Source organism: Suncus etruscus, chromosome 14, assembly GCF_024139225.1.
Source record: "Suncus etruscus isolate mSunEtr1 chromosome 14, mSunEtr1.pri.cur, whole genome shotgun sequence".
NCBI classification, from domain to species: Eukaryota; Metazoa; Chordata; class Mammalia; order Eulipotyphla; family Soricidae; genus Suncus; species Suncus etruscus.
The window spans coordinates 6,927,281-7,044,084 of NC_064861.1; the positions used below are offsets into that span (position 1 = coordinate 6,927,281).

General features: G+C 47.3%; 6 protein-coding genes across 7 annotated transcripts; 3 read left to right on the forward strand and 3 right to left on the reverse strand.

The window, feature by feature from the left end:
* Nucleotides 1-10,058: 10,058 nt before the first annotated feature.
* On the reverse strand, nucleotides 10,059-19,555 carry CASP6 (caspase 6). The gene is made up of 7 exons (XM_049786952.1): nucleotides 19,516-19,555; nucleotides 17,676-17,718; nucleotides 17,034-17,180; nucleotides 15,933-16,009; nucleotides 14,228-14,403; nucleotides 13,442-13,601; nucleotides 10,059-10,416 (listed from the first exon to the last, which is right to left on the reverse strand). The coding sequence occupies exons 2-7, from the start codon at nucleotides 17,702-17,704 to the stop codon at nucleotides 10,178-10,180; spliced, it is 828 nt and encodes a 275-aa protein (XP_049642909.1). The 5' UTR covers nucleotides 17,705-17,718; nucleotides 19,516-19,555; the 3' UTR covers nucleotides 10,059-10,177.
* A 7,397-nt stretch (nucleotides 19,556-26,952) lies between these two features.
* PLA2G12A (phospholipase A2 group XIIA) lies at nucleotides 26,953-36,238 on the reverse strand. The gene is made up of 6 exons (XM_049786547.1): nucleotides 36,061-36,238; nucleotides 35,444-35,756; nucleotides 35,074-35,375; nucleotides 29,481-29,557; nucleotides 28,237-28,402; nucleotides 26,953-27,316 (listed from the first exon to the last, which is right to left on the reverse strand). The coding sequence occupies exons 1-6, from the start codon at nucleotides 36,236-36,238 to the stop codon at nucleotides 27,198-27,200; spliced, it is 1,155 nt and encodes a 384-aa protein (XP_049642504.1). The 3' UTR covers nucleotides 26,953-27,197.
* A 1,635-nt stretch (nucleotides 36,239-37,873) lies between these two features.
* On the reverse strand, nucleotides 37,874-60,323 carry CFI (complement factor I). The gene is made up of 12 exons (XM_049786548.1): nucleotides 60,267-60,323; nucleotides 56,840-57,119; nucleotides 54,894-55,044; nucleotides 49,528-49,694; nucleotides 48,437-48,550; nucleotides 47,341-47,470; nucleotides 44,144-44,181; nucleotides 42,711-42,814; nucleotides 42,279-42,382; nucleotides 40,524-40,801; nucleotides 38,614-38,718; nucleotides 37,874-38,200 (listed from the first exon to the last, which is right to left on the reverse strand). The coding sequence occupies exons 1-12, from the start codon at nucleotides 60,321-60,323 to the stop codon at nucleotides 37,983-37,985; spliced, it is 1,746 nt and encodes a 581-aa protein (XP_049642505.1). The 3' UTR covers nucleotides 37,874-37,982.
* Nucleotides 60,324-62,843: 2,520 nt separating this feature from the next.
* On the forward strand, nucleotides 62,844-69,115 carry GAR1 (GAR1 ribonucleoprotein). Its single transcript, XM_049786549.1, has 6 exons — nucleotides 62,844-63,009; nucleotides 64,961-65,115; nucleotides 65,920-65,979; nucleotides 67,076-67,241; nucleotides 68,025-68,110; nucleotides 69,089-69,115. The coding sequence occupies exons 1-6, from the start codon at nucleotides 62,850-62,852 to the stop codon at nucleotides 69,113-69,115; spliced, it is 654 nt and encodes a 217-aa protein (XP_049642506.1). The 5' UTR covers nucleotides 62,844-62,849.
* Nucleotides 69,116-72,922: 3,807 nt separating this feature from the next.
* RRH (retinal pigment epithelium-derived rhodopsin homolog) lies at nucleotides 72,923-82,486 on the forward strand. The gene is made up of 7 exons (XM_049786550.1): nucleotides 72,923-73,028; nucleotides 76,108-76,298; nucleotides 77,061-77,160; nucleotides 77,958-78,111; nucleotides 78,892-79,057; nucleotides 79,761-79,939; nucleotides 82,372-82,486. Exons 1-7 carry the CDS (start codon nucleotides 72,923-72,925, stop codon nucleotides 82,484-82,486), a joined length of 1,011 nt encoding a protein of 336 aa, XP_049642507.1.
* Nucleotides 82,487-86,093: 3,607 nt separating this feature from the next.
* LRIT3 (leucine rich repeat, Ig-like and transmembrane domains 3) lies at nucleotides 86,094-97,137 on the forward strand. 2 transcript variants are annotated; one of them, XM_049786903.1, is made up of 4 exons: nucleotides 86,094-86,212; nucleotides 89,234-89,712; nucleotides 94,621-94,926; nucleotides 95,900-97,137. In XM_049786903.1, the coding sequence occupies exons 1-4, from the start codon at nucleotides 86,094-86,096 to the stop codon at nucleotides 96,949-96,951; spliced, it is 1,956 nt and encodes a 651-aa protein (XP_049642860.1). In that variant the 3' UTR covers nucleotides 96,952-97,137. The 2 variants fall into 2 exon arrangements, 1 of the variants encoding a protein (XP_049642860.1); XR_007502340.1 differs by lacking the exons at nucleotides 86,094-86,212; nucleotides 94,621-94,926 and having other exon boundaries at nucleotides 89,608-89,712; nucleotides 95,900-95,943.
* Nucleotides 97,138-116,804: the final 19,667 nt, after the last annotated feature.

A 116,804-nucleotide genomic window follows, 5' to 3' on the forward strand; every position in this document is an offset into this window, starting at 1 on the left:
AGGAGTAACTCCTGAGTGCTGCCAGGTATGACCCAAAAACCAAAAAAAAAAAAAAAAAAAAAAAAAAGCTAAGCCCATGCCCAGCCTGTCTGAGGCACTGAGAGTGATCCCAGCACTGCCCAGTCCTGAGGATATAGTCCTGAGGATGTAGGACTTGGTCCTCCCAGTAACAAAATGGGAAGATATGGACCTATGGACAGACTAAGGATAATGCTGGTGGTGGTTCCAGTGCCTTGGAATTCCCAGTGCTGGGCCTCGTCCTAGGCCCTTTTCTCCACTCCAGCGCCTTTGTTCCCAAAGACAGCAGAGACATGGGCACACCCCACCTGGGGCTCACACTAGGCTGTGGTTTCCTTGACAAGTTGATACCTTTCAGCTATAGCGTCAGCGGGTTTGGCCTCCTCTCAGCGCTGCCTAAGTCCCAATGCAGACCCCATAGCCTGGTCTCATGAGGCGGCCCAGCCCAGCTGCCCTGTCCAGCTGGACTCTCAGTGGCCTGGGGAAAGTGACTTCTACAGAAATCTGAGATGCATCCTGAAGCAGCGCAGGGGTGAGAAGTGGAACCTCAGTTGTAAGTTTCAGTGACTGTGTGTGGCCAGCGGACACCGCAGACCTGGCGCCTGTCTGGCTCCATGTGTATGTACCTCATGAATGTACCTAAGAAGAAAACCCAACCCATGGGAAGAAAGCCTTCCCAGAACTTGGGGTGTTTGGGGGTTGTGGCACCTCTTGCACAGCCAGCAAGGTTTAATCCGGCCCCTGAAGCTGCCCTTTCCTTGGGCTTTGCCACAACTGAGAGGAATTTTCTGGCAGACACTCAGTTCTGGGTGTTTTTTAAAAAAAAATTAATTTTTTTTGCAGGTTACTTGTGCAAAGCTGTGTGGAAGATGGAGGGCCCAGCCCATCCACCTGTATGGAACTGTGGTACCCCCTGATGGTGAGTGTTAGCATGGCAGGACCCAAGCAAAGAGAAAATGGAATGGGGCCAGGGCAATAGCACAGCAGGGAGGGTGTTAGCCTTGCCCGAAGCCAACTTGGGTTCAATCCTTAGCATACCATAGAGTCCCCTGAGCCTACCAAGAATGATTCCTGAGCACAGAGTCAAGAGTAACCCCTAGACCTTTGACCTGGGCCGAGTGAGCAGAGAATCTTGGTATGAGTAGTGCCTGCGAGCGTGGCCTCTTACCGTGGGGTGGAGCAAAACAGACCCATCTAGCACCCTGGAGCCCAGCCAGGATCCCCCGAGCCAGCTCATCTGAAAGCATTCTTCCAGAAAAGCTTCATGGGCTTCCCAGCTAAATACTCCGTGTCTTCCCTGCCAGAAATCACAGTGCATTACAGACATGGTCTTCCCTTGATCACCCTCACTTTGCCATCGAGAAGGGAGCGCTGCCAGTTTGTGATCAAGCCACTGCTGTCTACGGTGGGATCCTTCCTGCAGGACATACACAGTGAAGACAAGGGGGTCAAAGATGTGGCCATCTTCACCACAGGTTCTCACCCCGCATCACATTTCCTGCTCCCTCTCTTTCTCGTTGTCTTCACTCTGTTTTCTGGAATGTTTCATCTATGGGATGGAAAGTTAACAGGACATGTTAACTATTTGGTTTTGATTCTTGGACCGAACCTGGGCTGGGGTTGGGGTTTAGGGGTACCAAGCAGTGCCCAGGATCGAACCTTGGCTTCCTGCATGCAGAGTGTGCGTAGCCCATTGAGTATCTCTCCACCTTCTGGAACTAATTTGTTGACGGGGGTGGTGGTGTCACATCTGGCAATAACTTCTGGTTCTTTGTTCAAGGATCACTCCTTGGGGTTGGAGAGATAGCATGGAGTAGGGTGTTTGCCTTGCATGCAGAAGGACAGTGGTTCAAATCCCCGCATCCCATATGGTCCCCTGAGCCTGCCAGGAGCGATTTCTGAGCATAGAGCCAGGAAGTAACCCCTGAGCACTGCTGGGTGTCCCCCTCCCCTAAAAATAGGATCACTCCTTTGGGTGCTTGGGTGATTAGGGGACCCTATGGGATGCCAGGAATCGAACCTGGGTCAGCTGAGTGCAAGCAAGTACCCTCCCCGCTGGACTAGAATAAATTTTAATGGAAGTGGGCTAGAACGATAGCACAGTGGGGAGGGAATTTGCCTTTCACAAGCCAACCCAGGTTCAATCTACGGCATCCCATAGGGTCCTCCAAGCCTGCCAGGAGTAACTTCTGAATGCAGAACCAGAAGTAATACCTGAGCGCTGCCAGTTGTGTCCCCCAAAAAATGAACAGAAAAAAATATATAATTACTTTATTTAAGCACAGTGGTTACAGGACTGTTCATGGTTGAGTTTCTGTCATACAGTCTACACCACCCTTAACCAGTGCATATTTTCTACCACTAATGTCCCCAGTTTCTCTCCTGCCCACTCTCCCCTGCTTGTCTGTCTTTTTCTCTCTCTTTCTCTCTACTTGGTTTGCACTATTGCAAATGAAAGAGTACCATGCATATCTGGGCTCATACCCAGAATGTAAACCCAGGCAGGCCACTTCAAGGCAAGCGCCTTACCCACTGTGCTGTCCAACTCCTGTAAAGGTGCTTTCTTGAAGCAGAACTTTGCCACGAACACAGGGCGACAAATTCTGCACCACATCCTAGCCTGTAATACGCTCTCTCCCATCTGCCCTTCACTAGCACAACAGACAAGATTGGTTTACAACGAGAAATCGGCTGGGCTTGTCACTCTTTCCCATGTTGACAGTATCACTGCTCTGAGCCTGTGCTCTCTCATGCAGATGGCCACCAGATCCCCGCATCCACCTCCATGGCGACCGTGCTCCTGAATGACTTCAGGCTCGTCATCGACCAGGTGTCCTACGACGTGTGCTGCCCCCAGAGAGGTAGGCCGTAGCAGCAGCCCCAGGTCTACAGTTCTGTGTGGCACTGAACATGGGAGAGTGAAGGGAGTGTTAGCTGTGGGTGCCCAGCACACCGAGCTGTTTCCCTGAACGTGAGCAGCATTTTGTAAGGTGATATCTGCCTCTTCTTTACACAGATGGATCTAGAAAGGGCCCAAAGGGAGGAAGGGACCAGGAAAAAGGATGTTGGTCAGAAACGAACAGACCAGTTGGCTTTGAGTCAATGCATCCGCTTCTGTGGTAGGGCCAGGAAGGGTCCTGCCCTGAGAGGCCCAAAGAAGTGGCTTAATTCCATTTCTGCAGTGAGTCACTTGGAATTCCAGGACTGCTGGTGCAGTGCTCAAGGTCACCCCGGTGGTGCTCAGAGTCACTCCAGGTGTGTTCAAGAGGCCATGCACTACCAGGGTCTGAACTTGGGCCTTCTACATGCAAAACCTGTGTTCCAGCTTTTACTTTATTTTTACTTTTTGGTTTTTGGGTCACACCCGGCAGCACTCAGGGGTTACTCCTGGCTCTGCACTCAGAAATCACTCCTGGCAGGCTCGTAGGACCATATGGGATGCCAGGAATGGAACCCAGGTCCATCCTAGGTCAGCCACAAGCAAGGCAAATGCCCTACCTCTGTGCTATGTCTCTGGCCCTGTGTTCCAACTTTCAGTTCTAGCTTATCTTAATTTTTCTTTATGGTCAAAGAAACAGCTTTTAGTTCTATTTTCTTATTGATTTGCTGTCTTCAGTGTCTTCAGGACTTAATCTGATATCTTTCTTGCTTACTCAGATATCTTTCTGATATCATGCTTGTTCTGGATTTAATTGGTCTATCTTCCTCCATATCCTATGATGGAAATGGAATAATTTTCCATTTATTTCCAGTTATTCAGTCCGCTAAACATCCCCAGCACAATGCTTGTTTTACTTTTGTTTTGGGGTCACACCCGATGGCTCTCAGGGGTTACTCCTGGCTCTGCACTCAGAAATCACTCCTGGCAGGCTCTGGGGACCCTATGGGATGCCGAGATTGAACCTAGGTTGGCCATGTACAAGGCAAACACTCCCCACTGTACTATCACTCGGAGCCCCAGTGCACTGCTTTATAAAATAGTTATGTCTTAGAAATGTGGGCATGTTGCATGTTGACACCAATTCTGTTCAGCATACTGTCCCATCTGTGGAGACACATCTTTTTTTTTTATGGTTTTTTTTATTGTGACCAAAGTGCATTACAAATCTTTCACTGCATCATTTATGGTACATAGTGACAATGAATGAGGGGCATTCCCACCACCAGTGCTGTCCTCCCTCCGCCCCTGTTCCCAGCATGTATCCCATATCTCCCTCCTTTACCCCCCAGAATGCTAGTGCAACTGGTCTCCACTTTACAGCTTGTTGTAGATTGAGCATCCATTCCACTGTCATTGGAGATAAAAAGGATAAGAAAAAGGGGAGAAAACATTTGGTAACAACTACCAAAAAAAGAAAGAAAGAGAGAGAGAGAGAGAGAGAGAGAGAGAAGAGAGAAGAGAGAAGAGAGAAGAGAGAAGAGAGAAGAGAGGAGAGAGAGAGAGGAAAAAAGAAAGAAAAATGGAAGAAAAAAGATAAAATGCACCCAGCAAATAAAAATAAATCATCAGGGGCCGGGCGGTGGCGCTAAAGGTAAGGTGCCTGCCTTGCCTGCGCTAGCCTCGGACGGAACAAGAGTGAAAAAGAAAGAGAAAAGTGGAAGAAAAAAGAGAAGGAAAATAAAGTAAAAAACTAACAAATCAAACCAAAACAAGAAAAAGTAGGGGTGCTGGAGTGGCACAGTAAGCATTGGGGAAGAAAGGAAATTCCCGTGGCCTAAGAGATTCAGGGTTTCTCCATCCTTTAAGCATACCATCATGGGATTGGCTCCATATATACTCATTACCCCATCCCAAAGGCTTTTTTGTAGTGCCAGGAAACACATCTTTGAGGAGAAATATGTACTGTTTCAGAAGTGGCTCTGTCATATAGGGGGAGGAGGGAACTGAATGAACAGAGAAAGAGATTTGATGGGAAGGAAAAGGATAGCAGAACCTTACTGTAACCATAGAAAATGTTTTTTATAAAATTGTAAGTCAAGTGCCAAGACCGTTTTGCATTGGAACTAAAATGGAGGAACTAAAATGGAGGAAAAGGAAAAGTCCATGGAAGATGCATATTAAAAAGATAAACAGGGGCCGGAGAGATAGCATGAAGGGTTTAGGGGTACCAAGCAGTGTCCAGGATCGAACCTTGGCTTCCTGCATGCAGAGTGTGCTTAGCCCATTGAGTATCTCTCCACCTTCTGGAACTAATTTTTTGACGGGGGTGGTGGTGTCACATCTGGCAATAACTTCTGGTTCTTTGTTCAAGGATCACTCCTTGGGGTTGGAGAGATAGTATGGAGTAGGGTGTTTGCCTTGCATGCAGAAGGACAGTGGTTCGAATCCCAGCATCCCATATGGTCCCCTGAGCCTGCCAGGGGCGATTTCTGAGCATGGAGCCAGGAGTAACCCCTGAGCACTGCCGGGTGTGACCCAAAAACAAAACAAAACAAAAAATAAACAGCTTCTGAACCCCCCTGAAGACAGAATTTTCTCTCCCTTTGACCTTGTTAGACCTCACCATGGATAGATGGTGAGCCTGGCACCCCACGAGTGCCAGGTCCTCCTATTCCTAGGCAGCTCCAGCCCCCTAACCTGATCTGAACTAGGACACTCCAGCTGGGCTACTGGACCCTGCAGATCTGGGCCAGCCATGTCATGTCATTTCTCAGCCAGCGTAAGTGGGGATACTGCAGAAATGGAGACCCTGAAAAGCCTGGTCCACCAGCTCTACACAGCCCTGCACCTGGACGAGCTGCGGCAGCGGAGAGAGCGACATCTGGTGGAGAGGCTCGGCCACCTGGCTCGGCAGCTGCTGCCCCTGGAGCAGGTGTGGCCAGAGGGGTGGAGATGGGGAATTCCTGGGAGTCCCTCTCACTCAAAGATGGGATGTAGGTAGGGTGATGGGGTTTCTTCCTGTGTCCAGGACCATGCCCAGAGAGGGACTTGGTTTGAGCTGGATCGTGAATCCACATTTCAATCCTACCCTTGCCCGTTTTTTTTTAAATTACTGCAAGTTGGGTCCAGAGCAGTAGCACAGTGGGAAGGGTGTTTGCCTTGCACAGAGCCCACCCAGTTCCATCTCCAGCATCACAAATGGTCGCCTGAGCCCACCATGGTAGCAATGCTGGGTGAGTTCCAATAACCAAAATAAAATGAGTACCCCCGACCCTCCCCCATGTAGGCTGTGAACTATACAAACCCCCACAATGTGTGCAGAGGGTGATGTTTTTCAGACCCTTTCCCAGCAATGGGGGAGGCAGTGTGGCCTTTCTGGGGTGACCGAGTCTGGGGGAACAGACTGGGAGCATTTGAGAGAGCACTACGCCCTCTACTCTTAACCCTGTCCCCCACAAGCGCTATTTCCTTTGTAATGAAAACGATTCAAAAACTGACTTGCTTTGGTTTCACGCATGACTCCTTCCCACCTAAGTCACTGCAGACACACAGGGCCCTTTTCATGGTGGGGTGGGGTACCCCTGCACATGCCCCCAGCTCTCAGCCCGTTCCCCCACCTGCCCCGAGTTTTGGCGTGGTTGGTGAGCATGATCCTCCTCATCCCTTAGATGAAAGCGAAGATCGAGGAGCGCTCGGAGGCTTCAGTCAACCGGTTCCTGTGGGGAGGGCTGGCGCTGCTGTCTGTGCAGGGCGGGGCACTGGCCTGGTTCACCTGGTGGGTGTATTCCTGGGATGTCATGGAGCCAGTCACCTACTTCCTCGCCATTGCCAACTCCATGGTCTTCTTCGCCTATTTTATCACCACGCGGCAGGTGAGTACTTGGCTCAGACAGTTAAAGCACTTGCTACAAGAACAAGTGAGTAAGGTGCCCTCTGCCCCTCTGTGGAAGCTAGTAGTTTTGCTCTTCATGAGCCTCAAAATGAAAACTGGGCCAGAGCAGTAGCACAGTGTGGAGGGGGCTTGCCATGCACCCAAAAGGTCCCCCAAGCTCGGCCAGGAGTGACTCCTAAGAGCAGAATACTGCTGGGTATAGCCCCCAAAAAACAAAACAATTTGGAGCCAGAGCAATAGCACAGTGGGTAGGAAGTTTGCCATGCACACTGACCCAAGTTTAATCCCCAGCATACTATATGTCATCGTAGCCTGCCAGAAGTAATTTCTGAGCGCAGAACCAGGCATAACCCTTGAGTGCTGCCAGGTGTGACCCAAAACAAACACACAAAACAATAATTTCAGAGAAATTAAAATTGACACTGAGAAATAACCTTTATGACAGGGGTCTCAAACTCAATTTACCTGGGGGCCGCAGGAGGCAAAGTCGGGGTGATCCTTGAGTGCAAAGTCAGTAGTAAGCCTTGAACATTGGGGGTGTGACCCAAACAACTAAAACAAAACAAAACAAAAAAAGATTCCTCTAGGGCAGGGCCACTAAATGTACAGAGGGCAGTTTGCCGAGAGTTTGAGACCCCTGTTTTATGATGACAGAGATCAGCACTGCTCACACTTCTCTCTACAAGAGAACTTGGTCAAATGTGGGTTCTCAGTGCCTCATTTGCAAATAACATTGAATTTGTATTGTAAAATACCATCATGTCTGCTTTCTCTTATTTGTTGGCAAAGAGAAGCAGAGGCCGTGTGCCTTGTCACCCAATTTCTGTGCCTTATCTTCCCAGTTTGAGTTTTCCAAGGAACAGCTGTTGAATGGAAATGGAATCTTGTACTTATCCGTCAGACTCTTCCTATTCTTTAAAATGTATTTCCTTTATCACTTTTTGTTTTTTTCAGACTTACACTTATACAGCTTTTAAAAACAGGCAGTTTCTTCACTTCTTCCACAAGAAATCGAAGACACAGCACTTTGATGTGGCACAATACAATCAACTGAAAGAAGATTTCGCTAAGGTACTTTGCACACAGCCAGTACTGGGTCAGAACTTGGGCTAGAGGGGAAATCCAGGTGTTCATCCTCAAGACCATGTGGGCACCACAGTGCCACCTGCAAAGCTGTGTGTGTGTCTGTGTGTCTGTCTCTGGACCAACTTAGGAATAGTCACAGCCCCCAATAGGAAGACTGGAGGGATAGCACAGCTGGGAGAGCATTTGCCTTGCATATAGCTGACCTGTGTTTGATCCCCGGTATCCTGGCATATGGCCCCTGAGCCTGCCAGGAGTAATTTCTGAATGCAGAGCCAGGACTAACCCCTGAATGCTGTTAGTTGTGTCCCCCAAAAGCCAACAACAACAACAAACAAAAAGAACACACTTTGGGAGTTTTTGACTGAATAGATTCTCGAGCTGATCAAACCAACAAGATGCTGAGCACCAAGGTGCCCCTAGAGTCTAAATTTGAGCTAATAAAGTTGAAAAGGAAACTGCCAGATCAAGAGTAGCTTTTTGGGGGCCGGAGAGATAGCATGGAGGTAAGGCATTTGCCTTTCATGCAGAAGATCATTGGTTCAAATCCTGGCATCCCATATGATCCTCCATGCCTGCCAGGAGCAATTTCTTTCTTTCTTTCTTTTTTTTGGGGGGGCCACACCTGGCGGTGCCCAGGGGTTACTCCTGGCTGTCTGCTCAGAAATAGTTCCTGTCAGGCACGGGGGGACCATATGGGACACCGGGATTCGAACCAACCACCTTTGGTCCTGGATCGGCTGCTTGCAAGGCAAACACGCTGTGCTATCTCTCCAGGCCCCAGGAGCAATTTCTGAGCGTGGAGCCAGGAGTAACCCCTGAGCACTGCCGGGTGTGACCCAAAAACCAAAAAAAAAAAAAGTAGCTTTTGGAAAAAAATGAACTGGTAAACAATTCCTCCAAACGTAAAATCTCTTAAGCATTGGCCAGAATTCCCATGGATTCAGTGAGCCGGAGGGCACACCACCCCTCTCCTGCATCACCATTTATCTTTCCCTCCACAGACCAAGGACGCCCTCAGTCACCTGCGTCACTCTCAGCATATACAGAAATACCAGCCATAAATCTTTACACGTCACTGACTGCCCCCAGTATGTGCCCTTTTGACTCTTGTTAATCTTTTTAATAAAACAAATGCTTCTTTAATACAGATTTTCTTGGGCTGATGGATTTCAGGACTAGATTTTGTTTAGTTTTGGGGCCACACCCGTTGACGCTCATGGGTTTACTCCTGGCTATGAGCTCAGAAATTGCTCCTGGCTTGGGGGTCCATATGGGACGCCGGGGGATGGAACCACGGTCTGTCCTAGGCTAGCGCTTGCAAGGCAGGTACCTTACCTCTAGTGCCACCGCTCTGGCCCCTCAGGACTAGATTTAATGCTGGAAGGAACTTTGGCCTAAGGGTCTCAAAGTCGAGGCCCCCGGGTCGCAAACAGCCCTCCATATAACATTTTGTGGCCCTGCCCTAGAGGAATCTTTTTTTTGTTTTGTTTTGTTTTAGTTGTTTGGGTCACACCCCCCAATGTTCAAGGCTTACTACTGACTTTGCACTCAAGGATCACCCCGACTTTGCCTCCTGCGGCTCCCAGGTAAATCGAGTTTGAGACCCCTTACTAAGGAAAATCCCTCCAAAACAGATCATTGTGCTGCTCCGATATGATCACATAGTCCTAATTTCAAGGATGTAGAAACTGGAAGATTGTTTTTACTTGCTGCCACTGCAAAAATCTTGCCTCTAAGCCAGGTCATAGGATAGTCAATATGAAATCCCAAAAATGAGGGGTCAAAGTTTATTTTGTCCAAACACAGCTGATCCTATTCAAGGATCAGGAGTTTCTATTTCTTTGGGTTTCTGAATAGCCCATTTCTCTTCATGAACCCAAATGGGCCCTCTCTTGCTAAAGGGAAAGAGAAAGATGATTGGCTGACACTGACTGCTGGACTCCCCCCCCCCCAAGTAGAAATAGGCCAGCTACATTTCTGAACTGACAACACACACGTGAGTAAGAGAAAACAAGCTCCAGATTGTTTTCAAATACATAAACTTTTATAAAAAAAAGTTTACAAAAATTGTGGAAACAATCTTGCAATGACTATAAAATTCAAGAATTCAAGCATTGTGGATTTTTTTCACTATAAAAAAAAAATCCCTGATGATTCTGTTTGTAAATCTTAGCACCCACACCCCCAGAAAAAAACTCACCATGATTTATGTTGCTGTACCATACTTTTTCACCTAGTGATACTTACATAAGAAGGGGCATTATTTTGAAAACAGGCACATAAGAATGAAATCACTCCCCTTATTGGGGCTTCGGAAGGAAGTGCAGCTTTTTGGTCAGCATTGAGGCAAAACAGGGCACCTGCTTCTTCCCAATGGCATTGTAGTCATTGCTGAAGTCCACACGGCGCTGTGACACCCTCCGGTTGACCAGCGTGAGCAGCTCCGTGAACTCCAGAGAGCTGCCAAACTTCGCCAGCATCTCACACAGATCCTGGATATACCATGAGCCATTTACGGTTTCCCGGTGCGAGTAATACCCTGGAACACAAGAGACATTTCCGGATGACCTATGATCCATGTGTGGCTCGTGAGAAAAGATCCAAAACTTCCGGGCTGGCGTGGTGGCGCTACAGGTAAGGTGTCTGCCTTGCCAGCGCTAGCCTAGGACGGACCACGGTTCGATCCCCCAATGTCCCATATGGTTCCCCAAGCCAGGAGCGACTTCTGAGCGTTACCGGGTGTGGCCCAAAAACCAAAAAAAAAAAAAAAAAAAAAGGTCCAAAACTTCCACTGACTGTTCATGATCTGAGGACCTGAGGAGCCACCCCAAAATTAGGTAGGTAGGAGAAACCTCAGTCAGTGAGAATGGAAGTGTTGAGGGGGTCAAGCAGGGTCCATCGAGTGACAGGCACCTCAGTGAAGGGGACTCATTCATGTTAAGGATCTGGAGGTGGGAGCCTATTTTAGCAGAACCCCCATTCTGATAGACCCATAGATTATAAGCCAATAACCCCCACACTGGTGACCCCTAAAGAGCCTTTCTATAGAAAACCACAGATTATCAAGAAGACCAGAAGCCCAGATAATCAAAACAGGACAAGGTTTTGCTTAATCCACTGAAGCCTGGTTCTGTTTTTTTATCATTTCTTTGTTCAAGGCCACACCAGGTGATGCACAGGGGTTACTCCTGGCTATGTGCTCAGAAATCACTCCTAGGGGCCGGTGAGGTGGTGCTAGAGGTAAGGTGTCTGCCTTGCAAGCGCTAGCCAAGGAAGGATTGCAGTTTGATTCCCCCGGCATCCCATATGGTCTCCCCAAGCCAGGGGCAATTTCTGAGCGCTTAGCCAGGAGTAACCCCTGAGCATCAAATGGGTGTGGCCCAAAAAAACAAAAAACAAAAAGAAATCACTCCTAGCTTGGGGGACTGTATGGGACACCGGGGATTAAACTAGGTCCATCCTGGGTCAGCCACGTGCAAGGCAAAGGCTCTACCGCTAAGCTATCACTCCAGTCCCTAGTTCTTTATCATTTCTTTTTTTTTTTTTTTTTTTTTTGTGGTTTTTGGGTCACACCGGCAGTGCTCAGGGGTTATTTCTGGCTCCACGCTCAGAAATTGCTCCTGGCAGGCACAGAGGACCATATGGGGCGCCGGGATTCGAACTGATGACCTCCTGCATGAAAGGCAAACGCCTTACCTCCATGCTATCTCTCCGGCCCCGTTCTTTATCATTTCTAAAGTAACAGATGCAAGAGACTTTCCAAGAGTAGAACCAATGGAACACAGGCACAGAAAAACATTTGCCTCTGAAAGGGTCCCAAAAGGAGTGAAAGCAGTAGAAATCCTTCCTGAAGAAATAATAGCTCAAGTTCCACTCCAGGGAGCACAGGGTTTTCCAAGACCTACGTTATAATCAGGCTTGAAGAATCCCAAGAGTGGCGCATCCCATACATGTCTCCTACTATGCCACTCTGGCCTGCTCAAAATGAAAACTTCCAGATCAGTAAGTCTCAAATTTCCATCCTGATAACCCTCCTAGATAAGTATCTGCCAGGCTTTACAGGAAATAACGTGCCTGGTAATGATGAACTTGTACTACATATGTGCACTTTGTAAAGCTAGTATAAAGATTAAAAATGCAGGGGAGGGGCTAGAGAGATAGCATGGAGGTAAAGTGTTTGCCATACGTGCAGAAGATCGGTGGTTCGAATCTTGGCATCCCATATGTATGTATATGGTCCCCTGAGCCTCCTGGCTTGATTTCTGAGCATAGAGCCAGGAGTAACCCAAAAACCAAAAATAATAATAATAATAACAAAATGCGGGGGGAGTTATAGCAATAGCGATAGGACGTTTGCCTTCCATACAGCTGACTCAAGATCCAAGTTCAGTTCCCAGCATCCCATATGGTCCCCGGAGCCTGCCAAGAGTGATTTCTAAGTGCAGAGCCAAGAGTAACCCTTGAGCACCACCTGGGTGTACCCCCACCCAAAAAAAAAGAGAAAAGCAAATAGTACAAAGATAAAAACAGTTAATGTTTACTACTACTGCATTTAATATTAGTATACGTTTTGGGGAGGCCATAATCAGCAGTGCTTAGGAGTTACTCCTGGCTCTGTGCTCAGAAATTGCTCCTGGCAGTCTCAGGGGACCATAAAGGATGCCAGGAATTGAATCTGGGTCCATCCCAGGTCAGTCACATGCAAAGCAAACACCGTACTGCTGTGCTATCACTCCAGCCACAATATTATTAAGGTTAAATAACGAGGGAAAAATTGTACTTGTAAAATAAATTCAAAATTATTTGTTGTCGAACCTTACAGAAATTGCTAAGCAAGGGGCTGGAGATATAGCATGGAGGTAGGATGTTTGCTTTGCATGCAGAAGGACAGTGGTTCGAATCCTGGCATCCCATATGGTCCCCCCCAGCCTGCCAGGAGTGATTTCTGAGTGTAGAGCCAGGAGTAACCCCTGAGCAAAGCTGGGTGTGACCCAAAAACAAAAGTGCAAAGCAAAAATGGCAGTGAACACATAACGATCAATTGATCACTTTACAGACTAGCTCAAAACACACACAATCTAAAAAGAATTAGAAAAGAACAAATTAAGTTGAAAAGATAGTAGAAGAAAGGAAATAAAGATTATTAGAACAAAAACCAATGCAAGAGACTACAATGAAACTAGGAGCTGATTCTTTGGGAATATGAAAGAGAAAATAAGAAAACAACTTTCCCATTGATGGGCAGGAGTGACAGCACAGAGGGGAGGTGCTTGCCTTATATGCAGCTGACCTGGGTTCAATCACTGGCATCCCATAGGGTTCCCCAAACAACACTAGTTGTGGTCCCACCCCCCAAAAAAAATCAAGTCCCCAAGGCAGTGATTCTGAGCAACAGAACCTGGCACTGCAGGAATGAACACAGAAAGTGTCCCGTGTAGTCCCGCATTCGTCACTGAGCAGACCGGCTTTGCTGAACAGAAGTGGGCTCCTGCCATGAGAAGCCTCATCCCCCACTGCTGTGGGAAGCACCTTGTTCCCAGGACACTGCCCTGGGTCCTACGTACCTTCAGCCACTGAGTAGCACATGAGGAAGTCGGCCCCAGCAGGCAGTGTGTACACAGAGGCTGCATCTACCTCTGTGACGTTTCCAGTGGGTGTGCCACTCTGATGGTCCACTACATCCAGGGGTCGGACGGGCACATCATGCTGGTCGCCACGACATGCCTAGGACACAGATAACACCTTGACCCAATGTATAAGAGGTCCATGTCTAAAGAAAGCTGGAGCACAGAGCCCCCAACATACAGAGAAGAAAAAATGCCACATACTCAGCAAGTGACAGATGTCATGGGGAGGAGAGATCAGTGGCTTCCAAATTTCTAATTGTTTAGGGTCACACCCCAGCCCGCTGTGATCAAATGGATGATTACGGCATTCCCAGACCCAACATCTAACATCCTTGGTCAGCCAAAAAGGATAATTCACAATTATCCATCTAGCAAGAGGGGACTTGGAATGGAGGTGGCAATGAGGCCCTGGCTCCAACTGCCCTCCTACTGCATAAAGGCTGAGAAGTTTGGCTTGTTTATATAATAAGAGATAGCACAGCAAGTAGGGTGTTTGCCTTGCATGCAAGGTGAACCAGGTTTCATCTCCAGCATCCCATAAGTTCCTCCGAGCCTGCCAGGAGTGATTCCTGAGTGTCACTGGGTGTAGACAAAATAAAAGGAATTTCAACCCAGCACTCAAAACGCCACTCTCAGTGACAAGGATGTAAAAGACATTTTCTAGCTCCCAGAGAAGCCAATGGGGAGACTGGCCTCAGTTCCTGGGGTTCCTGGTGGTCTCACCTGAATGATGAAAATCTTGGGTTTCCCAACCAGGCTCTGGCACTTGTCCCCTTTGAAGAAGCCTGTCAGCGCAGGGATTTCAATTTTGGCATCGTAGGCGTAAACATGGTTGCCTTCGCCATGGCTCAGGAAGACACACACAAAGCAGTCGGCATCCATGTGGCTGGAAGTCGCCACTGATGAGAAAGAAAATGCCTGTTATTGAGATCCCCAAATCCGGTCCCCACCCTGTGTGGTCCCCTGACACCCAGGAGTAAGCCAGGTATAGCAAAAACAAACAAATACAAACCCAAAAACCAAAATTCTGAACAATAATAAAACTCTGAGATCCAAAAACTAACCAATCAGTGTAATATTCAGACAGATATATACATTTATATGACTTTTATGTTGTTCCAAGTGACTGTAATTGTGGCTAATCTTTAAAAATTAAACTTTGGGGTGGGGGGGGGGGTCAGAGCTATAGCATAGACGGCAAGGTGCTTGCCTTGCATGTGGCCAATCTGTCTATCCCATATGGTCCCCCAAGCTCCACCAGGAGTGATTCCTGACTGAGCCTGGGGTGGGTGTCCCATGAGCATCATCAGGTGTGGCCCCCACAAAATAAAAACTATCACAGTTGTATCTGCTTATGGGGAAAATGGGTAAACAAAAGCTACATTCACAGGGTTTTTTATGGGCCCAGTCATTTTGAGAATAAGAGTTTTGATGGGGCCAGAGAGATAGCACAGTGGTAGGGTGTTTGCCGTGCATGCAGCCATTTTAGGACGAACGGTGGTTCAAATCCTGGCATCCCATATGGTCCCCCGTGCCTTCCAGGAGCGATTTCTGAGTGCAGAGCCAGGAGTAACCAAAGTGCCACCAGGTGTTACCCAAAAACAAAACAAAAAGTTTTGGTAATCTGCTTAGAACATTTTGGAAAGACCCTTTCTATTTTTTACTTTGTAAACTATCAGCTAACTTTCCTCTGGCAAGGTTCAGCGTCCAGAAAAGCCTCAAACCACAGAGACAGGATCTGGAGAGAGCTTGCGAGCAACCCACAAAGCTGTCCGCGTATTTAAAAGAGCTACTCCTGGGGCCAGAGCAATAACAGCACAGCAGGGTTGGACATTTGCCTTGCACGCAGCCAGCCCACGTTCAATCCCCAGTATCCCATATGGTCCCTTGAGCACCGCCAGGAGTGATTCCTGAGCACAAAGCCAGGAGTAACCCTGGAGCATTTCCAGGGATGGTCCAAAAACAAAAGAACTGCTATTTCAGGGGCCAGAGAGATAGCTCGGTGGTAGGGAGTTTGCCTTGCATGCAGCTGAGCCAGAATGGACCTGGGTTCGATTACTGGCATCCCATACGGTCCCCCAAAACCTGCCAGGAGCAATTTCTGTGCGCAGAGCCAGGAGTAACCCCTTGAGTATCGCTGGGTATGCCCCCCCCCCCCAAAAGAACAGCTACTCTACTAGGGTATGAAAGTGTAGCAAGAGTGTGTCTGTCCCGCTCTGCTGAAGGAAGGGGCTGTCTCAGCACTCCTGTCAAGAGCAAGCTGGCCTGAGCTCTGAAGGCCAACACTTGGCCAGGGTCCCCAAGGGTGGAGGAGAATCCCAGGTGAGCCTGGGCCCATACTAGCAAAGCTGCTGACAGCAGCTGATTGGTCACCCAGGCTCACCTTCAGGACCTGGGCCCCTGCAGAGGTAGAAGGGAAATGACCTACCCTCATGCACTTTGAGTAGCACTTCCTCTGCTTTGAGATTGTCGAAACATTTCACATCAAAACCTAGGTCAGAAAACCTGGAGAGAGACAGGAGTTGAGTTCCGCAGCCGAGGCTTCATGCAGAATTGCCCGATCTGGGGAACTGGCCCACACACCTTTAACTGACACATGAATTGACTTGTTCAGAGCAAAAGGGATAGGAGGGCATATAAGCATACATGCACCTAACCTGGATTCAATCTCTGGTAGCCCACAGGGTGCCCCTCAAGCTCCGCCCAGGTTTGATCTCTGAACAGAGCGAGGAGTACGTCCTGAGTACCACCAGATTGCCCTCCCCCCAAAAAAAAAATAGTAATTTAAAAACAAAAACTTGACCTTTCCTTGGAAGGAAACACATCAAGTAAGACAATAAGGATTTTTCTTCTTCTTTTTGGTTTTGAGCTACATCTGGCAGTGCTCAGGTGTGGTTATTGGTTCTGTGCACAGAAATTACTCCTGGCGGGCTCAGGGGACTGTATGAGATGCCAGGGATCAAACCCAGGCTGTCCACTTGCAAAGCAAATGCCTTTCCCACTCACTGTGCTCTAACACCAATAAGGAATTTCACAGTCACCCCAAACGCTATGGGGGTATCACCCTAATTCAAGTTCTCCTCTGCCAGTAAACACATTTGTAACAACACACTTAGCAATCAAGTCATCGTGCTGGCACAGGTTAGAAAACCATGCAGGTGTGCTTGCTTTATTGTGCTTGTTTTTTTAAGGGCCACACTCCGCCAGTGCTGGAGGGGGTTATTTTGGCTGGTACTGGGGCAACCAGCTGGGGCTGGAGAGCAGGCCTGAGCCTCCTGCATTCCAACATGCTCACCCTATTGTGGCATTTCCCCTGCTGCTCAGGAGACTAGAGGGGGACTCAGGGCTGTCTAGACGCAGAGTTCAGTGCCAAGAGCACCAGATGATGTGGTGGTGGTGGGGGGGACATATGCTGCCAGGATGCAAACACAGATGAAGATCATATGCTGTAAGTGGGGTCCAAGTTCCAGCCTGCTTTGAGGGAGGTGGTGCCTGAGAAAGGACTTGGTTTGGGGTGACCAGAACCGACCTGCGCTGGAGATTGTCTCTGTCCGCGCAGGTGCCCCGGCGGTCGGGTAGCGCCAGGTGCCAGAAGAATCTTTCGTGGTTAAAGATCAAAGCGACCCCCCGCCTCTTGTGGTCCATTTTGTACTTTTCTGCTGGGTCGATCATGACACTGTGGGGACAGTTAAAGAGATGGTTATTTGGTCCTGTCAGAGCCTGGCCCAAAGTGGGTACCGCTACCTAGCCTGGGCCTCCACCAGTCTCTACAGGTAGGCAAAGTTTCAGGAGGGCTCAGTGACTTCTCTCTTTTACTCCCTGAAATGCAGCCTGTTTGGGAGCCTCAGAGAGCCACAAGTCAGGTTGGCACACGTCAGAAACCTCTCACTGGTGGAGAATATACTGGAAGCTTCATAGCAGTTGTCCTGACACAGCCGTTTCATCCCTCCCCAAGCCTGTCTCACCCCCAGATTTCCACAACTCCGCATTCAGATCAACTAGGGTCTTTCCCAACGTGGGGGGGGGGGGCAACAAGGAAGCTGCAGCTCCAGCGCTGCTGATCAGTGCTGGCCGCCCCCAACATTCGCAACCCAGATCTCCTTTCTGTACTGCATTGTACAGGCCACCACGGGCCTTCCTGGGTTGAGAATTAGAGAAAAGCATGTTTTACCTCCTGTAGAAAGCATCTGTCTCTGTCATGTTTTGTTCTTCACCTATTAAAAAAAATGGTGATTTTTGGTAGTTAGTTCTCTCTGGTTTATAGCCATAAAACAACAGACTTCCACTCCTAACACCCTTTTTTGGGTGGTAGCTGTGAATCTAAGTGATGAAAAGGGGGGAGGTTGGGCCCGGAGAGATAGCACAGCGGCGTTTGCCTTGCAAGCAGCCGATCCAGGACCAAAGGTGGTTGGTTCCAATCCCGGTGTCCCATAAGGACCCCCGTGCCTGCCAGGAGCTATTTCTGAGCAGACAGCCAGGAGTAACCCCTGAGCACCGCCAGGTGTGGCCCAAAAACCAAAAAAAAGAAAAGGGGGGAGGTTGTGGGAAGAGAGTGAGGGGCTGCCTACCCAAGATAAAGAGAGCAGAGTGAATGGGGCAGTCCTTTCCCCTCTGCCACCTGTTCTCCCTACAAAACAGTCCAGAACCAGAACCGGGAATCTAAAGGTATTAGTTGTAAAACACACTTGGTGTGTTATTGAGAGTGGTGCCAAAGCCACACAGACTCGTTCTCCCACATAAGAGCCAGAGTGATAGATAGCACAGCCCGGAGGGAGGGCGTTTGCCTTGTCCATGGTTGACCCAGGTTCGATCTGCATCCCATATGGTTCCCCAAGCCTACCAGGTGTGATTTCAGGGCAGAGCTCAGAAAACACCTGAGCGCTGCAGGGTGTAGCCCCCAAACAAAAACAAGCAAAACAAAGAAAGAAAAACAAAAGATGCGTTAATCCTATCCTATCCGGGTGTCTGGGAAGCATGCAAATACTTGCTTGGCACACAGCCCACCCCGGCTCAGTCCTGGGCATCCATCGTGGATGAGCACCTGAGCACCACCAAGGGTACACTCTGAGCGTTGCTGGGATTGCTCCCCCCAAAGACTAAACTAATCAAGTGGCAAGGTGGTCACCCGCCTTTCAAGGCACCGTCCCCGGGGCTGGCACGAACCCGAACCTGCCCTTCTTTTGGCGTCTTGACCAAACGCCCGAGCGCAGCAGTCAGGAGGAGCGCTTTAAGAGAGGCGCCTGGGGCAGCAGAGCTGGGGGAGGAAGGCTGTGGCCCCGGTGGCCCGGGGGAGCTCAGGCACAGTCGCTGCGACCTCGGAGACGGCGGCAGCTTCAGAGAGGCTCTATCTCCCTCGGCGGCGCCAGGAGGGCCAGGAGGGAGCCGGCGCGCCCGGTCCAAGGTGCCCGCACGCACGGTGCCAGGTGCGCAGCGGGCTCCAAAGTCTGCGCTCGGCTCGGCTCGCCGGCACCCCCGAGTCCCACGGGGGCCTGGCCTGGCTGCGCCTCCCGCTGAGTCCCCCGCTCTCCCCAGGGGCCACGAGGCGCTCGCCGCAGCCCCTTCCTGCGCCCGGCAGCCGATTTTTAAAAGACCCGCCGCCGGCCATCTACGGGCGACGGGCAAGGGACGGACGGGCCGAGGAAGGCGAGGCGGGGAAGGCTCTCGAGGGTGGACGGTGCCCGACGGCCGGGCCTCGCCCTCGGCTCCCGCCGGGCCGCGACCCCCGTGCCCGCTGCGCCCCTCTCCCGCGGCCACTCGGCCCCGCGTCCGCCCCGTCCACGGCAGGACTTGGGCCTCGGGCCGCCTCGGTCGCTGCCGAGGATCTACTAGCTTCGGCCGAACCCCACGGCCCGCTGGGGGCTGGCTGGGTCTCGGGGCTCCAGCAGGCGACCCCCGACTCTTGGGGCGAGGGAGCAAGAAGCGCCCACGGGCCGAACAGACTCCAGCCCTGGGGACCTGCGCCCGCGCCCTCCCCTTGCTTCTCGGCCCCGACCGGCCCTCGGCGCCCTTACCCGCCGCGGGAGCCCCTCGCAGCCCCGCCGCCGAGCTCGTCGCCGCTTCCTGCAGCCCGGCCGCTGCCCCCGCCCCTTCCTCCGCCGCCGGGGAGCCCCGCCCCGGGCCTTCCCGGGGCCACGGTCTCCCGTTGGGTTGGGGCGAAGCTGACCCGGCACCGGCCTCCCAGAGAACCTCGGGGCTGGCTCGCCCGCCGGTACTGACCGGAGCCCAGCGCCCAGCTTGGGGTACCTGCAGCTCTTGAGGCAGCCGCGGGGCCACAGGGGTGCTGCGGGGTGCCGGTGGACTCCTGCTCAGGGCCCGTCGAATCAACTGGTGACCAAGTGACTTCATCCGAGTCGGTTCCTCTGGGCCCCGACTCCAGACTGGGGACAATCAACGCAGCCGCCTCTTGCAGGAATAAAGCATGGTGGGGCGGGTATGCTCTTCGGATCTAGCCACCCTGCAGCCCCGCACGGCCCCCAGAAGTAGGGTGGGTGTTGGACACTGGCTCTACAAGTAGCACCCCAGGGGTCTGGGTTCGATCCTTGACATCCCTGACGGGGGTCCTGCGTACCCCCAGGAGGGATTCCTGAGCGCAGAGGCAGGGTTAAGCCCTAAGCATCTCCAGGGAGGGTGAGAGACTTAAGGCCTATTATTCGGATGACAGAAGCCTGGACTCGCACTGCGCCTTTTCCTGACAATGTCACTGGCCTTGGCAAGTCGCAGAGGCCTGCTTCACTCGCGGTAAAGGACGAGGTGTGGGGTGTGGAACTCAACACTCAAGTGGCTTCCTGCTTCCTCCTTGAGGGCCAGACATTGGGCATGGGTCAACAGTCTGCTGGCAAGGTTTATGCATCGAACGAATGAGGGGTGAGCCAGATTAGGGAGCTTTCTGGTCATTTGCCCTCACCCTGTTCTTGTTCTAATTTAGACCAACACCGGGCTCTGCGCTCAGGATCACTCTTGGCAGGCTCAGGGGGAATCTATGGGATGCCGGAGATCGAACCCGGGTCAAAATCGTGCAAGACAAACGGCCTCCCCGCTCCAGCTCCAGAAACATTTTCTATAGAGCACCCCCACGGCCACCTCCATAGCTGCAAGGAACAGATGAATTTCTTTTCCTCCCAAGCACCTTATCTCAGACTGTGTGTGACTTATCTCAGTGTCTGTGACTTCTACAGCAAACGTGATGTATTTTTTTAATGATTCACCATGAGAATTAAGAAGTTGTTGGGGCCGGCGAGGTGGCGCTAGAGGTATCTGCCTTGCAAGCGCTAGCCAAGGAAGGACCGCGGTTCGATCTCCCGGCGTCCCATATGGTCCCCCCAAGCCAGGGGCAATTTCTGAGTGCTTAGCCAGGAGTAACCCCTGAGCATCAAATGGGTGTGGCCCAAAAAAACAAAACAAAACAAAGAAGTTGATAGTTGAGCTGCAATCATGTTCCAGCAAACATCCCTTCACCAGTGTGCATTTCTGCCACTAGTGTCCCCAGTCCCCACCCATGGTGATTACTCTTTTTGTTTGGGGGCCCTGGTGGGCTCAGGGGACCCTATGGGATGCTGGAGGACTGAACCCGGGCTGACCATATCACAACCTAACCACTGCTGTGTGTGTGTGTATACCACATATATACATACATATATACATAATATTATATATATATATATATAGCTCTGTGGTGATTTTTTTTTTTTTTTTTTGGTTTTTGGGGCCACACCCGGCGGTGCTCAGGGGTTACTCCTGGCTGTCTGCTCAGAAATAGCTCCTGGCAGGCACGGGGGACCATATGGGACACCGGGATTCGAAACAACCACCTTAGGTCCTGGGTCGGCTGCTTGCAAGGCAAACGCCGCTGTGCTATCTCTCCAGCCCCTTGGTGATGTATTTTAAAAAGTGTCTATGGGCGGCCGGAGCAGTGGCACAGGGCATAAAGCTTTTCTACCTTGCACGCACTACCCTAGGGTGGCCCATGGTTTGATCCCCCAGCGTCCCATATGGTCCCCCAAGCCAGGAGCGATTTCTGAGCACATAGCCAGGAGTACCCCTGAGTGTCACCAGGTGTGACCAAAAAAGGAAAAAACAACAACAACAAAAAGTGTATCTATTGGGGCCAGAATAATATAACACAGTGAGTAGGGCATTCGCCTTGCCCGAGGCCAAATCCGGGTTTGAGCCTCGGCCTCCCATAGGGTTCCCCAAGTCTGCCAGGAGTGATTTTTGAGCGCAGAACCAGGGGAAAAACCCTTAGTGAGCCGAGTGTAGCCTGAGAACAACAAAAAAAGTGTGTCTACATGAAAATATAGACACGTTTGGGACAATCATCCCAGAACTCTGAATGCATTGGTTTGGCAGGTCTAAATACAAACAAAGAAGACAGGGCTGAGGAATCAACTACTTGGGTTCAAACCCAGATTCAACCATCTCAGCAGCTGTGATAAGGTGGTTTCACTTCGCCTAAATTCCATCTCTAGTTAAGTGGGGGAATGAGGGTGGTGGGAACTGGCACCACCTCCGTCAGGACCCAGCCCTTGGGTCTCCAAACAGGCGGCTTTAACCGCACCTGAGGGTGTAGGAGCTTGCAAATAGCAGACCAGCTAAAGGTGCCTGGCTGGAGCTTTCAGAATAATTGAGTAATTCAAGTTTTTTTTTCTTTTTTGGCTTTTAGGTCACACCCGGCAGTGCTCAGGGGCTACTCCTGGCTCTACGCTCAGAAATCGCTCCTGGCAGGCACAGGGGACCATATGGGATGCCAGGATTCGAACCACCATCCTTCTGCATGCAAGGCAAATGCATTACCGCTGTGCTATCTCTCCGGCCCCCATAATTCAGCTTTTTAATATCTAACACTCCAGCCTTAACAGAAAGAAAAAAAAAAAAGGATCCTCGAACACATTTAAGTATAAACCTATAAATTGGTTTCCTCAGTAAAAAGAAAATAATTAAAATCGCGCAAAGCAGGGCCAGAGTGATAGTACAGCAGTAATCCCCAGCAATGATCCCCAGAGCCTGCCAGGAATGATTCCTGAGCGCACAGCCAGGAGTAAAACTCTGAGTGACACCAGAAGTGACCTAAAAACACAAAAAAAGAAACTATTACCCAAAGCTACTAGCTCAGAGGACTGTTGTGACAGGAGTGGGAGAGTGGGCATGCAGTAGACCCATGTTTGACCTCCAGCATGCCATATGGTCCCACAAGTGTTCCCTGAGCACAGCTGGGTGTGGTTCCCCCAAAAAACAACATAAAACTTCCAAGTATATCAGACTGAACCAATCAGATCACCTGGTTTTTCCTAGGAGTGGTCACTTTTACCGATCTTTCTGAAACTGACAATCTTGGAACTATCCCCAAGGAAAAATTAATTATTAGAGAATAAAATTAAATTCAAAAATAATTTTTAGGGGCCAGAGTGATAACACAGCAGTTAGGGTGTTTGCTTTGCAAGTGGCCGACCAGGATTCGATCCCGAGCATCCCATATGATCCCTGAACCTGCCAGGAGCGACTTCTGAGCACAGAGCCAGGTGTAACTCCTGAAAGCCACCAGGTCTGGCCCCAAAATACATAATTTTTACATTTAAAACTCTGGACATATTTCTATCACCTACCCCCATTAAAACTTCTTTCATCATGGCTCCTTGGTTACTTCGATCAGCGTGGAAATTTATTATGATTTTGATTCCTACACTAGAGGCAATGCCATCAAGATTTTGGGTTTTGGGGGGGGGGGAATTTTGTTTTGGTTTTGTTTGTTTAACGCCCACACCAAGTGAAGCTCAGGGGTTATTCTTGGCTCTGCACTCAGGAATTGTACTTAGCAGTGCTCGAGGAAACCATATGGGATGCCGGAGATCAAATCTGGGTTGGCCACATGAAAGGCAAAACACCCTCCCAGTTAGACCATCACTCCCAGCAAGAAGAGTTTGAAGGGTGTACAGGAAATGACCAAGCCTGAAGCAAATGGAACACAAGACCCTAAGTTTAGTCACTGCTTCAGCTGTAGCTGTTTTTGTTGTCATCATTAACTGCTTCTCGGATAGAAACACAGTTTGGATCTAGAGTACCTCCCCCGCTCAACAGAACAAAAATAGAAGAGACGAAAGAAACCACTAGGGAGAGATAGCAAGGAGGTAGGGCGATTGCCTTGCATGCTGAAGGATGGTGGTTTGAATCCTGGTATCCCATATGATCCCCCGAGCCTGACAGGAGTGATTTCTGAGCATAGGAGGAGTAACCAACCCGAATGCTGCCAGGTGTGACCCAAAAACAAAAAAAAAACAAAAAAAAAAGAAAGAAGCCAACCTGATCTCCTCCATCCCACTATCACTGATAATGAGTTCTCTAACTCATTAACTCAGAAGGTATTTAATTTCCCCATTATTATTCAACTGTCTGTTACAAACTTAGTATCTAGGAAATGCATCATATCTGACCATACCCAGAAAGATGTTGTTGTCTCAGGTGGTTTCTGTGGAAGGAGATGAGGGTGGTGGCCTTAAGGAAAAAGTATTTCCACCTTCTCTGGCCAACCCACCCAAGCCACCCAGAAAAATTCCTGTCATTGGGACAAGGCAGCTCTGAGCATTTCAGCATGCAGGTTTGCGCCCAACCAGCCCCGCACCACTGCTATCAAGCTTAACCTGAAATCCACTTGTACGGCACAGTTCTGAAACAGGAACTTTGCAAGAAAAGGAACTTCAGTCTTCACTCCCGCAAAGGCAAAAAGTTTAGGAAGCAGCAAAGCAGTGGAGCCAAAATCGTTTTAAGAAATTTACTTGCGGGGCCGGGCGGTGGCGCTGGAGGTAAGGTGCCTGCCTTGCCTGCGCTAGCCTAGGACGGACCGCGGTTCGATCCCCCCGGTGTCCCATATGGTCCCCCCAAGAAGCCAGGAGCAACTTCTGAGGGCATAGCCAGGAGTAACCCCTGAGCGTCACAGGGTGTGGCCCAAAAACCAAAAAAAAAAAAAAAAGGAATTTACTTGCAGAAATAAGTGTGGAAAGAGGGAAGGATTTTGTTCAAGAGAAAGCACAGCTTCCCCAGGGATCTGGAAAAAGTCTTGAATGGCTTTTGGAAATTTATTAAGGATTTTTCTCTAAGTTGTCTTAGCCTGGAGATTCTCTACATTCGTGAAAATACACCTGTATTTCAGGGGTCTCAAACTCGTGGGCTGCAAACGGCCCTCCATACAACATTTTGTGGCCCTGCCCTAGAGGAATCTTTTTGTTTTGTTTTGTTTATTTTAGTTGTTCGGGTTACACCCCACAATGTTCAAAGCTTACTACTGACTTTGCACTCAAGGATCACCCCGACTTTGCCTCCTGCGGCACCCAGGTAAATTGAGTTTGAGACCCCTGTATGGTCCTTTCATATTCTTTTTGTTTGGTTGGTTTTTTGTGCCGCACCCGTTTTGATGTTCAGGGGTTACTCCTGGCTAAGCACTCAGAAATTGCCCCTGGCTTGGGGGGACCATATGGGACGCCAGGGGATCGAACCAAGGTCTTTGCAAGGCAGACACCTTACCTCTAGTGCCACCTCACCGGACCCTCATGTTCTTATCATACCTTTAATTTGGGGCGGGGGTTTGAACCATGCCCAACTGAACAAATCTGTAGTTCCAGTTCAGTTATAAGGCAGGCATCAAATGGAGGGATTTAGTGGAACACCTCACCTCACCTCACCTCAGTGCCACAGGCCAGATGCAGGTGAGTCAGACTGGATGGAGCCCGAGTATAGAAACAGATTGGCCCATGAAAAACTGTGGCATCAGGTGATAGCAGAAAGGTCCACACAAGCAGGAGTCCCAGGCTAGTTGAAGCAACTGTTTCACTGAGGATCTACATACAGGGTATCAGGACCTTACAGCTTTTCTTTTGTGCATCTCAACTTATGCAAGAAAAGTTCTTTTCAAGGAAAAAGAAAATTCAAGGACTGTAGAGATAGCACAGTGGGTGTTTGCTTTACATGCATCTGACCCCAGTTTGATCCCCAACGTCCCATATAATCCCTTCAACCCCTGTCCCAAACACCACCAGGTATGGTCCCCAAACAAACCAGCAAAAAAAAAAAAATCAAAACATATAAAAGCATCTATTGGTTTTTAATCAATAATTTATGATTATTAGGGCTGGAGTGATAGCATAGCGGTAGGGCATTTGACTTGCACACATCGGACCCGGGACAGACCCAGGTTCAATTTCCGACATCCTATATGGATGTCTTGCCAGGAGCCTGCCAGGAGCAATTTCTGAGCGCAGAGCCAGGAGTAACTCCTGAGTGGTTCCGGTTGTAGCTCAAAAACAAAACAAAACAAAAATATGATCATTATTTTATAAAGACACTGAGTTTTTTTCCTGAGGAAACTAATGTTGTCAAGAAAACCTAAAATCTATTGTAGGGATCTGGGAGAGATAGCACAGTGGTGGGGCATTTGCCTTGCACATGGCCGACCCAGGACTGATGGTGGTTCGATTCGAGGCCTTTCATATGATCCCCTGAGCCTGACAGGAGCTACTCTAAGCACAGAGGCAGGAGTAAACCCTGAGCACTGCTGGGTGTGACCCATAAAATCAAAAAAAAAAAAAAAATTACTTTAAAGTTAAAGTTTAAAGTGATTAAATCAAGTATCTCAATAGTAAACAATGAGAAAGATTGACATGTCATGTTAAGGAACGAGAGGCAACACAGTTACTATTCACCATGTAGGTCAAATCACTTTTCTGTCCCATTAAATTCCCCTTTTGTATAAATTAAATCAAGTTCAGACAGTCTGATGGGACATCATGTGAGTACTTCATAGAACGGCAGGGGCCGTGTGTCTGAATTCTGTCCATTTGCCCTCTTCAAGGTACATCACGTAATACCTGAACTTGCTGGGTTTGCAACTTGCTGGAGGTTACCAGCTGATGGCTCCAAATTTGCAAACTCACGAAACCTTGTCCCGTACCCATTCTTGTCACTAACTCATATTCTCAGCAGAATACAGAAAAGAATTGTGTGTTAATTAAAATACAGAAACAAAATCCAAAGAGTCTTGTAAGCAGAGAGGTTTATTTAAAATATTTTTTAGTAAACAATGTACTTGTTAGTGAGAAATTCCCCATATGTCCAAAGTAAAAAAAGACCACATTAAGAAGCCCATTATAGGGACTGGAGAGATAGCACAGCGGTAGGGCAATTTGCCTTGCATGCCGCTGACCTGGGAAGAACCTGATTCAATTCCCCCGGCATCCCATATGGAACCCCAGCCTGTCAGGGGTGATTTCTGAGTGCATAGGCAGGAGTAACTCCTCAGCACCGCTGAGTGTGGCCCAAAAAACAATCAATCAATAAATTAAAAAAAAAAAAAAAAAAAAGAAGCCCTTAACAATGAACTTTAGATTTGACCTTCATATTCTTGGTTTTATGCTTTGAGGCCACATCCAGCAATGCTCAGGGCTTGCCCCTTACTCTAATGCTCAAGAATAATCATTCCTGGCGGTGCTCAGGGGACCATATGGGATATCAGGGATTAAACTTGGGTCAGCCAAGTGCATAGCAAACGCCCTACCTGCTGTGCTATCGCTTGGGCCCCATGGATGCCAAGTTTCTAAAGTCACTAATCCTTCCACACAAGCAGTGGTCGGGGGCCAGGAGATGCCAATTTCAGGGGCCCCGACATGGCCCAACACAGTGCTCAGGGCGGTAGTGAGCACCTCGGGCTACCTCAGAGGTCGGTCCTCTGTTCATGGCGGCACCAGCAGGCAGCGCGCTGGCTGTCCAGATAGGGCTTACAGCCCAGCTGCAGGACACTGGCAAATAGCAGTTCCACGGTGCTCTCGCAGGCTGCGAAGGAACAAGGGGCCACTCGTTAGAGGGGGGCCTGATGGTGGCATCCAGACCCAGGGCATCCTGGGTGCATGGTCCAGCCCTTCCGGTTCCTGGCTCCCTCCCCAACCCCCTTTCTGGTCTTCGCTGTCCCTTTCATCTGGTGACACAATTTCCCTGGGACATCACAGACACTGTCTTGAGTATGGGGCCAGAGATAGCATGGAGGTAAAAGTGTTTGCCTTTCATGCAGAAGGTCATTGGTTCAAATCCTATATGGTCCCCTGAGCCTGCCAGGAGTGGTTTCTGAGCATAGAGCCAAGAGTAACCCCTGAGTGCTTCCAGGTGTGACCCAAAAACCAAAAACCAAAAAAAAAAAAAAAAGGAAGTCTTGATTGTGATCATTTCCTGGGTCCTCACTGGTCTTGCCTCTATCATCTCATCCATCACCTCCCCTGAGCACATCATTCTACATCACGTTATCACAGGGAATAACTGGGCCACCCTGACACAGAAGTGTGCAAACAGAACCAAGACTCTAAATCTTCTAGAACTTTCTACATCTAAATCCAACATGCTCTAGTATTGGCAATGTGTGGAAAGAAGCTGGGAGGTCATATTAGCAGTGCTCAGGGGGACCATGTACAGGGCAGGGAATAGAATCCAGGTAAGCATGCCCCTTGAGGTACTCCACTCTCAAGCCTTCTAGATGGGAGGCTTCCTCACTTTAGGCTCCACATGAACAGGGCACGAAGCCCTGGACAGGGTCTTCTCGGCCTCACCTGCCCCACACCACCCTGGGGTAGATTCTGTAACTATACATTAAGGCGGGGGTGTGTTTGACAGAACAGTCAACTCTGCTCAAATGGAAGGGACAGAGGCGCCCACTTTCTCAGGCCACCCTGAAGAGTCCCAGGCAGGGTTGCTGCAGGTCTCACCCTGCACATGCTGGGCCAGGCCAAGGGTTTTCTGCACGCCGCGGCAGATCCTGGCCAGGCAGTCCTGCAGCTCCTCGTCACAGTCGCTCTTGGCCTGGCCGCAGGTCTCGTAGCACCTGTCATGCTGGTTGCAGCACTTGGTCAGTGACGGGATCCCAATGTTGAGCTGCAAGAGGCAGGGACGAGGCTCACAAGTTCCCCAGGGAGGCAGCAGCCACTAGTATAGACACCCCCAAGCTCTGCCCCCCATACCCCACCTGTCTGTCCTGTCCTGGTCTGGCCTGCTACTCAGAGCCCAATACCCATTTCCCTGCTGGCAACAAACACCTCTCAGTGGCCCAAAACAGGAAAGTGAATTAAAAAAACAACTAAAACAAGGCCAAGAGTATTTGAGGGCCCCCCCCCCCACTGTTCCAGAAGCCAGACCTGAATGATTTTTGGATTCTCCAAAGTGTTTTGTGGACCCTCTCCAGGAAAATGGCCTTGATTTGAGACAAAGTATCCCAGAAAACCTTCCAGTCCCTCCAAGTCATTTTGGATACTTGGAGTCAAGTATTTTGTGATATTTGCAGCTGATCTGGGAGATTTCACCATTCCTGAGCACTTTAACTTTATAATAAAACTCTGATACATCAAGACTCCCTCCTGTAAATCTGTTTCTCCACAACAACCACAGCTAAACCCATTTATTTGGCCTCATCTCAGCTGAAAACATAAATCCTGAAAGACTAGTCCCAAGTACTTTGGCACACCTATAAAATGTTTGTTGACACTTTTTTTGATAGCAGAATCATTTTAATGGTACTAACATCGACATGCTTAAAAAATAATGAAAGATGAACTTGACCCTACCTGGCTCTATAAGGACTTGCCATAGCTTCACTATAAAGAATAACTGATCGAGGGGCCAGTGAGGTGGCGCTAGAGGTAAGGTGTCTGTCTGCCTTGCAAGCGCTCTTCAAGGAAAGATCGCGACCGTGGTTCAATCCCCTGGCATCCCATATGGTCCCCCCAAGCCAGGAGCAATTTCTGAGTGCTTAGCCAGGAGTAACCCCCCTAAGCATCAAACAGCTGTGGCCCGAAAAACCAAAAAAAAAACCAAAAAACAAACTGATCGCTATTAACAGCAACAAGATTATGGATTGGTGAGCCTGAGACACAGCATTACCCCTGCATTGTCAAAAGTGTCACATCATTTCCCCACTCCTGAAACCCATGAAACAGCAAACAGAAATTAGACTTACATGGACGCCGAACAGCGGAGAGCCACAGCCATTGGGTGGGGATGGCTTATAGCCATAACGGGGTACGGGCTTAGAGCCTGCAAAGTACAAACAGTGTGGCCATTAATTTTACAATGTGATCAAAAATACACACCAAAAAGGTCAATGAGGTGCTAGACCGGCCAGAAAATCAGGGGCTAATTGGGTGCTCCACAGCAAATGTCTTTACTCTTATATTCAGGATACAGCAGGGAAGGTACCTGCTTTGCACAGAGCCAAACAGGTACAATTCCCCAGCTCCCTATATGGTTCCTGAGCCCTGCTAAGAGTGATCCTTGAGCACAGAGGTAGTGAGTAAGACCTGACACTGAGTCTAACCCAGTCCCAGTATCCCCCAGCCCCCCGAAACAACTCCACTTCTAATTTTTTTTTTTTTGGCTTTTGGGCTATACCTGGTGACATTCGGAGGATCGAACCAGGGTCTGTCCTGGGTCAGCCACATGCAAGGCACATGCCCTACTGCTGTGCTACCGCTCCGGCCTTCCACTTCAATTTTATATCCCTTTTAAAAGAAATGTATTTGGGGGCCGGAGAGATAGCATGGAGGTAGGGCATTTGCCTCGCACACAGAAGGACAGTGGTTCAAATTCCGGCATCCCATATGGTCCCCTGAGCCTGCCAGGAGCGATTTCTGAGCACCGAGCCAGGAATAGCCCCTGAGCACTGCCAAGTGTGACCCAAAAACCAAAATAAATAAATAAATGTATTTTACCAAATGACTGTGAGGTACAGTTAAAAAGATGTTGATAGCTGAGCTTTAGTCATGTAATATTCCAACACCCTTTCCTTCCAGTGTGCATTTTCCACCACCAATTTCCAGTTTCCCTCCTGTTCCTCCCTCACCCCAGCCTCCCTCCCACCATCTCCCCCACGTTTAGACACTGTGGTTTGCAATAATGTTTCTGAAGGGGTATCATACTTAGCACTTTGTCTCCTTTCAGCAACAGTACTTGTCCAGAGCATCATTTCCAACTCCCACTGTCAAAGTAATCCCTTCTCTCATACTATTTTTTTAAGATCCCACAGATGAGTGTCGTCATTCCATGTCTGTCCCTCTGACTCATTTCACTCAGTATAATATACTCTACATCCATCCATGTCTAAGCAAATTTCATGATTTCATTTTTCCTAACAGCTGCATAGTATTCCATTGTGTAGATGTACCACAGTTTCTTTATCCACTTATGTGTATCTCAGGCACTTGGGGAAAAAAAAAAACACTTCTACATACCACTCAGTTCTTTCTGGTGGCTTCAACAATGCCCCATCTACAGTGCCAGAGAGAGCCCAGCGCCATGAGGAATAGCACAGATATGCAGTTCTCTCTTCTGCTCTCTTGTAAAACACACACATACATCACACACACACACACACACACACACACACACACACACACACACACACACACACCCCACACCACACCACTACTCGGATTCACGTAAGTGACCCATTCGAAGTGATATTCTTGAAAGGGTCGAACCCTAAGGTAGGCTTATAGATGAGGCCCAAATTCTCACCCCAGTATCACCTGTTGATGTAGTCCCATAAAGCAATCACAGATCTGCATAACAAAAATAACTAAGTTGTTGGAATAATAACGCAGAGCACACAGGATGTTTTTCTTGCAAGCAGAGGAACCTGGGTTGAATCCCTGGCAGCCCATATGGCTCCCCATGCCTGCCAGGAGTGATTTCTGAGTGGAGAACCAGGAGTAACTCCTGAGTACAGCTGAGTATGGCCCAAAATCTTAAAAAAAAAAAAAAAAAAAAAAAAAGATGAGTTGCTAATTCACAAGCTCATCTGAGGTGGAGTCCAGCCCCAAGAGAGCGTGACCTTGTTTATGACTAGAGATAGTACAGAGCAGTTAAGGCACTATCTATGCATCCCCAATTTGGTCCCCAGGCCACTGCCAAATGCCCCTGAACACGATCTACTCGGAGCTGCATAAATCTCCACAGGGTTCCAGCCCCAAGTCAGCTGCCTCTCTGAGCTACGATCCAACAAACTCAGGAGGAAAACACCAGATCTGAGCGGATGGGGGGTTCAGCTCATGTGGTCCTGCACAAGCCTCCCGTGTGAGGCCCCAAGTCTGATCTCTGGCACCACAGAGGTCCGAGTGAGCAGCACTGGAAGAGTCCCTCACACCCAAACAAACATCAGTTCTTCCTCCTCACTCTGTCTGAGTTTTCGTGGATCACTCAGGTATATCCAGCAGCTATTCAGTGCAGAGCTGCTGACCCCCATTACTGTTGCCCCAAACATCCCCAAACTGAGGCACAGATGACCTAGGACAGAACCTGGAATTTCCTGCTCTCAGGAGCACCCCACCTCATTTGGGTCATGTCTATCCAGGATTCCCAGCTTCTGTCTCTCCTGGGGATCTGCCAGGACGCATGCACTTGACTGGTGGTTTTCTGTATCTGTCTACACCAGAAATCTCTCCTCTGGACATGTGTGAGTCCCCTGGGTTCCAGCTCTGTCCCAGCCAGGACAAAAGAAAAAAAACTGAGAATTGCATTTGGCAATGGACATGAAGCCATGAAATCTGTTTTGGATTTTTTTTTTCCACTTGGAAAAAGGTACAGCAAATCCCTCCAGATTTGAGACTGGCATCTCTCCCATTTCATGAGGAACAAAGACTTCCTTTGCATAGACTTCCAAAGATTCTGTGTGAGCAAAGGATTCAGGATTAGGACTTTAAAGACTTTTTGCCTCTGTCTGGAGTCCCAGTTCTTTGTTTTCCAGCAGGAAGAGAATCCTTTCTGTGGAACTCAGCCCTGGTGCAGTCTTCTCTTGAAATCTAGAAACTTTTTGACTTGGGGGCCACACCAGCAATGTTCAGGGCTTACTCCTGTCTCTACACTCAGAAGTCACTCTTGAGGAGACCATATAGGATGATGGGGATGAAACCCGGGTCAGCATGTGCAAAGCAAGTGCCCTCCCCACTGTGCTATGTCTCTGGCCCCCTAAGTAAATACTTCTAGCAGGGAAAGTTTCAAGTCACCTTCAGAGATGTTGTAAAGGTTAATCTATCCTGGTACCTCTGACGCAGGGTTGTGACCCGAGAATGTTTTTTCCTGGTCAGACTTTCCAATCCCTGTCAGCGGAAAGCCTTCGCTGGCAGCTTGCAGGATTGGCCCAGACTTGCCTCTCCAGTGCCTGGCCCTGTCATGAATGAATCACTCACTGCTTTCCGACACTGTCCTCAAATAACTATCGCAGTAAGGAGGCCTGCCTGACAGAGGAGAAAAGTTCTTCCCCAAGCCCACTGTTTCTTATTCCACTGTCCCCCAGGGTGTACAGGAGACCCACATTCCCCATATGGGGCTCATTTCCCTTGTCCACTTTACTAATGGGGAGGAGAGAAAACACAGCGGTTAGGGTGCTTACCTTAGACTTGGTAAACCAGGGTTCAGTGCCCTGAGCCCCCACCAGAAGTAATCCCTGAGTGTAGAGCCAGAAGTAAACCCTGAACACAGCTGGATATGGCCCAAAGAAACAAATAAAATCACACTCATGTCCTGTCCCCTCGAAGCCCCCAATATGAGTCACATGAAATTATTTTTTGTTTGCTGCTCAATCTCCACTGAGAACATCACTCAAACGTCCTCGTCATGAATGGAGGTGACATGTTCACCTACTCCAGAAAGGAAACTCTGGAACTTTCTAATCTTCACTCTGTCCTGACTAGTCTGAGGGTAAAAACTCCTTCCTCACTGCAAGCAGTGGGAACATTTGCACATAAATGTAAAAAGGAACTTTATAGCATATAAGACATTGCTCAAGGGCCAGAGCATAGCACAGTGGGGAGGATGTTTGCCTTACATGTGGCCGACCCAGGTTCAATCTCCAGCATCCCACATGGTCCTTAGAGCCTGCCAGGAGTAATTTCTAAGTGCAGAGCCAGAAGTGACCCTGAGCACCACCGGGTGTGGCCAAACAAACAAAAAAGATATCACTCATTCTTTACCTCCACTAAGAGAAAGATAGAAATTATTTCAGAACTGAATGAAGTGCAATTGGCATCGGTGTTTAACATGAAGTGGGCACCTTTAAAAGTTCTTCACATACAGTCTGGCTCAACCTTTGGAGTCAGACAATGTCTGCTGGGCATAAAATTGGTCCTAATTTAATAGATTTTTTTCTTCTGGTTTCTCAAGTGTTCACGGGTTATTCCTGGTTCTCTGTCAGGGACCACTTCCTGGCAGGAGGGAACATATGGGGTGCCAGAGGTGGAACCTGGGTTGGTAGAGTGCAAAGCACGTGAAGTGCTCTCCCCTCTATGCCATTGCTTCCTGTTGTCCAAGTTAAAAGCAAAATAAAACAACAACGACCTTGGGGAAGCCAGACCTGGCAGTGTTCAAGGCTGTAGCAATCAGGAATCACTCCTGAGGACCAACTGGAGTGCAAGAGACCAACACTCTGGCCTCCCTGTTTTCGAGAACAGCACCTCTCTCTCTCTCTTAGGATTGTGAATTCCCAAAGAGAAATAACTGAGATTAAAATATTTGAGCATCTGAGGGGCTAGGGCGACGGCACAGCGGTGGGGCATTTGCCTTGCATGCTACGAACCAGGATTGGACCGGGGTTCGATCACAGGCATCCCATAAGATCCCCCAAGCCTGCCAGGAACGATTTTTGATTGAGCGCAGAGGCAGGAGTAGCCCCTGAGGGCCGGGTGTGGCCCAAAAATCATAAAACAAATAAAAGAAAACAATATTTAAGCATTTGAAAGGGCAAGCGCGGGGCCGGGCGGTGGCGCTAAAGGTAAGGTGCCTGCCTTGCCTGTGCTAGCGCCGGACGGACCTCGGTTCGATCCCCCGGCGTCCCATATGGTCCCCCAAGAAGCCAGGAGCGACTTCTGAGCGCATAGCCAGGAGTAACCCCTGAGCGTCACAGGGTGTGGCCCAAAAACCAAAAAAAAAAAAAAAAAAAAAAAAAGAAAGGCCAAGCGCTTCCAAAAAGATCGCTTTGTGAAACACTTGAGTTCATTATTGCCCATGCTCTCCAGTTCAAATAGAAGCCAAGGTGGAAAAGGTGAAAGGGGAAACCAGAACAGTATTCACGGACGGTTCCCAACAACAAGGTCCTTCCTCATCGGAACCGTCACCTGGAGAACACAGAAAGTCTGTGCAAAGGTCGCGGTCTGTGTGGCCTCCCTTGGCAAGGACCCAGATAGACGGACAGGTGATGGAGAGATACATACATAGATAGATAATAGATAGATAGATAGATGATAGATAGATGATAGATAGATGATAGATAGATAGATAGATAGATGATAGATAGATAGATGATAGATAGATAGATAGATAGATAGATAGATAGATAGATAGATAGATAGATAGATAGATAGATAGATACAGAGAGAGGAGAGACAGAGAGAGACAGAGAGACAGCTTGCAGTGCACGGCTTGGGAAGCCGGGGCCGGCTTCGGTTCCGCGCAGCAGGTGCTGAGAGTCGCGCCAGGCCGCCGGCGCCGAGAGCCGCCGAGCCCGGGGCCGAGCCCGAGGTAGGGGGGCCTCCCTCCCGGCAGGCGTCGGCCGCGCTCACCGTCGGCGCACTGGAAGCGGCAGAGGCCGTCGTCGCCGCCCAGCAGGTCGAGCGCGGCGTTGAGGTAGGCGTCGATCTTGTGCACGCCGTTGCGGATGGTGCGCAGCGTGGCCCTCCAGTCGGGGCTCGGCGCCTCCTCCTGGGCCCGCGCGGCGGGCGGCGGCAGGAGCAGCAGCAGCAGCAGCAGCGGCGGCAGCAGGGCGCGCAGGAGGCCGAGCGGCGGCCGGCGCGGACGGGCCATGCGCTCCTCTCGGCGGCCCGGGACGCGGGAGCCGGGCGGGAGGGCCGCGGCCGCGCGGGGGCTTCCAGCCGGCGGGAGGCGGGAGGCGGGAGGCGGGAGGCGGGAGGCGGGGCCGGCCGGGCCGCGGACCAATCCACGGGCGAGTGAGGAGCCGCTGGGGGCGGAGCTTCCTCCGGGCCTCGCGGCGGCGGGGCCGAGACTCCGGGCGGAGCCCACTTGGGGAGCGGAGCTGCCTCGGGCCTAACGTCGGCGGGGCCGATGCGTGGGCGGGGCCGGGCTGCTGGGCGGAGCCTCGTGGGGGCGGAGCTTCCTCGGGGGTCTAGCTTCGGTGGGACCGACGTGTGGGCGGAGCCTATGTAGGGGGCGGAGCTCCTCGAGGCCCAGCTCCGGTGGGGCCGATCTAGGGGCGGAGCTCCTCGGGGCCTAGCTCCGGTGGGCCGGTCTGTGGGCGGGGCCTATGTAGGGGGCGGAGCTCCTCGGGGCCCAGCTCCGGTGGGGCCGGTCTGTGGGCGGGGCCTATGTAGGGGGCGGAGCTCCTCGGGGCCCAGCTCCGGTGGGGCCGGTCTGTGGGCGGGGCCTCTCTGGGGCGGCGCTTCCTCGGCCCAGCGTCCGTCCCGCCGAGCTGGTCCTCGTCCTCGGCGTCTTCCAAGTTCGAAAGGGCCTCCTTCCCTCCCTCCCTCCCTCCCTCCCAAGCATCGCCGGGAGTGAGCTCCCAGTACACACAGCCTGGAACATTCTCTGAGCACCGCCGGGCGCGGCCTTGTCGAGGACGTCCGTTTGAGGAGGCCTGTCGCCACTTGAGGGGGCCTTTAGGTGCCTGCCAAGGGATCTGGCGCCGGTCCCACCTTTTGCGTTTCCACCCTGGGAGGAGCCTGAGCCCCAGGCCAGTTCCTGCGTCTGTGCCCTGAACTGGGAGCCACGCATTCAGTCGTTGCACTCCCCAAGGCAGGTGCCGGCACGACACAAACTCGGGGTTCCTTTGACGTCTCTGGTTTGCCCTTGCTGGAATTTCTGCCCCAGCCCAATCGTCCCCCATCCCCAGAGAAGCCCCACAAAATCTATGCTCCGTCTGCTCGCCCGCATGGATATAAATGCCTTGGAAGGAGAGGGATCTCTGGGGGCCCAGAAAAGACCCTATTTTCGATACAGGGCTTCCCAAGCCTCTGAGAAATATAATTGATCTGTTATCCCTTCTAGAAGACCCCACAGGGTCCTCTGACTGCATTTGGGCATCAGTGCTAAGGTTAAAAAAAATAGCACAGCTTATTGGACTTGATGTAACATATTAACTCAGAATCCCAGAAGAGGAGGTGATTGTGCAACTTTTCGTGCTATTCGAAATAGTGGAAGATCAACAAAACGACAGATGACCAAAGAGCTAATCCTTTCCAGCAGCTTGGCTGTGTTGAAAAATTCCAGCCCGCGAGGATCCCTCTTTTTTTTCCAGAGCTAAGGCTGAAGGTTAAGTTTGTAAGAGGGAGATCCGGGTGTGTCTGTAGGTCAAGGGGTTGAGCACATGCCTGACTCTTGCCAGGACCCGAGTTTAGTCTACAGTGTGCTGTGACTCTCCTACGACCATCAGCGGTAGCCCTGGTGGTCCCTAATCACCAATGTTGCTGAGCACTGAGCTTTCAGAGTAGCAGAGAGTGCTCCCCAGTACTCCCTGTAAGAAATAAATGATAGAGGGGCTGGAGCCATAGTATAGCAGGGAGGGTAATTGCCTTGTACATGGCCAAACTCAGCTCAATCCCTGTCATCCCATATGGTCCCTCAAGCACTACTAGGCGTGATTCCTGAGAGCAGAGCCAGGAGTAACTCCTAAGCACTGCCAGGTGCGGCTCCAAACAGAACCAGAAGCAAAAATATAAAATAGGACCAGGGGGCCAGCGAGGTGGCGCTGAGTAATCCCTGAGCATCAAACGGGTGTGGCCTAAAAAAACCAAAAAAACACAAAAAAATAAAATAAAATAACTAATAACAATATAATTTTGGGGCCGGTGAGGTGGCACTAGAGGTAAGGTGTCTGCCTTGCAAGCGCTAGCCAAGGAAGGACCATGGTTCGATCCCCCCGGCGTCCCATATGGTGTCCTCAAGCCAGGGGCGATTTCTGAGCGCTTAGCCAGGAGTAACCCCTGAGCATCAAACGGGTGTACCCAAAAAAACAAACAAACAAAAAACATAAAATAGGACCAGGGAAAGGGCTCAACAGACAGAAGCAGGGGCTCTGGGTTCAGCCCCCCACATCTCAGGGAGCACTCCACCTTTGGCTCTAGTCTGCACAGTGTGTCTCTGTGAGGTAAAAGGGAGTAAGACCACAAAGTATGAGCACATGCATGCGCGCGCACACACACACACACACACACACACACACACACACACACACATAGGTTTAAGTCCAGGCATGCATGAATCCAGTCATCCAAACAATTAAACACTTGGGACAATCAATACATCATTTCTCTATGAGGAGGTTAATCACATTTTCTAAAAATATGCTGACCTAAAATATTTCAGAATTTGGCTACTAGATTGTGACAGGGTATATGTAGGCTGTTCATAGCCAAGAAAATGCGCTTTATTTGACCGCTAGCAAAGTACTGATATTTCAAGATCATTCCAACTTCAACACTCCCAAGGTAACCTGGGCAGAAGCACAAGGTCACAATTTTCACACATTATGCTGAGAAATGAGAGACCTGCCCACATGCTGGCTAATCCAGTCAAAATAGTTGGCCACTTTGGTGTAGACACCGGGAAACTCTGGCTTTCCACAGTTTTCACCCCAACTCACAATACCCCAAAGGTAAGTCACATTGTTGACATCCTGACAGACTAAAGGGCCACCAGAGTCCCCTTTACAGGCATCAATGGATCCGTCCTGGGTACCTGAGAAAGAGAGGAAAGTCCCATTCACTGTCTTGTGGAAGGCTGCCTCTGTACTTCCTCCTTCCTGACTGGAAGTCAGTTCTGCTCCTGCCTCATCAGTAGGTGCTCTCTGCTGGCCCAATTCTAAGGTGAGGACACCTTAGAGTGTCCAGGCCAGACAACTAGTCATTGGGGGAAAATGGATCCTCCCCCAGACAGTGGTTCAAGCTGTTATGTTGTGTGGCCTCCTGGCAGAACTGCCCTGGGCTGCCAAGGCAGCTGGAGATAGATTTTCCCCCTCAGAGTTGCTATGAGGGAGGAGAGAGAGATCTGAAAGTTTTCTGTGGCAGCAGCCAGGTGAGAAGGCAGGTTTGGGGTTGCACCAAGGTACTGAGTGAGTGTGAGGAGAGCGTGTGAGGGAATCTATGTCTTACCCGCACACACCATTTCCTTCTCATGGTAGCGGCGCTGGTAGAAGTTGGAGCAGTTGTGGATGAGGTTCACTTGGCCCCACTTAAGTGAAAAGACTCTCTCATTATCTAAACGAAGGGACAGAAGAGAAAGTTGTGCAGTTACCACACAAAGGTCAGATATAAAGAAAAGAAATTCATAGGTTAGCAAACACAGGTAAAGGGCAGAAGAAACATTCTTTCATGGATGTGGCCTCTGAGGAAAGGCCTCCTGCCTTTTTTTCATTGCACCTTGTTCTGTTCCTTTCCTCCTACTTCTGTCTTTTATTTTTATTTTTTATTTATTTATTTATTTATTTATTTTTGGTTTTTGGGTCATACCTGGCAGTACTCAGGGGTTACTCCTGGCTCTATGCTCAGAAATCGCTCCTGGCAGGCACGGGGGACCTATGGACGCTGGGATTCGAACCACGAGCCTTCTGCATGAAAGGCAAATGCCTTACCTCCATGCTATCTCTCCGGCCCCCTACTTCTGTCTTTTAAAGTCACTTCTGGAGTATTCAGACTTGGGAACTGAATTAAAAGAATTCAGGAGACATGGAGTGTGAGTGAAAGGGAGAGAAGGTTGGGGAGTGACTGAACTAGCCCTGTTGACCTTTAGGTCTGTTCTCCACCTCCATGCCCTATCCCAGCTCTCAAGCTATTCCTGAAAGGGGCCTGTTGGTAACCTGAGTCCCCAGATTCTTCCTTCTAGGGCCAGGGGGATGGAAGAAGGAACATGGGAGAAGACTGGTCAGATTTAATATTAGATCTGGCTAGTCACATGTCCCAAACTCAAGGTAATTTGCATAGGGATTTTATAACTTCCCATGAACTCTTTATGAGGACCGTGGCAGAATTTGAGTCTGTAGGGCCACAGCATCCACGTGACTCGCAGAGGGGTGGAAGAGGTTAAAGAGAAGCTCAGTTTCAAGGTGAAAGGAAAATGCAGAGTCAACAGACACCCTGATTTTCGGTCTCTGCTAATCTGAGCGTGTGCCTCACCTATTCATTCTATCCCTCATTCTGGTCTTGGAAGGGCAGAGAGACTTGGGTAAGTTCTTTTTCTCTGTGGGAACATGGGTCAGAGAGATGGGCAAGAAGAGCTAACAGAGAAGTTTGGGGGTCTCTAAGCCACCACCCTGGAAAAACGGTCTTCCATCTCTTTCTTCCCAGAAAACCCTAAATGTCTACGCTGTGTGTTCCTGCTAGGTGAGTGAAAACCACAGCATTTCCTTCTAGGTGAGTGAAAACCACACCACACCACACCCACTCAAAGGTAGCCACTGAAACTGGACCAGGGTGGGCCACTCTGTGAGTCTGTGAGGGGTGGAAGGCCACACTCAGTGCTCAAGGCCTCAGAGTACCCTATGTGGTGTCAGCGATTGAACCACTGTGACAGCCTCAGCCACATGCAAAGCAAGTGCCTACTCCATATGCTATCTCTCCAACCCAGGTCACCAAGTTTGTGAAACCCAGTGAAACACTGAGTTTGTGAGCTGGAACATCCCCCTTCCCTCCCCCTCCCACAAAAATCTGTGAACAGCAAACCATTTCCAGGACACTGCACAGACGTTATGCCAAAGAGGCCACTGAGGGTCCAAAGATTTAACACAGCAGAGAGGACATTTACCCTGCATGCTGCCAACTAGGGTTCGATCTCCAGCATCCCATATAGTACCACAAGCCTGCCAAAAATAATTCCTGAGTGTAGATCCAGGAGTAAACCTGAACATTGTCAGGTGTGGCCCAAAACAAAAGAAAAAGAAAAAGAGGCCACTGGTACTGAGCATTCGTTCTCCTGTATTTGATGTTGTGTCTCTAAACTCCTAAGCTCCCACATATTGCCATCCATTCCCTACCCTGGAGGCAGAACAACAAAGGGCCTGACCTACCTTTCTCACGGCCCCAGCCAGAAATGATGCACTTATGGTTGGGCTGAAAAAGATAAGGAGACCAAGGGATACAGGCCGGGACAGTTTCTGGCATTTGGCAATCCTTGTGCTTGCTTGGTTTCTTCAACTCGATCAAGGCAATGTCATTCTGGTAGGTGGTCCCATTGTAGTTCTCGTGGATGATCACTTTATTCACGTACCGAACAGACAGCTCAGAGTTGGGCTTTAACCAGTCTATCAGTGATGCAAGGACGATGTACTGGTGCGCTTTATTGACTCTGTAAGAAAAGGATGATGAAACGATAGCACAGCAGGGAGGGCATTTGCCTTGCATGTGGCCATGTATGATCCCCAGCATTTCATATGCTTCCCTGAGCCTGCCAGAAATGATTTTGAGCACAGATCCAGGAGTAACCGCTGAACACTACCAGGTGTGCCCCCCAAATAAATAAATAAAAAGGAAAAGAAAAAGAAGATAAAAAAAATAAAAAGCTATGATTGTGGGACTGGAGCAATAGGACTGTGTGGAGGGCACTTGCCTTGTATGCAGCTGACCCAGGTTCTATCCCTGGCACCATATAGGGTCCCCCAAGCCCTGCCAGGAGTAATTCTGAGCACAGAGCCAGGAGTGAGCCCTGAGCAGCTCTGGTTGTGGTCCCAAAACAAAACAAAACAAAAGGGCATTTGCCTTGCACACGACCAACCCTGGAGATGGTGGTTCGATTCCTGGTATCCCATAAGGTCCTCCAAGCCTGCCAGGGGTAACCCGAGTGCCACTGGGTGTGACACCCCCTCAAAAAAAAAGAAACAAACAAACAAAAAAAAACTATGATTGTATTGGTACTTCATTCTTAGGTCTCCCTTTTACTGATTTGTATTTATTTTACTTATTTTACTTCCTCCCATTGTTGGCCAGTGGTTCGATATCCAGGCCCAGGATGTGATTTTCTCAGAATCTGTGGGAGTACTCTGGGGATTTGAAGGTGCAAGAGTAAGACCAAGACTGGCCTCATGTGTCTCCAGCCCCCTTAGTGGGGTTACTAAGGGGGTTCCTTGCTAAGGTGCAATCAGAGAAAATGCTTGGTTTCTACTTTCCTCCTTACAGTCTCCTTAAGCAATGACTCATCCCAACAGTTGGGTCAGCCCTAATGTTGCAAGATCATGTAACTGCTTGTCTTTCAGCAGGCCTCTAAGCCCATGGATGGGGGATACCAACAGGTTTGACGGAAGCAGCTAAAGATGGTGTGTGAGGGAACAGGACAGTTTTGGGGGACTTGGCCTTGGGGGTCCTCATTACACATAGTAGAGGACATTTATTATTTTATTACTATATTTATATTTAATTTGGAAATTGGAAGCCCCGTGACTTGCAGTACTCTAGGTTAATAACAGGACTCCATATGTGCTGTGTTCCAACATTTTACCTCTACCATTGGGAGAAAGGAATACAGGGGCTGGAGTCCCAGAACAACGGGCTGGGCGCTTGCCTTGCATTTGTCCCACCTCAGTTCAACCCCCAATGCTACAGAGGGTCCCCTGAGCACTGGTAGGAAGTGATCCCTCAGCACAGCAAAGATAGATCCCTGAGCACAAAGCCAGGAGTAATCTCTCAGCACTTCCTGGTGTCTGTTTCTCCTCCCACCAACTGCCCCAAGGATGAACACAGTGGAGCTTATTCACAGAGCTTCTCAGTTCACACCAACATGCCATCTCCTTCCATGCCTCATTTCTGCTCTGTGCAGCTGCTGCTCTTACTTGACACAGTGTGCGGCCGTCAAGATCCAGCAGCCACCTATGTAAGTGCCGCCGCAAGTGATGCTGTCGCCATATCTGATGGCCACCTGCCATGGAAAGTCTCCCTGGAAGAGAAAAGCATGCGTGTGTGTGTGTGTGCATTCACACCTGTGCATGCTTTTGCATATTTGCACATGCATGCGTGTCTGGGTACGTGTGTGTACATGCATTAAATCTGCTTGTCACACATGTGTCTTATCTGTGTGCAGTCTACATGTGTTTACATGTTCATGTCTACATGCGTGCTTGCATGCCTGCCATTTGTGTACACACCTCGTGTTGTGTGTGTGTCTGCACACATGTGCCTGTGGCCTGCCTGAGGCTTCCCCTCCTTTGTGCCTATGCCCAGCCCTCTTCAAACTCGGGCATCTTGGGGTCTCTGCTGCCGCTTACCTTATGCGCCGGGCTGCCCCCCACCACACGCTTCCTTCGGCTGGGCGAGCTCTGCTTCACGCCACAGGAGAGGGTAGGCAGAAATGACTTAATCCGTTGTCTTTCTTAAGGAAAGGGAGAGGGTGCATTAGTTCGGAGGTTTCCAGCCCAGCAGCACGTGTGAGACCAGCTAGGCCTTGGTCGCCAGCAGAATCACATCCAGTACAAGCCAGGCCAGCCACACTGGTGGATTCTTTTAGATGCCAGCGCTCATGTGCCACCTTGTCGAAGACTCCCAGAGATCTGAGGTGTCACCTGAGGGTGGGCTGGGGGATCACCAGAGCTTGGCCGAGAGAGGGGTTTGCACTGACTGACTTCTGCCCCGGCACAGTCCCCAGAGCCCAGGATGGGGACACACTTTGAAATCACAGAAGAAGAGGGCCACAGTGTACTGGGGAGGGGGTGGTCTCTCTCTTCAGCACTTTTTCCCCTTTCTATGGCAGTTTTTGTTTGCTTGTTTTTGTTAGTTTGGGGGCCACATCCACATCTAGCAGTGTTCAGAAGTTACTCCTGGCTTGTGCTTAGGAATCTCTCTTTTCAGGAGACCCATGGGGTGCTAGTCAAGTGCCTTCCCAGTATACAATCTCTCTGGCCCTGTAATTTAGTAATTTTGGCAAAGCTGAACAGGAAATGCTCATAATAAATCACTTAATAGGATTTTTCTTGCTTCATTTTGATGTAAATACAAAAAAAAGCAGGGAAAAAGGTGAATTTAACGAGTAACACTGAAGCTTCACATACTGACAACTAATCTCAAAAGAGATGCAGCCAAGCTGCTAAAATCCATAGTACATCCGACTTCCAGTTGAAAACTCTGGGGTTCCCTCACCCTGATTGAAAGATAAACTTCCAATACTCTGGTTTCTCTTCAGATCATATAAATCTTTCGCCTTTTATTTAAAAAAAAGAAAGAAAGATAAACTTCTGGGGCCAGAGCGATAGCATAGCAGTAGATTGTTTGCCTTGCATGCAGATGACACAGGACAGACCCAGGTTCAATACGTGGCACCCCATATGGTCCCCTGAGCCTGCCAGGAGCAATTTCTGAGCACAGAGCCAGGAGTAACCCCTGAGAACTGAAGGGTGTGGCCCCAAACCAAAAAAAAAAAAAAAAAAAAAAAAGGAAAGACAAATTTCCCAGAACTTAGGCCTCCTCAGAATACTATTAACTTGGGGCCAGTGAAGTGGTGCTAGAGGTAAGGTGTCTGCCTTGCAAGCGCTAGCCAAGGAAGGACCGCAGTTCGATCCCCCAGCGTCCCATATGGTCCCCCCAAGCCAGGGGCAATTTCTGAGTGCTTAGCCAGGAGTAACCACTGAGCATCAAATGGGCGTGGCCCGAAAAACAAAACAAAACAAAACAAACAACAACAACAAAAAGAATACTATTAACTTACCAGCATCCATATCCGGTGTCAAGAAATCTGGTTTTTCTATTAAAAAGAAAAGTGGGGTTTTTTTTTTTTGATTTTTAAAAATCCTATATGATTTTAATTGTATATATCTGTAAAACAAAATTGTTAAAATAATGGAAATTGTCCTTAAGATATGTCTTTTTTGGTAGTGAGATATAAGGGGAAAAAATAGAAAAGAAGCAGCCTGGACAAGCAACAAAACCCAGGGGCTAGGCTGCAAGGCCGGCGAGGGTGGCTCTAGCAGAGACACAGGAAGAAACTAGGAGAATCCTGGGGGTGTAGCTGAGCACTGGGATAACTTCAGAATTATGTCAGGGCAAAGGCTGACCCTAAGAAGCTGGAGAATTTGGGTGCTCTGACTGAGACTCACTGTGACCTCCTGCTGGAGGCCCCCCCACCCCCCCAGCAAGTGGAAGGGAGGACAGAAAGGGTCTGGGAAGGGTCCACCATGGGGAACTTTTGCTAGCAGATTGTGGGGGATGTGGGGGGTTATTAGACTGAAGAAACACCCAGAACTGAGTCAGATGAACAGCCCAAGCAGGCGACCCTGTCTGTGCCTAGCTCCAAGTCTACTAGGGCCCAAAGATGTAAGAAAATCTTTACCGTGAGTCACAAATAAATGGTCTAAAATATAAAAATAAAGATTTATTATAGCAGAGTCATTTTCATTTGAGATAAATGCATATTACATTCAAATACTGCCCCTTATCATAATATTTTAGATATACTTATCATATCATTTTGTTTTTTGTTTTGTTTTCAGACCATACCTAGTGGTGCTCAAAAGGTTCCTCCTGGGTCTTACTCAGAAATTACTCCTGGCAGGCTTGGGGACCATATGGGATGCTGGGGATAGAACCCAGTTTGGTTGCATGCAAAGCAAACGCCCTCCCCACTGTACTATCACTCTGATCCCTGTGTCCATTTCTTGTTCTCAATTCTATAATATAATCTTTTATTTTATCAAAAACAAACACTCCTCCCCCCAAAAGGAAAAAGGGGACCGGACAGATAGCACAGCTATAGGGCGGGCATTTGCCTTGCACACAGCCGACCCAGGACAGACAGTGGTTCGAATCCTGGCACCCCATATGGTCCTCTGAGCCTACCAGGAGTGATTTCTGCGCGTAGAGTCAGGAGTAATGCTGTAGGACAGAAATCCCACTGATGCTGTAGAACTGAAGCCACTTGCAGCAGAGTAACCCCTGAGCGCCACCAGGTTTGACCCCACACCAAACCAATCAATCAAAAATACAGACTTACCACTTTCAGAATGTTGAAGTCCTAGAACCAAATTAAAAAAAAAAAAAAAAAAAACTTATGTTAGTCAAGAGGTCTTTGGTTTTGTTTTAAGTTCACACGTGCGGGTGCTCAGGGCTTATTCCTGGCTCTGGAATCAGAGGCCACTGCTCACTCTTGGCAGGTCTTGCAGGACCGTATTGGGTACCAGGGATTGAACTCTGGTCAGTCAAATGAAAGTCAAGCTCCCTGACTTGACTTCCTCACTGTACTAACTATACAACCCCAAGAGGTCATTTTTTTATTGGGTAAAAATACAGAAGGGCCCGGAGAGATAGCACAGCGGCGTTTGCCTTGCAAGCAGCTGATCCAGGACTAAAGGTGGTTGGTTCAAATCCCGGTGTCCCATATGGTCCCCCGTGCCTGCCAGGAGCTATTTCTGAGCAGATGGCCAGGAGTAACCCCTGAGCAACGCCTGGTGTGGCCCAAAAACCAAAAAAAAAAAAAAATACATAGAAGTCATTAATATTTCAGAGTATAACTATGAAGGGCAATAATTACAGAAAGATTTTGGGTATTAATTGTCCCAACTGCAGCCCCCTACCAGTGTAAGTTCCCTCCTGCAATGACCCAAGGTTCCCTTCCAATTCCACCTCGCCTCCTTCACTTCCTGGAATGGTTTGTTTGTTTAAGAACCAATAGCAAGAGAACGTTTATGGTCTGGAACAATAGTACAGCAAGTAGGGTGCTTGCCTTGCATGTGGCAGAACTGGATTCAATTCCTAGCACCTTATATGCCCCTTGAGCCAACCTGGAATGATCAATGAGCTCAGAGCCCTCAGCATCACCTGGTATGGTCCAAAACCCATTTTTAAAAAGCAAATTATTTAATTGAATCACCATGAGATGCATAGCTACAAAGTTGTTCATTATGGAATTTCAGTCATACAATGCCAACACCCTTCAGTGCACATTTCCCGCCATCAATGTCCCAAGTTTACCTCCTGCCCACCTCTGCAGCGATATTTTTCTTCTCCCCCCCACCCCCGTCTTCCTCTTCCTCTCTCTTTCCCTCCTCCTCTCATTTTTTCCCTTATATACACTGTGGTTTGCAATATTTTTAGTGAAAGGGTTTCCTACATATCACTTTCCCTCCTTTCAGCACTCAGCTCTTATCCAGAGTCATCACTCCCAACTCTCATTGTCATGTAGTCTCTGCCCTAACTGCACTCCCTACTCTGTGGCAAGCTTCCTACCATGGACCTCATCTCTATTGTCTTTGGATATTAATACCATATATCTTTGTTTTTTTTTGTTTGTTTGTTTGTTTTGGTTTGGTTTTGGGTCACACCCAGCAGCGCTCAAGGTTTACTCCTGGCAGGTATTGGGGGAAGGGAGGGAAAGACCATATGGGATGCCAGAATCCAAACCACCATCCTTCTGCTTGCAAGGCAAACGGCCTACCTCCATGGCCCCATATCTTAGTTTTTATATCTCACAAATGAATATAATCATTCTGTGTCTCTTCCTCTCCTCACTCATTTCAATCAGCCTAATATTCTCCATAACCAGAACTCACTTTTACAGAGAGAACATTCACACCATTGAAACTGGCAAAATGCTAACTATTTCCACTTCCTGCTCCTCCCAAGCCAACTGTGAACTGCTCACCAGCACGCCAATGGAGAAGGCCCACAGCTGAGGTGCTTGACCCAGGCCCTGGGCTTTTTCCTCATGAAAAAGTTCTGTAGTAGTAGCAGCTGGTAGCTACTCATAGTTTAACAACTAAGAATCTGATCATGAAAAGGAAAGATGAACATTCCCGAGGCCTCCCCATCTGCCTGTAGAGTTATTTCTTTTGTGATGAACTCAACTGGTCCTGTCAGATACTTATTCCCCTGAAACTTAGTTTCAGCACCCGGATGGAAGAAGGATAGTCGTGGCAGGGTCTTGCCTCACCATCACAATCAGCTTCATCGTCCCCTGTGATGCAGTCCAGCTCACCGTTGCATCTGTACTGCCTGGGAATACAGATGCCTGACTTACAGTGGAAACTGTTGTCCTGGCATCCTGTGAAGCAGAAAGCAGAGAAGCAGGGTCGAGATGTTGCATTCTTGTAGTGATGGTCCTCAGGGGTTATTTCTGACTCTGCACTAAAGAATTATTCCTGGCATTGCTTGGAAGATCATACAAGATGTGGGGATCAAACCCAGGTCAGGCCATGCCGGGCAAATGCCCTATCTACTGTGCTATTGCTTGGTCCCCAAGGGATGTTGGTTTTGGTTTCAGGGGGGAGAAAAAGGTCAGATTGCACTCCTGGTGGATTCGAAGAACCATATGCCTTGAGGGGGTCCAACTGGCCTTAAACCTAACTTCTCTATTCTCTCCTACCCCAAGAGGCATAATTTAAATATTTTTAAAAACAATATTAACACTGAATAAGATAAAATCTGAAATATAGGGCTGGAGAGATAGTACAGTGAAGAGGGTGCTTGCCTTGCGTGTGGTTGACCTGGATTTAATCCCAGGCATGCCTTAATCTGAGATTCAGTAGTAAAGTTTCCCCTTTCCTAGTCTGTTTGTTTTCCTCACATATGTGTGTAACATACACTCATACTGATGAGCAGTCTCATTCCCACCCTCCATTTTATTATTTATATTGCAATGTTTTGGGGCCCCACTCAGCAGTGTTAAGGGCATACATCTAGCACTAGTGGTGCTCAAGAAACCAAATAAAGGGCAGGAATGGAACCCAGGCTGGTCGGGTACAAGGCAAGCACCTTAATCCCTGTGCTATTCCTCTGGGCTCCATCTAACTTGGTTTTCTCTTTTTTGGGGGTGGTGTCCTCCTCACAGTACTCAGGAGCCCAAGGTCCATTCCCAACAATGTCTGACCCTGGTGCGGCCCTGATGCTGGGTTCCTGGTGCTGTGGGGTGCCTGTGCTGGAATTCAGGGCCTGTGCTGATGGCCTTCCATCACCTCCTGCCATCTGCTGTTTCCCCTTCTTTAGCTTTGGGGACTCTGAGGGTGCTAACCTGTGCAGCACAGCTCATCACTCTGGTCCCCACAGTCATTGACACCGTCACAGGCCTTCCTGCGAGAGATGTGCTTGCCATTCACACACTGGAAGGAGCCCTTTGCAGGAGCAGCTGGAAAACACAAAACACAAAACAACCAGGTGAGTGTCATTCCCGGGCTGGGTAGAACAATGTCACCGCCTTTTCTGGCCCACAGAGGACAAGCAAGGTCAAACTAGGCACCACATGAACCCAATGGACCGAAGTGCTAAAGGGCTGGAGAGACAAGCCTGCTGGCACGTAGCCGGCCAGCCTGGGTTCAATCCAAGCACGCCACATGGTACCCTGAGCCCTGCAAGGAGTCAAGCCTGAGCAGCAGCATTAACTCTGTAGCTGTTTGTTTTTCTTTCTAGATTTTGTGGCCACATCTGACAGTGCTGGGGGCTCTCCTGGCTCAGGGCTTGGGGTCACCACTGCTTGTGATTAGGGACCATGTGGTGCTAGGACTCCATCCCAGGATTGCTTGGGAAGACCTGGGGCCACTCCAGGCCATGTCCAACCCAGGGGCCTTGATATGAAGCCTCAGAATCAGAGACCCTGAGTGATGAGGGAACTTGGCCCAGCCCAGAAGTATGAGGAGCACCCTGAGATATAGGAGGTTGATCTCAGTGTCCTGAATGTGTGAGGTACATGCCCTAGAGCTCCCACCCTTTCCCTGGTCCTCTACTACGACCCAGATTCTTTTTTTTTTCTTTTTTTTTTTTTTTTTTTTTTTTTTTTTTGGTTTTTGGGCCACACCCGGTAATGCTCAGGGGTTACTCCTGGCTATGTGCTCAGAAGTTGCTCCTGGCTTGGGGGACCATATGGGAAACCGGGGGATCAAACCGCAGTCCGTCCAAGGCTAGCGCAGGCAAGGCAGGCACCTTACCTTTAGCACCACCACCCGGCCCCAAGACCCAGATTCTTAAGGAACCAAAGAGTGTGACACCCCTGTGCTTCCCATGCAGGATCCTGGCTAGAAGGGAGTGATTTACGATACAGAGCAGCCCACCCTGTTGCAAGAAGCCATCTGAGAGGAAGAGAATAGATCAGCTAAATACTCCACCAACATGTGTCATCTGTGTAACACGCCACCCCAGCAAAACCCTGGGCATTGGGTTTTCTCTGAGTGAAAGTGCATTCGGCCAAGCTGGTCTCTATTCCTCGGCAGGACACATGCAGGCACTCGGTGGAGTTGGCAGGAAAGCTTGAGGTGTCCAGAGTCTGGGCAGCACCGCTGCAAACAGAACCAAGGCAGAGCAGAGTAAATTAGTCAGGTATGAATCTGTGATTCTTCTGCTTTTCTGAGCCTTGAAATGTCCCTCTGTGAAAGGAAACAGAATGCCTTCACTGAGTGTTGTAAAGATGAACTGTGTACACTCTCAACAGATTTAGCTAACTTCATGATGTGGCAAGTACTTAGAAAGTACTGGATTTTACTCCCATTTCTCCTAGAGGACTGCATCCTTCTCAATATCTTTTCCTTCCACCCTGAGATGTGCAATTCTTGCTTTTCATCATCTCCCTATTGCTTTCCCCATCCCTCAAGATCTGGATCAAGTTACTCTGGGGCCTTTGTGGCCTGTTCTGAACAACAAGCTAGGCTGGTTGGTGCCAATGTTGCCAAGGATTTGAAAGGTTTCTTTATGGCAGGTTCGCTCGGCTTTAATGCTACGCTCCACCTTCAGATCAGTCTTTATTTATTTATTTTGAGTTTTGTTTTGTTTTGTTTTTGGGCCACACCCAGTGACACTCAGGGGTTACTCCTGGCTATGCACTCAGAAATTGCACCTGGCTTGGGGGACCATATGGGATGCCCGGGGATCAAACTGCAGTCCATCCTAGGTTAGTGCATGCAAGGCAAAAGCCCTACCACTTGCACCACTGCTCCGGCCCCTTATTTTGGTTTTGATTCATATCCAGCAGTGTTCAGGTGTTACTCCTGGCTCTGTGTTCATAAATTATTCCTGGCAAGTTTGGGGGACTATACAAGATGCTGGGAGTGGAATCCAGGTCATCTACATGCAAAGGCAATGCCTTCCCCGCTGTGCTATTGCTCCAGCCCCTCAGTTCAATCTTAAAAGAATGGAAGTGCTATTTGGTCTCTCTAGCTACTAGTTTTGAATTACTAAGATCAGAGGTGACTTCAATGCCCTAGAGAAAATGAGCTCCTGTTAACTCTTCTCTCCTGGCTTCTTGCTTTTCTTTAGAAATAAATGGAGTGGGTAGAAATGGGTAAAAATTAGAAAATCTGGTAAGAAAGGCCAGAGAGATAGCACCGCAGTAGGGCATTTGCCTTGCATGTAGCCAACCCAGGACAAACCTGGGTTTAGTTCTCGGCATTCCATAAAGTCCCCCAAGCCTGCCAGGAGCAATTTCTTAGCACAGAGCCAGGAGTAAGCCCTGAGCACCGCACACACACAAAAGGAAATTTTCTTGGGGCTGGAGAAATTTTACAGCGGTAGAGCATTTGCCTTGTACACAGCTGATTCAAGATGGATAGTGGTTTAAATCCTGGCATCCCATGTGGTCCCCCGTGCCTGCCGGGAGCAATTTTTGAGCACAGAGCCAGGAGTAACCCATGAGCACCACTGGGTGTGACTCAAAAACAAAAACAAAAACAAAAAAAACAAATAAACAAACAAAAAAAAGAAATTCTGGTAAGATGTAACAAGTAACTGCAACTCTAAACAACTCCAAAGGGGCTGGAGAGATAGCACAGCGGTAAGATGTTTGCCTTAGGTCAGGGTTCTCAAACTCAATTTACCTGGGGGCCACAGGAGGCAAAGTCAGGGTGAGGCAGGGCCGCATAAGGGATTTCACAAAAAAAAGTCTTCAAACGTCATTATTACAGTTTTAATTATTTCTTCTGAACATGAATAGAACATTGAGTGAAGATCGTGAACAGTTCTTCTGAACATGGCATCTTTTGCCTATTCCTTGCTGCCAGAGACTTGACAGCGCTTCTTCTCACAAATCTGAACCACATTTGGCTTTAGGGAGGAAGCAGTTGAGACCCTCAGTATGGCTTGAAGATGATTGAAGCCTAATCCCTCCATTCTTTCTAGGTAACTTGACCTTACCTGCAAGACCCTGCCCATTCCTGGGAAGGGTCTTGGAAAAGGTAGATAAGGCCTTTGACTCAGGGGATTAGGGTCTTTTGGTCTTTTGCCAGAAGGGAAGATGGCTGAAAGGAGTTATGATGCAGGGCTAGCTAAGAATGGCTGAATGCTTAAAAGGTTATGATATAGGCCACACATGTGGTGGATAGGGCATGAATAAAGTTGATGCTTCCTAATGCCTGTCTCTGGATGAGTCTGATTCCACTGTTCACCTAAACCTGGCACCCGCCAGCTAAATGGGGATTGCGGAGCCACGTGGCCTGGGATGGCAGAGAAAAATTCCTCCATCCATCCACCTCTATCCAGCAACCATCATTAATTATTTAATGCTACATGGTCATCATTAAGTCTAGACCTGTATTTTGACTTATTGAAGTTCAATGTGGAGAATAACTTTTCACACAAATATGTGCTCCCAAAAAGGCACATGGTGCGCTTGAACATGCGGGAAAGCTCAGGGGGGCAATTCTCTCAAAAATTGCCCATGCATGTCTGCTTTTCCACTAATCTCCCTGAACTTGGCTTTGAGATCAGAGTTGCATTGCAGGTCAAAGAGCTCCATTTGAAGCAGAGGAGGGGCATCTTGCACATCAAAGGAAAAGGGGTCCACAAAAATTTGGAAAGTGGCTCTGTGCTTTTTGAAGTCTGAAAATCTGTGATCAAATTCTTTCTCTAGCTTAAAAATAGCATCAACATATTTCTCACCACTGAATGGTATGACTGCATCCACAAGTTCCTTGCATGCTGGGAAATGGCAAAAGTTTGTCTGAGAGAGCCAGGATTTCCATAACACAAGTTTTGTGGAGAATGCCCTCACATTGTCATAGGTGGCACTGATAAGCTGCCCCAGGCCTTGTAACATCTTGTTTAGTACATTCAGCTTATGTGTGATGTCAACAAGAAAAGCTAAGTCCATGAGCCATTTGTGATCACTCAACTCAGAAACAGCATTCCCGTCCTTCTCCATGAAGGCTTTCACTTCTTCTCTCAACTCAAAAAATCTTTTCAGGACATTTCTCCTGCTGAGCCAACACACCTCAGTGAAATAGAGCACATCTCCATATTCTGACTCCATTTCCTCTAAAAAAGCATGGAACCTCCTGTGCTTTAAGCCCCTGGATCTGATTTGGTTGATGCATTTCACAACAACAGACATCACATTGTCACACGGCAGGCATTTACTGCAAAGGGCCTGCTGATGGATAATGCAGTGAAGAGCAATGGCCTTCTCTACACCCTCCTCTTCAAGTTTTCTTTGAACAAGTGCCACCAATCCATTTTTCCTCCCTGTCATCGATGGCGCTCCACTGGTTATTATTCCAACAAACCTCTTCCATGGCAAACCTGCATTCTCAATGGCAAACAGATGCCGAAATATCTCATTAGCGGTGGTCTGGCCATGCATTGAAATTATTGTGAGCACCTCCTTTGTCAATTCAAAATTGCAGTCAACACCACGGACATAAATTCTGAGCTGCACAGTGTCTGTTATATCTGAGCAATTGAGTATGCATCAAAACATTTGGCTTTCTCACACAGTTGATGATAAATGTCACTTGACATGTCAGAAATGCACTCTGCCACAGTGTTGGCAGAAAGACTGATTTTGCTCAACTGACCTTTCTTTTCCGGACAGATAATACTTGTAGCCTGTAACATGCATTTTTTAACAAACTCTCCTTCTGTGAATGGTTTCCCTGCCTTAGCAATCATCTCACTAATCATGTGACTAGCTTTGACTGATGCAACGTTCTTTTTGGTTGCTTTCTTGAAGAAATCTTGTTGCCTCATTAGACATGCTTTAAGACTGGCAACCCGCTTGGCTCTCTCATTTCCTTGATATTTTGCACAATCCTCAGCATGTTTAGTTGAATAATGGCATTTCAAGTTGTATTCCTTGTGCACTGCAACTTTCTCTGAGCAAATAAGACATGTGGGGATGCCCCTGTGCTCAACAAAGAAATACTACGTCTCCCACTTTTCCTGAAATTGTCTGTGCTCATCATCAATCTTTCTCTTCACTGCAGGCTTTGATGAAGTCATGATGAAGGTATGACAAAATCTAATTCTGTAACAAACTTCTCTCCCTTCTCTCCCTTAGGCCTCCGATAATGCAAGGGACAGCTGGCAGGAGCAGCAGAAATGACGTCTGTGCTAGGTGCAAAGTATTCGCGATTATTTGCTTACTGAATATTCGCAATAAAATATCGCATTAGTAAGAAAAAAATCGCAAAAAATCACATTAAGCATTTGCATACCCTGAACGGAACTGCTCAGGGTATGCGAATGTTTAATGTGATTTTTTTCTTACTAATGTGATTTTTATTGTGATTATTCAGTAAGCAAATAATCACAAATACTGCGATATTTTGTGGCCGCGGGCCACAAAATGTTGTACGGAGGGCCGCAAATGGCCCATGGGCCTCGAGTTTGAGACCCCTGCCTTAGGTGTTTGTCTTGCAAGCAGCCAACACAGGACAGACCATGGTTTGAATCTTGGCATACCATAAGGTCCCCTGAGCCTGCCAGGAGCGATTTCTGAGCGCAGAGCCAGGAGTAATTCCTAAGTGCTTCCGGGTGTAACCCAAAATGAAAACAAAACAAAACAAAACAAAATAAACAACTCAATAGGGGCCTGGAGAAAGTTTAGGGGCTTGAGTGAATGCAGGGCACCCTTGCTGGGTCATTGGCAACACAAATGGTCCCCTGGGTACTTTGAGAAGCATCTCTTAAGCACAGAACTGCAGCAGTCCTTCAGCAAGCAGCCCTTAGCAGTGCTGGGTATGGAACAAAACAAAACAGAACAAAATCCTGAAGGTTGAGGAAAGAGGTCCTGGGTGGCCCATAGCAGGTGGGGAACATGGACAGAAGTGGCCATGGATATGTAGTAAGTGTGGATGCAGGAGCCAGAGAGATAGCATGGAGGTAAAGTGTTTGCCTTTCATGAGAAGGTCGTTGGTTTGAATCCCAGCATCCATATGGTCCCCCGAGCCTGCCAGGAGCGATTTCTGAGCATAGAACCAGGAGTAACCCCTGAGCGCTGCTGGATGTGACCCCCCCCCAAAAAAAAAAAAAAGAAAAGAAAAGAAAAAGAAAGTGTGGATACAGCTCTGACATGCCACGGGACTAGCATCCAGAAACCTGCACCAGTGGAAGCTGCCTGTGCTCAGACACTGAGGCTAGTAGCCAGGCTGTGGGCTGGGCAGGGACAAGCAAATTTGTAGAGGAGGAAACTACTGCCCAGAAAGATTAAGCTAGCAAGGAGCCACCCTTAGGGAAGACACAGTCATGATACACAGGGCTCCATTACTCACAGTGGGTACCCGAGGTCCCGGCAGGCCACGTTGGCCTGTGTCAGGCTCCATCCATCCTGACAAATGTACATACTCTCTTCCAGCTCTACCAGCTTGACTTGGACATGTCCCTCCGAATCTCTCCCTTTGTGCTGCAGAGAAACTCTGAATTCTGAAACAAAAAACCCGAAGAAGGATCTATGGGGAAACTGTCATGTGTCATTCTGGCTGATGAAAAGAGCTTTCGAACTGCCTTTGAAACCAGGGAGATCTGAGGTAAGAAAAGAGAACCTATTCTTACTTTATACTGGGGAGCCTTTTATCCGGTGAATGCTAATTTCCTGCCAATGCCTGGGGAGACCATGTGGAGGCTCAGGGAGTCAGCCTGATCCACTTGCATGTGAAGCTCAGTCATTGAGTTCTCTCTCTAGCCCTGGATAAATTGTTTTATGGGGTGAGGAGTGGTCTTTGGGCCAGACCTGGCAGTGCTCAGAAGTCATATTTGTTTTCGGGCGAGACAAGGGACGGCTTTGTGCAAAGTGGCTATCTCTAGCCACTGTTATTCATATTTTACAGGAGTGGGAAACAGGGCCCAGAGAGTTCATGGTCAAAAACTGAGGTGGGGGGCTGGTGAGGTGGCGCTAGAGGTAAGGTGTCTGCCTTGCAAGTGCTAGCCAAGGAAGGACTGAGGTTCGATACCCTGGCGATTTCTGAGTACTTAGCCAGGAGTAACCCCTGAGCATCAGAATGGGTGTGGCCCGGAAAAACAAAAAACAAACAAAAAAAAAAAACCCTGAGGTAGGGCTTGCAGCTAATTCTTTTAGTGACATGTATCCCTGGTCTTCCTTGGTTTCTAGAACAGACTTCCCCTGTGAGGCTGGGGATGGCTCACTGTGAAATTAGGTCTAGTATTGGGCTGATTTGGCTCTCTCACACACTCCACCCCTTTGCCCTCTCTGCCACCAACTCCCAATCTCTGTTTTATTCAGCTTTGGGTTTGGGGACCATAGCTAGTGGAGCTTCAGGCTTACTCCTAGCACTTAGGGATCACTTCTGGTGGGGTTCGTGGGACCATAGGTGTCAGAGATTGAGCTTGAATAGGCTACATGCAAGACAGGTGAGTTCCCTGTTGCACTATTTCTCGGAACCACTTTAATTCTCTCTGGTTTCTTCTGCTTCCCTAACCTTAACCACTGCTTTAACAAATCATTAGGGCTTGGCTCCTCACTGTGTTAGGCATCACGATGGTGCCCAGACCAATTCTTTGACATCAGTGTGTACTCTGACTCCAGCATGACCTCTGGTAGGTAGGTTTATATTCTTTTTTTTTTTTTCCAGGTAGGTTTATATTCTAAGTCAGCTGTGGTCTGCAGGACTTTGGGCCAAGGCCCAAGTGTAGAGGAAGTAGGACAGAGACTAATGGAATGGAGGCTAGAAAAAGAGCAAAACAATTTGGAGCCAGAAATTGTAGGAAGGCTCACTCACACCAATTTTATGAATAAAAAAAGATAGGACAGAGGGAGGCCTTGGACACTGCTGACCCGGGTTCAATCCCCGGCCTCCCAGATGGCCCCCAAGCCTGCCAGGAGTAATTTCTGAGTGCAGAGCCAGGAGGAACTCCTGTGTTCCACAGAGTGTAGCCCCAAAACAAAACAAAACAACAAAGATAAAACTCTTCTTTGAGTCCTGGAATGACTTGGATCTGGTGGTGATGGCCGAGTGGTAAAAGGGGCTGGGGGTAGGTGTGAAGTGCTGAGATGGGCAGGGCGAGGTCCCAGAGGGCCTGTGAACGCCTAGTCTCTGTCCACTGCTCCCTGAGACCAGTAGGGTAGTATCACCCCCTCCAGAAATACCCTGGTCTAGAGAGAAATGAATGACCACATTTCTGGGACGAAGTAGGTTCCATAGAAAGTGTGGGGGAGATCTCTGCTTCCTCTCTGGCTGGGAAGAAACCAAGCTTAGCCTACCCTTGCCCGTGCATGGCCCACTGCTGAGAAACCTGGCCTCTGGATGAAGGCACTCAAAACTCTTCAGCTGGCAGTAAGTCGAGAAGGTTCTTCCATTGGTTGAACACATGGCGGTGCCATTCTTCGGGCACTGGTAAGGCAGCTTGCAGATGCAGGTCCCACCAATGCACTTTTGCCAAGGCTGGCAGAAAACTTTGTTGCAGGATAGATGTGTGTGTTTCTCAGCTAAGCATTTCTCATCCACCAGGTCCCTTGGTACTGAGCCTGACGTCACAGGCAGCTGGAAAAGACATAGCATGAATCACCGGGCAATAGAGCAGGAGTGCCATCTCTCTGGAAGTCGGTAAGTGAAGGACAGGGCAGAACAGACTCAGCTCCTGCTGTATCCCAATGAAAATGGGGCTCTGCTCGTCTTAAGTGCAAGCCTGCATTCATGTGGTCCTATGTATTCTGAAGAAGCAAAACCTTCCCTCTATTAAGCTTTTAGTGTGTTGAGATGCTAAAATTTGTAATTGGTTCTTTTTGTTTGTTTTGGGGCCACACCTGGTTGTGCTTAAAGTTTACTCTTGGTTCTGTTCTCAGGAATTAACTCCTGGCAGGCTCAGTGGATCATGTGGATGCTGGGGTTGAACCCAGGTTGACCTTGTGCAAGGCAAATGCCTTCCCTACTGTATTATTGCTCCATCCCCTGGGACTTGTTCTTCCTGCTGCATAATCTGGCCAATACTGACTGCATAGGCTATAGATATGCCAAGAAATGAAAACCTGAAGAATCAAGCGTTGAGGGCAATGGTTTTCTTTGTGTTCATTTTGGAACCACACCAAGTAGCCTTGCTCAGGAATCTCGGCTCTGCTCCAGGGAATCAAACCTGTGGCTCCTGCATATAAAATCTGCATTTGGGGGGGGGGGTTGGAGGGGGAAATATGCAATCTACTGAGTGCTCTCTCTCTGTCTCTCTCTCATTCTCTGTCTTTGTCTCTCTGTCTCTCTCTTTCTCTCTCTGTCTCTCTGTCTGTCTGTCTGTCTGTCTGTCTATCTCTCTCTCTCTCTCTCTCTCTCACACACACACACACACACACAGGCTCATGGAGAAACACACACACACACACACACACACACATACACACCAGACCTCTGCAGCCCAATCTCTGGGGAGACTCTGAGCTTTGGACTCTGTCAGCTCTATAGGTTTTTGTGTTCTCACAAGACTAAGAACTACTCCTGTTGGAATTTTCCCCAGCTCTGGAAGTGTGAAGCTAGTCCTGGGGAGAAGAACACACATCATGTTAAATTGTAGGCTTTACTGCAGAGGCAGGGAGCTGGAAATGCATCTTGACTCTTCATGAATATGGACTGGCACCCGCACTTGCACTTGCACTCACAGCATGTGTGCCAGTATTTTTTTTTTTTTTTTTGGTTTTTGGGCCACACCCGATGACGCTCAGAGGTTACTCCTTGCTATGCGCTCAGAAGTCACTCCTGGCTTGGGGGACCACATGGGACGCCGGGGGATCGAACCTCGGTCCGTCCAAGGCTAGCGCAGGTAAGGCAGGCACCTTACCTCTAGAGCCACCGCCCAACCCCGTGTGCCAGTATTTAAGGGGGAACATGGGGGGGGGTAGGCACTAAAGTAGGCCCCAGAAAAATAAGTGTTAAGTGGCGCTGAATCACAGAACTTAACATTTCTAGGAGGAGAAGACAAACACAAAGATAAGTGGAAATGTAGTGCTGAATTGCAGGAACAGATTGTGGTGATATGAAAATAAAAATAAACCATAAAACAGAATTTCTGGGGCCGGGCGGTGGCGCTAAAGGTAAGGTGCCTGCCTTGCCTGCGCTAGCCTTGGACGGACCGCGGTTCGATCCCCCGGTGTCCCATATGGTCCCCCAAGCCAGGAGCAACTTCTGAGCACATAGCCAGGAGTAACCCCTGAGCGTTACCGGGTGTGGCCCAAAAACCAAAAAAAAAAAAAAACAAAAACAAAAACCAGAATTTCTGAATTCTAAAAATCCATGGTATAAAAAGGAAAATAAATGTCATTAGTCATCTCATTGCCCTGACACCAAGAGCTCACTAGAAACATCCTCCAAGAAATTCTAAATTGTGCGTAGAGCAGGTAGGGCATTTGCCTTGCACGCAGCCAACCCGGGACCTGGATTTGATCCCAACATCACTTAAAGTCCCTGGAGCCTGCCAGGAGCAAGCCCTCAGCACTGCAGGGTGTGGCCCAAAAACCAAAAACCACCCAATGAAGGGGCCAGAGAGATAACACAGTGGTAGAGCATTTGCCTTGTACTTGGCCAACTCAGATTGACTGTGGTTTGAATCCTGATCCTGACATTCCATATGGTTCCCCCCCCCCCCAGCTTGGCAGGGGCAATTTCTGAGTCCAGAGCCAGGAGGAATCCCTGAGCACCGCTGCCGGATGTGACCAAAAAAAAAAAAAAAGAAATACACACACAATAAAAAAAATGAGCATTTCCTTAAGTTCATTTGCCTACTATTAATAAATAATAAACATTGCCTCTTTTGTGAATTTCAGGCAGCTAATGTAAGTCGGACTTCCTTCTTTTACTTGACATACTTCTTCCTATGCTGTCATGAAGACACAGCAGCTTTTTCAAGATCCTTCTGAGTGCTTCGACCACAAAACTCATCACTCACCAGTGAGATTCTGGAAACCATGAAGCATTTTGCACCTGAGGTGACCTTCTAATCTGCAGCTAGACATAGAAAGCCTCCCCTCTCACTCTCCATGCTAATTAAATGGGGTTCTTCATCAGCAGGTACCTGGGACTCTGCTCCTTCCTACTGGAACTTGTCCTGCTTTCGCAGGCTGGCTTGGTAGATAATCAGTTCTCCTCTGAGAATCAATTCAGACAGAACTCAAAAGTTATTCACACAGCCCACTCAGCTGGCTCATAGCTCCTCCTGGCCTTCTGGTTTAAAGGACTATTTCCTCTCATTAAAGACCCTTGACACATGATCTTGGTGTCATTCTATCTTTGTGCAATTAAATACACAGTTTTGTAAGACTCCTTGTCCTGTGTTCTCAATGTCAGCTGAATCTTTATTTCCCCATTGGCATTTCTTTCTATACATTTTCCCACAACTATATCAAAATATTTTTGAAGGAAGAGATGCTTCTTACCATTTGCCCAAGACTAGAGCTTAGATATCAAGGGATCTTGATTTAATATATTGAATTAATATATTTGTTGTAAATTGATTCATAAAGTGAAATCATTCCATTTCTCAGAAGATAAGGAAAGCTGTCTGTGGAAGTGGGTTCATCAAGACAGTCAAAACTGACTATCTACTACCATTGTAACAGAATGGCATCTTTAAAATATTTTCTTTTCTATATTTAAAAAATATTGAAGCCATCTTTTTCAAATAGTTTGCATAAGGACCAGATTACTTACCCTGCTGACACCGAAACTGACACAGACCAGTACCAGGGTAAAGTGGACCAGCTTCATGCTGGAGACATTCAGGATCTCAATCTACCAAGGACTCTAGCTTCCTCGACACATAGTCTTTTTGGAATTTAATTTTTAACCTCTAAAAAAATATTTAAAAAGAGCAACAGCTACAATTGAGCCTTGTACTTTTGAACTGGCAGATAATGTGGCTCAACTCCAGGGTTTACCGTAATTGAAACGGAGTCAGGCCTGCCCAGTGGGGCTGAGGGAGGCCACCAATGGGGACTGTGTCTCCTCCAGGAAACAGATGCCCCGCCTGGTTACGAAACAAGGCCTTGGTGCTATTTTCAAGGAAGAAGAAAGCCGAACTGGAAATATTTTCTTTTGTTTTGAGGCCACTCCTGGTGGTGCTCAGGGCTTACTCCTGGCTCTGTACCCACTCCTAGTGGGCTTGGGGAGCAATATGAGATGCCAGGAATTGAACCTAGGTTGACATATACATGCAAGGCAAGTGCTTATTTATTGTACTCTCTGGCCCTGTATTTTTGGGATTGTTTTTGGTCCTCTCCAGGGGTTACTCTTTGCTCTGCACTCAGGTATTACTCTTGGCAATGCTCAAGGAATCATATGGGATGCTGGGGCTCAAATCCCAGCTGCATGCGAGCTTTACCTGTTGTTTTGTCTCTCAGGCTCCAATTTTTTCTTAAATGTTGAAGACTAGGGGATGGTAAGAAATTGGATAGAATATACCATATTGAATACTAAGCTGAATACACAGAAAAAGAACTATTGCAGATGCCAGTGTGCTTCCTGTAGAAAACAAATGCTAGCACACGTTAGAGGTTGTTGCTGTTTTTTGGGTGGGGGGGTCACACCAGGCGGCGCCCAGGGGTTACTCCTGGCTCTGTGCTCAGAAATCGCTCCTGGCAGGCTCGGGGGACCATATGGGATGCCGGGATTCGAACCACCATCAGTCCTGGAACGGCTGCGTGCAAGGCAAATGCCCTTCCATTGTGCTATCTCTCCGGCCCCAGGGGGGTCCTTGCTTTCTGTTCCCACAACATTTAACCTCCTTGTTTGCTCCTCAAAGGAAGTTAGATAGACTGCTCAGGAAGGATTGAGACCAAATAGGGATATGGTTAGAAGTTGTGGGGACAAAAAAACAACACGCCTCCTGCTGGTCACTGGGGCGTGATGGCAGGTATTCCTGAAAGGGAACGTTTCTCAGTTACCTCATCACCTGCTGCGGGCTGTGCCTTAATGTGGCCATTCCAGGGGTGGCTCAGGTGACATGACTACTGAGCGGCATGGTCAGAGGCCTCTTGGATGGCCACACGCTGTCCCCTGCTGGACTCATCCAGACCATGGTCCCGAGGTCCTACCAAAGGCAGCTGTTTTGTGGTCACACCCAGTGGTGCCCAAGGCTTAACTAGGTGGCCAACAGGACAGAGAAGCCCACAAACCAACCCTAGAGTGGAGTCTGAGAAGTACAGACTGGCAGAGCAGCAGAGCCAGTGACCTCCGTTTTGCAGCAACGGATTTTAGCATTTGCTCCAGGATCAAGCCTAGGCTCAATGGTACCCCTATTGAACGCAATATGCAGGTTCCAGCAGTGTCACGAAGATGCCACCAGCAAAGCAATGACAAGGGGACACACACACACAACTGAAAGGACAAACTTGCATTCCTGGTACTCCAGGCCTTATGCAAAAGGCATGCCTGCCTGGGGGCGAGACAAAGACCGTGGGCTAGTTCCCCCAAGAGCGCAAAACAAGGCAACAGCGGTGGCCAAGCTGCGGAGGGCTGCGGGGGTTCGCCTCCGACCTCCTGTAGGGTCCCTGAACCTGCCAGGAACGACTCCTGAGTGCAGAGCGAGGGTAAGCCCTGGGCGCCGCCGTGCTGTGGCCCTCGGATCCAAACAACCATAAAAATCAAAACAAATGAAACTCAAAAGGCGAGACGCAAACGCGACTTTATTCCTGGAAGACAGAAGGGCAGAAGGTGCAGCGCGCGACGCGGGGCGCCGCCTCCGGGGACAGACCGGAAGCCGGGGCCCGTTGCCGCCCCTTGGCCCCGGAAACCAATCGGGCGGCCTCGAAGCGTGGCGTGCGTGGCGTGGCGTGCGCCGTTTCTCGGGCAACGCGTCCTCCGAGGGAGGCGCGGTGACACGTCACTTCCGGCTGTCGGGCCGGCGGCCTCGGGGCGTGGCGTCCGCCGAGGGAAGCGCGATGTGTACGTCACTTCCGGCCACCGAGGCCTCGGGCGGAGCGTGCGCGGCGTCCGCCGTCTCCCGGGCGACGCGTCCTCCGAGGTCGGCGCGGTGAGTGTGCGTCACTTCCGGGCGCCGGGCCCCAGAGCGGAAGTGCCGGCGCGCGGCTGTGAGTATGGCGGCGCCGGCTGCTCGGGGGGCCCTTTGCGGGCGGGGATGGCGCCGGCGATCCCGCCTCGAGCGACGCTTTCGGCCGGGCCGAGCCGAGCCGAGCCGCGCGGCGGGGCGTCCGGAGGCCCGGGCCGGTGGGCGCAGGGGCCCGGGGCGGCGGGCGTGTCTCCACGTGGCTCCTTCGCCCGCAGGTGGCGGCCAGCATGGCGTTCCGAGGCGGCGGCCGGGGCGGCTTCCACCGCGGCGGCGGCACCAACCACTTCCGAGGCGGCGGCGGCGGCGGCAGAGGCGGCTTCGGCAGAGGCGGCGGCCGCGGAGGCTTCAGCAGAGGCCAGGACTTCGGGCCCCCGGAGCGCGTCGTCAGTACGTGGGCGCCGCGCGCCTGGCTCCATCTTGCGGGGCCTCACGCCCACTGGGATTCCCGCGGGCGCTGCTGGGGGGACAGGCGGGGACGGACGCAGCATCGCCCCCAGGGGCCGTGGAGCTGGGGAACTCAGCCTTAGCACCCGCAGTGCTTGCTTCTTTCCGGGCTGTGGGGCCACACCGGTGGTGCTCCGAACTCAAGAATCATTTCTTGCAGGCTCGGGAGACCCACTGGGACGGATGATGGGTATGGAACGAAGGTCTGGCTTGCAAGGCAAATGCCCGCCCTACTGCTCTTGTCCTAAGGCACTTGCATTTTGTTTGTTTTTTGGTTTTTGGGCCACACCCGGTGGTGCTCAGGGGTCACTCCTGGCTGTCTGCTCAGAAATAGCTCCTGGCGGGCACGGGGGACCCTATGGGACACCGGGATTCGAACCAACCACCTTGGGTCCTGGATCGGCTGCTTGCAAGGCAGACACCGCTGTGCTATCTCTCCGGGCCCTGTTTGTTTGTTTTTTTGGGTCACACCCGGCGGTGGCGCTCAGGGGTTCCTCCTGGCTCTACGCTCAGAAATCGCTCCTGGCAGGCTCGGGGGACCCTCTGGGATGCCGGGATTCAAACCACCGTCCTTCTGCTTGCAGGGTAAACGCCTTGCCTCCATGCAATCACTTGCATTTTTAAGCAGCGAGCAGCTAATCCAGGTTCTATTCCCCTTCCCTTCCCTACCTGTGGTCCCCGAAGCCCCTTCCAGGAGCGATCCAACTGGGGAAGGACACCTGCCGGGAGCCACACAGCACATGGCAAAAGCACATCTGTCCCTATTTTGTACAACGTGGTGTGGTTCAGTTTGTTTCTGGGACTGGGTTCATGATTGGTGACCCAGGTGATGACTTCATTGAGAGATGTGAGATGCAGGACTAACTCAGCAGACTCCAGAGAACATACGCTTAAGGACTTCTTGGCACTGAGGGACAAAATAATTCGAAAGGGAGGCTAGAGAGAAGACAAGGGGAAGACCTCTTCAGACAGTTCTTGGAGCAAGTCCGATTAAGGAGACAGACTGGGCTGAGGAATCAAGGAAGAGAAGTGAGAAGCCTGTCTTCTGGATTTTTTTCTTCCTACCTAAAGAACAGCTGCGGGTGGCCTTAGGCCCAGTGGAGTTGAGGGTGGCAGTGGGCCAGGGAGCCGAGATGTTCAGATATTGGGAATGGAAGGTCTGAGTTAGGGAGACATGGATGGAGATTTGGTCTTACAGGAATGTGATGTTTTCTTTTTCTCTTTATCACCTGCCCCCTTTAAAATTTTTTTTTTTTTTGTTTTCATTTTTAAACTATCTTTATTTTTTTTTACTTTTTACTTTTTATTTATTTATTTTTTGAGGGGTTCACACCCGGCAGCGCTCAGGTGTTACTCCTGGCTCTAAGCTCAGAAATCGCTCCTGGCAGGCTCGGAGGACCATATGGGATTCGAACCACCGCCCTTCTGCATGCAAGGCAAACACCATGCCTCCATGCTATCTCTCTTTATTTTTTATTAATGTTTTCTTTTTAGTCCAGGGCGACAGGAATAATGGCACTGACTTTGGGGTTCCAGACATGGAGAAGGAAAAAATGTGGAAAACAAAGACAATTTTATTGGAAATCAGAGAGAAGGGGGGAAGCCAATTTGATAATAGCATAAAAAATAAATAATTTGGGAGTTGGCACATTTTTAAGGATTTAGCATTTATGACTTCACTTGACATTGTTTTCTGTGAAGCGTCAGGCTTTTAGTTCTGTATTAAAATAGAAGGTGAGGACCTTAAATGAGGTCTCCCCGGCAGGGTGGGGTGAAGCTTGTCTGGCAGTGCTGTTTCAGTGGAGCAGGGAGGAGAATCCCAGGTCACTGAGAGGCAACTTGTGTGTGGAGCTGTGCCTGTTGTGACTAATGTGTCCTCCTTGTCACACTGCAGTCCTGGGAGAGTTCCTCCATCCCTGTGAAGATGACATCGTCTGTAAATGCACTACTGAAGAAAACAAGGTGCCTTACTTCAATGCTCCAGTGTATTTAGAGAACAAAGAACAAATTGGAAAAGTGGATGAAATATTTGGACAACTTAGAGATTTCGTATCCTTTTTGATTGATTAGATGACTCCACCAAGTGATCTCCCCTATTTAATTTTTTTCTTCTCTTTGTTTTTTTTTTTTGAGGTTAAGTATGGATTAATCTAGCTTACTTCATTCCATTGGACGCATGCTAAGTCTGGACCATAAATGAGAATCAAGGAGAGAATTGGTTTAATTGCATGTTTTGAAAAGGTAGGGCCTAAAGAGGAGACTAGTCTTCAGAAAGATTTTAGAAGTAAATGACTCAGTGCTATGGCGCTGGGGCACTTTGTTGAGGAGTTTGAAAGCTCCAAACAACCAGGGGCTGAGGAGGGCACTCAGGGCAGAGGGCAGGGCAGGCTTTACAGGTTGCAGGCTATGGTCAGTCACAATTATCAAATGAAAAGCAATCAGAAACTTAATTTTTCTAAACTTTTTTGTTTTTTTAAAGCAAACTTTGTTTTACTCTACTTTCTAATAATTATTTCGTGGTGCCAGTACATGAAAAGCGTGCTGACTCTGAATTAGCCCCTTGTCTAACCTTTTTGGGGGGGAGGCGGATGAAGGGTGCTTAGTCCTGGCTATACACAGGACTTGCTCCTGGCTCTGTTCATGGGTCACTCCTGGTTGTATCAGGACCAGGGGTGAAACCTGGCTAACCACATGCAAGGGAGTTCCCTTCTCCTCTACTCTTTCTCTGGTGTATTCCTCTATGCATATCTCTGGTGTATTCCTCTATGCATAATCTTATTTTTATAATTAAATACGGATTTAGAAGGCTTGGTCCTCTGATCACATTTGCTTGGTTCTTAATAAAATTGATAGTATTTTTCAGTCAAACTGTCAGAAAACATGAAGGCTTCATCCTTTAAGAAACTACAGAAGGTAAGACAGGCAATTCTGTGGCAATTGCTGGCAATCTGTGGTGCCTTGGTTTGGCAAGCGAGGGCCTGGCTGAGGTGAACGAGGCTGTTAAAAAGCTTTCCTGGCTCCTGCTCTAGAACAGCTAGATTCTAGCTGCTAGAAGGTTTTCGGTTTATATAAACGCCTAAGGCAGCATGGCCAAATGCTCTTAAGTGGTTAAGTTTTAATACTTCTGTTACTTGGGAGAAGGAGGATCTAAAATGATTCCCTGATTAATTCGGTAACCTGTAGGCTTCCCTGGACTGTAGTGGAACCCAATTTCTTGTGCCAACTTTCTTGGGAAGTGTGCAAGCTATAATAAGTGTCCTTGCTAGTGGTGCCATTTCTTGATATGGGCATTACTGGAGAAAGGAATAGCGAGGAGACAGCTAAGTATGGGTTGCGTTGGGTTTGTTAGCTGACATGGTGCTTGAGGGTTTTCCCCACCTGGGGCTAAGCAACTGAATGTATGCTCTGGTTGAATCTGGCCTCCTGCAGGCAAAGCCTACACTCCTGGCCACCAGATCCTCTCTTCTGTCCCAGGACTCAGGTTTGGAAGCACCGAGATTTTCGGCAGTGTTTAGAAAGAATCTGATTGTCATTCGTGAGACCCTCGTGAGAGGGGAAAGTGCTAGGCATGAGGATAGTTACCAGAGCAGAGTGCCCTGAACGCATCAACATCCGGGGTGGGGGCCAGTGGGCACAGAGTGGGCCAGGATTAAACGAGATAATGATCCGCTTCTAGGTTGTGGCCACAGTCTGGAGAAACCTGACAGCCAACAACTGGCTTTGTGTGTGTCTGGCTTAATGCCTGTCGCTAGTTCCAGCTTTGAGGGTTTAGGATTCTGCATTTTTCTCATAAGCGCCAAATTGGCATATTGCATCCCTTCCCATTTCTATAGCCCCTGTTGAGGCACAAATGGCACTGAAGTACTTTAGGGATCTTTCCTTGAAGTTCAGGGTCACCAGCAAAGAACCCGGGGAGACTAGTCCTGGAAGTGAGGGGCCTAGGAGGGAGAGAGATATGGGTGGTTTCCAGGCTCTGCCCTGACTGTCCGTGCCCCCCCCCCCACTCCAGTTTTACATAGACCCCTACAAGCTGCTGCCACTGCAGAGGTTCTTGCCAAGGCCTCCAGGTGAGAAGGGGCCCCCTCGAGGCGGTCGCGGAGGAGGCGGTGGAGGCCGTGGTGGTGGTGGCCGTGGTGCCGGCCGTGGTGGCGGAGGCCGTGGTGGGCGAGGTGGAGGTAAGTCACTCTGGGACCTCCCAGTCACAGCCAGCGTGGTTGGCAAGGACAGTTCTGTTTCATGTGTTTGTCTTTTAAATGAAACTCTTATATTGGCACTAGACAAGGATCACTTCTGGTGGAGCTTGGAATTATTTAGAGTGCTGGGGATCAAACCCTGGCCATGTGTAAGACCAGTACTGTATCCTCTATATTATCTCTTTGGCTCAGACAAGTTTTGTTTCTGTTTTGGGCCACATTTGGTTGTACTCAGGGTTACTCCTGCCTCTGTGCTCAGAAATCATTCCTGGCAGGCTAGGACCCCATCTAGAAAGAGGGGAATTGAACCTGGGCCATCTGTGTACAAGGCAAAAGCCCTACCCACTGTGCTGTCACCCTGCCCCCCCACCCCAATTTGGGGGTGGTGTTGGGTTATACTCAGTGTTGCTTAGAAGTTACTCCTGCCTCTGCGCTCAGTATTCACTCCTGGTGGTACTAAGGGGACATCTGGGATGCCGGGGATTGAACTTGTATTGGCTGCATGCAAGGCCTTAGCCTCTTTAATCCGACAGATCACTCTGCTAATCCTGGCTTTTATTTAAAAGGAGTGATCTGTAACAACTCTGGATACTTCTACTTCGTTTGACATTTTATGACTATAAGTTTCGCTTTGGTTTCTGTGATGGAGATTTGTCTGCAGAGAGCTGTTTTTTTGTGGGTGTGGGGTGGTTGGGTCATCATGCCCCCGCTTCTAGGGGCTTATTTCAGAAGGGTGGCACTGATGGTTGTTGATGGCTGCCTAAGGCATTCATTTCCTTTCATTTCAGGTGGCTTTCGAGGGGGCCGAGGCGGAGGCTTCAGAGGTGGCCGCGGTGGTGGTGGTTTTAGAGGTGAGAGGAGACATTCTTTTTTGCAGTTAGTGGATTTATAGGTTTAGTAGTATTATGATGTTTTGTGTGTGTGTGTGTGTGTTTTTTTTTTTTTGTATGTTTGGGGCCACAAAGGGCTGTTCTCATGGGAGCAGATAGAGCTCAGGATTAAACCTCCTGTGCCTGCATGTGGATGTGAGCTCAAGTTCTTTGATCCAGTCTTAGTTTGTATGTCTTTGGGGGGGGGGGGGGGCGGACACCTGGTGGCGTTTAGGGCTGACTCCAGTGGCTCTGCCCTCAGGGCTCACTCCTGGCAAGGCTTGGGGACACTATGGGGATAGAGCCTATCTCAGCTCTATGCAAGGCAATTGGGTTCTGCCTGCTGTCTCACTTCTGTTTCTGTCATCAATTTTTTAGAACACCATGATGTTTCTTGCTTTAGCCAAGTAACTTCATTGTATTGCATTCTTCCTTTTCCCTTTGATATTTTTCTTTTTTTGGGTTTTGGGTCACACCCAGCGGTGCTCAGGGGTTACTCCTGGCTCTGTGCTCAGAAGTTGCTCCTGGCAGGCTCTGGGGACCATATGGGATATTGGGGATTGAACCCAGGTCTGTCTTGGGTTGGCCACGTGCAAGGCAAATGCCCTGCTACCGTGATATCTCTCCAGCCCCTCCCTTTGAATTTTTCTACATACTTCTTTTTGTTTGTTTGGTTTTTGGGTCACACCCAGCAGTGTTCAGGGGTTACTCCTGGCTCCAGGCTCAGGGGACCATATGGGGTGCCCAGATTCGAACCAATGACCTTCTGCATGAAAGGCAAATGCCTTACCTCCATGCTATCTCTCCGGCCCCCAGTTTTTCTACATACTTCTTACTTGTTTTGCTCCATTACTAATCCACAGTTAAAAGACTTAATATGAACAACAATACATTGGTAAGACTAGTGCTAAACATTATGAGACTGCCAATGTTAAGCTTATTCTGGTTTCTCTCACTCAGGGAGAGGACATTAAATGTAACATTTGACAGACAAGATTTCCCGGCTGGCTTCTGCGTTAACAGCACTATCTCCTGAGGATTGGAAACGTGTCCCATGAACAAGTCTTGAAAGAAGTGTTGTTCCAGGACATAGCTGCTGCAGCAGCTGCAGCAGAGAGGAGCAGAGCTAGAAGCTCTGCTCTGGCTATAGACGGGAACTTTCCTCGTGTGTGGGCCAGGAGTGCTGTGGTGGTTTTCTATTGGACACTTCATTTGAAGCATATTTGAATTTTTTGAATAAAATTTTTTATTCTTTTTTTAGAGTTGTGTGTATTAAACAAGGTTTGTGTAAGTTAAAGGGCTTAAATTTAACAGATTGTAACGAAGGATGTTTTGTATATAATTGGTCTTTTAAAACTTGGCTCCTGAACAGCACCTTATGCTCCCTTGTCATTATCAACATTTAGCGCCCTTTACTGTATCTATCTTTCATATTATCAGGTCACATTAGTGTAGCATTTCCATGAACAGTTCAGTCAACTGAATGAAGTCCAGAAAATTTCAGAGGGTGTATTGAACTAGGCAGCACCTACGAGACAGTCCAAGTTGTATTGAATGTTTTACTTTGTGTTTTTCCAGGGCTTGGAAGCAGCTCAGGGCCTATGAGGGGTTGTATCCACATCCTCAGCTGCTTACTCCTTATTTAGGAACTTGAAAGTTTCATTTCTTCTAGGAAAAAAATAGATTTTTTTGACGATTTCTGGGCAGGGGAGTTTTTTTTTTTTAATTTTAATATGAATCAACTTTAATTTTTATAATTTATATATATATGTATTTTTATATATTTGAACTTTAATCTTTTTAAACACTGATTACAAAGATGACTATATATTTGATATATAAATATATTGTATATAATATATATATATATATATATATATATATATATATATAGTTGGATTTCAGTCACCAAAAGAACACCCCTCTTCACCAGTGCAACATTCCCACCACCAATGCCCCCATCTCCCTCCTCCCACAACTCCTGCCTGTATTTGAGGCAGACATTCTACTTCTCTCACTTATTAAGATTGTCATGTTAGTTGTTAGTGTCTTTATTTCCCTAACTGCACCACTACTCTTTGTGGTGAGCTTCATATTGTGAGCCAGTCCTTCTGGCCCTCATCGCTATTGTCTCTGAATGAGGCTATTCTGTGTCTATGTCTTTCCCTCTAACTTATTTCACTCAGCATAATAGTTTCCGAGTCCATCCACATCTAGGAAAATTCTATGTCTTCATCTCTCCTGATGGCTGCATAATTCCATTGTGTATTTGTACCGCAGTTTTTTGTTTTTTTTTGTTTTTTGTTTTTGGTTTTTGGTTTTTGGGCCACACCCGTCAGGGGTTACTCCTGACTGTCTGCTCAGAAGTAGGTCCTGGCAAGCACAGGGGACCATATGGGACACCGGGATTCGAACCAACCACCTTTGGTCCTGGATCGGCTGCTTGCAAGGCAAACGCTGCTGTGCTATCTCGCCGGGCCCCGCAGTTTCTTTTAACCATTTAGGGGAGGTGCTGTTACAAAAATGTATTGATTTTTGTCTTTACTGCTTTTCTCAGGAGTACCAGGATGAGGAGACATCTCAGGCCTTTTTTTTAGATTTACCCCTTCCAAGGGTCTGTCCTCAAAAGGAAGGACGTCCTTAAATGACCTGCAATGTTATGTCTTCCTAACCTAACACTTGGTTCATTTCACTTCAGTACTGATGGGAGTAGCATGTGGTATGTCCTATATAGAGTATCTTTTTGTGTTGTTTTGGTGCCACACCTAATTAGTGGTCAGGGCTTACTCCTGGCAGCACTCAGGGAACCATGTGGGTTACTGGTAGCTTTAAAATCTGGGGCAGATCAACCTATTTGGCTCATAATCTTCAGTTTAAGTAGCTGAGAACTGAGGTAGGGTTTAGTCTGGCTTCCTGCTAACAGTAACATTCCTAAAATTAAGTGGGTAAATACAGCCCCCTAGTGGTTCTATTAAGAACCTATACTGCTAAGTGGTGTCCAAGCACCTCTAGTTCACTCACTCATCCTAAAAATGTCACTACTGAGATGGAATCCTGTAATACCTCCTGGCATAAAGAATTAAAGAATTCTGGGCCCGGAGAGATAGCACAGCGGTGTTTGTCTAGCAAGCAGCCAATCCAGGACCAAAGGTGGTTGGTTCGAATCCCGGTGTCCCATGTGGTCCCCCGTGCCTGCCAGGAGCTATTTCTGAGCAGACAGCCAGGAGTAACCCCTGAGCAATGCCGGGTGTGAATTCCCCCCCCCAAAAAAAAAAGAATTAAAGAATTCCAAGGATGCCTGTTCTAAGAGAAATGCTTATGTCAGATTGCAGCTCATTTAATGTAACAAGTTTCTGAGCTAATAAAAGGTCAAAAAATATTAGAATTGTCCTGTGCTTGATAAGCGGATTATAATGAGGCTCAGTCGCTTGGTGGATAAATGATTACGTACTGATACTCATCAGAGAATGGTAAATTGAATAGGATGGATGGTGGGGTAGGAAATACTCTCCCTGTTGTGGCTGTGCAGCTTTGGGCAAGTCACTTATTTGCATGGGCCTTATGAATGATAAGGCTTGGGGAAAACCAGCTGCAGAATGACTGTATGGAGTGATCAATTGGCTAACTAAAAACTAAATTCACGGTTCCAAAGGAGACAGTGTGGTCCGGGATTGGGCTCTGGTCGAGCAATTTGCTTGCACCATCTTTGGCTTTATTGCTGTGATCTCAGGCTATGTGTAAACTAGTGTATGATCCCCAAAGCAATGCAGTGATGATCACAAGGCAAAGAACAAAATGTAAAATAACTTTGATGTTCTTAAAAATATGTGAGACAGGGGCCGGAGAGATAGCATGGAGGTAAGGCGTTTGCCTTTCATGCAGGAGGTCATCAGTTCGAATCCCGGCGCCCCATATGGTCCTCTGTGCCTGCCAGGAGCAATTTCTGAGCGTGGAGCCAGAAATAACCCCTGAGCACTGCCGGGTGTGACCCAAAAACCACAAAAAAAAAAAAAAATATGTGAGACTGGGGAGATGATTCAAGTGTAGAGCGTAATACAAAACGCCATGTTTGATTTTTGGCGCACACATACCCCTTGCAAGCACCCCTACATGTAGCCCAGCTAAGTTCCAAGCACCACAAGAAGAGGGCTGGGCTGTGCAGTGCCTAGCGTGGTCTTGGAGCTGCCGATCAGAATTGGGGTAACTGGAAAAAAAATTAAATTAAAAAAATATGGAGGACTTCAAACCTTGTTGAAGACATGTTGAGATATGTTTGTATAAGCCAAGAAATGTAAAAGACCCATTAGGCCCTTTAGGGAATGAGATTATGAAGGATGAGTTTACTTCTCTCCAATTATTTACATGTTAAGCAAAAGTGAAAAGGAGAAACTCGAAAAGGTCAACAGAAAACAGGTGGCTCTGAATTTCAGAACTGATTCCTGCAGAAACCAGTTCTCTTAGCTCCTGCCCTAGTTTTTTTAAATTTATTTTCTGGCACTAGAAAGTTGTCCAGGGAATGAGGGAAGTGCTCCTTTTTGGTTGAACTGTGCCCAGAATGTCTTACAGTGTGCTAATCAGCTTTCCTCTTATTTTGGCAGTTACAATCTTTCCTTGTGAAGGCCAATTAAATTAATTAAGGGAGGAGCACTCTCTGAAAAGGCCCCTTCTTTGGGGTCTTTTGAGTGGAAATGATTGCTTTTTGCTGGAAATTATTCCCTGGGCAGCTCTTAAAACATTTCATAATTGTTGAGAGAGATTTGCAAAGACGGTGTCACCACAACCTGCCCTTCTAAAATGCTGGAGAAGAATTTAGAGAACAGCTCAGGTCCTACAAATGAACCTGGCTCCATCTTCTCACAGACAGAGCACAGGATAATTGCGACTTACCTGATTGTGGCAGGTATGGACACCATTTGTTTGCTTTGGAAAGGATGTAGAGAAGCAGAGGATTGTGGTACACTATGCTTTAAGAGCAGAATGGGAACCAGACACTTTCAACTTTGGATCATTGACCAGATTATTGAGCAGCTCTGGCATGCTCATGTGAGGATAAGACCAGTCCAGACTGAAGAGCAAGTAAGAGGAGGTGGAAAGGAAAGATGAAAAATCAATGTTAAACAGTAGCTCATGGCACTGTTTAGTTTTAATTTTGCTAACAGAGATGGAGGAGGGTAAAGTTTGCTGAATTTCTTCGTTTTTGTTCTTTTTGGGGCCACACTTAGTGGTGCCATGGGGTTATTCCTGGCTCTATGCTCAGAAATCGTACCTGGCAGGCTCGAGTTACCATATGTAGTACCAGGGATCAAATCCAGGTACATCCTGGGTCATTTGTATGCAAGGCAGCAAATGTTCTACCGCTGTGCTATCACTCTGGCCCCATGCTGAACTTCTTAAAGAATAATTTTTTGGGCCCGGAGAGATAGCACAGCGGCGTTTGCGTTGCAAGCAGCCGATCCAGGACCAAAGGTGGTTGGTTCAAATCCCGGTGTCCCATATAGTCCCCTGTGCCTGCCAGGAGCTATTTCTGAGCAGACAGCCAGGAGTAACCCCTGAGCACTGCCAGGTGTGGCCCAAAAAACAAAAAACAAAAAAAAAAAAAAAAGAAGAATTTCTTTATAAAAAGCCAACCATAGATTTGGTTAATATGTTGTCAAGTACTTCATGAAAAAGTATACAGAATCGGTGGTGTCGTCCCCCCCCCAAATGTGTTTCTGTGTGTCATTTTCTGGTTTTAGACCTAATTTTTGGGATGTTGGCCATGCTGATAGAATCTAGCTAGGATGGAAAGGTCCTGGAAAGAAAATAAAAAGAGCCAGAGTGACTCATTTGAAGACAGAGCTTGAAGATCTAGCTCAGAATTTCATAGTGGAGAACTCTCGAACTTTGGGTCTCAGTTTCCAGTTCTTTACAGATTAAGTTCCTTTACCTTTTTGTTCTTTAATTATCTTCTGTGTAAAATAAACTACTATGACAATAATAAAATTAAAAGATATATAAGGACACATGTACTAGGTGTTGGAGGAATATGTTTACACACACACCTGTCATTGGTGCTAATATTGGAGTAATGTGAGGGATGGGAGGGAGAGGGACTTGGAATAAAGTTAGCCAAAAGGTATTTATGAAGACTATGCCATGAAGAGGAGGATTTGGGGACAGAACTTACTAGTACAGAACATCTGGATAGGGAATGGAAGGGTGTTTGAAGAAAAGTGAAACATGAGTCAGAATGTACTTAGTCCTGGTGTATTTGACAAATAATGAAAACAGAGTGTATTGGATAGCATAGGCATTTGCTAGGAGGGGGTGAAAACAGTGAGGCACAGGCCAAAGTGATAGCATAGCAAAGAGGGCATTTACCTTGCATGCAGCTGACTCAGGTTCGATCCCTGGCATCCCATATGGTCCTTAGTCCACCAGTAGTAATTTCTGAATACAGCCAGGAATAATGCTTGATGCTGGCTGCTGGTTGTGGACTCCCAAAACAACAGCAAAAAAAAAAAAAAAAAAAAAAACAGGCAAAGAGGGTAGAATATCAGTCGGGACATGCAGACTTGCATCCCTCAGAAAGTGGGGACTTTTTGAAATTTTGAGGAGTAGGAAGGATGTGGTTAATTCTGAGCTATTCTGCCACCAGTGTTGAGGATTAAAGATGGGGACCCCAGAAGATTGGCCTGACAGGATGATGCACTAACCCAAGAGCCAAGATCAGCTCAAAAATTCTTCCTTCAGGGCTGGACCAGCACAGGTGGTAGGGCGTCTGCCTTGCACACACTAACCTAGAATGGACCACGGTTCAATCCCCTGGTGTCCCATATGGTCCCCCAAGCCAGGAGTGATTCTGAGCACATAGCCAGGAGTAACCCCTAAGCATCACCGGATGTGGCCCAAAACCCAAAACAAACAAAATAATTCTTCCTTTGCAGGGAGGGGCCTTCTGTGCACTGGTTCCTGGAAATCGCCTCCTTTTCTGACGACTATGGGGGCTGCCATTAGCAGTTCTCACAGTCTTGAACATGACTATTAGAAGCCCTAAAAGCTCCTCACTTGCACCTCGTAGGGTAAGGCCTAGTGTGGCCCCCATTTGGGAAACTTCTGCAGCCCCTGGAGCAAGTAGTAGATGCTGATGTGATTAATATCACATTCAGTCCATTCAACGTGCTTCACTGTCAACCCAGAGACAGTCTTTTGGTGGCGGTTTGGGGGCTACCCCAAGCAAGCAGTGCTCAGGGCTTACTCACTCTTGGCTCTTTGCTCAGGGACCATATGGGTTGCTGGGGATCAAACTCAGATTGGTCACATCTGAGGCAACTGCCTTACCCATCTCTCCCCCAAACCATCCTGATTCAAGTGTTTTATTCCCTAATCCCAGGGCCAAGGCAATATTGAGTTTCTGTAGAGCTGAGAGTGATTATCCCAGGCAGGAACTTGACTTTGAGGTGATTTGTTTTTTCAGACAATCTAAGGGCCAGCTCAACTTCCCCTCTGCATAGAACTGAACCTTACTGTAGGTTTGTTCTGTGGGGTGACGTGTATCTGTTGGACAAGGAATTCTGGCTGGAACAACAAATCAAGCTTCAACTCTTATTCCGTCCTGTTAGAGGTTTTGTGCCTTTCCTGGTCTGACCCAGGCTCAAGATTCATTTCCATTTCCTTTCAATCCTATATCATGAAATCTTCCTGTGTCTCTGTGCTCAGGAATCACTTCTGGCAGGCTTGGGGAACCATAAGGGATGCCAGGAATCAAACCTGGGTTGGCTATGTGTAAGGCAAATGTTCCACTCGCTGTACTATCACTCTGGCCCCTCACTTTCCTATTTCTATTTCATAGACTATAAAGACTTTAGTATTAAAAAAACTCAGCTAAGGGGCTTCAAATAAACACACTACATTTATGTCTTAAAGGGGCTTAAACATTCACTTTGATTCTGCTCTCACGCATTCCAATGCAAGTGTATTTTGTGTCTGTCTGTTCTCAGGCATATTAAGTCTCCTGAGCAATGTAGCAGTCCTAGGCATCTTTATCAAGCACAAGGAACTTCGGACACGCACCAATGCAATTATCGTGAATCTGGCCCTCACTGACATTGGGGTGAGCAGCATCGGCTACCCCATGTCTGCTGCTTCCGATCTGCATGCAAGCTGGAAATTTGGCTCTGCTGGGTGCCAGGTAGAAAAGACATGAAACACACAAAAAAGCAGATGGTAGAGATGCAGATCTAAAGGTCTAAGAAAAAATCTACCAGGTTCCCATCAAAGAAGATGATGTAGTATGATAGAAAGAGTGTTGTTAGGGGAAATAGCTTTAAGACTGGATACCTCCTTGCACAAAAGCAACTCTAGTAAATGTTTTCCTATGCATCCCTTACGCAAATAACTGCAGCTAGCATAAAATGAAAAGGCAGAATGTTGGGCCAGAGCAATCGCACAGCAGGGAGGGCATTTGTCTTGCAAGTGGCTGACATGGGTTTCATCCCCGGGATCCCATATGGTTCCCTGACTCTGCCAGGAGTAATTTCTTAGCACAGAGCCAGGAGTATTTCCTATTCACTGGGTTTGGCCCAGAAACAAAAAGCAGGATTCTCTTTTCCTCTGAATACACCAGCCTGTTCTTGGGTTTTCCTGGCTCTGTGCTCAGGGACCATATGGGATGCGAGGAATTGAACCTGGGTTCGTCATGTGCCATGCAAGTGCCCTACCTCTGTACTCTCTCCAGTCCCCTGCCTTGAATATTTTTGTTTAAATTAATGAAGTTCAAAGAATTTTTCTCATAAATCTGTTACAATATAATAAAAAGTTTACATTTAAAATCAACACAACAAAGTCATTTAATGCATTTAAAACACATTCTTGCAGCAATAAGAAAACAAAAGGTAAATGTTTCATAGGAGATTGCTTAGAATGGTAGATTCTTCCCAGTTTTGTTTTTCAGGTTTATGCTGGATTGAATATCTTTTTTGGGATGGCAAGTATTGGATTACTCACCCTTGTGGCCGTGGACAGATACCTGACCATCTGCTGTCCTCACATAGGTACTGTCTCAGAGAAGCTTTCTCAACCAATCCCCATCGCTCAGCACCATTCATCATTCTTTCAACTTAAAACATAAACAGGATTGCCTGTTGTCAAGAGTCACTTTTGGGGCCAGAGCAGTAGCTCAAGCAGAAAGGTGTCTGCCTTGCCCGCACTGGCCTAGGATGGACCACGGTTTAATTCCCCGGTGTCCCATATGGTCCCCCAAGCCAGGGCGATTTCTGAGCATATAGCCTGAGTGTCACTAGGTGTGGCCCCAAAACAAAAAAAAGTGACTTTTTCTCCTTCTGGCAGTCTTTGTTCAAAAGTGTCAATGAGTTCTTTCCACTCAGTAAGATCCACAACTGAGCTGGAGAGATAGCACAGTGGATAGTGGGTAGTGCCTTGCACATGGTTGACCTGGTTTGATCCTTGGCACTCATATGGACCCCCAAGCATCACTAGGAATAATTCCTGAGTGCAGAGCCAGGAGTAACCCAAGTGCCACTGAGTGTGGCCCTAAAGCAAAAAAAAAGAAATAAATAAAAAAATTAAAAAAATCCTAACAAACAGTAAGATCCACAATTCCATGCATATTCTCCAAGATCTTGTAAGACCTATCTCTGGCCAGTTGGCCAGTTTTGACTGGGGCTTTTTCACTTGGGGATCCTTACACATCTCCCTTCACGTTTACCCTGATACCCTTCATTTAGAATGTAAATTCACATTTGAGCCCATGGAAGTGCTCAGTAAGGACTCTACTGTGAATCAAAGTAGAATGAAATATTCTCACTAGTTTTCCTGTGCTCGTTCACAGAGCGAAGAATGACCAGAAAATCCTATGCCAGCCTGATTCTGGGCACCTGGCTTAACGGCTGCTTCTGGGCTCTGATGCCCATCTTGGGGTGGGCAAGTTATGCCCCGGACCCCACGGGGGTCACCTGTACCATCAACTGGCAAGAAAATGGCATGTAAGTGATGTGTTTACACTCCATAATCATATGCGCCTATAGCGGGAAGATGGTCACCATCTCAAACTCTGCTGAAGGCATTTCCAGCATCTTCTATGAATCACACAGCAAAAGGCAATCAGTGCAAAGAACCGCATGCTAGTTAGTGAGGCTCCTCTCTCCTGGTGGAGGAAACAAGAATTCAGTTCATTCCATGAAACAAAAGATGAACCAGAAAAACAAAACAAAACAAAACAGAAAGCTTCTAAATCTCTCAATCTGAAACTCTGTAGAGGTGAAAAAGACATAAAAGGCCCAAGCTATTCTCTTGCAGCTGTTTTCATTCTGGAAGGTAACTTTTGACAGCATATAAATGATAGCCCAAGAAATGAGGGGGTGGTGGTGGAGCGGTGGCACAAGCAGTAGGGCATCTACCTTTCATGCACTAACCTAGGATGGACTGTGGTTCAATCCCCCAGCATCCCATATGGTTCCCCTAGCCAGGAGTAACCCCTGAGCATCTCCAGGTGTGCCCTATCCCCAGAAAACCCAAAAAGCAAAAAGAAATGAATGAGGTTCTAATAAAACTATTTACAAAGATAGAGGAAAGGCTGACTTGGCCTGCAAGCTGTAGATTCCCCAATCGCTACTTAGTGCAGAACAGAACTAACGGAGTCACTCAGCTATTTAATATGCAATGACTGGAGCTGGGTGTTGTCTTTTTTCTAAGACTGACCCACTCTCCTTTCCCCTGCATGGGGCACTGCAGCCAAAGGCACAAATCCCTCTTTCTCTTTTCAGATCTTTTGTTTCTTACACAATGGCAGTTATTGCTATCAATTTCATCATGCCCTTGACCCTGATGGTTTACTGCTATTGTCACGTGGCCTGGGCCATTAAATGTCACACTACTTGCGAGAGCACTGGACACCTCAATGATTGGTCAAGCCAGGTAGCTGTAACCAAGGTGAGCCATCCACCTGCTTTTTTGGGGGTATTTTGGGCCATACCCGAGGGTACTTGGGAGTTATTACTGGCTTTGAGCTCAGAAAGTACTTCTGGCAGGCTCAGGGACCATATGAGATGCCGGGGATCAAAACCTGGTCGGCCATATGCAAGGCAAATGCTCTCCCTGCTGTATTATCGCTTTGGCCCACTGAATGCCTTTAAGTTTCACATCAAGCATCACATCCATATAGACTTCCTAGCCCGACTCTCTAGCTCATTCTTCTATTTGCCTCCAAATTTCTGACTTATGTGCTGATCCATTCTCTGGGATATTTCTGTATGTCATTACCTCTTAATGGCCTTTTGTGAAAAGTTCTTTTGTTTTAGCACCAAGCCTCCCTCCTCCCAGCTTTTCTCTCCCTATTTTGCTCATATGTTAACATTTGGTTAGCAGCAGGCCACTTTCTGCCTTTGAGTTACACCCTATTGAGCTCAAGGATCTCATGGGATCCTATAGGATGCTGGGGATCAAACTTGGGTCTACCTGCTGGACTACCTGCTGCATTATCACTGCAGCCCACTGGGTTCTTGTTATTGCGGAGAACCCCAGGACAGAAGCAAAGTTCAATAGAAAATAAAAACAAAACCAAGTGCTGAAATTCTAGCCCGGATGCATCGTCATGCTGCCTGCAGCTGATGGTGAGTTGGGACTTCTCTTGCAGATGTCTGTGATAATGATACTTATGTTCCTGGCTGCCTGGTCCCCATATGCCATTGTGTGCTTATGGGCTTCTTTTGGTGACCCCAAGGCCATTCCCCCCATGATGGCCCTGATAGCACCACTGTTTGCCAAATCTTCAACCTTCTACAACCCCTGCATCTATGTGGTGGCCAATAAAAAGTAAGTAAAGCCTAAAATGCTACTGAATTTAAGAAATGAATATGGAGAGAATTGCTTTCTTAGAATTTTTTGGTTTTTTTGGCCTCATCCAGTGGTGCTCAGGGGTTACTCCTAGTTCTGAGATCAGGAATCACTCCTGTGGGACTTGGGGCATCACTCGTCTGGGATGCTGGGAATCGAAAGTGGATTAGCCACATATGCAAGACAAGTGCCCTACCTGTTGTACTTCTGCTCAGGGACTCAGAGAGAATGTTAATGAGGCAACGAATAAATCTGTTAAGACTTTGTGGGGGGTGGGTAGGGAGCAAGATATAAAGAGTTACTTCAGGGGCCAGAATGATCGTACAAAGAAAAAACAAAAGCTATCCTCAAAATAGTCCTATGCCAAGTTCCTCCTCACAGGGGGAGTTCCTTCTTTCTCTCTACTTTCCGATAAGCTTTTCTACCTTCCTAAAACATTTTTTTTAAGTATTTTTTTCCACACCTGTATGGGAATGCTTATCAACATTTGATCAAAGGAAGCAGCATTGGCATTCCAGGAGCAAATTACTTGACTTCTGCTCACATTTTTCTGATCAAGTATTTACATAAGAAGATTGGAAATTTTATAGGGAACATAAAATTCTTTCTTGGGGGGTCACACCCAGCAGTGCTCAGGGGTTACTCCTGGCTCTGTATTCAAGGGTCACTCCTGGCAGCGCTCAGCAGACCATATGGGATGCTGGGGATCAAACTCAGGTTGGCTACATGCAAGGCAAGTGCCTTAACTGCTCCAGCCCCAAGGGAACATAAAATTCCTAAGGTCCAGAGTCCGGATCGATAGCACAGCAGTAGGGCATTTGCTTTGCAGGCAGCTGGCCTGGATGGACTCATGTTTGATCCCCAACATCTCATATGGTCCCCTGAGTCATCCAGGAGTGACTTCTGACTGAAGAGCCAGGAGTAATCCCTGAGCACTGTTGGATGTGGCCTCCCCAAAATTCATAAGGTCCAAAAAACCACTTTTAATTTAGAGCTCACTGGTCTCCTTTGAAAAGGTCAGTATTGGGCCCGGAGAGAAAGCACAGCGGTGTTTGCCTTGCAAGCAGCCGATCCAGGACCTAAGGTGGTTGGTTCGAATCCCGGTGTCTCATATGGTCCCCTGTGCCTGCCAGGAGCTATTTCTGAGCAGACAGCTAGGAGTAACCCCTGAGCACCGCCTGGTGTGGCCCAAAAAACAAAAAAAAACCAAAAAAACAAAAGAAAAAAAAAGGTCAGTATTCTTGGGAGCCGGAGCGATAGCATAGTGGGTAGGACATTTGCCTTGCATTCTAGCATCCTATATGGTTCCCAAGCCTGCCAGGAACGATTTCTGAGTGTAGAGTCAGAAGTGACCCCTGAGCACTGCTCAGTGTGGCCCAAACACACCCCCCCCCCAAAAAAAATGTCAGTATTCTTGAATCCCCAGGTTTTTGCTTGGAAGCTCAAATGCACGAAGCAGAGGTCCTTGGTCGAAATAAATAAATAAATTACACCAACTGACATTAGAAAGAGGCTTTAAAGTACCCAGAAAGATCTGGTGCTAAAAACAAAAACAAAACATACTTACAACCATGACATGGGCTGGAGAGATAGCACAGCGGTAGGGCATTTGCCTTGCAAGCAGCTGATTCGAACAGACAGTGGTTCGAATCCCGGCATCCTGTATGTTCTGTGCCTGTGCCTGTCAAGAGCGACTTCTGAGAGCAGAGCCAGGAGTAACCCTGAGTACCACCAGGTGTAACTTAATTTTTTTTGGGGGGGGGGGGCCACACCCGGTGGTGCTCAGAGGTTACTCCTGGCTATTTGCTCAGAAATAGCTCCTGGCAGGCATGGGAGAGGTTAAGGGATGCCAAAATTCGAACCAACCACCTCAGGTCCTGGATCGGCTGCTTGCAAGGCCAACACTGCTGTGCTATCTTTCTGGCCCCTGTTTTTTTTTTTTTTAAAGTCAGATTCATTAGTACTTTTTTTTTTTTTTTTTTTTTTTTTGTTTTTTGGGTCACACCCGGCATTGCTCAGGGGTTACTCCTGGCTGTTTGCTCAGAAATAGCTCCTGGCAGGCATGGGGGACCATATGGGACACCGGGATTCGAACCAACCACCCTTGGTCCTGGATCGGCTGTTTGCAAGGCAAACGCCACTGTGCTATCTCTCCGGGCCTCATTAGTACTTTTGATCAAGGACACACAGTTGGTCTTTCGCTGCCTCCTATTGTTTATCCATCTATAAATGTTCTCCATAGGGAAATGTTCCAGGCAGAAGCAGGGACATATTTGGAGATGCCCATAGGCAAGGCTGGCACCTTCAGCATATTTGAGCTTAGACTGTGGCCCTACCATCCCCATATTCAGAAATGCTTTCAAGTTTCAAGTCACTAACAGGACCACACCACATCCCCCCTTTTATTTTAGATTTCGGAAGGCCATGTTCACCATGTTCCAATGTCAGACTCACCGAGCAATGCCTGCAACGAATATTTTACCCATGGATGTAACTCAGAGGCCACTGGCTTCCGAAAGAAACTGAAATGAGAGAGGAGGCATAGCATCAATATAACGTTTGATGTAGTTTTTCTTTGGGGGAGGGCAATGGTTTCATTTGATCTTTTTCAGGAGAGGGATCCACACCCTGTGAGCCTGGAGCTTGTTGAGATTGTGAATGTGGGACCCTCTCCTATACTTCAGACATGGGCACCATCTCCCTGGTCCTTCATCCCAGAAACTGATTGGTTCTATTGGACTGTAAGTGTAAGTGCAAAAACTCACAGCTGTTCCATTTGTGCATTAACAACCGTGGTGTTAATTTTCCTATATATAAATTAATTGCTGAACTCCTTTGATGCATCTCAGCACATGCCATTAACACATCTTCTCTCTCTAACCGAAGTTGCACATCACGTTTATGGATGACCTGTGACTTGTCTGGTCCTCCATCTGACTGGTAGTTTAAGGTTGGGATTAATCAAAGCAATGGCTACTAGGTTTTTTTGTTTGTTTGTTTATAAATAATCATTGAAATAAGTTGCTGGATGTCCCAGTTGGAAGGGGACTGAACACAGAGCGGAGTACTGACTAGTGAGGAAAAAATTTTATGCAAATTCTTGACTTATATACTATTGAATAAAAATCTTTGAAAAGAACAGGACATAGCTCAGGGTTCATGCTTGCATCCTGAATCTGGCAGCCCAGTATCACCAGGTCTGAAAACTCAACTGACCAGCCAAGGGGTTCAGCATAGCCAGCTGGGAATGATCCCTGGGCCCCCTGAGCACTGCCCCACTAGTGCTCAGAGCTCTGAGCTCAGAAAGCTCTCCTGGCAGCTCAGGGGACCATATGGGATACCAAAAATGAAACACAGGTCTGTCCTGGGTCAGCTGCATGCAAGGCCAATGCACTACTGCTGTGCTATCTCTCCAGCACCAACATCCAGTAAACGTTTAATACTGTTGTTTCTAAATCACGTCAGCCATTCATAGAGTTTATGGATCGAATCTCTATGCTAATTTTTTACTGTGTATATTTAAACCCCACTTTTTTCTGTCCATATTCTGTACAGGGTTTAAGACTCACTTGTATTTCATGTTGGTGACCAAAGATTATGTGATATTGGCCCTCAAAACTTAATTTTTTCTTTCAGGGGTTATTCTTTTTTTTTTTTTTTTTTTTTTTTTGGTTTTTGGGCCACACCTGGCAATGCTCAGGGGTTACTCCTGGCTGTCTGCTCAGAAATAGCTCCTGGCAGGCACGGGGGACCCTATGAAACACTGGGATTCGAACCTTTGGTCCTGGATTGGCTGCCTGCAAGGCAAACGCCGCTGTGCTATCTCTCCGGGCCCTCAGGAGTTATTCTTAACTCTGCTCTCAGGGGCTTGAGGGACCATGTGGGTGCTGGGGATTAAGCCACCCATGTACAAGTTATGTATCCTACTTGCTGTGCTATTGCTCTGACCCCAGAACTTAATTTGTTTTTGTTTTGTACCACACTCAGCAGTGCTCAGGACCTACTCCTGGCTCTGTACTCAGAAATTACTCCTGGCAAGCTTGAGGGACCATATGAAAAACCAGGATTAAACCAGCCATCATTGTGCAAGACAAATCTTCTCCCCACTGTGCTATCACGCCAGCCTCAGAACTTAAATTTTCAAGTATCCTACAATCTTGATGACAACAGGGACAATGTTGTGGATAGCCTCTCAACAGGCTGGTTGGCAGCATTTTTTGCTCTCTGATGATCTGTCTTGGCTCTTGTCCCGTGTGCTCTGGTACCTTGAAGGCACCGAATAAATACATACAAGCCTGAGGAAGAGAGCTCAGTGGGACATAGTGCAGTTCTGGCTTAGTGTTTGATCCCTGAATGACTTCAGTATCCTAAGGCAAGATGTAGGCTTGTGACCTACTGGAACCTACTGTTAGCCTCATCTGATAGTTGGATTTAGGCACTTTGGGAGGCTCCAAATGATTAAATTGCTGGGTCCCCAGTGATGCCTAAACCACCTGGCAGACAGAACTCTTTAGAGCAACTTCTCCAGGAATGCTCCTTGAGGTGAAAGCTTTGGAGACATCACTCCAGAGATAGGGAGGGGCAGCACAAAGAGGGGCACCATCCCTCCCAGAATCAGTGGCTACTTTTAGGCTTGACACCAGGCAAACCTTCCTCCCTTACTGAGAGCTCTGGTTAATGGAGAGATAAAACCTATCAACCACTTTTATTGCCCACTGTATTGCTCCCAAAATATTCTTAAATCCCAATGTTTATATTTATCTTCTCTCTGGTGCTTCACTTCCCCCTGGCTATCCTTCTGCTATAACCATGGCCCTGCACATATTCCAATTCCTCTTGTCCTATATAAGCACTGTTTTAATGGTTTAAAGTGTCATCTGCCTGGGACCTGTTCTTTCACAGTCATCAGCTGGGGAACATCCTAGGTCCAGGACACACCAGGAGGATGGAAGTTGACCCTTGCTGCCGACTGGATCAGTACACAAATAAAATGAACTATTTGTGAACTGTTGACTGGATCTGTAGTCTCCCACATGTGCTTCTTGGTGGGGCTCAGGGGACCCAACATAGGTCGGCCATGGGTAAGCCCAATTCTGTTAAAATGATGAGACAGTGGAGCCTTTGACATGGTCTGAGGTTCCTAATTTGGGAAACTGCCTTAGTATAAAAGATGTTCTTGGGAGTCAGAGCAACAGTACAGTAGGGAGGGAGTTTGCCTTGCATGCAGCTGACCTAGTTTTGATCCCCAGTATACCATATGGTCCCCCGAGCCTGCCAGGAGTAATTTCTGAACACAGAACTAGGAATAATGCCTGAGAGTCAGCGGGTGTGATCCCCCCTAAAAATATATTGTTGGACAGAGATCACAGGCTTCCTCTCTGATGGGTGAACAGAGACAGGTCCTGCATGGAGCGGAAGGGGCCTGGTAGTCAGTGGACAGGCCAAGTCAGTTTGCCCCAGGCCAAGCTCCGAGTCCTTCCAGGTCCATGGTGAACCGACACATTGGCAAATTCTAAGAATGAAACTGGGTGTCTTTTGGTTTGGGAGATAATCAGGATGTGGTGCAATCGATCATTCAAAATCAGCATTATATCCTAACTTCTGTCTTTAGAGCTTGTTAGGCAGGTTGTTTCAAAAAGCAAATGAAGGAAGTAAAACAAAAATGTCATTAATTAATTAATAACAAATTAAATAAAAATGTAGTCATTAATTTAACAATATCCTGTTTGTAGAAAAATAAAATTTAACAACAACAAAACCTTAAAAAAGTCATAGGTAAATGATCTACTGTCTCAAATCCTGGTCAAACACCGAGTCATTTAAATATTCCATTTCAAGGGGTCCTAGCAATGGTTCCACAGGAGATATTTAACGGGCAGTTCTTTCCAACCAAGACACAGCCAACTACTGACATTTTCTTTACTTGCATCTGACTTTCATTTTCCTTAGGTGTCACTTTGCCATCACTGTAGTCAAAAGCTTCAAACATTGATCCCCATAAAACCCATCTGAAGGTTAAGTAACAGCAGATCTCAGCTAATCCCACCTAATCTTCTGCCCCCGCATGGGCTCCAGGCATACTGGCATTCCAGTCAATGCTCTTACCTTTGGCCCCGCTAACCTTCACAAAGCAATGCACCTCCCAGCATGTCTGTGTGTTGTGCTTAGCGTTTTGGAAGGAGTGAGGGGCACATGCCCCTCACAGTGCTCCTGTGATGCCCTTGGCAGGGACAACGACGACACCGAATTCAGGTATGCACTTTCCTTGCCACTAAAGGTGTGCCAGGGTCCAGGAAAGCAAACTACTCAACAGAAATTCATGAAGAGGTTTCCGTATAGTTTAGTGAACTTAGTTGAATTAATTCCTTGTGGGTTTCTCTTTGGAGCTGTTGGAAGTTCCCAGTCTACTCTGTGCAATATATCTTCAGTGTGTTCGGCCCTTCTTGGGAGGCTGGGCATGGAAGTATGACTGTCAGTACCAGGTTACAGGGAACACAGGAGTACAGGGTTAGGCATGAAGCATATGTCCACATATCCTGGGGTTTTTCTGTCCCCCTCAGGGTCATTGCTGCCAGCAGTTAGACCTTAGGAAGAATGATCAAGAACAAGAAAGAAGTTAGAGGAATATATAGCTGTAAAAAAATTGTTTTGCCATACCCAGTAGTATTGTGGGTAACTATATTTAGGAATCACTCCTGGGAACACTCAGGGATGGGATGCCAGAGATGGAAGTCAGATCAGCCAGGTGCAAGGCACCCTCCTCACTGGACTACTGTTCTGGTCCATATGTTTTTATTTTAAAATCCCAGAGTTTATGGATAAACTCAAGAGAGTTCAACCACTTAAACTGCATAGGAGGAGAGCTCAGAGAAGTTACTAGACTTATAGGTTGTGTTGCATCTCCCTGTAAAGTGAGAACAGTGTTTACAATAAACTTGAGCTTAATTTTGGGGTGGGGGGTGTCTTCCAAGAGGCACTAGGATATGGTGCCATCTTTCCCAGGTCATATTACAGGTGAAAGGACTACCTACAGCCTCTAAGAAGCATTCGTTGTCTGTCCCATCATGGACCAGACATGGGTCAGATCCTGTGATGTGGTCCAAATATGTGCTGGATGTGCCCCAGCCCTGCTTTTGATCCAAGTTAAATCCAAACACAACTCTTATTAAGTAGGTAATATGTCTTGAACGAGATCAGATAAGTAAATGTGCTTGAAAGTGAGTATCTTAAAAATGCTATGTTGAAACCATCAGGGGAAGAGAGACAGCACAGCTGGGATGGCACTGGCCTTGCCCATGGCCAACCCAGGCTCAATTTCCAGCATTCCATATAGCCATCTAAGCAATACCAGGAGTGATCCCTGAGCACTGCGTACTGCACACCACTGGGCGTGGCCTCAAAACTAAAGCCAGCCAACAAACAGAACTACCCAGTTGTAGGCCTTCTAACAAACAATGGAGATACTGTTGTTTTGAGTACTTTTCCTTATTGCCTAATCAACCCTAAGTCTAACTATTGAGATGATACCTGTGTAATTAGAAAAAATGGGCAGAAAATGACTGATTCAAGGCCCACATGTCAGAAGGTAAGCATGACTTACTTTCAGGTCTGTGAACTTTAGAGAAAATAATAGGGGTCATAAATTTTTGTTTGTTTGTTTGTTTTGTTTTTTTGAGTCACACCCGGCAGCGTTCAGGGGTTACTCCTGGCTCTGTGCTCAGAAATCACTCCCGGCAGGCTAGGGGGACAAAATGGAATGCCAGGATTCGAATCACCGTTCTTCTGCATGCAAGTGCAACACCCTACCTCCATGCTATCTCTCTGGCCCCTGGGGTCATAAATTTTAAGGATTCTTTTATATCTGAAAGAAACTGCAGAAACATGCCAAGCAAACACCTTGCTCTAGCCTCCCTCTATCAGATATTTACTTACTAAAAAGGAGCATTTTGGGTCTGGAGCGATAGTACAACGGGGAGGGCATTTGCCTTACAAAGTGGTTGACCCAGGTTTGATCCCATATGGTATCCCATAGTGTCCCTGAGCCTGCCAGGAGTAATTTCTTTTCTCTCTCTCGCTCTTTTAAATTTAAATATATTTTTTAGGCAACATGATTACAAACATGTTTGTAGTTGGGTTTTAGTTATAAAAAGAACACCCTCTGTAATCCACTTTGGTCAAAAAAAAGAACACCCTTCGAGCTGGAGAGGTAGTATGGAGGTAGGGTGTTTGCCTTGCATGCAGAAGGACGGTGGTTCGAATCCTGGCATCCTGTATGGTGCCCCGAGCCTGCCAGGAGCGATTTCTGACCATGGAGCCAAAAGTAACCCCTGAGCGCTGCCCAGTGTGACTCAAAAAACAAACAAACAAACAAAAAGAAAACCCTTGAGCCACAGCAGTAGCGCAGTGGTGGGGTGTTTGCCTTGCACGTGGCTGACCCAGGACGGATCTCGGTTTGCTCCCTGGAGTCCCATATGGTTCCCCAAGCTAGGAGCGATTTCTGGGCGCATAACCAGGAGTAACCCCTGAGCATCACCAGGTGTGCTCCCCCCCCCAAAAAAAAAGAACACCCTCTTCACCAGTGCAACATTCCCACCAGCAATACCCCTCAACTCTCTCTGCCAGGAATAATTTCTGAATGCAGAACCTGGAGTAACCCCTAAGCGCTGCCAAGTGTGGCCCACAAATAAATCAACAAACAAACAAGTAAGAAAAAAAATAAAATGTTTAAAAAGGAGCATTATAGGCTGGAGCGGTGATGCAAGCCTTGCAGTTGCTAACCTAGGACTGACTGGGTTCAATCCACCCGGCTTCCCATATGGTCTCCCAAGCCAGGAGCGATTTCTGAGCGCATTGCCAGGAGGAACCCCTGAGCGCCATTGGGTATGACCCCAAAATCAAATTAATTGATTTATTAATTTGACATTATTTTTTTTTCTTTTTGGTTTTTGGGGCCACACTCGTTTGATGCTCAGGGGATACTCCTGGCTAAGCGCTCAGAAATTGCCCCTGGCTTGGGGGGACCCTATGGGACGCTGGGGACCGAACCACGGTGCTTCCTTGGCTGGCACTCGCAAGGCAGACCCCTCCCCTCTAGCGCCACCTCGCCGGCCCCTGACTTACTCACTTAAAAAAGGAGCACTGGAACGACCCGACTGGACCTAGAAGCCCATGCAACGAGACCCATCGGCCTAGGCGCACTGTAAAGCTGGCGGCAGAGCAGGCCCCGGGAAGCCAGGCCCGCCACTGCCACCAACCCTCGCCCGGCCCCCGCAGGGCGGTGCTGTGCGACGACCCCGACATGACCGAGGTGCCCCGCGGGGTCCCCGCGGCGACGGAGCGGCTGCGCATCGAGAAGACGGCCGTGCGCCGCATCCCCGCCGACGCCTTCTACTACCTGGGCCAGCTGCGCTCCCTCTGGGTCACCTGCGGCGCGCTGGCCAGCCTGGACGCGCGCAGCTTCTACAACCTGGCCCGGCTGCGCGAGCTGCGCCTGGACGGCAACGCGCTGGCCGCCTTCCCCTGGCCGGCCCTGGGCCAGCTGCCCCGGCTCCGGCGCCTGGTGCTGCGCAGCAACCGGCTGAGCCGCCTGCCCGCCGAGGCGCTGGCCTACCTGGGCCGGCTGGCGCTGCTGGACCTGTCGAGCAACCGGCTGGCCACGCTGCCGCCCGGCTTCCTGGACAGCTGGACCCCCTTGCACCCCGCGCCGAGCCCGGCTGGCCGTCAGGAGCCCTCCGCGAGAACCGTCATTCTTGGTGAGGGGATCTCGGCTGCAGGGAGGGCGCAAGGGGCCGGGGGTGAAGGGGGGCCTTCGTGTTGGGCACTGACCACCTGAGCTGCATTGCTGGCCACTGCTCTGTCTGTCTCTGCCTCTCTCTCCGCTGTCTCTCTTTTCTTCTCTCTCAACCTTGAATTTGGTCTCTTTTTCCATATTTGCATCCGGGTGGAATTTTCATGAGATTATGTGCACACCTGTCTTTGCAAGGTATAATGACTCTGTGTGTGTGTGTGTGTGTGTGTGTGTGTGTGTGTGTGTATTTCGAGGACAGAAGAGATCCAAAAGATGACAGTAACCTTCCCCAAGACCCTCACTTTCTAAACCAGGGGTAGCAGCACCGTTAGGATCAAAGGATTGCAGAAAACCTGGCAACAAAATAGGTGAAATTAAAAACTGATTTGACTGAGAGAGAATAAGAGAGAGAGCGAGCAAGATATGTATATATATATATATATATATATATATATATAGAGAGAGAGAGAGAGAGAGAGAGAGAGAGAGAGAGAGAGGGGAGAGAGAGAGAGAGAGTAAGGAGTAGCATGCTTAAGAGAGAGTGCAGGCTTCTCCAAAGGCAAAGAGAGCTCTGGTACACGACCCAGCAGGAAAAAGGAGGGGAGGGGAAAGCAGGAGGGGAGACACAGGCCTCATGTGCCTGGGTACCAGGGACCCAGGCAAAACATGTGCACTTATTTTATTTTATTTTATTTGGGTTTTTTGGCCACACCCATTTGACGCTCAGGGGTTTCTCCTGGTTAAGTGCTCAGAAATTGCCCCTGGCTTGGGGGGACCATATGGGACGCCGGGGGATCGAACCATGGTCCTTCCTTGGCTAGCGCTTGCAAGGCAGACACCTTACCTCTAGCGCCACCTCACCAGCCCCTTATTTTATTTATTTTTTTATTGAAGCACCCTCTACAGCTGATCTAGGGCGTTTACTGGGGGCCCCTGAGTTGAAAACATGGCCCCCTCCACAAAACTGCCCGGAAGGGCTTATACCGTTCAGATTAACTGGAACGGAAATTTATAGTTGCCTTTTCAACAAAACAAAAAGTAAAAGACCTATTTACTCCAACTACTGTGGCATCACAGCATATGCACACATATGCAAAAAACAGAATTCACTTAGGAAAGGGATAAGGCCATGTTGACTTAGGCTGTTGAGTCAGTTGCATAAAATGAATTAATAATTGCAAATGACTGTGATTGTGTCCTGGAAGGAATGCAGCTCGAATAACAGTTAATCTCAGAGTTCATGGATCTTTGTCCCCTTCATCAACGTAGGAGTCCTCAGACCACCACCCTTCTTCTGACTTTTCTTTTTTTTCTTTCTTTTTTTTTGTTTTTGTTTTTTGGGCCACACCCAGCAGTGCTCAGGGGTTACTCCTGGCTGTTTGCTCAGGAATAGCTCCTGGTAGGCATGGGGGACCATATGGGACACCGGGATTTGAACCAACCACTTTAGGTCCTAGATCGGCTGCTGCAAGGCAAACGCCGCTGTGCTATCTCTCCAGGCCCTTCTTCTGACTTTTCAAAGCAGAATCTGTGACCTGAAGTGTGTGCAAAGTTAGAAGAGATGAAGGTTTTCTTTTTTGAGGCATTTGAAAATGTCTTCCTGGTTGATGTGACTTTCCAATGGAACCAGTTGGATTACATCTGTCTCGCTATTCAAACATTATGGAACAGTGTCAAAGCTTGGATGAAATATTTCCATCAGTACCCTGGGATCTTTTTCTCCTGAAATGTTTAAACTTCAGCCAAGGCTGTCTGTCTTTGACATTGAACTTCTATGGTAGACAAGAGTACTCTTGGAGGCCACCAGGGGCTTCTCTTAATTCTTAATCTCTTAGATTCAGAGAGGAGCTTGGTGAAGGGAGCGCTGGACAGAGGCCTAAATGTCTGGTGCTTCCCATGCTCCATGTCACTTGGGAAGTCAAGATAATGACCCCTTTGTGTGCACCTGTCATCAGGTGTGGACAGGAAAAGGCCCAGAGTGTCTCTGGCTTCCTGCTTGTGGCCCGTTTGTGGTAGCTTCAAGGTTGAGAAAACAAGTGTCCACTGGACTGCACACCCCCTATGCATGACCTTGGGCAGATTCCTTACCTCTCCAGGTGCTGGCAAACAGATCTACAGTTCCACCCACCCTGGCTTCTGTGCTTTGCTTTGGATCGCCCCCTTTTAAGAGTGTAGAAAAGTTTATTGGAAAATGAAGGAGAAGATAAAGGAACTCAGTAGAGGAACCTAGGAGATGACTAAGTTAAAGTTATAGGGCTTTGTGTGGAACCTTTGAAAAGCCCTTTGTGTCGCTGGAGAGATAGTAGGGCATTTGCCTTGTATGTAGCCAATCCAGGGTGAACAAGTGGTCCGAATCCCGCCATCCCATATAGTCTGCCACCCTGCCAGGAGTGATTTCTGAGTGCAGAGCCAGGAGTAACCTCTGAGCGCCACCAGGTGTGACACCCCTCAAAACAACAACAACAACAACAACAACAACATGAAAGTCCTTTGTGGTTCTTATCAATGAAGAAAAATGCTACAGAGATCGCCAGGTTCCAGAGTGGCCTGGGCTGATGTGGGTCTCGTACTTGGTTATGTGCTTTAGGCATTGTCTATTCTCTTATACTCCTTGGTGGGGCAGAATTCTATGATCTGGTTAAGAAATGTTTAAGGTATGAGCCAGCCCTTGGGGGAATGAGGTATATGTTAAGTCAATGGGGACAGATGGAAACTGCTGGCTAGGAGAAGTGGGATCCTCTCTTTCATTCCCATTCTCTCAACAATTAAACCCTGACTGCAATCAGAAATGGGCTATGGAATCCATCAGGCTATTTCCTTTCTTACTCAGAGCTTCTGGGTTAAAAACAGTGATTAGGTACTCAGCACCTCTGGGATCCTTTATTTTTGGTTTGGAGGCTACACCCAATAGTGCTCAGGGGTTACTCCTGTCTCTGTGCTCAGAACTTGCTCCTGGCAGACTTGAGGGACCATATGGGATGCTAGGGATTGAACCCGGGTCCATCCTGGGTCAGCAGCTGCAAGGAAGAAGTTGTTGGGCCACACCCAGCAGTGCTCAGGACTTCATCCTGGCTCTGCATTCAGTAATCACTGCTGACAGTGTTCAAGGGACTCTATGGGATGCTGGAAATTGAACCTGAGTTGGCTGCATGTAAGGCAAGTGCCTTAACCACTGTACTATCACTTTGGCCCAGGCTATTTGTCTTTCTTTTTCAAGCACTGAAAGGGCAGAAAGGCTTATGTGGAAATGACTTTCCACTGCACACAACCAGTCTCCTGCTGCAGACGAAGCACCTCAGATCTTCTACCCCTCTGTGACAAAGGCTGCCGCCCTGCACCCTTCATTTTTAGTAATGCTTTCAGCTGTCCCAAGTGAAACTGAGGCAGATCACCCAGGCAATAACAATGGAGAAAATCAGCTAGTTAGTTGTTCCTTCTTTTACTTCTCTCTTGCAGGAGGATTTAAACAATGGACCACTTTGGTGAACTCAGACACAGACTGTCCACCAGCCTTTCTAGTCCTGTCTCATACACTGCGTGCATCTGACTATGCATTTTGCTGCACAGAATCTGTATGAATTACCCTGGCTATGTCTTAAAATTAGGCAAAATTGGGCCCAGAGACATAGTACAGCGGTGTTTGCCTTGCAAGCAGCCGATCCAGGACCAAAGGTGGTTGGTTCGAATCCCGGTGTCCCATATGGTCTCCCATGCCTGCCAGGAGCTATTTCTGAGCAGACAGCCAGGAGTAACCCCTGAGCATTGCTGGGTGTGGCCCAAAAACCAAAAACCAAAAAAAAAAAATTAGGCAAAATTATGACAATGGTTCAGGCTGAGCTGTGTGCTCTTCTGTGCCCTTTAGTACTTTTTTCTTTGCAGAGTTGAGGGGTGGAGTGGAGATTGGACCAGACCTGGCAGTACTCTAGGAACTACTGTATATGTGGTGTCACAGATCAAACCTCTAGTCAGCTACATGCAGAATAAGCTCCTTAACCCCTGCCCTATTTCCCTGGCCCCTGCCCTGTATAATACTGAAGATAATTTAAGTACTTCTACAGTACTTGAGAAATGCTGCCATTACCCGAAGTAGGAACTTCTGTGTTTACAAGGACTCAAATATTAACTATCACACTAGCAATGTCATTTTGATCAAAAGATGCTTTTTTGAGTCTCAGTGTCTTCCTCATCAACACCAAGGTAATGAAACTCTCTTCTCAGGATTGTTGGACTTAAATGAACTGAAATAGAAAAATGCTAAGAATACTCCAGCACAGAAAATGCTCCCTAGCATTTAGTCATGAGGAATAATGACCTGAGCTGACAGGATATGTCCAGTTAAGTGGCAAAACTAACAAGACCATTTACTGCATCCCCACAAGGACTTGTTTCATGGACCTCCTGAAGAATTGGAGGCATCAGTCACTCTCTCTCTCTCTCTCTCTCTCTCTCTCTCTCTCTCTCTCTCTCTCTCTCCCCATTTCTCTCATTTTTAATTTTAAACCACACCTGGTGATGCTCAGAGCATACTTCTAACTCTGCACTCAGGCTTCCTGGCAGTGCTTTGGGGACCATATGGAATGCCAGGGATAGAGCCTGGGCTGGCAGTGTTCTAGTCAAATGGCTCTCCCACTCTGGCCTTTCTTGTCCTTTTTTTTTTTTTTTTTTTTTTTTTTTTGCCTCACCTGGTAAAGCTCAGGGCTTCTAGCTCTACACCTAGGAATCATTCCTGGGTGGCTCGGGGGACCATATGAGATGCAGAGGATCAAGCCTACCTAGGTCAGCTGCATGCAATGAAAATGCCCTCCCTGCAGTTCTATCACTCCAGCCCCGGTCATCCTTTCTTGACTTTCTCCTCCTCCCCGCTCTGCTCTAGGCCTGCAGGACAACCCATGGCTGTGCGACTGTCACATTTCCAGGTTAATTGAGTTGTCCAGAGATGCCCGCCCTGCTGTGGTGCTTCTGGACCCACAGATGACATGCCATGGACCCGAGCGCCTGGCAGGGATCTTGTTTGAGCAGGTGGAGCTGGAGCAGTGTCAGAAACCGGCCGTGAGGATCTCAGCCACACAGATCACATCCGTACCAGGCAGCAATGTTCTGCTGCGCTGTGATGCCTCGGGCCAGCCCACTCCGCAGCTCATGTGGGCCAGAGCCCCTGGCTTGCCCCTTAACCACTCGGGTAAAGTTTGGGATGCAAATATTAGGGTTGCAGGGGAGAGAGAGGGCATGAATGTGCTTCTTGATTTGCTCTGATTTGTGGGGCCAGGCACCCAATCCAGAGTGCCAAGCATCCGAGGCTGGTACACCTCCCCGGGTAGGTTCCTTTTTCGAGCCCAGCAGAGACAAGGACCTTTCAAATGACCCAGCCTTGGTCGGGCTCTGATGCAATCTGACACTCTGCTTCATTCCTGCACCAAGGCTGCTGGCAGCAAGAATGAGAAATGTTCTTTCGGTTGGTTAATGTTTGCCTCAGTTTACCTCACTCTAGATAAAGCCAGATTAGGCACTTTTCTTCAAAAGAAAAAAAAAATAGCCAACAGGGCCAGAGCAATAGAACAGCAGGTAGGGCATTTGCTTTGCACTCAACCAACCCAGGTTTAATGTCTGGCATTCCATAGGGTCCCCCAAATTTGACAGGAGTGATTCCTGAGTGCAGAGTCAGGAGTAGCCCCTGAGCACCACTGAGTGTGGCCCAAAATCCAAAAAACAAAAGGGCTGATGGTGAGAAGGTAGCTGGGTGGCAGAGGGTATCCTTAGGTGTTCACTCCGGGTTCACTCACCAGTACCCCATCACTGACAACAGGAAAGCAACAGAGCTCAGCTGGTGGGAGACTGTGGCTCAGGCCTGGTCTCAAACTATTGTCCTAGATATGACATCACCATTATAGTCTCCTCAAAAGGGCTTTCTGGGGCCTCGGCAATGGCTGCTGGGGCTGAGATATGCTTTGCATCTTGCTAGAAATATACTCTACCCTGAGCCAAACTCCAGTTCCTTGGGGGTCTTAGGGAGCCTAGCCTGTTCAGGGGACCATCTGCAGTGCTGTTAGTGTGCTAGGCAAAAGCAGCTTGACTTCTGTGCTCTCTCTCTTTCTCTGGTCCTTGAATCTTTTTCTTTTTCCCTCACCAAGCATACTTTTGTTTTTTTCTTTCAGTAATCCAGGACTCTCCAGCAGAAGGAGTCCGATGGTCCATCATAAGTCTCACGGGCATTTCACACAGGGATGCTGGTGATTATAAATGTTGGGCCAAAAACTTGGCTGGTTCAGCAGTAGCTGTGGTTGCTGTGAGAGTATTGGATCCTGCCATAACCAACCCAGCTCTGGACCCTTGGGAAGGAACAAGAGGTTACCTTGAGCCGGAGGCTCAGCCTGTATCTCAAAGATCTTCCTCTGATCTTAGTTCGTCATCCACATTTCACTGGCCTTTGGCCTCTGCATCTTCCTCATTCTCCTCCACTGCCTTTGCTTCCCTTTCTACCTTTGCTCCATCTCTTCCATCCTCGGTGGCCTTCTCTCCATCGCCCCAATTCTCTGCCATCACTTCTTCCACCACAGTGTTGAACCCTGGTGGGGAGAGGAAGGTTGTGCTGTCAGAGCTGGGCAGAAAGAAGCCTTCTCCAGCCAGTGCCAATCGAGCAGAAGAACTGGTGGCCTTCGATGGAGCCATGCCAGTGGCCCTGGTAGAGAACCTGAGGGTGATGAGCCAGACCCGACAGAGCGTGACTCTGACCTGGGACCCCGGGAAGATCCCGTGGACCTCTGAGATGATCGTACTGTATTCCAAGAATGGCCCAGCCCAGGACCTTCAGCCCCTGAACACAGACATCAGCCAGAATCAAGTCACCATTCCAGGCCTGGAGGCCGGTCAGCAGTACCTGGCCTGCATCTGCCCCAGAGGGGCACCAGCCCAGAAACATCAGTGTATTACCTTTGCCACCGAGGAAGGCCTCGAAGGCAGTGGGCCACAGGGCTGGGCCCTGATCCTGGCCAGTGGGGCCACCTGTGTGTTTGTCTTGCCACTGCTTTTCTTTCTGCTCTACAAGGTTTGCAAACTGTGGTGCATGGCGGACTCTCTCAGGGAAGATGAGTTGGCCAAAGAGACTTACATCCCGTTTGAGAGCTTGTCCCCTGGCTCACAGAGCCTTGGGGAGTTCTGGACACGACAGCCCAGGGGTGATCGCGAACGATTATTGCTTTGTTCCTGATCTAGCGTGGACTCCCCGAGACTTTTCAAAGTGAAGGTTAGTGGTCTGAGTAGTGTATTAAAGTTTTTTGTTTTGTTTTGTGAACTTGGGTGTAAATAGGCTACATTTCTTTCAGCAAATTTGGGATCCTAAAAGGGTTAGTTTGAAGGAGTATGATAAAAGCCTAGAATGAGACTTTGGAATGGAAAAGTTGACCGTGATTTTCGTTAGATAGATTAGAGGTTCAAAATGTTCATTTTGAGACCTGTGATCAGTAAGCAAATTAAGTGACTTTCAGGTTGTGTTTTAGTTCTGAAACATAAATTCACCTGGAGAGAGATATAAAAAGGGAAGCCCTGATTCTAAAAGGCAACACCTATTGTTCCTTCATCTTCTAAGAGCTTTAGCACTGGGATCTGCGGGTACCAACAGGTGAGCAAGAGAGGATAGTGAAGGATTTTGTGTTTCATCAGGCTAAATCCAACCAAAGTGCAGAAGGAGAGCAGGAAGCCCCTGGAACCATTGTGCATTCATTATAATCCTGCAGACTTGGGGCCGGAGAGATAGCATGGAGGTAAGGCTTTTATGCAGAAGGTCCTTGGTTCAAATCCTGGCATCCGATATGGTCCCCCAAGCCTGCCAGGAGCGATTTCTGAGCATGGATCCAGGAGGAACACCTGAGCGCTGCTGGGTGTGACCCAAAAACAACAACAACAACAATAAAAATCCTGCAGACTAGGATTCAGATTTTAAGGGAGAAGGAAAAATAATCCCTTATCCTGCGAAATAGAGGTTTTAGAAAAAATAAGTCTGAAAAACAGGATCATGTTAGTCATTCCTTTTTTTTTTTTTTTTGGTCACACCCGGCAGCGCTCAGTGGTTACTCCTGGCTCTACGCTCAGAAATCGCTCCTGGCAGGCTTGGGGGATCATATGGGATGCCGGGATTCGAACCACCATCCTTCTGCATGCAAGGCAAATGCCTTACCTCCATGCTATCTCTTTGGCTCCATGTTAGTCATTCCTAACATGCAAGAAAGAATGCATTCTGGCACTAGGTTGACAAACTATATGGGTCTCTTTGTTTTAAAAAAATGTGCTCATTTTAAAGGAATCTATAGGAGCTGGAGAGATAGCACAGCGGTAAGGCATTTGCCTTGCATGCAGCCAACCCGGGAGGGACCGGTTCAATTCCTGACATCCTACATGGTCCCCCAGCGATTTCTGAGTGCAGAGCCAGAAGTGACCCCTGAGTGCTGCTGGATGTGGTGCAAAAAACCAATCAATTAAACCAATCAATAAATAAAGTTTTTGAAAAAAGAAAGGAATCTATAACATTTAGGTGTTTATTCTTCTGTACTCTTTTCTCTTTTATTGCTTTATTCCCCTTCCTTTATTTATTTTTCTTTCTTTTCCTTTCATCTTTTCCTCTTCTGCTTTTTTTGAAAATATTTAGCTAGACAAAAGACCAGAGCTAAAATACCTTTTGTTTTCTTATATTTTGATTTCCTGAATAAAAGGAAGAAGTCTTTTTTAATACACACACATGTATATATATATATATATATATATATATATATATATATATATATATATATATATATAGTTCAACAGACAATTTTGAATTTGGAAAGGGCAGTTTCAATGTATTTGTGAGGTTCAAGTTTTCAGATTAAGGTGCTCAGTAGTATATGAAATGCCTCCCATGCATGAAGCTCTGGATTCAATAGTGGCACTGAATAAAAACAGATGCTTTTAGGCTAAAACCATTGAGAAAATTGAAATTTAGTGGTTAGGCAGGGGAAGAGAAGTTTTCATAAATAAAACTTAGCTTTTGGGGCTGGAGAGATAGCACAACAGTATTTGCCTTGCAAGCAGCTGATCCAGGACCTAAGGTGGTTGGTTCGAATCCCGGCATCCCATATGGTCCCCTGTGGCTGCCAGGAGCTATTTTTGAGCAGACAGCCAGGAGCACCGCTGGGTGTGGCTCAAAAACCGACCTCAGCTTTTAAAAAGAAGCTTTTCATAACCTTTTCTAAAGATCATGTTAACTTTGCATGGAAGGATTTAGAGCATAAGGTTTCAGAAGTCCTGGAGTTTTCTAAGAAACACATTCTAAGAAAGTACTGTGTGTGTGTGTGTGTGTGTGTGTGTGTGTGTGTGTGTGAGAGAGAGAGAGAGAGAGAGAGAGAGAGAGAGAGAGAGAGAGAGAGAGAGAGAGAGAGAGAGAGAGAGAGAGAGAGAGAGAGAGATAAAATGCCTAGTAGGCAGGGGAGGGTAGGTTGGAGGGAAGAGGGCATCAGGGAGTGTGAGAAAGAAACCCAGGACATTGGTAGTGGGAAATGTGCACTGGTGAAGGTTGTTGTACATTGTGTGACTGTAATTCTATCATGAACAACTTTATCTGTGAAAACAAACTGTAGCACGAACAACCTTGTAACCATAATATTTAAATAAAAAATAATTTGTTTGTTTGTTTTTGTTTTTTGGTTTTTGGGCCACACCCAGTAATGCTCAGGGGTAACTCCTGGCTATGCGCTCAGAAGTCGCTCCTGGCTTGGGGGACCATATGGGACGCCGGGGGATCGAACCAAGGTTCATCCAAGGCTAGCGCAGGCAAGGCAGGCACCTTACCTCCAGCGCCACCGCCCGGCCCCAATAAAAAATAATTAAACAAACAAACAAACAAAAAAACACTGTGTTTGGGAAAGAAGTTGTGGAGATAGATCAAACATGGAGCCTGAGACCCATAAAGTCTCCACACACCCCAGAACTGTACTCATGCCACAGGAGAAACAGTACCACAAGTGGTGGAAGAAATAAGAAACAGCTCGTTTCCAAGAGATCGTCATTACCAAATTAGATGTAAAATGCTCGTGAAGCCACAGAAGCTTCACAAACACAAACAACAAAATGCTCAACTGGAAGTAATGTGACATCATGACCCAATTGCAATATATGATAATTTTCACAAATGTTCTCTTACGTTTTTTTTTCAATAATCTAATCACATTTAGTTGTACCAAGCATTATTAAGTAAATCATTTGTACCTGCCAAAGGGAAGGCTTTGGGGAGGGTGGGAAACTTGGGACAATGGTGGAGGGAATGTTATGTGGGTGGTGGGATAGGTGTTGGAAAATTGAAGGCCAGAAATAATTGCATTGTGAGCAACTCTGTAAATCACAGCGTTTCAAATAAAGAAATGTATTAAAAAATAAAAATGCAGGGGCCAAAGCAATAGCACAGCGAAGAGGGCTTTTACTTTGCACGCAGTCAACCAGGGTTCAATCCCCAGCATCACATATGGTACTCCAAGGAGTGATTCTTGAATGGAACCAGGAAATAAACCCTGAGCACCAATGGGTATGGCCCAAAATACAACAACAAATTAATGCAGACTTCTAGGCTGGTTCTAGTGGAGGTCATGCTAGACCATGAGATGGGTCCTGTAGGTTCAGAACTCCCAAATGACCTTCTTCCAGTGCCTTTCTTCCCTTCTCTCCAGGATGTCCACTCTTGGTGCCTTCTCCACCAAGTGCCTCATTTAATGGCATGCTCTCAAACACCACCAGCTGTGGTCTTTGAAAATGAAGTCATAAAATGTGCTTCTACATGGATGAAAATGGAGAGTATTAAGCTGAGTGAAATGAGTCAAAGGGATATACATAGAATAATCTCATGTGTTTATGGGATAGAAAAGAAAAAGATAGTATGGTATTAGTATCCAAAGACAATAGAGACAAAGACCAGGAGGACTAGTACATGGGAGGAAGCTTGGCACAATGAGCAGGGAGTGCCGTTAGGGCAAAGAAGTGACCACTCTTTGTCAGTGAGTGTTTGGAATGATCACTCTGGGCAAGAACTGGGTGCTTAAAGGAGGGAAAGTGATATGCATAGTACCCCTTCAGGAACCAAATTGCAAACCAGTGTCTAAAGGGAAATTGGGGGAGAGAAAGAGAGAGAGAGAGAGAGAGAGAGAGAGAGAGAGAGAGAGAGAGAGAGAGAGAGAGAGAGAGAGAGAGAGAGAGATTGAGAAAAGGAAAGTGTCTGCCACAGAGGCAGGCAGGGGAGAAAGTTGGGGGTATGGGGAGGGAAACTGGAGATGTTGGTGGCGGGAAATGTGCACTGGTGAAGGGTATTGTATACTGAAACTCTATCATGAACAACTTTTTGTAACTGTCTCACAGTGATTCAATTAAATAATTTACTCATAAAAATTAGTATTATAGGGCTGGAGCGATAGCATGGAGGTAGGGTGTTTGCCTTGCATGCAGCAGGTCAGTGGTTTGAATCCCGGCATCCCATATGGTCCTCTGAACCTGCCAGGAGCAATTTCTGAGCATAGAGCCAGGAATAACCCCTGAGCGCTGCTGGGTGTGACCCAAAAACAAACAAACAAACAAAAAACAAAAAAAAATAGTATTATGAATAAATAAAAATACCAGCTGTGGCTCTAAAACTAAAACCAAGACCAAAAGCGAACATTTAATGTTTAATAAAATATGGTATTAAAATTTAAAAAATTATCTGAATAAATAGAAAATAATTCATACAAAATGCATAAGTGGTTAAAAATATGGTAAAAATATCTAGCTGAATAACTATGGCATAATTAATTCAAAATGGAGAAAACCATGGAAAGCTTGATAACTCTGCTAATCTAAAATTCTAAATTTTATATATGTATGTGCTTATATGATATAAAGAAGGGATAGTAACCAGGATGACTGTAAGTGTGCAGCAAATCTAATTAAAGTTATATATTAGCCTAGAAAGGGCTAGAGAGGCTAGAAAGGCTATTAGGGCTAGAAAGGAACCACAAGACTTGTCTCCTAGTTTTCAGTCAGAAAGAACAAGGAAATAGTAAGTACACTGCTTAACTCTGATAACAAAATATATCATAGAAGCCGCAGAATCATTCAACTTCTAATTTTTCATGTCTCATTTTTTAGTTATCTTTTTTTTTGTTTGTTTAACGGGCAACAAACTATTAAAAGTGGAAATTCCACCCATGCAAATGAGAGACTAGAATTTAAATTCAAGATATTTAAAATGGTGCAAGATTCCTGAAGCCTCAGCAGCTGAACCCAAACACCACAATTGCCAATGTCTCCAACTTCATCACTTGATATCTGATGTCTGCACTTAATAAAGAGAAACTCCAGATAGGCTGGTTTTAGGGCTGAGAACGCTGGATGTCCTTGGAGTCTGGGGGTCTGAGCAGCCTCTCCTCATCCCTCTGTACTTCTGAAAGCCCCAACAGTCGCACCCACATCCCACAGCCACAACCATGTCAGCTCATAGGCCCAGCTCCACGGATCCTGGGTTTCTGGAGCATGTGATCACATACATGGCCCCAAAACACCTCCAGAATTTTCAATCCCGACACCCAGTAGGAACACACCAAATTAGATGTCAAAGTACATAGAAACCACGTAAGGTCAACAAACAAAACCAATAACACAGAAGTTCAACCAGTAACAAATAGCTTAGTAAACCTTCACAAGAACCTAAGGGCCCATGTGAGATAAAACCATTTTCAACAATGTTTTTTTTTACTGAAGTAATGTGTGTGTGTGTGTGTGTGTGTGGTATGAATAATACATTACCATTGAGTTGGAACAAGCAATAGAATGTAAATTATTTCATGCCTGACAAAGAAACAAGCTTAAGGAGGGTGAGGAAATGGGGGCAATGGTAGAGGAAAGTTACACTGGTGGTAGGATTGGTGTGGGAATGTGAAAGGCCAGAAACAACTGTATTAGGAGTAACTTTGTAAACCACTACGTTTAAATACAATAGACAAGAATAAGGGGAAGCAAGATGAGTAGTAACAAAGTGGTAACATCTGAGTGGTAACAAAGCTTTCTCAGCAGAGATTCCCTCATCACAAGAATTTCACCTTCAATTTTGAAGGAGCACCGGTGGGTACTGTGATTCTTGTTTGTAGAGTTGGCAACAGAGGGTAAAAGGATCTATTTCTGAGCACACGGAAATGGACTTTATGATCATCAGACAGCACACGTCGACTCCGAACAAACTCAAATAAACTCATATGTCCTTCGTGTCCTTTCAAATGAAGGTATAAGGGGCCCAAAGATGCAACAGCTCTATAGTAAAGCACTTGCCCGGGGAGAAAAAAAACGGTTTTAGAATGACATTTAACAAAGATAAATGTAAAATTTACATTTTTGGATCAAATTTTAAAGAATCTTACTTCAGTCATCACACATTACTTTGTTCCTCTGGGAGCACCTGAAGTGAACAGACATACACTGGCTGAGAAAGAGGGAAAGGGTGAAAGAGGGAGAGAGAAAGAGAGAAAGACAGACACAGAAACTGACAGAGACAGAGACAGAGTTGGAAAGACAGAAAAAGGTAGAGAGACAGAGAGAGAAACCTCTTGGCCCCTTCCCAAGCACACCTCTCTGATGCCCTAGGAAGTCCCCACAAGCAGGGATGGTTTTGCCTTAGATTGACTTTATATGTGGTAGGGAGGATTTCCCCACAAAAAAACTTTACCTAAACTTAGTCCTATACTAAATTCCTCCCCTTAACGGGGGTGGGGGTGCTTTCTCCATTCTCCTCTGCTTTCCAATAAATGTTTACATCTTCTAACACCAAAATAAGGGGATGGAGAGATAGCACAGTGGTAAGTGGTTTGCCTTGCATGCTGCTGACCCGGGAAGAACCTGGTTCAATTCCTGGCATCCCATATGGTCCCCCAGCCTGCCAGTGGTGATTTCTGAGGGCAGAGCCAGGAGTAACCCCTGAGCATCTCTGGGTGTAGCCCCAAAACCAATCAATCAATGAAGTTTAATAAAATAAAAAAATAAAACAAGGGGCCGGAGAGATGGCATGGAGGTAAGGCATTTGCCTTGCATGCTGAAGGATGGTGGTTTGAATCTCAGCATCCCGTTTGGTCCCCTGAGCCTGCCAGGAGTGATTTCTGAGTGTAGATCCAGGAGGAACCCCTGAGTGCTGCCAGATGTGACTCAAAAACCAAAACAAAAACAAAAAAAAGACCAAAACAACAACAGAAAAACAACTACCTACCAGCCTCCTCAAACTCTTCATGAAAAAAAATTGATGTCTTGGAAACCATTTGCCTAAGGGGATACCAGTGAGGTGCTATATGAAATTTGTACATACAAACACACACATACTGTCAGATACACTTTTTTTTTCCATTTTGGGTCATACCTGATGGTGTTCAAGGGTTTCTCCTGGCTCTGCACTCAAGAATCACTCCTGGCAGGCTTGGGGGACCATACGAGATCCCGGGGATCCAACTTGGGTTGCTGCCTGCAAGGCAAACACCCTACCCTTTGTGCTATTGCTCAGAGGGTAATTTTACACTGTAACTTTTTAACTATAATTCAATTTTAAACTGTAATTTTTGAATTGTTTAAAAATATTACCTATATGGAGTGACACCTCACACTGCACAGGGGATGCTGGGTGTGGAGACACCACCATACAGTTCCAGAGATGGAACTTTAGTCCTAGCACATACTACGTGTGTGCTCTGCCCCTTGAAATTCATGGGCCCCTCTTTTAAGTACATTTTACCTGCTGAGTGCCTGCTCTGTGCCAGAACCACCTTGTCTGCATGGACAAGATGAACGGCTCATCACAAGGCTCAGGAATCTGGTTGCAATTCCCAGTCAGTGTAATTAATTTGAAATAAAAACAAGCTAGGAAGTAGTAATTTTTATTTATTTATTTATTTGGTTTTGGGGCCACATCCGGCAGTGCTCAGGGGTTACTCCTGGCTGTCTGCTCAGAAATAGCTTCTGGCAGGCACGGGGGGACCATATGGGACACCGGGATTCGAACCAACCACCTTAGGTCCTGGATCGGCTGCTTGCAAGGCAAACGCCGCTGTGCTATCTCTCCAGGCCTGAAAGTAGTAATTTTTAGAGAGCCATAAAATGAAATGGGAAGGAGATTTATAATGTCCAAGTTCTATTCCCTGCATAAACAATCTTTTTGTTAGTTTGTTTTTAGATTTTGGGTCACACCCGGCAGCGCTCAGGGGTTACTCCTGGCTCTATGCTCAGAAATCGCTCCTGGCAGGCTCAGGGGACCCTATGGGATGCCGGGATTTGAACCATCGTCCTTCTGCATGCAAGGAAAATGCCCTACCTCCATGCTATCTCTTCAGCCCCATAAACAATCTTCAGTACAGACTCTGAGTTACTCCAGGCGGTTGGTAATTTTTCCCCCTCAGAGGATAGTTTTTTGCTTAGGACTTGGAACATCATTTATGTAGGGCAGCAAGAATGATTTATTTCTTCGTTATTTATGACAGTTCCCAAGTCCAGAAAACTGTATAAAAAGCACATGAGAACTAGCATGGAACCATACAAACAAAAATGGTTTCTGAGGTCAGAAACTGCCAGTCCAGTCTAATCCCTGACACCATATAGCCTCCGAGCATCATTGCATACAGCCCAGAGTGTTCCTGTGGTCCCCGGTACTGTCGGATCACAGCAGTTCCACGTTCTCAGGCCCTAACATTGACCTCCAGAACCATGACTCAGTGTCACTGGGAATAGCACTGAGCACACAGGGAAAGACTAGAAAAATTCTGAGACCTTCAATAGTTCTTCCAGGTCTCCGGGATAGCTCAGTAGTAAGCATTACTCTGCTCAGCACACCTTATCCCCTGAGTCTGATGCCAAGTACCAACTTATATGCTGTATGGCACTGCCTTTTGGGAGATCCCTGGTGCCACAAGAAAGGATGTAATTTTCAGTGTGCTGAAGCCAACTGAGTGTATCACAACTAAACTTCCCACAATGCCTCACCCATTATCCCAACAGGATTAGAGGAAAAGAGAAGAAACATTTCTTTAAAAGTCTGCCAGGGGCCAAAGAGATAGTACAGTGGGCAGAGACTGACCCAGTACCCCATATGGTCTCCCAGACCTTCCAGGAGTGATTCCTGAGCACAGAGATAGAAGTAAGCCCTGAGTACCACTCAGTGTGACCCCAAAACAAAAGTCCTAAATAATCCTAAACATTCATATGTTTCATATTTTGATTTATTCCCTCAACAATTGTGTTGATTTAAAAAATATGTAAGTAAGGAGAGTATTACTGGAATTTAAAATATCCTAATTTGACCTGACAAGTTAAAAAGTCCTGGATCAGATAAAGGAAGGAAAGGAAAAATCTATCAAGTAACAGGCCTGAGGACAGGTTTTTAGGCTGTCAGAACTGAACATAATGTTCTTCTCCTGAAGGTCAATGAGTAGTTTACCAATCTTTAAAAGTATAACCTCAGGCTAGAGTGAAAGCATAGTGGGGAGGGCATTTAATTTGATCCCCAGCACCCCATATGGCTCCCCAGCATGGCCAGGAATGACTGAGCACCTCTGGGTGTGATGCAAAAACCCAAAAAGAAATAAAAGTACAACTTTGGGGCTGGAGAGATACTTCAGTAGATGGGGTATTTGTTTTGCATATGGTCTCCAGCACCCCATTTGGTCCCCCAAGATTCATTAGGAATGATCCCTGAACACAGAACCAGGAGTGAGACCTGCGCACTGCTGGGTGTGACCCAAAAGCACAACTAAAATAATATGGTAAACTTAACAAATGCTTACATACCCAATTTGAGTATCTATTCAATAAAACTATTTTCAATTTAATTCTATCTATTGTACAACATGATGTAAGTACTATAATCATAGGTAAGATTTTATATGCATTTTTTCCTATTCACTTCTCTTTTAAATAACTATATCCTGTTCTCAGAATATTCTCACTAATTTTTGCTATTGTAATGAAAAACAGTTTCTAATTTTGCTATCATGATAACATTAGAAAACATACTTGCAGGGCCTGGAAGGTGGTGCTGGAGGTAAGGTGTCTGCCTTGCAAGCGCTAGCCAAGGAAAGATCGCAACCACGGTTTGATCCCTGGCGTCCCATATGGTCCCCTCAAGCCAGGGGCGATTTTGGAGTGAAAGTCTGTGGTCAATACCTATCAACATTTTTATGCCTCTGGAAAATGTGCCAAGAGCCAGGTTCAGTAATCAAGTCCCTCTCCATATATTCAAGGGCCTGAGATTAGGCCCAGCAATCTCCCCCACCCCAAGCACACACACACCTGGCCAAATTTCTCAGGTTATGTCAAATGTAAATTGCAGAGATCAAACTTCTTGTGATAGAAGAGCAACCTATGTGTTATGTTAACTTAGCCTTATAGTTAGTGAGGGTCCTGACAAAACAATCCTCTTCGTTTCTTTCCATTTAATTTTAGGCACCAGAGGTTTACAGTACTGCTAATGACAGGGTTTCAGGCACTATCCCTCTCCATGCTCTTCCTCGGAGGTGTCTTCACTCTGCTATGTCCCCAGTGTTCCCCAATTCCCTCCCGCTCAGTAGGGGTAGCTCCCTACTGAGACCAGTTCTCAGTGCTGTTGCCTTTGGGTCAATTACCCCCCTACTGTGATTCTTTATACCCCCTCATCCAAGAGAGAGTTATTTTGTATTTGTCTCCCTCCTTCAGACCAATCTCACTCAGCATGATCCTCTCCATAAACACAATAGTAAATTGCACCATTTCATCTTTTCTTTTTTTTTTTTTTTTTGTTAGGGGACCACAGTGCTCATGAATTATTCCTGGCTCAGTGCTCAAGAATTATTCCTGGGGCCAGAGATAGCATGGAGGTAAGGCATTTGCCTTGCATGCAGAAGGACGGTGGTTCGAATCCCGGCGTCCCATATGGTCCCCCGAGCCTGCCAGGAGCGATTTCTGAGCATAGAGCCAGGAGCAGCCCCTGAGCACTTCTGGGAGTGACCCATAAACCAAAAATATAAATAAATAAAAATAATTATTCCTAGAAGTGCTCAGGAGACCATATGGGGTGCCAGATTGGATGCATGCCAAATTGGCAATGCTCTCCCTGCTGTACTATCTCTCCAGTCCCATAGTTTCCTCTTTTCTTATAGCTGAGTAGTATTCCGTTGTTGATCTGTATCAGTTTCTTGATCCAGTCATCCAAAACAACCTTTTCTGTGAAACCTTCCTCTGGCGTCTCTTTCTCTTTCTTTCTTTCTTTCTTTCTTTCTTTCTTTCTTTCTTTCTTTCTTTCTTTCTTTCTTTCTTTCTTTCTTTCTTTCTTTCTTTCTTTCTTTCTTTCTTTCTTTCTTTCTTTCTTTCTTTCTTTCTTTCTTTCTTTCTTTCTTTCTTTCTTTCTTTCTTTCTTTCTTTCTTTCTTTCTTTCTTCTCTCTCTCTCTCTCTCTTCTTTCTTTCTTTCTTTCTTTCTTTCTTTCTTTCTTTCTTTCTTTCTTTCTTTCTTTCTTTCTTTCTTTCTTTCTTTCTTTCTCTCTTTCTTTCTCTCTTTCTCTCTCTCTCTTTCATTCATTCTTTCTTTCTCTCTTTCTTTCTCTCTCTCTTTCTTTCTTTCTTTCTCTCTTTCTTTCTTTCTTTCTTTCTTTCTTTCTTTCTTCTTCCTTCCTTCCTTCCTTCCTTCCTTCCTTCCTTCCTTCCTTCCTTCCTTCCTTTCTTTCTTTCTTTCTTTCTTTCTTTCTTTCTTTCTTTCTTTCTTTCTTTCTTTCTTTCTTTCTTTCTTTCTTTCTTTCTTTCTTTCTTTCTTTCTTTCTTTCTTTCTTTCTTTCTCTCTCTCTCTCTCTCTCTCTTTCTTTCTTTCTTTCTTTCTTTCTTTCTTTCTTTCTTTCTTTCTTTCTTTCTTTCTTTCTTTCTTTCTTTCTCTCTTTCTTTCTCTCTTTCTCTCTCTCTCTTTCATTCATTCTTTCTTTCTCTCTTTCTTTCTCTCTCTCTTTCTTTCTTTCTTTCTCTCTTTCTTTCTTTCTTTCTTTCTTTCTTTCTTTCTTTCTTTCTTTCTTTCTTCTTCCTTCCTTCCTTCCTTCCTTCCTTCCTTCCTTCCTTTCTTTCTTTCTTTCTTTCTTTCTTTCTTTCTTTCTTTCTTTCTTTCTTTCTTTCTTTCTTTCTTTCTTTCTTTCTTTCTTTCTTTCTTTCTTTCTTCTTCCTTCCTTCCTTCCTTCCTTCCTTCCTTCCTTCCTTCCTTCCTTCCTTCCTTCCTTCCTTCCTTCCTTCCTTCCTTCCTTCCTTCCTTCCTTCCTTCCTTCCTTCCTTCCTTCCTTCCTTCCTTCCTTCCTTCCTTCCTTCCTTCCTTCCTTCCTTCCTTCCTTCCTTTCTTTCTTTCTTTCTTTCTTTCTTTCTTTCTTTCTTTCTTTCTTTTCTTTCTTTCTTTCTTTCTTCTCCACATGCAGTTGTACCTAAGGTTTGCTTAGGAATCACCCCTGGCAGTACTTGGGAGGCTAACTGGGGAGCTGGAAATCAAACCCAGGTTGTCAAGTGCCCTACCTTTTCTTCTTTTTTTCTTTCTTTTACTTTTTTCTTCTCCTAGACCCCAGCTTAGAACAAACCATTTACTAACATATAATACTCTAATCATCAGTCTAAGAACATAATCCAGGGGCCAGAGTGGTGGTGCAAGTGGTAGGGTATTTGCCTTGCCCGTGTTGACCTAGGACAGACTGTGCTTTGATCCCCCAGTGTCTCATATGGTCCCCAAGTCAGGAGCAATTTCTGAGAGCATAGCCAGGAGTAACCCCTGAGTGTCACCTAGTGTGGCCCCAAAACAAGCAAGTAAACAAACAAAAAAAGAATATAATCCAGGAATGGGGCTAGAGATGGTCACATTGTAAGCAGGATAGAAAATTACAGGCCCCACCTCTCTCCTTTCTAATCATGACCAGTAAGGAGAACCTTCAGGAATTTACTTCCTGGACCAGCTATCACTCATGATTGGGCACAATCATCCCATTTCTCTTTCTTGTGTATATATGGATGTTGGGCTTATCTAATTTCATCATCTCCTGCATTTGATGGCAATTAAGCATGAAAATTATAAATCATTTTCCAACTCCCTGGAAATTAAAAAACAATGTTTTCAATAAACTAGAGCTTCCAGAGTTGGTCCTATAGATTTAAAAAATAATTAAAAAGAAAATTAAACCATTATAATTGACAAAGTTCTTCATAGTTGGCTTTTAGGCATAACAATGTTTCAGCACCAAACCTGCCACCAGTGTCAACCTCCCTTCACCAATATTCCCAGAGTCTATCCTATGCCACCACCTACAGCCCCAGCCTGCCATCATCACAGGTGCCTTTTTAAGTTTGAGTGTTAAAGTTTGGGTCTCATGATTTCATTGTTGTTGACGCTGGCTTGGATATTTAGTTTGTCTCTTCTTCACACCACCCATACACCTGAGTCCTATTGGCCTTGTACCCTGTTATTTTACATTTATCTTTCTCCTCCTTCACTCAATTTCTTTTCTTCTCCTCACTATATTCTGAGACCAAGAGTGTTCCCAACAATCCCCATTTAAACCATTGTATTTCTTCATGCAGTTATTCTAAACACCACATATAAGTGATATCATTCTGATTTTATCCTCCTCTGGCTTACTTCATTTGGGGGGGGGGCTTACTTCTTTTTTTTTGTTTTTGGGTCACACCCGGCAGCACTCAGGGGTTTCAGAGATTACTCCTGGCTCTACGCTCAGAAATCACTCCTGGCAGGCTCGGGGGACCATATGGAATGTTGGGATTCGAACCACCATCCTTCTGCATGCAAGGCAAATGCCCTACCTCCATGCTATCTCTCCAGCCCCTGGCTTACTTTATTTTTTAACAATGACACCCATGAGGTCTTATCAGGGCATGGCCAGAGTTGCTCAATCCGGTATTCTTGTAATATCAGCCACTTGTAGTGAGGGAGTTTCACATTCCATGACAGCTTCCAGGGAAGCCACATGAAAGACACAGGTGAGACTGAAGGGGTCCATGCAGAGATTTAAATCAGGAGAGAGCTCTCCCTGGTTCCGAAACCCCACTTTGGAAAAACTGCCCCTGGTTGGGCCAGAGTGATAGCTAGGACAACAGGTTTGATGTTTGCCTTGCATGCAGCTGACTCGGGTTCAATCCCCAGCACTTCATTTCGTTTCTGCCAGGAGTGATTCCTGAGTCAAATAAATAAATATAAAAATAAATAAAAATTACCCCAAGTTGTCATGGTCTCTGCCAAAGTGAAGAACTCTCTTGCTCTCATCCTTCTTCCATGTGCTTCGTTTTTGTTGTTGTTTTGGGTCACACCCGGTGTCACTCAGGGGCTACTCCTAGCTCTGTGCTCAGAAATTGCTCCTGGCTCAGGGGACCATATAGAATGCCAGGGATCAAACCCGTGTCTATCCTGGGTCAGCTGTGTGCAAGGCAAATGCCCTACTGCTATGTTACCATATGCTTCATTTGGAATCACATAGTGGACAAGATGATGCTCTGATTCCCTCCAGGCTCTTCTCTTTGGCTTTCCTGTCCAGAGTCCAAGCTGGACTCCCCTTGGAGCTCAGGTGTGTGGTCACCGAGTGTTGATGGCCACCTTGCTTCTCTGTTTCCTGACACATATTCTTGTGTCACTGATGAAGGTGACATTTCTCTACCAATACAAATCATTGTTGGCATTGTTTGCCAACAGACAGAAATGCTGTGTCAATTAGAGCTACAAATGCAGGATTGATAGGCAGAGGAGAACAGAATGAGGAAATGCAAATGTTCCTGGTGGGGTCCCTGGGTGAGCCAGGGGTTGGCGAGCATCTCAGCCTGGACAGAGCAAGACATGAAGCCCTGGTGCGTTGTGGTTTAGACACAGGCTCAGGTTGGAATGGCTGTGGGCATTGGGTCCACATCATCACTTCGCCATCACTTCTCAGAGGGTTTGGCCAAGATCCTCAATGCTTTTGCTCTCAGACTCATCTGCCTTCAGATGAGAGAGTGGCTACTTTCCCAAGGGACTCAGGAAAGGCACGACTTTCTTTAAGGTAGCTCCAAAGTGATGGCATGTAAATATGATGTTTGTGTGTATAAATCTTTATGGGGTCAGGGGTTAAGGTATTTATTTGCCTTTCATGCAGCTGACCCAAGTTTGACTCCCCAGGCACCACATATAATGCCCTGAGCAATGCCAGGAGGGAATTCTGAGCACAAAGCCAGGAGGAAATAACTCCTGAAAAACTTCTGGTCATGGTCCAAAAGCAAAAGAAAAAAAGAAAAAAGAAAAGACAATGAATAAAAATGGAAGAATAATGAATAACAGGGGTTCCCTTGGTGGTGGCAGGTACCAGAACTCTAAAGGTGGGGTGGTGACAATAGCATCCAGAGTAGGGAGCTAAAGCCCTTAAATTCTATCTCATAAATCAATGATAAAACAATAAAAAATTTAAATAAATGTCCATTTTTGACTGAGAAAAATATGTCTAAAACACAGGTCCATATATATATTCACATTCAAATAAATATATGTAGAAAGCAACATTCTAAAATCAAGCGTAAGGGCTGGAGAGATAGCACGGAGGTTAAGCATTTGCCTTTCATGCAGAAGGACGGTGGTTCAAATCCCGGCATCCCATATGGTCCCCTGTGCCTGCCAGGGACAATTTCTGAGAGCTGCCGGGTGTGATCCAAAAACAAAAACAAAAACAAAAACAAAAAAACAAAACCAAAACAAATAAATAAATACAATCAAGCATAAAAATGTTATGACTCAAAGGAAGGGGAAATCATTTGAAGAGATAGCTTGTAAAAGAAGGTGCGTGGTTACTAATTAACATACCAAAAAGATGGTCCATATCATTACTGTATCAAGAAAGGGCAAATTAAAATTGCCAATGACATGCCAATCCTGCTGAAATGTCTCAAATCAAAAGTCTAAATAGTGAATGAGGAGAAAGCGTTTGACAAACAGCAGCAGGAACGCACTGTTTGCTGCTGAGGGAAGGGACAATCACTTTGGGAAGACATTGGGCAGGTTTTTTTTTTTTTTTTTTTTTTTTTTTTTGGTTTTTGGGCCACACCCGGTGACGCTCAGGGGTTACTCCTGGCTATATGCGCTCAGAAGTCGCTCCTGGCTTGGGGGACCATATGGGACGCCGGGGGATCGAACCGCGGTCCGTCTCCTAGGCTAGCGCAGGTAAGGCAGGCACCTTACCTCCAGCGCCACCGCCCGGCCCCAGGCAGGTTTTTTTTTTAAATAAAGTTAAACATATACCTGCCCTACCAACTGCAATTAGGCATTAACTAAAGAGCCACGAAACAGTCACTTGACCAAACCTGGAAACCAACCAAATGCCTATCAGTAGAACAAAGGGCAAAGTGGATTATATTCACTTACTGTGAGAGTTTTCAGTGGCAAGCAAGAAGGAAGTAGGGATACAAACAAGAGGAACGAATAACAGGATAGTATAGTTGAAATAAAAAAGCCAACATGCTGCCTTATGTGATTGCACTGACCTAAAATTCAGGAACAGATCAAAGGGGCCCAGAAAGATAGAAACCAGAAGCAGATACATCCCACTATCTGGCCCTGAACATCTTGACGGGTCTTCGTGCTCATCACAGCTGCAGACAGACAGGGCTATACCTGGGAGAATCAAGAATTTGATAAGGACATTTGACGCTCAAATTAAGACCGATGACCAGCTCTCCTGCCTCTCTTTTCCAAACAGAAGTTGTGTTTGAGAGTTTACTCCTGTCCAGCAAGCCAGCAACACCTCCTACATTCACTATGAAGTATGATCTTCCTTCCCCACCTGTCCGTCTGACCTTCCATTTAGTTTTGTGCAGAAACTGGTCCTCCTATGGCTTCCCCTTCCATCCACTCACTCATTCCCACTCAGGAACTCTTCTTTGGCATGGTGTCCATCAATTTCACACAGTTCTCAAACTGTATCTTGTAAACACTCTGTTCCCAGTGCTGTCACTTGGAACAAACTCTTATTTATTTATTTATTTATTTATTTATTTATTTATTTAGTTTTTTTGAATCACACCCGGCAGCACTCAGGGGTTACTCCTAGCTGTAAGGTCAGAAATCATTCCTGGCAGGTTCAGGGGACCATATGGGATGCCCGGATTTGAACCACTGTTCTTCTGCATGGAAGGCAAATGCCCTACCTCCATGCTATCTCTCCGGCCCCTTTATTTTTTTGGTTTTAGAGTCACACCCAAAAGTGCTCAGGGTTTTCCTCCTGGTTTTGCACTCAGGAATCACTCCTGGCAGGCTCAGGGAACCATATTGAATACCAAGAATCAAACCTGGATTGGCTGTGTGCAAACCAGCCCTACCTCTGTGGAGCAGGTTTTTGTTTTTATTTTGGTTGTTGGCTTTTTTGTTTGTTTTGCTTTGGGGCCACACCCAGCAGTGCTCAGGAGTCATTCCTGACCCTCTGCTAAGAAGTTACTCCTGGCAAGTATCGAAGATCATATGAGATGCAGGCGATTGAACGTGGGTCAACCTCGTGCAAGGCGAATGTCCTACCCACTGCTGGAGCAGTTTTAACTCACTAATGACTCAGTTCCAGAAACTAAAAGGTATTAATCAGGCAGTTCAAAGCCACAAGGCTGAGATAAATTTCCAAGCGACTTTAAAATCAGCAGGACACTCATTTGCCTGGAGAAATGTTCCTTGTTCATCTCGAAGAATCAGAATTTTCTAACAGTGATTTCTCCCAAGATAAACTTGCTTATTGCCTCTGGTGAGTCTAGCTCATACCCTCCTCTGTCCTGTGGCTTTACTCTGCAGCTCGACTGAGCTAGCTGAGGATTAACCCTGTCTAATCCCTCACTTGGGTGGTCTGTCTGGGACACACATGTCTCCTGGTTTATGTATGTGTAACCTTATGTAACAACAGTTGAGCCAGAGATATAGCCCTATGATGATGCGTTGGCTGTGTAAGTCTGAGGACTGGGATTCAATCCCGCAACACCAACGCAACATGAACCTGGGAGGACAATAAACCAGAAAAGGGAATTTTTAAAAAATAGAAACCCCCACTTCCAAATAAAACATGACTGCAGTTATCTTGCATTTAGGGGGCAAATCATCCAATCCTTATCTAATTGGTTCTTATTGCTATTAGCTATGACACTCATGGGGCATTTGCTGGCAAAAGAGTTTCCTAACAAGGTGAGGGGCTTAGTGCTTATTGGTAGGACACTCAGGGTGAGTTTTGAGGTAAGAAAGCAATTAAATATTTCACAAAATTTCTTCCCCCTCTCATCAGTCACTCAGGTATTTATTTATCCTGCCAGGGATGGGTTGAACTGGCTGGCAAAAATTGGCAGCAGCCAGAGGGCCCCTGCACCTGTAGTGGAGGACATGAGAGGCCGAGAGAATTAACAACAATGGGACCCATTAAGAGATAAGAAACGGGGCTGGAGAGATAGCATGGAAGTAAGGCATTTGACTTTCATGCAGAAGGTCATTGGTTCGAATCCCGGCATCCACTATGGTCCCTCGAGCCTGCCAGGAGCAATTTCTGAGAGTGAAGCCAGGAGTAACCCCTGAGCCCTGCCGGGTATGACCCAAAAACCAAAAAAAAAAAAAAAAAAAAAAAAAAAAAAAGAGAGATAAAAAACAGCCCAGTGCCATTCCTGATCACCAAGGGCATGTGCTGGAGGGACTGTTATTTACCAAACTATCGCTTTATCTACATTTCTCACTAACGAGCACTTGGAACACCACCTCTGGGTGACTTAAGCCAGAGCCTGTTTTTTCCAGGATGAACAGATATGGGCAGAACTTTCCATTGTTCCTCTAGGCTGCAGGACAGGGTTTGCCCCACCAGAGTGCTTCTGGGTACCAGGGAAACAGCCTGGGCCTCTGAGTTGAGACCCACAGAAGGGGCAGCTAAGCCAGAGTTCAGCTTCTGACTCCAGTCCTGGCACAGAAAGGATCAGGACCCTCACCCCCACTGGCTCCATCAGTCCAGCCATCTCAGTGTCTCCCACCTGGGTCTCTTTGAACAATAATCTGCTATCCTGGGCCTGTTGAGGATTTAGAACCTCGATGCTGAAAGCAAGGGCAAAGGCTGTGTCTGGCCTTAGGAATTCCCTTCTCCTAGGAAAAGATAAAACTTCAAATTATGCTATAAATATCCAGGAGAGAGAGGGATAAAGAAAAAGAACAATAAAAGAGAAAGAGAAAAAAGAGAAAGAGAAAAAAACTAAGGAAGAAAAAGAAAAAAAGAAAGTGAAAGAGAAAGAAAGGAATAAAGAGAAGGAAAGAAAAAGAGAGAGGAAACAAGAGAAAGCAGCAAACAAAATTTCTATTCTAGAAATATGTCCCGGGGCTGGAGAGATAGCCTAGAGGTAAGGTGTTTGCCTTGCATTCCAAAGGTCAGTGGTTCGAATCCCGGCATCCCATGTGGTCCCGTTCCCCCCACCCCCCAGACTGCCAGGAGCAATTTCTGAGTGTAGAGCCAGGAGTAACCCCTGAGCGATGCTGGGTGTGACCTAAAAAAGAAAAAAAAAAGAAAAAGTAAAGAAAGAAATATGTCCTAGGTTGACCCTTTGCTCACTTAGAGTCAGAGATCAAAGGTTCATGAGGTTCAGAGGTCCGTTGAAGGTCCGTTGAGATCTCTCTCAGAGACCACATTATCTGCATCACTGGTCATCCCACACTGATTTGCACAGGCCTATTGCACTTGTCTCCTCTTTTGGGACGAGGAAAGCACACAACATGATTGCCAGATGCCCCGAGAGCCCAGGCTCAGCATGCAGGCCCGTTGCTGCCTCCCTGTGCCCGTATGTGAATATTTATGGCGAGTGACCAAGGGCCAGTTATCTGCTCCCTGGCAGGCGGCTCGGCTTTCCTGGGGTGGTGCCTGGTCACAATCACCGGCCAGCAGCAGTGCCTTCCAGTGTCCCCAAAGCGAAGGAGGAGGAGTCAAAGGGCCTTTAAAGACGGGACTGGCCTGACAGTTTCTGGAAAGGGAGAGACAGGTGTTGGGAGGAATCCCGCTCCCTCTTTTTCCTTTCAGCCTTTCACCAGGGTG

Coding starts and splice junctions, on each gene's coding strand:
- CASP6 (XM_049786952.1), bottom strand. CDS start 17,704: ATGACAGAGACAGATGCTTTCTACAGGAG. Junction 17,181..17,675: donor ACAGATGCTTTCTACAGGAG/GTAAAACATGCT, acceptor CTGTCCCCACAG/TGTCATGATCGACCCAGCAG. Junction 13,602..14,227: donor CCAAGATTTTCATCATTCAG/GTGAGACCACCA, acceptor TCTGTGTCCTAG/GCATGTCGTGGCGACCAGCA.
- PLA2G12A (XM_049786547.1), bottom strand. CDS start 36,238: ATGCGTGGCTCCCAGTTCAGGGCACAGACGCAGGAACTGGCCTGGGGC. Junction 35,376..35,443: donor CCTCACTCGCCCGTGGATTG/GTCCGCGGCCCG, acceptor GCCGGCTGGAAG/CCCCCGCGCGGCCGCGGCCC. Junction 29,558..35,073: donor CCGCTTCCAGTGCGCCGACG/GTGAGCGCGGCC, acceptor TGTACTTTGCAG/GCTCTAAGCCCGTACCCCGT.
- CFI (XM_049786548.1), bottom strand. CDS start 60,323: ATGAAGCTGGTCCACTTTACCCTGGTACTGGTCTGTGTCAGTTTCGGT. Junction 57,120..60,266: donor TCAGTTTCGGTGTCAGCAGG/GTAAGTAATCTG, acceptor TGTCTTTTCCAG/CTGCCTGTGACGTCAGGCTC. Junction 47,471..48,436: donor TGATGAGCTGTGCTGCACAG/GTTAGCACCCTC, acceptor TCTGCTTCACAG/GATGCCAGGACAACAGTTTC.
- GAR1 (XM_049786549.1), top strand. CDS start 62,850: ATGGCGTTCCGAGGCGGCGGCCGGGGCGGCTTCCACCGCGGCGGCGGC. Junction 65,980..67,075: donor CCTTTAAGAAACTACAGAAG/GTAAGACAGGCA, acceptor CCCCCACTCCAG/TTTTACATAGACCCCTACAA. Junction 67,242..68,024: donor CCGTGGTGGGCGAGGTGGAG/GTAAGTCACTCT, acceptor TGGCTGCCTAAG/GCATTCATTTCCTTTCATTT.
- RRH (XM_049786550.1), top strand. CDS start 72,923: ATGCTGGAGAAGAATTTAGAGAACAGCTCAGGTCCTACAAATGAACCT. Junction 77,161..77,957: donor CATCTGCTGTCCTCACATAG/GTACTGTCTCAG, acceptor GCTCGTTCACAG/AGCGAAGAATGACCAGAAAA. Junction 79,058..79,760: donor GCCAGGTAGCTGTAACCAAG/GTGAGCCATCCA, acceptor CTTCTCTTGCAG/ATGTCTGTGATAATGATACT.
- LRIT3 (XM_049786903.1), top strand. CDS start 86,094: ATGCACCTCCCAGCATGTCTGTGTGTTGTGCTTAGCGTTTTGGAAGGA. Junction 86,213..89,233: donor AACGACGACACCGAATTCAG/GTATGCACTTTC, acceptor CGGCCCCCGCAG/GGCGGTGCTGTGCGACGACC. Junction 89,713..94,620: donor CGCGAGAACCGTCATTCTTG/GTGAGGGGATCT, acceptor GCTCTGCTCTAG/GCCTGCAGGACAACCCATGG.